The 144,179-nt window shown below is 43.6% G+C and overlaps 1 protein-coding gene across 1 annotated transcript; it reads right to left on the bottom strand.

Annotated features, from left to right (window-relative positions):
• Positions 1-49,283: 49,283 nt before the first annotated feature.
• On the bottom strand, positions 49,284-118,795 carry cntnap5b (contactin associated protein family member 5b). The gene is made up of 25 exons (XM_029256923.1): positions 118,781-118,795; positions 118,571-118,622; positions 110,494-110,604; positions 106,394-106,587; positions 91,519-91,666; positions 88,443-88,646; positions 87,445-87,629; positions 84,641-84,784; positions 82,653-82,917; positions 81,135-81,278; positions 78,468-78,639; positions 71,261-71,367; positions 69,625-69,744; positions 66,840-67,040; positions 64,230-64,386; positions 63,162-63,289; positions 62,548-62,718; positions 61,941-62,159; positions 60,335-60,574; positions 58,130-58,354; positions 56,522-56,655; positions 53,779-53,866; positions 51,635-51,838; positions 50,054-50,125; positions 49,284-49,589 (listed from the first exon to the last, which is right to left on the bottom strand). The coding sequence occupies exons 1-25, from the start codon at positions 118,793-118,795 to the stop codon at positions 49,393-49,395; spliced, it is 3,897 nt and encodes a 1,298-aa protein (XP_029112756.1). The 3' UTR covers positions 49,284-49,392.
• Between the last annotated feature and the right edge of the window lie 25,384 nt (positions 118,796-144,179).

The raw sequence follows: 144,179 nt of genomic DNA, 5'->3' as shown, positions 1-144,179 counted from the left end.
GTGAAGAAAACTTGAATAAAACAAATTAAGGGCATTGTTATATTCAGCTATACGAACTATAGTGTGCGAGTGTGTGTGTTCCACTGATGTATGGATGAGTGTCCCATTGTAAGTAATGTATCTAGCAGTGTAAGTCACCTTGGTGAATAAGGTGTGTGGGACAGTGTGAGCTGGCCATTTTGTGTTATTTATTCTAGTAGGTTCTAGAAAAATCAAGTCACTCCATGGGCAGAGTGAATCGTGGCCATGCAGCTTTCAGAGTGTTGTACAAACTGGGAAAAGTACAGCTTGATAAAAATAGAATTAAAAATTAAAAGTGTGGTCTTTAAAAATAGGTGAGACTTTCAGTGTTTCTGTCTGTTTTAGTGTCGGGGATGTTTGCAAAACTATTCCAGTGAAATTTTTCTAGTTCACAGAAACCACACTCACCTTGGATAGCTGCTGCAAATCTGATTTAAATGAGTAAAAGGGAGTGTTTAAACAGAGATAAAAGACCTACTGTCCTCTGCACCTGCTGCAGAAAAGGAGGCTTTTAGCAGCAATGGGTTTTAAACTTAAGAAAAAGAACACACACTAGTGAAGCACATTTGTGAAACGAAAACTGCGTAGTTTAAAGCACAAGCTGTCATACAAGAAGTTAAAGCACAATTTAAAAGAAACTGCGGAAATAAAAAAGCCAAATAAATAAAATATGAAGATATATAAAATATGTTGGGAGTATCAGTGACATACATATCATGTCTTTCATGTATTACTTGAATTTTATAGGATTTTTTTTTATTTGAATTGAATGAGTATTACAACTAATAATAAAAAGAAAAAAATATAAATAAATTTTTAAAAAATTATTCAGATCAAACTATTAAATTCACTTTTGACAGATCACTCAAATGAATCTGAATAATCACAAAGTTTTACTGACAGGTTTAACAGGTTTTAACTTTAAAACAATTTGATGAACTTTTTTAAACAAGTCTGCTGCCCTCTGTCTAAACAGCGACTGTCAGAGATTCATGAGGAGAACAAGTCAGAGATTTATTGTAGTGTCAAAGGAGAACGATAAAAAGGCTGTTTCAATGTAAAAGTACTTTTTTTGTGGTCTGGAGAATGACCATGATGGTCTGCATTCTCTTCATGAGCCTGCACAGGTAAAGAAGGTTTGAGCCCCACAAAAGTGCTATTAGAACAATAAATGAAAGCATGCAAAAAACATTTAAAACCTCAAATGAAACAATATGTACCGATCCCGTTTCCACTTCACTTGCGAGACTTTGGTTTTCTCTAAAGCTGCCAGACTTTGGAAAAAAAATCAATGCATACACAATCAAAATGACCAGAAATTCAGCACAGTCAGGCCACAATACATGATGGCCTTGATGTTCCACTTGATGCAGATGAAGAATGTTTGCTTTGCTGGGATGATCCTGGAGTAGCAGAAGATGAACAAAATTTACGTTCAATGTCACTGTTTCCAATATTTTTGCTACTGTAACAGAGTCACAAAAATGTTTCTTCAAAATCACCTCTAATTGGTTGCGTAGACTGAACGAAATAAGAAGTTACATTTCTTCAGAAGAATCTCAGCATGTACTGAATGATCCCACAACATGACATGGATGGTCCTTCACCACTGAACAGACCTTAATTTTCTCACAGTTGAATACATTTTGTTAAATACATCTGCTGCCCTTTTCCGAAGCAGAGACTGACCAAGTCCAAGGTTCAGTGTAGTGACAAAGCAGAAGAAGGAATAGACTGTTTCAATAGCATAGAAGTTTTGGTCATACTGGCAGAGATAGAACCAGTACAGGTACACGAATAACACATAGAAAGCAGACAGTCCGGTCTGGATGATACCCATGATGGTCACTCTCAGCTGGCTCCTCAGTCGAGAAGAGGCAAATGGGCTGCTGCTCTTCTCCATCCTCTTCATGTGTCTGCACAAGTAAACCAGGGTAGAGCTCCATGAAAGTGCCATTAGTGTAGTAAAGGAAAAAATATATATGGCATCTAATATGTTAAGAATGAGAGCAAGTGTTGATTCTGTCACAACTTCACTTGTGACATTTAAAGGGTTTCCTGTGAAATTGTTAGACATTTTACTAGATAACCATAAAAGAAACATTCCCAACTGAGTAAAAAAAATAAAACTGTAAATAGTCAGCCCACAGTAAACAATGGCCTTGATGTTCCTCTTCATCCAGATGAAAAAGACTTGCTGCACTTGGACGATCTTGGCGTAGTAGAAGATGCTGAGCCACATACTTGAGGATAGACTGACATATGTGACGTATGAAGTCCCATAAACTACAAAAGTTAAGTCTAAAAATTGTGGAAAGAAGTTTGCAAATATATAGAGTGGTATTACTAGTTGAAAGCAAATGTTAGATGTCACCAGTGAAATGAGCAGAACTTTAAGAGGCTGTTTAAGTGTCTCGTTTTGGTCGCCAGGACACATCAAACAGAAGACGAAGAACATATTGATAAGAGAAGCCGTCAGACACATGGGTCCATTCAGTGCAATGAAAGCTACGGTGTCCATCTGGACAGCATCCACTTCTCTGAGAGTGTTCAGAACAATTGCTCAGTAGGTTGTCTCAGCTTTGAGTTGTTTTTATTTCCTGAGGTCACTGGAAAAACCTCTGAAATTTAAATATGGAACGAAACTGCCACGTTACAGATGGCAAATGCAATGTGTGGAATTGTAAAGTTGCCCTCGTTTGCTGCCATCCCTACAGGATGATCAGTCATGAAGTGAAGTGTTGTGACAAGTTGATGTGTGTATCATGTAGCCCATGTAATACAAGAAAACAATTTGAATTCATTAAAATGAATGTATCATCTTGGGGTCCGGAAGAAGCAACGGACACAATTGTGGATGCAAAGGTTTTATTGTCAGGGCTGGGCACAGGAAGGGTCTTGAGTTGTTCCAAGGTCACGTGATCAGGAAACGTCAGACAAGGGAAGAGACAGAACACACACACACACACATTTTTGAACCGCTTGTCCCATACAGGGTTGGAGGGAACCAGAGCCTAACCCAGCAACTCAGGGCATAAGGCCAGAGTACACACCCAGGACGGGACGCCAGTCTGTCACAAGGCACCCCAAGCGGGACTCGCACCCCAAGCGGGAGTCAAACCCCAGACACACTGGAGAGCAGGACCTGGTCCAACACGCTGCGCCACCGCGCCCCCCGAGACAGAACTCATAATCCAAAACCAATTCAAAGAACAAAACCAAGAAATCACAACAGGAAGCAGAAAGGGGAAGAACGTTGATGTTGCTCATGTGAGGTTGCGCATTGTTGTATTTCTGGGGCGTTCTTCTATGTTTTCCTTCCCGGGGCGTTTGTAGTTGTTACTGATTGGCTGCTGATTGGGGGCGTGGCAGAATGTCCAGTGCACCTGCAGGTTTTCTGCATCGAAAGAAGAAGATAACGTCCTCATTTAGATATGGTATAGGCTCAGACTGTGAAAGGGAAGATAAAAAGTATACCATAGAACAGTGAAGACACCCGATATTGGAAAAGAAACCTCAGTACATTGGACCAGAATCTGTCTATAAGGAACAACTTCCTTTACATGTAATATCAGGAAGAGATTTGATGGCAATAATAACTGGGATCTTAATTACTCAAAACATTGTTTCACAAGGTGTGACAAATGGAGCAGGGAAGTCAGATTGATCAACAGATTGACACATACTGTTCTCCTTTCTGTGTATGATACATGTTTTGAAAATTACTGTCTAATTTCTCCAAAGAAATCTTGCATGCAGGTTGAGGTCTGGCATATTTTGATGAGAGAATCCAGCCTCTTGTATGTCTTTGTGATTGGACATACATATAATGTATAATGTATAATGTATAATCAGTGCATTCTGATTCTGATCAAAGTTTTACTAATGCGCTTCAGGCAATCTCCGGATTATGAACAAATTCTGTGTCCTCATTCTGTCTTTAAGTTGTATTTTGACATAAGTTGGAACAGTTATGTATGTTGGGTATCTAACGCCAGTTTGTCAAATGTCTAAGTATATTGTGTACCTTTCTATCCATAAAAAACATTAAAGAAACCCTTCCAGATACACTAAAACAAATAATAATAATAATAATAATAATAATAATAATAATAATAAGGTAACTAAAGTATTCAAAATAGAGAGACATAGAAAGAGATAATAACAAATATGACTACTGTCATGGTGAACAGAGGACATGGAGGAGGCTGGACCCGAGTGCAGGATCGTTTATTCAGAATTAAAGGACTAGACGTATTCTCGTGGTTGGGATGGGAGAACTGAACAAAGGCGAGAATCCAAAATTGTGGTCGAGTGACAAGGTGTGGGGTTGTTATCAAGGAGATGTGGAATGAGACTGGGGAACGACGGGGGACAGGACTTGGAAGGGCAAACCGAAGTAGGTTAGAGAGCGCAGACGAGATAGTTGTCTCGAGTGAGATTCCGCAACTGGGACGAGGTGGAGAAGTGTCGTTTATAGCCAAGTGCTGCAACTGAAGCTACTAGTTGAGGTGTGGGAGGCATCATGACAACTACAGTATTTATAATGGAACAAGAAGACTGAGAGTGTGTCTGTGTGTGTGTGTGTGTGTGTGTGTGTGTGTGTGTGTGTGTGTGTGTGTGCATGCACGTGAAAAACATCAAAAAAATTTAATGTTAGCTTTTCCAACCAATGTTCATTGGCATTTCACCTTTTTCCAATTGCTTTATTATTACCACTTTAGTTTCAGTCCTGATTGTTTTCCTTTTCATTTATGCATCACATTTGTGCTTTGGTGTCATGGTTAGGAGGGTAAAAACAAAAAAATTAAAACCAAATGCAATAACACACGAGACACTGTTAAGAGCAACGTGCTCCGATGGAAAAGAAGGAAGTCTTTGTCCTACCTTGGGCTCACATGTCCCACCCACAAAGCAACGAACCGCTGTAGACACGCAATGATTTGATGCGCATCTCAAAGTAGCACTCGTGTTATTACAGATCATTGTATGTAACTCAAATTTTTAATGTAATAGGGTTAATCACACACACATTGTCTGAAACTGCTTGTCCCAAGCAGGGTCGCAGTGAGCCAGAGCCTAACCCGGCAACAGACAGGGCATACGGTTGGAGAGGGAGGGGACACACCCAGGACAGGATGCCAGTCCGCTGCAAGGCACCTCAAGTGAGACTCAAACCCCAGACCCACCAGAGAGCAGGACCCGGACAAACCCGCACCACCACGCCCCATAATAGGGGTAATGTGGAGTTTAATTTGATTTTTACTTAAGGGAGACAAAAAAAAATATAAAAAATTTACTCATGTGCGACACCTCCACCAGAGACTCAGGTGCTTCTGCTGCTACAGTAACCTGGCTTATCCTAGTTTGTCAAACCCTCCATCTAACTTCAGTTTCTCCATGGGGCTCTTGAACTGCCAGTCTGCTGTGAGGAAAGCTGCCTTCATACCAGTCTATGCCTCCCATTTCTCACTGGACCTCCTGGCTTGAACTGAAACCTGGATCACCCCAGACAACTCAACCACACCTGCAGCTCTCTCGACTAACTACTCCTTCTCTCACACCCCTCATCCGTCTGGCAGAGGTGGAGGCACAGGCTACTCATCTCTCCCTGGTAGGAATATTCTGTTCTTCCTCTCCACCTGCACGATCTGTCCTCCTTTGAATTGCATGTTGTCTCTATCACTGCCCCAATCACTCTTGTTGTGGTTGTTCTTTATCGCCCTTCTGGCCCTCCCATCTGCTTCCTGGATGACCTTGACATCTTGTTGAGCTCTCTCTCAGGGGACAACACTCAGTTGATTCTCCTGGGTGACTTCAACTTGCATGTCGAGGACATTCGTGCAAGCGGCCTTCTGTCGCTCCTGCAGTCCTTCGACCTCTCCCTCTCCCAGTCCCCTGCTATTCACAAAGCGGGCAATTGCCTTGACCTTGTCTTTTCCCGTAATTGTGGCTGTCCCGTCCTCTCTGTTACTCCGCTGCATGTCTCTGATGACCTCTTCATCTCCTTCCAACCATGCCTCACCACTAATCCGGCTCCTTTTTCTGCACCCATTGTCACCTTCCACCATAATGTAAAATCTCTCTCACCTTCCTACTTTGCCTCTGCCACGATGTTTGCTCTCCCCTCTGCTGCACAGTTCTTGGATCTATCAATAGACGATGCCACTAACATTTTCCTCTCTGCCCTATCTTCCTCCCTTGACTCTCTCTGTCCACTTTCTTCCAGACCAGCACACCCCAGTGCCACCCCATTGCTGACTGATACATTACGTGCTAACAGGACCAAACTCTGAGATGCAGAGTGATGATGGCAAAAAACCAAGACTCGCATGGACCTGGACGTCTACAAACAACTCTTAGCTACTTCTCACTCTGCCATTTCTATAGCTAAAACTACCTTCTACCACAACAAAATACAGCCTGCAACTAAAAAAACCACACAGACTCTTTGCCACCTTCTCATCACTTTTGTGTCCTCTGCCGCCCCCTCCTCCTTCTTCTCTCACTGCTGATGAACATGCCGTGTTTTTCAGAGACAAAGTCAATGCAATCATGGACAAGTTCTCAGATCACCCAGCCCTGTCTGTGCTGGATCTCCCTGCAAAGTCATGCTCTCTGAATTCAAGCCGCTCTCAGTATCTGAAATCTCCGACCTTCTGATATCACACAGAGCCACCACCTGCTCACTTGATCCGATCCCATTGTCACTCCTATAGACCATCTCCCTGCAACTCTTCATCTCCATCCCTAAGATCATCAACTCATCACTGTTCTCTGGCTGCTTCCCATCTGCTTTCAAAACTGCTCTAATTTCACCTCTGGTAAAGAAACTCTCTCTGGATTCCAGCTCGGTCCAAAACTACAGACCAGTAGCTTTCTATCCTTCCTGTCTAAAACCGTAGAACAGGCGGCCTGTGATCAACTTTCTGAATTCTGAATTCCTCACTTGCAGCCCCATGAAAGTGCCATTAGAACAATACAAATTACAGCATGTAAACATTTAAAACCTGCGAGAATTTGGTTTTCTCTAAAGCTGTCAGACTTTAGAAAAAATATCCATGCAAAAATCAATGCATGATTTACCAAAATGACCAAATATTCTATACAGTCAGGCCACAACACATGATGGTCTTGATGTTCCTTTTGATGCAGATAAAGAATGTTTGCTGTGCTGGAATGATCCTGGCGTAGCAGAAGATGCTGAGCTGCAAGGAGTAGGACATGCTGGCTGAAGTATAAACTGACATGAACAATTACAGACCTTAACGTAAAAAAAATGAAAGAAATTTGTGTGAATATATACACAAGTTGAAGGCAAATGTAAAATGTTACTTGTAAAATGAGAAGAACATTTATAGGATGTTTAAGGGTCTCATTTTTGGTGTCCAGGACACAACAAAAATAAGAATATTTTAAAAAGAACAGCTGTTAGATACACGAGTCAATTAAATTTAATGCATGATGTGGTATCCATCTGGGCGATTTCCCCTTATTTCATAGCATACATAGCAATTCTCATCTGCAAAGCATAGCGTAGAATAGATGGAAGTTCTTTTTTCGGATGTATTATAATGTACATTTTCACTTTGAGTTTTATTTCCCCAGGTTACCATTGGAAAGTTGCCCTCACTTGCTGCCATTCCTACAGGACAATCACTCATGAGCTGAAGTGTTGTGATAAGCTGATGTGTATCATGTAACCCCATGTAATACAGAAAACAATTTAAATTCTTTAAAATGAATGTTGCTAGGCAACTGTGGTCAGTTTACAGGGCTTTTGTGTAGCCGGCAGAGGAACCACCTATGTGGTCGGACTACAGTGGATAACGACTGGTGAATCCTCCCTGGAGACTTTCATATATGTGTGAAATGTCACCACTGTACTTGTCGGTCTTTTGCAAGGTCAACTGAAAATGAGTAAACCAATAAAGAGGTACTGATTTTGATTTTTACAATAAAAAAGTAAAATAAGTATTTTCCGAATTCCTGTATTATTGCAAACTTAACTGTCCAGAGTAAAAAAGAAAAACAATTTCTAAAAAAACTGAAAATTTACATTCGATGTCATTGTTTCTGATATTTATGTTACTGTAACAGTCACAAAAAGTTTTAAACATCTGTAAAGTTATAGCAACATACCATATATTTACAATTAAAATCTATCTGAAACTCAAAAACTAAGATTTCTTTTTGACTCTGCAAAACAAGAATTAATAGCAAATGAAATATTAGTTTTGCCGTAACATGGTTGGTAGATGAGGTTTGGGAGGAGACACTATGGCACAGTGGACAAGCCCAGAGCCTCGGAGATTAGCAGTTGGTGGGCTTGGGTTCCAGTTCAGCTCAGAAGTTTGCATATGTTCATCTCTGCGTTTGCAGTATGTAAAAATTCATGGAAAAAGGCTTTCCTTTTGACGGTTCCTCCCTCACTTACAAACCAATGCAAAATTGACTAGCTGGCACTTCCACACAAATGTAATATTACATATGGTTTCAGCTACTGAAGCTGGTAACCACCTGTCCTGTTGAGCAAGGTACTTACCCTGAATCACTCTAGTAAAATTGCCCAGTTGTTAAAATGGGTAAATAATTTTAAGTAGCTTAACATAGTGACTTGCTTTGCAGGAAAGCGTAAGCTAAATGAAGAAATGTTAAAGAACCACTAAATTCAAAGCAATTCAAGCATCAATATGTTGCTTCAGAATCACCTGAAATTGGTTGCGTAGGCTTAACAAAAACAGAAATTACATTTATACAGAAGAATCTCAGCACATACTAAATGATGCCAAAACATGACAGGGATGGTTCTTCACCACTGAACAGACCTTAATTTTCTCACAGTTGAATACATTTTGTTAAATACATCTGCTGCCCTTTTCCGAAGCAGAGACTGACCAAGTCCAAGGTTCAGTGTAGTGACAAAGCAGAAGAAGGAATAGACAGTTTGAAGGGGAGAGTAGTTTTTGTCACATTGCTTGAGACAGAACCAGTACAGGTACACGAATAACACATAGAAAGCAGACAGTCCAGTCTGGATGATACCCATGATGGTCACTCTCAGCTGGCTCCTCAGTCGAGAAGAGGCAAATGGGCTGCTGCTCTTCTCCATCCTCTTCATGTGTCTGCACAAGTAAACCAGGGTAGAGCTCCATGAATGTGCCATTAGTGTAGTAAAGGAAAAAATATATATGGCATCTAATATGCTAAGAATGAGAGCAAGTGTTGATTCTGTCACAACTTCACTTGTGACATTTAAAGAATTTCCTGTGAAATTGTTAGACATTTTACTAGATAACCATAAAAGAAACATTCCCAACTGAGTAAAAAAAATAAAACTGTAAATAGTCAGCCCACAGTAAACAATGGCCTTGATGTGCCTCTTCACCCAGATGAAAAAAGCTTGCTGTGCTTGGACAATCTTGGTGTAGTAGAAGATGCTGAGCCACATACTTGAGGATAGACTGGCAAATGTAATGTATGAAGTCCCATAAACTGCGAAGGAGAGAAATGAGCTTCAAGGGTGACTGTAGCTCATAACCGCTTATGAATGCTCCTCTGAGAAAGTCTTCTATAGATGTATGAGATGCCCCCAGTCCAACTGTAGGTTTTCTGCATGGTTAGAAGAAGGATACATCTACATTGAGACATGGTATAGACTTAGATTTTGAAAGGGAAGATTTAAAAGGAAAGGGAAGATCTAAAAGCACAGAACACTAAAGACAGCCGACATTGGAGAACAAACCTCATCACGCTGGACAGGAATCCGTTTATAAGGAGCAACTTACTTTACGTATAATATCAGGAACAGACTTGACAGCAATAATAACAGGGAAATTATCTGACAATCTGTGAGAAACGGAGCAGGGAAGTCAGATTGTTGGAAACACAGAATGTTCTTCTTTCCATGTATGACAAATATTTTGAAAATTGATCCAAAGAAATCTTGCATGCAGATTGAGGTTGGGCATATTTTGATGACAGAATCCAGCTTGCATGTCTTTTTGACCGGACATACAAATAATGTATAATCAGTGCACTGATGCAAATTCTACTAATGCACTATTGTCAAAACAGGCAAGAAGACACAATACAAAATGCATAAATTGTGATTCTTCAAAATCCTTTTTTTTTGTAGATTGCATGCTGAAGAACGGGAGGTAGACATATTTCTTCACAACTACAGTTAACCGTGTCATAAATGATGGGGGATGCAAGTGCACATTTTATTTTGATTTTGCTTCTAAGCGAATTCATGTGCGTGGTGGGTAAAGCTAGAAGTTGAGCAAGAGGGCACATGTAAATGCAATAAAGGTATCCAGAAATTAAGCACAGAGGAGGGCAACACTGTGTCGAAGTTAATCCCATTTCAGATGTCAATGCTGAATTTGTGCTCATCAAGGTACAGGTCTTGGTTGTGGTGAAGGTCAATTCTGTATTCAAGGTTGATGCTGAGGCTATGACTAATGCTGAGCTTGATGTTGAGTTTTTCTTTGAGTGCCCAAAGAAATCAGCACATAATAAAGCAATGGTAAAAATGGAAAAAAAAAAAAAATCTCTAGAAGTGCTGGAGTTACTTGCTGGTTTGGAGTTGTGGCTGTCATGGTGAACAGGGGTCATGGAGGACGCTGGACCTAAGCGCAGAATCATTTATTCAGTAGCAAGGGATTAGACTTGTTCTCGTGGTTGGGGACTGGCAAATGGTCAGTCAGTCAGCTAACTGGACAGAGACAAGGGTCAGAAGTCATGGTCGGGGGACAAGGCAGGCAGTCATTACCAAAGAGACATGGAGTGGGACTGAGGAACGATGAGGAACCGGACATGGGAAAAGCAAGGCGAAGCAGGTTGGAGAGCAGAAATAGGACGACTGTCTCAAATGAGATTCCGCAAGTGGGAGGTAGTCACGTGGTGTTTTTATAGCCAAGTGCTCTGATTGAAGCCAGGTGCAAGGTGCTCTTGATCGAGATGCAGGTGTAATGGTCAGTTTACAAGTGCCTGAATCTTTCTTGGGTCTATTTCTACACCTTGCTGGATTACAATGAAACTCAGGGATGACATTGTACATTGGCAGAATCTTCTGTCATAAATCACTCAGAGAGTCTGAAGGTAGACTCAAGCACAGAGTTTATTCTGACAAACTTCGGTTAAAAGTGAGGTTTTGTACACGATGAGTAAACCTGGGACTTCAAGAAGAGAGTGCATGTAGATGCAAGAAAGGTACACAAGGTCCTGAGAAGGAGGAGAATGAAGACAGGGTCAAAGACTTTGCTTAGCTTAATACTGTTGTCATGGTTGTGGTCGATCCCAAGGTTGTTGCTGAGATGTCTAGCAGTGTTAAGGATAGAATGCTTTCTTTGCTGTTTCTGTAGAGATTCTGTAACGATAACTTTTTGTGCTGATCTCAGAGATTAGTTGCAGGTGCATTAGGGAGATCTTCAGGAGCTGTTGAAATGGTTCTTAGGGCAGTTATGACAATCCCACAACTCAAAAGTAATCTTAGTCTTTAAGAAATCATATTACGGAAGCTTCAAGCCCATATATTTAACACTAACAGGTGGAGTTATGGAGGGTCAGTAAAAAAATACATCTTTATCTCTTAAACGATGTCAGCGCTTTCATTTAGTTTAAAATGGCTGCAGCCCTTTGACTAAGACAATGTTCACATGTTTCCCAGTGAATTTGCTGATTCACACACACACACACACACACACACATTTTCAGAACCGCTTGTCCCATACGGGGTCGCGGGGGAACCGGAGCCTACCCGGCAACACAGGGCGTAAGGCCGGAGGGGGAGGGGACACACCCAGGACGGGACGCCAGTCCGTCGTAAGGCACCCCAAGCGGGACTCGAACCCCAGACCCACTGGAGAGCAGGACTGTTGTCCAACCAACTGCGCCACCGCACCCCCCTTTGCTGATTCAGTTATCCATATTAAAAAAACACCCGTTTTGAAATAAAAATGAGAAATTACATGTATAAATTGTTAGTTTTTAATATTCATCATAATAAACACACACAAAACTTTAAACACAGGGCAGCAAAATATACATCCAAGTGAGAAACATGTACAACTCAAGTTTATCTGAAGCTCAACATCAGTGGTGTCATCACAAAATACTGAAATTATAATGATGATAAATATTATCAATGTTATTAGATAAGGTGGTTGGCAAATGGCAAAATGTACACTTTTAGCCCGTGACTCCTATAAACACCTCTCCAGGTAGGCTGTTTCTGCTTCAGAGGCTTTTTGTTGACACATGGGGAGCAAGGAGGAGGACAACCTGGAAAGGACAGCAGCTCATTGTTGTTCCCTCATTTTCAGCGTTTTACACACAAGGGGAAGTCAATCACTGTGTGATCCAGTTCACCGGCTAAGGAACAAAAGAGGAAACTGAAAAATTCATGCAAGGAAGCTGAAGAGCCAGATTGCATCCCATGACCCCGGAGCAGCGTGGTAGATACTCAACCAACGGAACGTGTGTCTTATACATTCATAGTCACTCATTTCAAAATTAAACCACGGCTAAGCTACACCAAAGCAAAGATTGTTTTATTCAGGAGCATCTCAGCACCTACAGAATAATCACCCAAGCAAAACAGAGTCCTTTTCTTCACCAACAAACAGGCCTTAATTTTCCCAGAACTGGACAAACTTTTTTGAAGCAGTTTGCAATCTTCTTTCTAATCAAAGACTGACCAAGTCCAATGTTTAGCGTGGTGCCAAAGGAGAACAAGGAATAGGTTGTTTCAATGGCATAAAAGTTTTGGTCATACAGTTTGAGATAGTACCAGTACAGGTAAATAAAGAAAACAAAGGAAAGTGACAGTCCAGTTTGGACAACACTCATGATGGTCACTCTGAACTGGCTTCTCAGTCGAGAGGAAGAAAATCTACTGCTGATCATCTCCATCCTCTTCATGTGTCTACACAGGTAAACCAGGGTAGAACCCCATGAAAGTGCCATTACAACAATAAAGAAAAATATATTTGAAAAATTTAAAACCTGAAGAAAAATATAAATGATGGATTTTGTATCCACTTGACTTGTAACATTTTGGTTTTCTGTAAATATGTCATTCCTTTGATTAGACATCCACGGAGTGCCCAAGAAGAACTGAGTCAAATTTAGAAAATGTTCCAAAGTCAAACCACAGTAAATGATGGTCTTGATGTTCTTCTTGATCCAGATGAAGAAGGCTTGCTGTGCTGGGACAATCCTGCTGTAGTAGAAGACACTGAGCCACACACTACAGGTTAGGCTCGTGTATGCAATGTGTGCAGTCATGTAAATAAGTATACTCCTTAGTTGGAAAAATGGTAAAACAAAATCTACAAATATATACAGCAATACTGCAAGCGGAAGGCAAAGGTTTGACGTCACCAGTGAAATGAGCAGAACTTTGAGAGGTTGTTTTATTGTCTCCTTTTGGTCCCCAGCACACAGCAAGCAAAAGTAGAAGAATATATTGGCAAGGATGGCTGTTACAGACATGAGTCCGTTCAATACGATGTACGGCGTGGTCTTCATCATGACGGTGTCTCCTTACCCACGAGTGAGCAATTGCTAAATAGCAATTCTCATGGTCAACTTCTTAAATGTCGTTTTTTCTTTGCGTTGTTTTTTCCCCAGGTCACTGGAAAGCCCTCCCATGTTTGAAATGTAAATTTTGATTTAAAGTACCGTAGTATGATTGACTAATGCAGTCTGTGGATTTTAAAAGTTGTCTTCATTTGCTGCCATCCCTACAAGACAATCACTCATGAACTGAAGTGTTGTGATAAGTCTATTTGTGTATCATGTAGCCCCATGTTATACAAGAAGACTATTTGAATTCTTTAAAATTAATGTTGCTTGGCAACCGTGGTGAATCTACAGGGCTTCTGTTGAGCCAGAGGAGGAACATTGTACATGGATGACTGCAGTTCGCTTCTCCTTCTTAATCTCCTGTTAAACGTTTCATACATGTTTGCCACCTGAGGGTTTTTTCTGCATGATCAGCAGAAAAGGGAAAAGAGTTGAACGTCCTGATTCATGGGACACTGCACTTCTGCTTTGTACGACAGTCACCACTGGAGAATAAACATAGTCACATCAGACAAGAGCCTGTCTATAAAGAAGGTCTGATTTTTCATATGGCATCAGTAGCAGGTTTGCAGTAATAATTAATGAATGCTTTATTGGACAGTTTGTCAAGAATAGATCAGGGAAATCAAATTCATCTTTATACTTTTGTCCTCTTTCCATGTGTAATACATGTTTCAAAATCTCATTATTTGTCCAGTGAAATCTTGTAGATTGAGGTTGGGCATATTTTGATGACACATACTTTTTCAACCTTTTATGTCTCTGTGACTTGACTACAGATAATGTACAATCCATCACAAATCCTACGGTGGAGTTCCAGCCACTGCAGTACAGTCACAATAGTCAAACAACACAATTACAGAGTGAAAATATTTTAAAACATCCTGTGTTTTACAACATCCAGATTTTTTTTTTTTAAATTTGGTAAATAGAAGCACTGAAGTAAAACATTACTTCAAGACACACACACACACACACACACACACACACACTTTCAGAACCGCTTGTCCCTCACGGGAAACCGGAGCCTACCCGGCAACACAGGGCGTAAGGCCGGAGGGGGAAGGGGACACACCCAGGACGGGACGCCAGTCCGTCGCAAGGCACCCCAAGCGGGACTCGAACCCCAGACCCACCAAAGAGCAGGACTGCGGTCCAACCCACTGCGCCACCGCATCCCCTTACTTCAAGACAAGTTATGCAAATAATTAAAAGCAATATTAGACATATAAATCATTGAAAATAACTACTTCAGTGCTACAATAAAACTTATTTTATACCTGTTATATTATTGTTAGCATTAATGTATTAAGTTATGGAAATTTCAAGTCCATGTAATAAATAGGTAACAATTATGCTTTCTATGGATATTTTATGCTCAATAGTAAAATACATTTTGCCACATTAGCAGTTTCAAGGTTTTCATGAAGTTAAAAAACAACTGCAACTCTTTCACCAAAATAAGTGTGATGTTGGGGTGTGGTGGCCCAGTGGGTTGGATCATGGTTCTGTTCTCCGGTGGGTCTGGGGTTCAAGTCCCGCTTGGGGTGTCTTGTGATGGACTGGCGTCCTGTCCTGGGTGTGTCCCCTCCCCCTCTGGCCTTATGCCCTGCATTATCAGGTAGGCTCCGGTTCCCCGTGACCCTGTATGGGATAAGCAGTTCTGAAAGTGTGATGTTGCTCTGTGCATTTACTGATTCAAATACCCACATTTACAAGAATGTTTCCAATATAAATGGAAAAAAATGCATATAAGGTGTTGCAGTTTTCAATTTTTAACATATTCACAGAAAAGTTTATATGCTGCTGATATCTACATGTACATTTATTCAATTCAATTTCAATTCAATTTGTTTTTATAGAGCGCTCTTCTCACGCAGTGACATTCAGCAGACACTTTTCCCCAAAGAAACGTACGTCTCAATCCACGTCAAAATTAATAACCTCACCTACATCTAAAACTCAAATTTATCTGAAGCTTCAAACTAAGACCAACATTTTTTTAAATGATGCAAAACAGGACTGGCTACAACTATGGTAGTTACGATAGTAAATATTATCGTAGCACGCTGGGCTTGGATGGAGCTATGAAGGACACACGGACACCATTCATTATCAGTGTTTATTGGAACACTGACACACAGCAAGAGGTATCGGCGTGAACACAAGTAAATAATGCTCTCGGTCCAAGGACCCCTGCATCTCAAGCCAACCTCCTGAGCCTACATAGCTCCCCCCTGGGCTTTCCCTCTTTTCCACTGGCCAACAGACACTCACCCATTCATAATCCCCGTTAGCCCCCACAGTGGTTGAACAATTTACTCACATTTTACCCACAATTCTTAACTATTTACACACACACACACACACACACATTTTCAGAACCGCTTGTCCCATATGGGGTCACGGGGAACCGGAGCCAACCCGGTAACACAGGGCGTAAGGCCGGATGGGGAGGGGACATACCCAGGACAGGACGCCAGTCCGTCACAAGGCACCCCAAGCGGGACTTGAACCCCAGACCCACCGGAGAGCAGGACTGTGGTCCAACCCACTGCGCCACCGCACCCCCCAACTATTTACAATAAACCCATTTTCCCATTCATACATGACACACCCAAGTAATGTGTGTCATTACATTACTAATGTTACTCCATAAAATAATTAGTACATGGTTTAGTGAACAATTTCAGCCACTGACTCCTGTAATTTATCCAGGTAAATTGTTTGAGACCCAGGAGCTTTTCCTGATACTCAGGGAATAAGGTGGAGGACAACCTGAAACGGACATAAGCTTTTCATTGTACTCTCATTGTTATCCTTTTTTCAGGGGGACTGAGAGTCAACCAGTTGATCTAGATGACCTGTTAAGGAAAACTGGACATTAGGGCCCTGAAGCAGCAAAGGAGCTACGCAATAAACAGAACCTGTGTGTTTTGTACATTCATAACTACTTTGAAAAAAGTAAGCAAGGGTCAGACATTGTTCCATCATTATCTGGAGCTGGTTGCCTAAACTACACCATTGCAGAAACTGGATCGATCGATGAGCATCTCAACACCTATGAGAAACCCCCCAAAGTATCGCTGAGCTGATTCTTCACCATTGAAATTGCCTTAATTTCATCCAATTTAGCACGATTGGATGAACTTACAAGAATATTGCTGTTAAAAAAGCCTGCGGTCCTCTTTCTAAACAGAGACTGACCAAGTCCTAGGGTCACTGTGACACCAAAGGACAAAAACAAAAAGACCAGGGTGGAGTCCCATGAAAGTATCACACAATAAAGGAACAATAAAGGAAAACAAACATGAAATATGTGATGCCTGAAAAAAGACAATAATAGTTTTTATCTCCATCTGCACTTCACTTGTGAGATTTTGGTTTCCAGTAAACCTTTCAGAGATTTGCAGAAACATCACTGAAATAAATAAATTAAATATTTATTATTTACAGGTAAGTCCTTTTTTTTCATTCGGGGCAGCTAACTGTACCAATCAACCTAGCCTGGTCAGCAAACCAGACCAGTATCCGTGCGTTGATGGGGACTTGGTGACAGCCAAGTGTTTTATGGACGTGTGTTTCGCGCAAGCTAACCACATACCATGTAAAGAATGTGACGCAACGTTACGGGTAAGCACATTGGATGGGCAACCTCTGGGGTCGGGTGTAATGGAATCCTGCACGAGGGCCCTCTGCATGACAGTAGGGGTGTGTCATCAAATGAAGGTTGTGTTTTTTTCTCATCCGAGGCCCCAAACATTCTGGTTAATCTGGGTTTCCCTTACCTACTGTGACATGACCCGGTGTTTTGCTGGAGTACAAGTGAACTCGTTTCCTGGGGAGTACAATGCGTGCGGTCATGTTTACACCTGCTGTGTTGGGCCATCTCAATGTATGGTGTTGAAGGGGCTCCCCAGGTTGAGGTTCCCCACAAGTACAAGGATCTTCTGGAGGTCTTTAACAAGGCTTGAGCAGCCAAAATGCCACCACACCGCCCCTAGGACTGTGTGATCAACCTCCTGCCTGTGGCCACTCCTCCTTGAGGCTGCGTGTACCCCTTATTGCTCCCTGAACAAAAGGCAATGAGGGACTACATCACTGAGGTTCTGGCTGCGAGAATCTTTTGTCCATCCCCCTTCCCAGAGTCCACGGGCTTCTTCTTTATTGGGAAGAAAGATGGGGGCTTGCGGCCCTGTACAGGGGGTTGAACGCCATCATCGTCCGTTAACCATACTGATTACCATCGATCACCTCCGCATTAGAGCGGGTAGATGGGGCAACTTTTTTTTCACAAAATTGGACCTCAGGAGTGCCTACAATCTTGTCTGGGATAGGGGACATGGTCAGAACGTGGAAGACCATGTTCAGCACCTCTCTGGGACATTATGAGTACTTGATTATACTCTTTAGCTTGTCCATTGCTCCCTCAGAATCCCAGACCTTTGTGAATCACGTGCTGGGGGACATAGTCAACAAAAGTGTACTGGTCTACTTGGACGACATCCTCAACTTTTCCTAGACCAAGGAGAAACACGTCCAGCAGAAGAGGGCAGAGCTGTGCCGACTGCTCCAGAACTGTCTGTATGTCAAAGGTGAAAAATGCTTATTCCACCAGTTCCAGGTGTCTTTCTTAGGGTACATCCTCAGCAAAGACGGGGTGGCCATGAACCCTGGAAAGGTACTTGCTGTGTTGGACTGGCCCAGAACCAGCATGGTTAAGGCTCTTCAATGTTTTTTAGGGTACGCTAACTTTTATCGCTGGTTCATCAAGGGGTTTGACACCATCACAGGCCCCCTCAGTACCCTTACCGCGAGCAAAGGTCCCCAGCTGCACTGGACCGAGGCCAATGACCACACCTTTCGGGAACTGCAGGCCCAGATCACCTCTGCTGCGATGCTCAAACACCCTGACCCCTTCTTGCTGTTAGTGGTGAAGGTAGATGCCTCGCTCATAGGAGTGGAGCAGTCCTTTCCCGGAATCAGGGAGCCCTCTGAAACTTTACCCCTGCACTTTCTTCTCCCACAAGCTGTCCCCAGCAGAGAGGAACCTCTGCATCAGCAACAGGGAACTGTTCGCTATCAAGCTAGCGCTGGAGGAGTGAAGGCACTGACTGGAGGGTGGAGTCCACCCCTTCCTGGTTCTGACAGAACACAGGAACTTGGAATACCTCCAACAGGCTCACCAGCTTAACCCCTGTCAGGTCCTCTGGGCTCTGTTCTTTACCAAGTTGATTTCAGTGTCTGATTGTTCTGGTTCTAAGAACACCAAAGGCCAATGCCTTGTCTCGGATACATGATCTGGAGCCCTCACTTGAAATCCTTGAGCTGATATTACCTGAGGATCGTGTGGTTGCTCCAGTCTGGTGGCAGTTCTTTAGGGAGTTACAGGAGGCCCAGGCAACTAGAAGGAGTACGTGCCAACCAGAATAAGGACGCCCCTCTCACAGTAGAGACGATTCTTCCGCTGCAGGGCATCCAGGTGCTGAGCGGACTTTCTCTCTCTTGCAGGGGCGGTTCTGCTGGCCCACTATAACTGATGTTGTCGGAGAGTATGTGGAAGCCTGTTCCACATGCTCTCAGTCCAAGACCCCAACGTTGAAACCTGCAGGTCTGCTGGAACCCCTACCTGTATGCACACACCTATGGTCTCACGTGGTTGTGAATTTCCTGATTGACCTTCCTCTGTCTGAAGGTAAGACTGCTATATTCACCTTGGTGGACCTCTTCTCAAAGGCCTGTCGTTTGATTCCATTCCCCAAACTACCGACAGCCTGGGAAACGACTGAAGCCTTGTTCCAGCAGGTGTCCCGGCTTTTTGGGTTGCCGGAGGACATCATTTCGGATGGGGGAGGGGCAGTTCAAGTCCAGGGTGTGTAAAGCCTTTTGGAACAAAGTGGGGGTCAAGGTAAACCTGACTTCAGGCTATCATCCGCAGGCCAATGGCCAGGTTGAACTCCTGCAATAAGATATCTCCAGGAACCTCCAGTCTTACTGTGCCGAAAGACAACACCAGTGGGTCCGATACCTACCCTGGGCTGAGTTTGCCCACAATGCCCTGTCAGACACCTCTGTAGATCTATCACTCTTTCAACGTGTCCTGTGGTACCAGCCTGCCTTATTTCCCAGGCAGACCTCCCTGAGTCAGGTGCCCATGGTGAATGAGTGGGACCGGCAGACCAGCGAAGCATGGTGTTTGGTCCAAAACCATCTCCGGGGTGTGTACCGCGCAGTACAAGAAGCAGGTGGACCGACACCGACATACCCTGTCCTTCTTGCCTGGGCAAAGGGTCTGGCTCTCCACCCACGATCTTAAGCTTTGGCTGCCCAGAAGGAAGCTCACTCCAGGATTCATCGGGCTCTAAAAGGTATTCTGCTGGGTGACCCCTGTCACTTAGCAACTCCAGCTGCCTCCGGAATTCGAGTCCACTCTACCTTTCATGTGTCCCTACTCAAGCTCTACAGCACCTCACCCCTTCAGCCGTCCTCCAGTGGCTCTGCTCCTCAACCGGTGTAGGTGGACAGGGAACAGGCATACGCACTGCTGTTTGCTGGACTCCAGGCACCAGGGAAGGTTGATACAGTATCTTTCTGCTGGGAGAGGTACGGGCTGGAGGAGAGATCGTGGGTGGCTGCTCGGGATATTTTAGACCCTGATCTGATTGTTGCCTTCCACAGGGACAACCTGGACCACCCAACATCTTATCCCTGGGGACGCCCCCCTTGTTGGCATAGGGCGGCCAGAGTTGCCCGTACGAGGGGGTACTGTCACACCCTTGTCCAACAGCCGATCAGCAACACCTGTGGCCAATCCGTGGAGCATGGAACCTCCGACGAGAAACCACATCACTGGTTGTATTTTTCAACTACGAGTATTGCCTCTTCCCTTGATCAATGTCTGCCGATTGATCGACCCTTCCATGACTCCCGACCATCCTTGTGCTGAGCCCTTTCAACAAAACAATGAGCCTGCACCTGAGTCCGTCGCTAATTCCAGACCCCTGCCATCACACAATAGAGGGAAATCTGCTCAATGAAATTAAAAAAAAACAGACAGGAAGACACAGGAAGGTGTGAAAAAACAGTGCTTCTTCAACACCCACATTTATTTTTTGGATATTGTTCATAGAATACAACACAAATAACACTAAGCGCCAACACCTAAAAGTAACATTGGAAGTTAAAAAAAAAAAAGGGGAAATAATTATTGCCATGCTTCAGTAAAAGACTTCTATTAATTTTACTAGTTCTATTTTGATCCTTGTCATTGTGATTACAAGTTCTGGGCATTTCAAGCCCATGTAAGAAATTGGTGGCAGGCATTTCCTTTTCGGGCATTTTTTTGAAAAATCCATCTTTGCCATGCCAGCAATTTAAAGGTTTAAACGACTGCAACCTTTTGTCTGAAACAATGCCAGTCGATTTTTCGATGCAGGAAACTATGCACACTAAAAAATAACTGTTTTCAACAAAAAATAATAAAATATACATACAAGTTGTCAAAGCTTGAGATTTTTATGTTAACAATCATGGTATGGTAAGTGCCGAGTCGAAGCCAACCCATAGCAACCACTCACATGGTTTTCAAGGCAAGTCAAGGGAGGAAACAGAAGTGGGTTGCCAGGTCCTTCCTCTGCATGGCGGGGGAGGCAAACACAGGGAGAAAGACAGGGCCATCGCACCCCAAACAGGACTCGAACCCCAGACCCGCCACACCACGCCACACCACACCACGCCACCACACCCCCTGTTAGCAATCATAGAAATGTATAACCATACTGCTGAAAATATACATATGCAAATAGTTATATGAATAACTTCTCTTACATCTAAAACTTAATTTTTTCTGAAGCCCCTGTTCACTGAAAACTGCTTATAAGGAAAAATAAATTAAAAAGTATAATCTGAAGCTAGAACCTTAGATTTAATTTTTTAAATTTGGGTTAGTTTAGCTGATGGTTTTCTCCATAGCAACATAAAATGATTAACTAATTTATACAGCTGGCTAAATTTTAGGATGAGTACCTTCCTTAAGGATACAACAGACAGAGGTAATATTTAAACCTGTGACCTTTGGGTTCAAAGGCACCAACTGTAACCACTTCACTACCAGCTATTTCTTAACAGTCATAGGCAAGAATAACTAGTACTATAGCAATGGTAAATATTACAAGCTGAAAGGGTTGCTACACAGTATGACATAGTTTTTGCCACTGACTCCTGTAATCTCCTCTCCAGGTAGGTTGTTTGATGTCCATGGAACAAGGTGGAGGACAGTCTGTAAAGAGCATAAGCTTTTCGCTGTGCTCTCATTTTCACCCTTTCACAGACAAAGGGGGATTGAGAGTCAATCAGTTGACCCAGATGACCCATTAAGGAGCAAAGGAAGAAACTGAGAGAAATTCATGCAGCACAGATTGAAGCTCATGACCTCGGAGCAGCACAGCAGCTACACAACCAACAGAACCTGTGTGTCTTGTACAGTCATAAGTACTAGTTTCAAAAGGAAAACAACGGTCAGAACATTGTTCAAACATCACCTGAAGCTGATTGCCTTATATATCCCAAAACAGAGAATAAGTGTATCCAGGAGAATCTCAGCACCTACTGAAAGCTCCCCAAAGTTTCACTTAGTTGGTTGAAAAAGTCTGTTTTCTAACAGGCTGAAGAACTTCGCTAAACAACTTTGCTGTCTTCTTTCTAAACAGAGATTGACCAAGTCCTAGGTTCACTGTGGTGCCAAAGGACAAGAACAAATAGACTGTTTCACAGAGATAGTAGTTTTGGTCATACTGTAAGAGATAATACCAATATAGAACTGAGAAGCAGAAGAAAAAAAGAGACAGTGCAGTTTGGATAATGCCCATGATGATCACTCTCAGCTGCCTCCTAAGTCCAGCGGAGGAGAAGGAAACACTGTTCGTCTGCATTCTCTTCATGTGTTTGCACAGGTAAACCAGGGTGGCGCTCCATGAAAGTGCCATCGGAACAATAAACAAAAGCAAATATAAGGCATTGAAAGTCTCTATAAAGGTAATAGTTAATGCGTCATTATCGTCTAGGCTTGTGAGATTTTGGTTTCCAGTAAAGCTTTCATACATCTGACAAAAAAACGAAAAAAATACAGCTAAATCACACATAACGATTAAACTGCCCATAGTCAGAGCACAGTAAACAATGGTCTCGATGTTCCTCTTGATCCAGATGAAGAAGGTTTGTTTTGCTGGGACGATCCTGGTGTAGTAGAAGATGCTGAGCCACAGACTCAGAAACATGTGGCAGTATATAGCAACTGAAGTGCTAAAAACAAGTATAAACTGTACTTCAAAAGTATGTGTAAAAAAATTTGTGAATAAATACATAAATGTTAGAAGTTGAAGGTAAATGTTAGATGTCACCAGTGAAATGAGTAGAGCTTTCAGAGGTTGTTGAAGAGTCTCATTTTGGTCTCTTGGACACAGGAGACAGAAACAGAAAAACGTGTTGACAAGGATGGCTGTTAGACACATGGGTCCGATGAACGCGATGTACAATGTGGTGTTCATGTGGATGGCGTCCCCTTATTCTTCAGTACACTGAGAGACTGATAAACGGCAGTTCTCGATATAGGCACCTTTAAAGTAGTTTTTAGCTTTACCCCTTTTCCCTCCCATGTCACTGGAAAACCCTCCCATGTTAGAAATTAAAATTTTGAAAAGAAGTTCAGTGTTAAGCTTGGCAAATGCATTTTGTGGAATTGGAAAGTTTCCAGCAGTTGCTCCATCCAAAACCATCACTCATGAAATGAAGTGTTGTGATAAGCTGATGTGTATATCATGTAATCCCATGTTATAGTAGAAGACAATTTGAATTCTTTAAAACAAATGTTGCTGGGCAACCGTGGTGAATTTACAGGTTTTCTGTGGTGCCAGAAGTGGGATGACCTATGCATATGACTGCAGTTCACTACTGCTTGCAAATTGTCCAGGATGATTTTCATCTATAGGTGAAATGCCATCAGTGCTCATGCAGTTTTTTTTTTTTTGTGTGTTGTCTGCAAAAAAGAAAAGAACAATAAAGGCTGATATCTAGGTATGACATAGGTTCAGATATTGAAGGGGAAAATAAAATATACTGTATATAGCTGGTTCTTTACCTAAGAACTTTTGAGTAATCTTTTCACTGTTATTGTAACTTTTTAGTATTTAGCATTTAATTTTTATGAATAGAGGGAGCATACAACTGAAATTGCTCACCACAGCCTTTCTCAGTTTGCTGAGTAATAGTGATAGAGATAGCGATAGAGATAACGATAGTGAAATAGTGACAGAAATAGAGATAGAGATAGAGATAGAGATAGTGATATAGTGATATAGATAGCGATGGCGATTGTGATAGCGATAGTGATAGCGATAGAGAAAGTGATAGCGATAGCAATAGCAATATTGATTGTGATTGTGACGGTGATAGTGATCACACATACTTAGCAGCACCTTAAGTTTGTTAACACTCTGCTCTAGCTCTGACCAGAGATGTTTATTGTACTTCCTTGTTTACGACATGTCATAAATACCTAACCAAGGGACCGGGAATTCACAGGCTTATGCACGAGGGATCTTGGCTCACCAGCGGGAAAGTTTGTCTGCCACTCTGGTCTCTGAGAGCAACTCGGTAGGAGACAGAGTGACAGCCTGCTGCTTTTTTCCTGTCCGAAATGCAGAGTTTTCAAGTTGCTCACGGTTAAATTTACATTTATTAATTTAGTAGAGGCCTTTCTCCAAGGCAACTTAAAAATCAGAGAAAACAAAAATGTGATGCAACAACACACTGAGGGATACAGATACAGATACTGACAAGGGATTCTCAAAGTAGCCACTTCGCCCCAAACCAAACTTTTCTCCCCTGTGCATATTGGATGAGTAGCTGAGTAGCATATTGCTTGAGTAACTTCTGTCTAGGAGATGATGTGAAGCCCCAGGCCCACTCCATGCTGCACTTTTCACGTTACAAACCAGCTTTCAGTCCCAATTAAGTTCCCAGTTAGGGGACCGGCTGTACCCTGTGTTCACGTAATACTGTCCTTCTACTTCTACTGCGAAATAGTCAGCGCTGGAGAACAAACTACAGAGTGCTAAATCAAAGCTGAGGGTTTTACCACACATATCACATTAGCAGTAGGTTTGAAGGCAATAATCCTTCAGAAAGAACAAAGAGTTGAAACCTTTACTGGACAATCTGTGAGCAGCAGAGCAGTGAATGAGGTTGATCAAAATACTCTTCCCTCTTTTCTTGCACAACAGATGTTTTGAAAATAGCAGATAATCTTACTTGTCCCTTCAAAGTCTTCAAATCACATTGAGGTTGGACATTTTACAATTAAAGTGAAAAAACTTTGCCAACCTACAATTGATCAGACATACAAATAATATACAGTGCACAGTGACTCTGTCAGTGGAGGGAAATTCACCCAACGAAATTCAGTAAAAAAACAGACAGGAAGACACAGTAAGGTATGCAAACATAGTGCTTCTTCTACACCCACATTTACTTTTTGCATGTTGTCTATGTTGTTGACGTAATGCACCTGTATTTTTCTCTGTGATGTACGTCGCTTTAGAGCAAAGCGTCTGCTAAATGAATGAATGTAAATGGAAATGTCAATATGTATACAATACAAATATGACCCTAAAATGTTTTTTTTTCACAACAGTTATTGTGCCAACACCTAAAAAAAGAGTACAATTAGAAGTAATGGAAAATGATTATGGCAATGTTTAAGAAACAGGTTGCAGTCATCTTTTATTTGGGCATTTTATGAAAAATACATCTTTGCCACATCAGCAATTTCAAGAATTTTGATGTTGTTAAAGACAAATGACTGCAACTTTTTGACAGAAACATTTTGCCCAGTACATTTTTCGATTCAAGAAACTACTCATGCTAAAAAAGAACTTTTTCAACATAAAAATTAGAAAAGTTGACAAACTTTTCAACTGCTGTGTTACCATATTCACAGGAACGTATAAACACACAGGTAAAAATATACATCAGAATGAATATTTTCTCTAACATCTACATGTCAAACTCATCTGAAGTGTGAATCTCAGATTTGATTTTTGGTTGCTGCTCAACATTATATAGTTTTTGCCACTGACTCCTGTAATCTCCTCTCCAGGTAAGTTGTTTGAGGTCCAGGGAATAAGGTGGAGGAGAGTCTGAAAAGGACGTAAGCTTTTCGCTGTGCTCTCATTTTTACCCTTTCACACACAAAGCGGGATTGAGAGTCAACCAGTTGACCAGGATGACCCATTAAGGAACAGAGGAAGAAACTGAGAAAAATTCATCTAAAGTTGATGAAGAAGCAGATTGGAACCCATGACCCCGAAGCAGCACAGCAGCCACAGAACCAACAGAACCTGTGTGTCTTGTACAGTCATAAGCACTAATTTCAAAAGGAAAACATCAGCCAGAACCCTGTTCCAACATTACCTGAAGCTGGTTGTGGAGGCTAGACCAAAGCAGAGACGCTGCTTGTCTACCAGTGTCTCAGCATCTGGTGAACAATCTCAAAAATATCTCCAGGTTCCGTCTTCACGGCTGAACAAGCCCTTTTTTTCTCGCCATTTGATGAACTTTATTAAATAAATCTGCTGTCTTCTTTCTCAGCAGAGACTGACCAAGTCCGAGGTTCACCGTGGTACCAAAGGACAGGAAGAAAAAGATTGTTTCAACGATAAAGTAGTTTTGGTCATACTTTGAGATACAGTACCCATAGAGAAATGACCAAAGGAAAAACAAAAGAGACAGTGCAGTATGAGTGATGCCCATGATGGTCACTCTCAGCTGCCTCCTCCGTCCGGTGGAGGAGAACAGATTGTTGTTCATCTGCATCTGCTTCATGTGTCTGCACAGGTAAACCAGGGTGGAGATCCATGAAAGTGCCATGAAAACAATAAAGGAAAACCAATATGAAAGATTTAAAGCCACAAAAGAGACAATAGTTTTGATCTCAGTGTGCACTTCCCTTGTGAGATTTTGCTTTCTAGTAAAGCTTTCAGAGGTTTGCAAAAGGATAGAGAAAAAAAATAATGAAGTAAATTCAGATATAATGAGAAAAGTGTCCAGAATCAGACCACAGTAAACGATGGTCTTGATGTTCCTCTTGGTCCAGATAAAGAAGGCTCGTTGTGCTGGGACGATCCTGGTGTAGTAGAAGATGCTGAGCCATTTGCTCACAAACATGTGGGCGGATATTGCGACTGAAGTCATATAAACAACTAGAAATTGTACTTTGAAAAGCTGTGGAAACACATTTGTGAATAAATACACAAATACTATTATTTGAAGGCAAATGTTAGAGTTCACCAGTAGAAGAAGCAGAACTTTCAGAGGTTGCTGAAGTGCCTCATTTTGGTCTCTTGGACGCAGGAGAGAGAAACAGAAAAACGTGTTGACAAGGATGGCCATTAGACACATTGGTCCGATGAACGCGATGTACAATGTGGTGTCCATGTCGATGGCGTCCCCTATCCTTCAGTAGGCAGAGGGAGTCCTAAATGGCAACTCTCAAGGTGGACCTTTGTATTGTACGTTTTGGCTTGGGGTTGTTTTTTTTATCTGCGGGGCACTGGAGAGCCCTCCCATGTTTGAAATTTAAATATTGAATGAAAGTACCATGTTCTAATAGTGCCATGTTAAATTACAAACAGTTTTACTTATCCAGTCACTCTAGCAAGCAGGTGGAGGTTACATGTACAACACAAAAAGACAAATAATTTGTCATCCTGTGTATTTATTTGATTCGACATGCAATAATGTACAGTCCACAGTGACTGTTTCAGTGGAGGTAAATTCACCCAGTGAAATTCAGAAGAAAACAGACAGGAAGACACAATAAGGTGTGAAAACACAGTGCTTCTTCAATGCCCACATTTACTTTTTGTATGTAAAACATTACATCACAGGTAATATTAAGCTAACAGCTAAAGGTAAGATTGCAGCTGAAATAATGGAAAGTAACTATTGCAATGCTTCAATAAAAAGGTTATTGTTAATTCTACCAGCACTATTTTTATTCTCATTGTTACCATTCCATATTATGATAATTTCAAGATGTATTGATAAGCGGGGCAGTTTTGATATAATGAAAGAAAAATCACAGCATCTTTTCTTTGACTGAAACAAATGAGTATCATGTGCTGTCCAGTACATTTTTAATACAATTTTATTAATTGCCAACAAAAATGAGAAAACATCCTATCATATTTTCCTAACATGATATTTTCATTCTTTTTTTTTTACATTTCTGTCAACATATTCACACTTTAACACACAGCTGGAAATATGCATCCAAATGAATTACTAATACATCTACAACTCAAAGATTGCTTTAAAGTAAATACTCAGATTTAATTCACTGCTCAGAGCAAGAATGATTATGATTATAATGACAATAAATAAATTATTAGTTCTGTTATTGCAAAAGATGATTTGAGTGTGGTTACCCTACACAGGCAGGTTGGTCGTGAACCAGACGTTCTTCCTGACGCACAGGGAACAAGGTAAAGGATAAGCTTGTGTCCTCATGTTCACACTCACACACAAAGGGGAATTTACAGTCTTTAACTCATCCAGCTTTCCACTTGATGTGTAAAGAAGCAAAAACAGAAAATCATGAAAAGTAGACCAATGATTTCAGAAGTAACGCAAGGTCACAGTGTTGATCCAAAATTACCTGAAGCTGGTCACGTTAACTATACCGCTGCAGGCACTATGTTTTTCCAGGAGCATCTCAGCATTTTGTGAATGATCCTCAAAGCAAAATGGAGTTGGTTCCTCAGCACTGAACAGGCTTCAACTTCCTAACAGTTTGATGAACTTTGTTGAACACGTTTGCTGTCCTCCTTCTAAGCACAGACTGACTGAATCCGAGGCTCACTGTGGTGCCAAAGGAGACCAAACAATAGTAAGTTTCAAAAACAAGGTTGTTTTGGTCATACTCTACGAGAAAGAAACCATACAGATATGCCCAGCAAAAATGGATGACCGACAGTACAGTCTGGACGATGCCCATGATGGTCACTCTCAGCTGGCTCCTCAGTCGGGACGAGGAGAACGGACTGTCGCGCCTCTCCATCCTTTTCATGTGTCTGCACAGGTAAACCAGAGTGGAGCTCCACGAAAGTGCCATTGGAACAATAAATGAAAGCAGATAGAGACTATCTAAAATCTCAATAGAGAGAAAAATGATTGTGTCCCTCAGCATTTCCCTTGTGAAATTCTGGTTTCCTGTGAATCTGTCAGACATTGGATGGGATGTCAATGAAAAACACAGAGCAAATCCAGCCAGAATTACAAAAGTGTCCACAACTAGACCACAATAAATAACACTCTTGATGTTCCTCTTGACCCAGACGAGGAAGGCTTGCTGTGCCGGGACAATCCTGGTGTAGTAGAAGATGCTGAGCCACAGGGAGGTGGACATGCTGCCGTATGCAATGTGGGCAGTTATAGGAGCAATTAAAAACCCGAATCTGAAAAACTGTGGAAGAAAACCTGTAAACATTAGGGCAAGTATCGGTATCTGAAGGCAAAAATTCGACATCACCAGTGCAATGAGCAGAACTTTTAGAGGCTGTTTAGGCATCTCATTTTGGTCTCCTGGGCACAGCAAACAGAAGCAGAAGAAAATATTGACAAGAGCAGTTGTTAGACACACAAATCCGTTCAATATGATGTACGATGTGACGTCCATCCTATGTTCCCATATGTAGAGAGATTGAGAAATGTATGTTATGGCTTTTGGTTTTTTATCTACAGGTCACTAGAAAGTCCTCCCATATTTGAAATTTAAATATTAAAGTACCATACTATGACTGATAAATGCAGTGTGTGGAATTGGAAAGTTCATGGACGTTCAAGTGCACTGTCATGAGCTAAAGTGTTGTGATAAGTTGATATGTGTATCATGTAGACCCATGTAATACAAGAAGACAATTTGAATTTGCTGAAATGCATGTTGCTGGGCAACTGTGGGGAGTTTACAGGGCTCCTGTGGCACCAGCTGAGGACTCATCTACATGGACGGACTCCAGCATACTGGTGCTGGTTAATCCTCCTGGACGACTTTCATACCTGTGAAATGCCTTAGCTGCTGACGGGGCATCTGATGTTGTTGTGGTTCAATCTGCTGCCTGTGGATCTGAAGGTTGTTGGTTTGAATCCCACCTAGGGCTGTTGTACTCTTCACCAAGCTACTTATCCTGAACTGCTCTAATAAAACCAGCCATCTGTGTAAGTACTTGAATGTTAGATGTTGCTTTGGAGAAAAGTGTCAGCTAAATAAGTTAATGTTCCCTCTGTGGTCTTTTTTGCAGAGTCAGCAGAAAATGGAAAAGCAATGAAGGTTCTGATGTGGATACGATATAGGTTGGGATTTTGAGTGGGGAAATAAAAAAAAACACATATTGTTACAGTAGAGTGCTTCTGCTTTGCGAGCAGTGGAGAGCAAACATGAGCACATCCATGACAGCCCAAAAGAGGATGCACTTCCTGCACATATGGCAGCAGTTTTGTTAGTAATAATTACTCAGGAATTGATGACTTGCAGTCTGTGATGATCAGAGAATCATGTTGATTTTGGTGCTTTTCCTCTCTCTTTCCTTATGTAATATATGTGATGAAAATTACAGAACATCTTACTTGTCCAGTCAAAGTCTTTAATGCAGGTCCAGATTTGATTTGTTCTGCTTTATGTACAAGCAAAGAAGTAAAACATTTTACTTCACAACTAAAGTTCTGGCGATATTTAAAAGTAATACTACAAAATGTATGCAATACAACAGAAAACAGAGAAAAATATCTCCTATTTTTCTAATATTATTATTACCATTAATATCATTGTTTATGGACATTTCAAGCCCATATAATAAACTCGTGGCAGTCATCTTTAATATGGATATTATAATGGAGAAAAAGACATTTTTATTTTTTTGAATAAATTTAATTTATTCAAAATTAAGAAATAAACACAAACTCTGCATCTTTTTTGAGTATAAAATGTTGTTCACTACATTTTTTGGTTCAATAAATTATCCACATGAAGAAAAAGATCCATTCCCAATAAATGAAGAGAAAATATAGCTGTCATACTGTTTAAATTAAATTAATAAAAACACCTTTCTTAATAAATTCACATAAATATGATGGAGGAAACAGAGAAATGCACACAAGGTAGACCTAGACTGGACCCCATAACCCTGGAGCAGCAAAGCAGTAACACAAGCCACAGAACCCATGTGTCTTGAACTTTCAAAAGCACAAATTTCCAAACAAAGCAAGGGTCAGTACGCTTCTTCAGCATTACCTAAAGCTGGTTGTATAATCTCCACCCAAGCAGAGACCGAGTGCATCCAGGAGCAGCTCAGCACCTACTGACAAAGACCTAAGGTTTCACTGAGTAGGTTCTTCACCATTGAAGAGGTGCTTGAATTTTCTGACGGTTTGATGAACTTCGCTAAATAAGTCTGCTGCTCTCTTTCTGAGCAGAGACTGACTGAGTGTGAAATTCACTGTGGTACCAAAGGAGAAAAAGGAAAAGTTTCTTTGAAAAATATAGCCATTGCTGTCATATTGGTCCATATAGTACCAAATCAGGATGGTGCATGAAAAACATAAAACAGACAGTGCAGTCTGGACGATGGCCACAATGGTCACTCTTAACTGGCTCCTCAGTCGGGATGAGGAGGAGAACGGACTACTGCTTGTCACCATCCTCTTCATGTGTCTGCACAGGTAAACCAGGGTAGAGCTCTAGGTAGGTGTCATTGACAATATGAAGAAAAGCATATATGAAATATCTAAAATCTGAATTAACATAACAATGTCTGACACGGTCTCCACTTTGCTTGTGTAATTGAACATAAAATTGTTAAACATTGGAAAAAATATCGGTGAAGCAGTCAGTGAAAAGTTTAACAAAATGACAGCAGTGTCTACAATGAGACCACAGTATACAATGGTCTTGATGTTCCTCTTGATCCAGGCGATGAATAAGTGCTAGGCTGGAATGATCTTGGTGTAATAGAAGATGCTGATCCAGACGGAAGAGGACATACTGGTGTATGTGCAGCATTCAGTGATGAGACGAAGTACAAACTTGACTTTCAAAAATCTCGTAAAAATCCTTCAGAAAAGTACACAAACACTGCCAGCTGAAGGCAAATGTTAGATGCCACCAGAGAAAGCAGAAGGACTTTTTGCAGTTGTTTAAAGGCCTTGGTTTGGTCTCCAGGATGCAACAAGCAGAAGCAGAAGAATATATTAATAAGGACGGTCGTTCCAGATATGGGTCCGCTCAACACCGTGTACATTGTGGTGTCCATCTGGATGGTGCCCCTTTATTCTTCAGTATGCAGAGAAATTGCTAGCTGCTAATTGTATATACACCTACCTCTTTTCTATTTTAAATTGGACATCTTAAATGTATGCTCTAGCTTCCTGTTGTTTTATTTCCCTAGGTGACTGGAATACTCTCTCTTGTTTGAAATTTAAATGTGCAGTAAATGTACCGTATTATGGAAATGCAGTCTGCGGAATCGGAAAAATTGCTTCTTTATGTTGTCATTCCATTTTTTTAATGAATGTTGCCGGGTAACAGTGGTGAGCTTATAGGGCTTCTGTACAGCAAACAATAGAATGATGTACATGGATGGACTCCAGTGCACTCAGTTTCTCTCCATTCCTCTGGCAAGACCAGCGGGTTGAGGTTACGGTTAGGGTTTGGGTTAAGGGTTAGTCTAGTGAGATTTAGGCAAGTGTGCAGATTTGACTCATAATACCTGTCTTGTCCATCACAATGTCTGATCATTAGTCTGTATATACCTTGATGTTGTAGGTAGAGTAAATATCTGAGTAAATCTTATTTAAAAGTGTAATAGAAGCACTTTGAGAAAACAAAATTGTTACACAGAAAAGTTCTATCTGTACAAACTTTTAGGTAATTTACAGTTAACATTTACCATCTAATTTCACTGTACAGTTATTTCATCCCTGAAATGAAAAGGCAACCCACAGATTTCTTATAGTGTACATGTTTTTGCAAAGATATAATAACCATAAAAACTAAACTGCCTTCATAGCAAAAGACTTTTGGCAGGAAAATATTCCTCCCAGGAAATGGTGGAAAAAATTGACAATTTGGACCAGTGTGACTGAATAAAAAAGCAAGTATGGAAATTTCAAATCCTAGTTATTACATTTACATGTATTTATTTATGATACTTTTCTCCAAAGCGACTTCCAATGAACTCTATGTAGTGTTATCAGCCCACATACCTTATTCATCGTGGTGACTTACACTGCTAGATACACTGCTTTTACATTTACATTTATTCATTTTGCAGACGCTTTTGTCCAAAGCGACATACATCTCAGCAAAAGTACAATTTATGCATTAAGAGAAAGAGACATAGCTGCAGACATGGTAGTCTCAAGTAAACCTTGTTTGATACTTTCCGCTTGCTGCACCGAGGTTCATCGTTCAAGTAGGTGCATAAATAAAAATGCAGTTCTTCAATGGAATTGCTTTTTTCTAACTTTTGACTTTAAGACAAAGTGTATCCACAGTCACATATCTTTGAGACCACAGTGTTATTAAATTCTTTGAATGCCCTTTTTTGTGTCTCTTTTTTCCTGTTTCCATAATGACTTATCCCTTATTTTCTCAGTTTTTTCTGCCTTTCCCTGACAGCATGGTACATGTCAGGTGCCTCGTAGTTCTTCTGCTGTCTGACTGGACGTGGGTTTGAATCTGGCTCAGTCCATGTGTTGTTACTGTGTTCATGTGGGTTTCCTCCAGGTGCTCTGATTTCTTTCCGCAGTCCAAAAATGTTTGTTGCAGGTGAGCTTTTTACTTTAAATTCCCCGTAGTGTGTATAGTAAGTGAACGAGTGTGTGTAAGATTGCCCACTAATGGACACTGTCCAGGGTGAACCCTGCCTCATACTCTATACTTCTGGACCAACCCTGCTCTCCACAAGTGGTTTATACTAATCAAGAACAAGAGTGATTGCTGTAACAATAAAAGATTTTTCAGGTGTTCTTTCATTGGTCAACTTTTTAAATTATGTATAGTATTTATATTTATTATTATTGCAAAGGTACCTACTGAGGCCTATCTTGTACTATTGTAATACCCATAGCCTCTGCTCAGTTGTTCATAAGGTAATATACACAATAAAAATAATAATAATTCACAAACCACACTAATCACACTCTAATGTGTTCTATGACTATATCGTTTTAAATTAATAGGTACGGCTTTCCTTTGCCTTTTCAACTTCAGTATGTTTTGGTATAGCATGTTCACTTTTTTACATGTGCTTCTAAGTGGGAATTATTGTAATATGATGATTTGTTATGCGAGGGAAGCCTGTATAGAATTAATTTTATAACAAGTGTGTATCTGTTATATACAATATCTTAAATCTGCTATGAATGCATTGTCACGTAGGAAGGTCATTTAGTTTCCATTTAGTCTGAACACATGCACTCAATTTTTGCAGAAAGAAACTGTACTATGTTTAATCTGCAAATTACTTTATTAACATGTAGTATATCTGCGTAAAATACATTAGGATAACATTATGACCAGCAAGGTAGCATAATGATGAGTGCTCACAAGTTTACACAAGTTTGAATCCTACCTCCTGTTGTTGTACCTTTAATAAAGGTACCTACCCTACATTGTTCAAGTAAAAATTGCCCAGCCATAAAAATGGGTAATTCATTGTTAGTCGCTTAATAATGCATGTTGCCTCGGAGAAGAAAAGTATTATGCAAATTTCACATAAAAATATATCGGCATACAAGATCCAAACAATTCACGTGTATTTGTCACGCATTGCAGAAATATTCATACAAAATATTATTTTTAACTATTACAATACATGAAATAGACACTAAGCTGCGTTGAAAGCATGCTATTATTTTAACAAAAAAACCCCAAAAAGTCTAACCAGTTATTTCAATCATTATGACAAACAATTTAAAAATAGTATACTCTCTTTTCATGGCAATACAGAGTTAATTCTTCAAAAATTGTTTTGGTTTTGTTTTGTTACTCATAAAGGTTGGAAAGAGTTTTCAACCCAGCATATATGTTTATTTTCTGTTAAGTTGGAACGCTTTGTTAAACACGCCTGCTGCCCTGTTTCTAATCAGAGTCTGACTGAGTCCGAAGTTGACTGTTGTGCCAAAGGAGAAGAACAAAAACACTGTTCTGATGTTACGATACCGAAGATCATCCTGGATGAAATTGAACCACTCCAGAAGTAAATAGAGGGAGCAGAAGAGGTGCAATACAGTCTGGATGATGCCCGTGATGGTCACCCTCATCTGGCTCCTCAGTCCAGACGAAAATGGGCTGCCGCTCATCTCAATCCTCTTCATGTTTCTGCACAGGTAAACCAGGTTGGAGCCCCACGATAAAGACATAGTCCCAACAAAGAAGAGCATATATGCTAAAAAAAAAAAGTGAAACGCAAAATTGATTTTTACCATGTACGAAGCAGTAACCGTGCAGTTTGAAACAGTATTTACAGAAACATCAAATATAGTGCTAAAGATGACTTCAGCCAGAAGGAAGATCCTGTCCACAACAAGGCCGCAGTAGACAACCGTCTTGATGTTCCTCTTGACCCACGTGAAGAAGGTTCGCTGCGACGGGACGATCTTGGTGTGGTAGAAGACGCTGAGCCACACGCAGGAGGACATGCTGGTGGTGGTGCTGTAGCCGGTGAAGAAGTAGAGCACGGTGTCGAGAGTCTCGTACGGAGGGTAAAGCGTTGACAAAAGATGCATGATCACTGTGATCTGCAGGGCGACGTTACAGAACACTGTTGAAATGAGCAGCTCTTTCAGAGGCTGCTTCGGAGCCTCTCCTTTTGGACTAAGCAAACAGAAGCCAAAAAATATGTTGAGAAGAACACCTGCTACAGACAGCGGCCAGTTCAGCACAAGGTAAGTAATGGTCTCCATTACAACTACTTTACACAGAAGGATTATTGCAGAACTAACTCTCCATGTATTCTACCTTCATTTATATTTTACTGAATGTTTTGCATCACAGTCGGGCTATGTGCCATTTTGTGTTTCCCCAGGTGATTATAACACCCTCCCTTCTTGAAATTTAAATATCAGTGTACCATGTCACACCTGTGCATTTAAAAAAAAGAGTGGTGTGTACATTAAATCTCTTTGAATGTAATTCCAAGTACTGTGTAGTGTGCGTGCGTGTGTGTGTGTGTGTGTGTGTGTGTGTGTGTATCCATACATTCATACATGTAGCTGTATGCATAGTTTACTGGAGTGTGATAAGTCAATTCCTGCACTGGCAAGCAATGTAAAAGTGAACTCAAAATTGTGGGAAAAACCAAGAAATGGACTGGTATCCTGACCAGAATGTACCCACTTTTGGGACTGGCTCCGGATCATGGTGAGTGAGTATGACAGTGATGGCGTGGAGAAAAAGAATAATGAGGCTCAAAGAATAACGAAAAAGTGGCGCTGTGACCTGGAAAAGGTTGCTTCTGCCTTCTGTACTTTTGGCTTTCTTTTTTTGTCAGTGGAGTCTGAGGGCTGGAAGGTGTTTCTAGTGTGTCACCGAAATTCCCGTTATAATAATACTCTTCTTTTTTGTAGCCACGTGAGTCAGAGTTGATGTGATGAAAGCTGAGCAGAGTTGTGGGTATCTCACCATGTTAGCAAAGCACACATTAATGTGCTGAAGGAAATCTGCTCAAGTGGGTAGGATGTCTTCTCAACTATTTATCTGCTGAAATTCTTGGTGTGGAATGAGACCAGTTTTGTACTGGAATTAATACCTGCTAAATGCTTTCCTTATCTCACTTAAAGCACTCTGAAAGTTATTTAACAAAACCAAATTAGACTTTGTTTCCTGGTTAAATCTTCTGTGGCTTCACACAAGCCGACTGAGCTCTGAGTGAATGTGATACCTTGTCGAGCTCTGTTGGAACTGTGCTGTAATTCTACGTTGAAGATCCGCAACTCGATTTTGTTCACTTCTTGTTCACTTGTGGTCCCACCTACATGAATTATTGCTGTTGGGACTCAGTGAAAGAGCTTCAATAGTGAATCGCGGGAAAGTGCAGTTTTATCTTTATTGTTATAGCAGATGCCATCTTCCAGGAGCTCACAGCTGGGTGTGTGCACTCTTCACACTGTGGGATGACCTCAGCATTTGGTATATGTGCCAGGACTCTGCCAGCTGGGTCGTTTAAGAGCAATAGTGGAGTAAAGAAAAACCTGATTTGATGCTATTTTTGTGCATAATAATTCAATAATATGCCATATGGTGTGGGGGGCTGCTAAAACCTTTCGGAAAAACATAGCAGTGGTAATGAATTCATTGTCAATATGTTTAATACAAGACAGACCTTTATTGATTCGATAAGTAATAATACAAATTAAGACGATGTTATCTTCCGAAAAAAAGCAAAGGTTGTTATTTTGCAAATAGTCTTAGACAGTTATAACAGTCACATATTCCTTAAATGTGGTTCATTTTAAGTGGAACCAATTCAGCTATCAAAGTGTGTACTGAGATTTATGAAAAAGACTGCGTTTCACTTCCCCATGTAGACAACATACATTTTGAAGTTTTGAAGAAGTTCTCAAAACTACACGTTTCTTAAGTACAAAGCACAATACGCATTTTTAATGAATTACTATGTTCAAGTCTAAAGGTAATCACGGCAAAATAACATACATACATTAAAACTACTGTATTTTAGAACGAAACTGATACATAAAATTTGTCCACCACTGGAAACAAAACCACCACAACAGTAACAACACATTTATGCTGTTTATATACACTTTGATCGCTGAAAATAATTTTCATTTCATAATAATTTGGCAAGTCTTGTCAAAAATGTCGGCTGCCCTGTGTCTAAGAAGCGATTGACCAAAGCCCAGGTTTACTATGGTACCAAATGAAAAGAGAGAATAGATTGTCTGTACAACACGGTATCCTGCAAGGTGGTATTCGATATGAAACCATCCCAGAAGAATTAAGAGGAAGCAGATGGCATGTAGACAGGTCTGGATGATGCCCATGATTGTCACTCTCAATTGTGTCTTCACTCTAGAGCTGGAGAAGGGACTGTCGCTTGTCTCCATCCTCTTCATGTGTCTGCACAGGTAAACCAGGGTGCCAACTCCTGAGAGCGTCATAGTCCCAATGAAGAAAATCACATAAATCAGTTGAAGCACTGAAAAAGTACCAGTTGAATACAATGCATTGTCGAAAAGAATTATTGTTTCATTCATGGAAGACAAAGTAACATTGCGATTCTTCAAGGAGGAGAAGGTTGTCGCAGCATAAAAAAGTTCAAGGGAAAGGAAGAGCCTGTCTTCGACCAAGCCACAGTAAACAATGGTCTTGATGTTCCTCTTGATCCAGACGGAGAAGGCTCGCTGTGCTGGTACGATCTTGGTGTAGTAGAACAGCCTGAGCCACACGCCACAGGACATGGTGCTAAATGCACTGAATACACATATAAAGGTGAGTGTGATGTTGACTTCAATAGGTGCTGGAACAAATACCAGAATAAAAGAGAGAACTGTTGTTATATGAAGACAAAAGCTCCATGCAACCAGTGAAATAAGCAGAGCCTTCAGAGGCTGTTTAAGGACCTCTTTTTCTTTCCCTGGGTACAGCAAACAATAGCAGAAGAATATATTTATAAGGATGGCCATTACAGACACGGGTCCATTCACTTTAACAAAAGTTATATCATCCATCAGGATATTCGTCCAGGGAGCAGCAGTTTGCAGAACAAACAATAACTAATTCTAAATGAGCTCTCCTTTTTATTTTATGTGGGAGGTCTTATATTTAGACTTTGGCTTTGTGGTATTTTTATTTCCCAGGTGACTCTAATTCCCTCCCATACTGAAATTTAAATAAATTCAAATGGAAACATACCGTATCCAACTTCGTGTATTTGAGGCAAATCATGTCTGTAGAACCTGGAACTTTTTTCACATGGTTGCCGTTAATGAGATTTCAGTTCACAAAATTTAAAAATAACTGACTTATTTTTTCCATTCATTTATTCATTTATCCAAAGTTACTTATGATTATTTACTTGTTTATACAACCAGGTATTCTTTACTGTATCAGGACAGGCTTAGATTAAGGGAACAACAGCAAGAGATGGGATTCATACCTAGATCATTCGAGTGCAAGGTGGCAGATTTAGCCACCATGCAGTCCATTCCAGCTGAAACTGACATGCCAAAGCCTTTTCGGTGTCCTGTCCCAGGGAAATCCTGGTAATGTTCCAGTCCTTGCAATGTATGAGTGCTTTTAACTGACATTTTTCTCCAAAGCAACTTATAGCATCGCATTTGAATACTAAACTCCTTAAAATGATTTATCTATACAAGAGGGCACTTTTTAGTGCCAGCTCAAGTTAAGTAGCTTGATAAAGGGTACTATAACAGCATCAAGGAATCAAATCCAGGCCTTTTCACTGCAAGTCAAACACTAACCACTACACTGCAAAAGTAAAAATTAGTTTTACACAAGGAAAACTCTCTATTATGGGGAAATGTTATTTTGATTGACAGAAAACCAATGAAAACAGACACATTACATAAAGAAGTTAAGACTGAATCATTTTCAGCACAGCCATTTGGTATGAATTTCTATACTCAGTAGTCTATTGATCATCCAGTATAAGACGATGGCAGTGATGCAAAGTCTGTACCTGGAATCACAGGGAAAGATACAATTTAAAGATTTCAGGAAATACCACTCCATTGAAGGTCACATACACAAATACAAATAAGACATGAAGAACAAGAGGGGTATCGCATAAAACATTATTCTTATAGCCTAAATACACACACATTTTCAGAACCGCTTGTCCCATACGGGGTCGCGGGGAACCAGAGCCTACCCAGTAACACAGGGCGTAAGGCCAGAGGGGGAGGGGACACACCCAGGACAGGACGCCAGTCCGTCGCAAGGCACCCCCAGCGGGACTCGAATCCCAGACCCACCGGAGAGCAGTACTGTGGTCCAACCCACTGCGCCACCGCACCCCTATAGCCTAAATACACACACACACACACACACACACACTTTCAGAACCGCTTGTCCCATACGGGGTCACGGGGAACCGGAGCCTACCCAGTAACACAGGGCGTAAGGCCAGAGGGGGAGGGGACACACCCAGGACGGGATGCCAGTCCGCCGCAAGGCACCCCCAGCGGGACTCGAACCCCAGACCCACTAGAGAGCAGGACTGCAGTCCAACCCACTGCGCCACCGCACCCCCTAGCCTAAATATATTTTTCAAATATATCAGGAGTACCAGTGAAACCAGAGATGCAACAGGTTGGCGTATTTGAGCTGTTTTAAGGACCATGCAAGATATAATTGCTGGATGTACCTTCCGTCACTAGGAAGGTCGTAATTTTCTAAGAACTGTAAAGACTTTGCAAAGTAAGCTTGTGGCTCTTTCACGCAGCATGGACTGACCGAGCCCAAGGACAACTGTAGATCCAAATGAGAACAAAGAATACGCTGTCGATGTAATATAATCTTGCTGATCGTAACGGCTGAGATAGAACCAGTCCATAACGGCCAAGAAGGAGCAGGAAGTGTGCAGTCCAGTCTGGACAATACCCAAGATGGTCACTCTCAGCTGGCTTCTGAGACGAGAAGAGAAGAACGAATTGCCACTCGTCTCCATCCTCTTCATGTGTCTGTACAGGTAAACCAGCGTGGTGCCCCATGAAAGGGCCATAGTAAAAATAAATAAGATCATATATATTGTATGAAATATCTGTAGCCACATTTCTTCTTTTAAAATCATCTCCAAATTAAATGTTTGATTCACAGAAGAAGTGAAATTGAGATACTTCAGTGAAGCAAATTTTGTGGAAATATAAACAATTTCAACAAAAAGGAAAATCCTCTCCATAAACATGCCATAGTAAATGACGAGCTTGATGTTCCTCTGCATCCAGATGAAGATGGCTTGCTGTGCTGGGACAATCTTGGTATAGAAAAAGACACTGAGCCACACACACAAGGACATGCTGTTGTATGCACTATATGTAATTAACAAAGCAGTTACTACAGTGAAATCCGTAGAATGTGGGAAAAATCCTTTGAACAGAGATGCAAATATTGCCACTTGAAGGCAAATGTTGAAGGTCACTAGTGAAATGAGCAGCACTTTTAAAGGTTGCTTAAGGACCTCTCTGTGCTGCTGTTGTGGACACAGCAAACAGAACAAAAAAAATACATTTACAAAGATTCCAATTGTAGAAGGAGGTCCGTTCACAAGAAGGTAACCTCTGCTATCCATCAGGTCATACATACCCTACGCTGTAGTTGGGTGTTGGTGAGGATCTCAAGTTTGGAGAAAAAACTGGCACATTCTTGTGAAGCAGTCCTTTTATTTATCTTCCAAAACAATCATTTCAGTCAACGTTGATGCTGTGTTGATTTTTTTCCCCAGGTGTCTGTAATTTCCTGATTTGCTGAAATTTAAATACATTTGTACCATGACGCACATACTTAAGGCAAATACAGCCAATGGAACATAGGAAATTTTAAAGTTGTGACTGCATTCATGCAAATTAATTAAAGTTTATTTTAAATTTTTCTGAGCCAATATATTTTTGTATATATCTACAGTCCCATTTTCCCCATTTTATCTATGAAATCTGTCTGTAGGAAAATATATTAAAAGGTATTTGTAACGCATGTTTTTGTGACTTAGGACATTTACATTTACATTTATTCACTTAGCAGATGCTTTTCTCCAAAGTGACTTACAATGGATGCTATGTAGTGTTACTAGCCCACACACCTTATTCACCAAGGTTAGTTACACTGCTAGATACACTACTTACAATGGGTCACTCATCCATACATCAGTGAAACACACTCTCTCTGTGACACTGTGGCTGAAAGTTCCATTTCTTGTTTCAAGGCACACTTCTGTTACTGGGAACAGACCACAGAAACACAAGCAGATTATAGTCCTGCAGCTAAATGTTAACTTTAATGGAATTTGTATTGCAATATAAAAAAAAAAAAACCCTGAAAATATCAACAAAAACACCCTTATCGTAAACACACAAGCTCAGCTGGGTAGAGGACGTTTAGAAAGCACACACTCCCAGACAGTAGCTACAGGTAGAGCTCTTGCTGCTCTCAGGCATACTTACTTAAAACGTTAAATATAGCTGGGGACCTGTGCAAACCAAAAGGTACAATGACAAACTGATATAATCCATAAGGTTGATGGTGAAAGCAGGTGCTGGACAAAAATGAGCATCAAGCAGATCTAATGTCTCCAAAGGTGTTGTGCTAGCGTGAAATTGGGAGTCTGCATTTACCTTTTAGTAAATCATATGCAACTGAACCCATCATTCTGAGAAATAAGTAAAATAGAGCAGAACGGATCCCAGCTCCATTCCCCTATGTTTGTATTGCTCCAGCCCAAGACAGCAGAACTAATTAAGGCCTGTAAGAGAAAGGCAGCCTGCTGCTGATGGGGAAAAAGATGTGCAGTTATATATAATGCATCTGTGAAGAAATCAGAAATGACTGACTTTAGTTTTCAACACTGATTCCAATTTCAGTACCACATGATTATTTTTACACCGAACTGACATCTTCATTACATCATTTTGTAAAGGAATACACTCATGTTCAGCTGTAGGGGAGATCATTCCAAGAGCTGTTGTAAATTCAGCATTTAAGATATTTGCATGACTTACTGGACGACGGAAGCTGCTCACTCTTTGAACAGAGTGACAGGACCCAGGAAGCTAGTGGAATATTCCAGAGATACCAGTTTGAATAGGACATGGGCATACTTTTCGTCTCACGTCTGTGATGATGACACTATAAAAACTTCTAGGTCTCTGGTGCAATACTTCATTTACTCCATCTCTCGTTTGCCAAGCAGATCTTTTTGTTTGCCACATTCAAATTATTTATATCTTAGTGTTGACTGACTTGTTACTATTGTTTTCAGTGAGCTCTGGCTTCTCATTGTTCATGTAAATTACAAGGGAAAACAGGAAATAATTTGCATGGTGTACTGAAATGGTCAGACAAACTATTACTTCACAGTGCATATGTTCTGGTGTCCAAATGGGTTACATAAAGCAGGAATACAGGTGTTTTAGCACGAACAGAACTACTAAAGTTCGACTGTCTTAAAAGGGTGTAGTCAGATGTCTACATGACCAAAGTCCTGTTTACTGCTAATATCTGGGCAGAGAGGAATACAATGAGTACAGTGACAGTGTTATGACCTTTTCATTAGGAACTCTGCCTGATCCAGTTTGTTCCGTCCTCCACGAACCCTCCAAGACTTCTGCCACCCATGTTCTCTAATGAGATTTCCTTAGAAACTATACATTTTAAATAGCTGCCAATTCCTAGGCCAGTGGCAGCTCAGTCAGGGAGAGAGAGATCAGAAGCATTTTGCAAATGCAACCAGTAATGTGTCACCTGATCTTAATACATCATTGTTACTTTTATGTAAATAATGGTGCTTAAATTTGAAATGACAGATGGCTATCATGACATTGCTACCCCGGAGGACGAAAAGCAGAAAAAAAGTGGAAACTAATGGCTCACACACAAACACTCACACAGCAATATTCACACAGAAGCAGCTTTTGGTGTAAATGTCTGAGCTCTTTCCAAAAGAGGAGCTACTGTACCTTGAAGCCTCCTGATTTCCAAAGGTTAATAGGTGTCTTGAAGTCAATAACATGAAATACTTCCCCCATTACAAGACAGCACAATGTGCCAGTTCTCCATTGCAGCTGCGCCCCCGGCCCTATTTCAGCGTGACAGCTACGTAATGGGGACCCGTTGTGGATCTGTTGTCTCTTCTTCGCCACCTCAAACCCAGAGGCCAGCTCAGCTCCGGGCAGCCTTGGCATTTCGACACAACTCCAATTTTGGTTTTCAGTACAGGTCCCAGTGAGCGGATGTTTCTGGGCTGTGCGCCCTGTGTCGACTGCAATCCAGGGACCCTACTGTATTCTGTTTTCGAGATACACATTTAATGTAAGGCTGTGATAGACTGTGAGATTCCATCCAGGGTGCACCCTCTTTGGCTTGAACACCCTGAACATCCAGGATAGACTCAGGTCCACTGCCACATTAACCTGGGCAAGAAGTTAATGATAGTGAACGTGTCATAATTTATGCCCTGGCATTAAGGGCCGCACTAATTTGTTTTATCTCCTTAACAATGCAAAGACATACTTACATTTACATTTAGTTGACACCCTTGTCCAAGGCAACTTTCAGTTTGGCTGGTATACTAAGTGACATAACGATATACCCATTTACACAGCAGGGTAGTTTCTAATACAGTACATTCCAGTTAATTGGGACACATTGGGACAAGAACACTTTGGCCCAGTTATGCAAAGTTTCGTGTAAAGAATGAACAAGATATAAAGCAAATGACAAACTAACTTTCACTGAGCAACCAAAATACTGAAATGAATTCTAGAAGAAAACTGTAGAAATCTGAGAAAAATATTTACATTAAAAAATTCAGCTTAATGTAGGTATCAAACACTTGTAATGATGCTGGAAGAATTTATTGATTGTTTTTGAGATATTATCTGTTGTCTTTCACATAATGCCCGTTCCTGTTGCTGCTCGCAGCTGTATCAGACAGATTGTATATGTTGGCACTCCAGTTTTTTCTGTCAGCCAGCGATATCTGGTGCTCTGTTATTGGCACTTGATTTTTTCAAGTAAGGAAATTTCATTAGCTGGTGTGGTATCTTGGACAGGGACTGAAATTTTTCAGAATGGAAAAATTGTAATTCAGTCTGAATCCAGCTGTTTGTTTCTGAGTCAGCCCACAGGCCACATGTCTGCAGTGATCACAAATAAGCCAGATAGCAGTTTCTGTGCCTATTAAATGCCCTGGTGTCCCAAATAATCAGTGTTTGTTAATCAATTATTGTTTTAATTTGGATTTTTCTTTTAAGATTTATCTCAAACAAAAAGTCGCCGCGATTAACTGATGGCCAAATTCAACTGTATATCAACTCAGTTTCAGTACCTTGATCAATGGCGGTATATGCTCCATATGTGTAAGAATGCTGGAGGTGTGACGAGTGGCCAGAGAAACGATAGAAAAGAAAATGTCCACTGATCTGATGTCCATTTTGTCCATTGATCTGATGCCTTTATAGGTCACTTGGCCATCAGGATTGAACCTGTTCTTTTATTTGTTGAACAGAGTCAAGGTATCAAATGCAAAGTATAATCTCCTTACATTATACAATTTATTTCTAAGACCAAAAACTTAAATATCTGACATTAGTGACACGGCTGTTTATTTAAAGAAATGTTAATTATTGACAGATTTAGATAAAGTCCTAATCCTCAGTGAATTCTGTAAGATATCATTTTTAACACTTAAATCCACTTACCACTGTGTCACCTGAGAGAAAAGGGGTGGAATGGTTTGCGCCTCAAAATAAAATGTTGCTTCCTCCACAGATAACGTGGTCTGCAACCACGAATGTGCAAAATTTTGGACATTTTTGATAATCCAGTTTCTTGCTCCTTCAGCTGGGAAAGATGTGGGTTTAAACACACAAAACCTAAGGATCAGAAATAGTTCTCATCTATGTTTTATACTCAGCATAACTTAGTACTGTTCTTATGCGCATATTCATTTACCATTTTTTCCATCATATTGTCAGTTGTCACTGGATGTTTCTGTGTGACATCCGATTCTCAGCAATTGGGAATTGAATAAATATATCGTAACACACATCTTTAACCAGTCCTGGTCACCTCGTAGCATGGTCTAGCTAATGTCTGGAAGCCCATTTCTTGCTGCAATTAAAATAATGATGCAATGAAATATAAATTAAATAAAACAAAATACACAGGCAATGCACACAAAACATGTAAAAAAGTTTCTTTATTAAATATACATATATGTACAATATAGCTGTACAATTATAGCCATATAAAACAAGCTCAAAAATAACTACATTATTAACTTTGATATTAAAGTAATAAACTGCAGAGTCTGAGAGGTCTGTACTACTTGTTTAAAGGACATAATGCACTTCCATAGGACAGGTTCAGGCAACAGGCCACTGAATTTTCAAATGTGAGGTCTTTGTTTTTTATTAGTAGAGTACAAATGGTTATCTGCTAAATAATGCAACACATTGCATTTTTCAGAAATGTTGCACTTAATTGTGTGTGTTTAGGTAACCTAGGCCACATCTCATTCTCCTCCCTTTTGTGTTCTTCCTTCCTGAGGCCACGTCCCGAGACATTCTCCCTCCCATTCCTCCCCCACCCCCTGGCCTCGACTCGATTTGCGCTCCAGGACAGCATGGTCACTTCTACTGCTTGATTTCAGAAGAAAAAAAAAAAGCTGCATTAATTCAGGAGACGCTGGTAATCCTACCCCAACCAGAAGTATCAAGAATCATGACAGCAAATTGATCTGGAAAACAAGTCCACTGATATTCTCCTCGCCTTAATTGAAACGGCTTTTTCCAGAAGTCTTAGAGCAAATAAAATCAGCATTAATTACAGCACATACACCCAGATAAAAAATAAAAAATGACATATAATTCCTTTTTGTCCCTTTCACCGTAATTGTTGGCTATGTAAAATAGTTTTAATCACCGTTTATTTTTATGACGTTTATTTCCACGTTCCAGGGAGGATGCGAATGGCAGACTTTGTAATGGGGTGTCATAATGTTATAATGTAACTCTTACAGATTAGCTTCATAAGAACATCAAGAGCTCTTATGAACGTCTTTAGCTTACAGTGCTAATGGATTTATTGTTCCATAAATTTTCAGATTCGTACAATTACGTATAATTGACTGGCTGAAAGATATGACAGACATTTTCAACCTGAAAGATGAACTGTCAGACTGTTGATCACAGATACTATTCCTTACACTGTTTTAGCCTTTTTAAGCACTTTAGAAATTCTACAGAAAACATTTACATATACTGTAACTGGATACACATTTATTTATATCTTTATGTTTTTATTTTCTACAAAGTGCCCATTTCTGAGTTTGAGGGCCTGAATCTCATTTCATTAATACAATCTATAGTGAATGAATTATCATACTGTATCAGAAGATTCATAACTCTTTGCATTAATGGTTGATCGCTAAAGAAAAATACATTAGTGGGAGATGTAAAAACAATAAAAAATCATCTGTGGATATGTTGAAATAAACTATTATAATTTTTTAGTATACATTCATATTAGGCTTTAGACATTAATTCTAACATAAATTCAATTAATTTTTGTACACCTAAGTGAACTCTGGACCATCCAGCATTTGTAAACACTGAATTTTAAGAAAAAGAACTGTAATCCTGTATGATGTTATCCAATTATTCAAGGCCTTCTTCCATCACCACTAACTCTGTTCGAACCATGGAGCCACTCAGATCTGCATCTACACCAAACCAAGGCATGTGATGGACTCTAGTTACATCACCATACCTTTAGGCAAACCCCATCCTCTGACAAAATGGCCCTGTACCGCAAGCCTTCTTTCTCATCACTTGTGATTAAATATTAGATACTTTCATAATACAAAGTCGTCTCATTTAGTGGTATTACTGTGAAACTCTCAGCTGCATTTTTATAACATCGCGGCTCACTTCTGTGTGGTGGAACTCAAGTTTATTATGTTTTTTCCATAGATTTTAATGTCTCTAAGAGTTTAGTGGAAATATCATTCCCCTATCGCATCCCCAGAGGTGTTAATTAATATATAATGAATATTCAAACACAGCAGTATATGTCTGTTTGTGAGCAGCAGTATGTGTGGGTTGTTGTAGCTTGTAATTTAAGGAGTGCAGTCGACCATCTATTGATACACCGCCAAGCGTGACGGCAGGCCAGTGCTGAAAGCTGTAGTATCATTCACTATTATTACCCACTTAAAGTGAACCCTTAAGGATACAGGCAAGTCTAGGCATTGGAACTCAAAAGCAAATACAATTTGAACTGTACAGCTCTGCTGTAATTGTCCCTCTTCCCCATATAGATGTGTGGGTGCAGCTTCTTTTCCAGTAGGAACGACGGGCTCATCGACCGGGACGAGAAGCTAATCAAAGTGCACCCCCCTTTCTGCGGGTCCCTGGCCACGTTAAATGCTCCTGGTGGAATGGCTTTGACCCGTAACACGCTGGCGTGGGTGAACTTTAATGAACATCACCCGCTGCTGACAGATGGCCCAACGTTCACCGTTTGTCAGGTGCGGCTCAGTGTTTCCATGTTCGCCCACATTCATGTTTCCCCTCGACGAATGCGAATATGAATCATGAAAAAGCCAACATGAAACAATACAGACATTGCTATTGAAAGACACTCTCCAATTTCATTGCTATGACATATATAAATAACAACAAAGATAAATCAACAGGATGCAATGACTGACACCACGAAGTAAAGTAAGACTTGACAACTCTGAGGTAACTTTTTTTAGTCTACAAGCAGTAATAAACTAAAAAATAAAAGTCAGGTAGAGATAAGGTGACTGTAATTGCCGGCAGGAGAAAGACAAAAAAAAAAAAAGAAACACACACAAACTTTTCTGAAAGCTCTGAGAACCACTTTGAAGGTGAACAAAGCCCTTGGAAGACAACAACTCCTGTGGAACTTGATGGATTCTTCTGCCAAGGAATGGGAACAGATGTGCTTCAGATGTTCAGGTGCCATCAGAGCCATAGGGACGCAGATGCCGCACCTCGTGGATCTCCAGCTACTGGATCCGAGGTCCGCGGGAGAGGAACCGCAAGCTGCTATGTCGCTTTGGCGCCCTGGGTGATGGAGCACCCTGGGATTTCCATTCACTAATGAGGGTCAACACAGAGGTCTCGGCTCATTCGGGGTAAATGCTTTTGTGATAAAAGAGCTTTTAGGTGCCACAATGACTGGATATGCGGTAAGGTGTCTGGATTGTTATAACTATATTTTTTCCAACTTCTTTAACATCACGACTCAGAGCCTCTTGAGGGCAAAGACTGAAGAGTCGTATCTGTTTTGTACACGTGGACCAATGACCTTCAGGGTGATGCCAAGCGGTATGATGCCACATGTTTGTTGCATTGACTGGTAAGGCGACGGCACTCCTGGTCACACCAAAAATAACGGTTCCCAACTGGGATGGCGGATTTATAAAATTCCCACAAGTTGGCAGCAGTGGCTCTCCATTGCCACGGAGTCTCACGATGGGCAGCAGGATCCCATTAAGCTGCAGAAGCTAAAAGATCCATCCTGGCAATCTAGACCACCTTCAGGATAACTGTTCCCTTTTGTCTCACCTCCCCTAAAGAACAGAGGGAGGACGGACCACAGTGTCCTGCCTCTGTTGCCTCAGCAACATCTTTGCCTGTCCTAAGGTGGATTATCACCGCTAGACTATAGTTTACCAAGTGCACTGTATCCCATGTATGTATTTTCCATTGCCCCCTTTATCGCTTCCTACAAGCACTGCTTCACCTGGCTCCCCATCCCCATACCTCCCAGAATTCCCAGGGAAAAGGTGTCACTGCAAGAAGTCAGAAAGTGCGCAAAAAAGTGTCAGCTGTGTTCCTCAAGGAGGGCATGGGGTCCTGGGCAGGGAGGTGCACGGAGCGCGAGAGAGGCAGGAGCAGGATGGCTCTTAGTGAGTCCGAAGAGGCTGCGGAGGGTCAAATGTAATACTCCTTCCTGCTGTCCCGCACTGCGTTCTGGAGGTCCAATTCTGTGCGGTAGGCTGTTTCCAGTCCATGCCGATGGTTCTTCTCTTTAATGGGTTCCGCCATTCGGGCCTGCCGGTGCTGGTACAAGAAGCGGATCATCACGGCAGCCATGCAAAGCGTGATGAAGACGACCGCTGCAATAACCCCTGCGGAGAGCGATGGACAGCCATGCTGAAGAAGACTTGACATCGCAGAAACGCATCACCTTAAGTGCTCTTAATAGCTTTGCTTTTGGGCTGGAAAAATCAAATTATTTCACAGCATGTGGATTCAGCGCCAGTCAGTCTAATGGTGCAGTGGAGCATGGCTAATAACCTACAACTTAAGCAGACAAATGAAATAAGAGGCGAGCTGAGTAACCTTCATCGTTCCTTTACATTCCTCAACACAACATGCGATCAAAAATGACAAATTCGACAGAGTTTGCACTATGTACTATTCTACTTGGGGCTGATGAACCTGAAACAGCAGCTAATGGAAGACGTCCAGACGGGGAACAGATGTATTCATGAACAGAGGCGCCTCCGAAGAGCAGGTGTAGCTGGGCTTCAGGGGGTGATGCCATAACATTAGATTGATGGTAACTATAACTGCAAATGGGAATTCTCACCTGCAATCACTGCTGAGTCACTCTGCACTGCATTCGTTAGCGGTTCTTTGCCCCGGTCGCTCTTCTCCGAATCTGTGAGGGAAGGAGTAGTACACAGAAGACTTTCTGTCTCAATTTGTTTTAGATGGGACGCTGAACTAATAGTGTGTGTTGTGATGGTTAGAGTCATAGCCCTGCAATCAAAGGACCTAAATCCCTCCTCCCATTGCAGTACTGACGCAATAAAAATTACTCTGACAATTAAATATTTAGCTAATTAGACAACTGTAATTAGCTTCACGTATAAATCTAACATTGTAAGAAGCTTTGAAGAAGTTACATAAATCCATCCATCTATTTTCATTAATCACTTTTCCTGTTGAGTTTTGTGGGAATCCAGAACCTATCCTGGAATCACTGGGCACAAGCCTGAGGGAGGTAAACCCTGGGTGGGACCCCAGTCTATTACACACTGGTTGAAACCACTTGTCCCGAGTGGGGTCGCGGCAAACCGGAGCCTAACCCGGCAACAAAGGGCACAGGGCTTAAGGGGGTTGGGACACACCCAGGACGGGACACCAGTCTGTTGCAAGGTACCCCAAGCAGGACTCGAACCCATGGAGCCACCGCGCCCAACCCCAGTCTATTACAGAAGTCAGAAAAATAATTGGTAATAATAAGTAAAGAGCTCTTAGTATTGGCAGTGAAGTCACAGAAGCATGACCCTGACGGTTCATTATATAAAGAGTCACAATTGTTTGTATTTATAAGCAGTTTACAGTGTTACATTTGTTTATAAGAGCTGAGAGTATTTTTCAAAGCAACTTACAATTATTTACCCATTTATACAACTTTTTAAATAAAGCAATTCAGGGTAAATACCTTGCTTAAAGGTACTGCAGCTGGGATTCAACCCTGCAAGCTTTGGGTCCAACGGCAGTAGCTATAACCATTTCTACAGCAGTACAACTTCAGCTGTTCCAGTTCAAGGCAAGTACCTTAACAATGGGTTCTACAGCAGGAGGTCAAACACTCATTCAAACCCATGTTCTTTTGATACATTTCTTCTTCTGAAGACATTTGGCTCTAACCACCACACCACCTTTTAGGGTTAGGGCTGCCCTTGATTTAGTATTATTATTATTACTTAGGGGGTGCGGTGGCGCAGTGGGTTAGACCACAGTCCTGCTCTTCGGTGGGTCTGGGGTTCAAGTCCTGCTTGGGGTGCCTTGCGATGGACTGGCATCCTGCCCTGGGTGTGTCCCCTCCCCTTATGCCCTGTGTTGCCAGGTAGGCTCTGGCGACCCTGTATGGGCCAAGCAGTTCTGGAAGTGTGTGTGTGTATTATTACTTAATTACACTTTTTTCCAAAACTACCTATTAAAATGACTTACACAGTTTTACACCGCAGTGTAAAAATTTTACTTTATCAATTGAATTTAAAGACCTTGTTCAAGGGCACTACAGCAAAAAGTGGAGGTGCTTCATAGTTATGCGGTCAGCGCTAACCACTACGCCGTCTGGAGCCCCGATAAGCCATCTTCAGTGTGTCAGAGGGTGCAACTCAACATGAGCGAGGCAGAAAATGAAGTAGAGTGGCACCTGAGAGAGAGTGCGAGGTGGTCATGTCCGCCGATGAGCCACAGGTGGACTCAACCAAGCGGCCGCGCATGCTGACCAGGGAGCTGCCACGGTTCAGCAGCGCCGCCTTCAGAGGGGCCACGTGGTTGAACTGGACCGATGACAGGCAGCCGACGAAACCCTGGGACGCGGCCTGCAGCACCTCCTCGTCCACAGCCATGGTTCCTGCTCAGGAAAAGAGTCCCAAGGTAGCAGATTCACCTCTCGGTCGATCCTTTCGGCTACATGCTCATATTATTTAAATCCTAGGCAAATATAGCATGAAAGCAAAATTCAGACAATCAAAATTAATAACTGTGGACGTGATGTCTGTACTTTGATGGGACGCTTGAAAAAAAGGATGACACTTCAGCCCAGTTCCTATTGTTCTGCAGTTTGCGGTCCATTACGAGCCAATCGAACGCAGAGAAGGTAATTGGAGCAGAAGACATGAGGAATGTTGTCTCAACTCATCAAAAAGGTGTTTCTGAGGTGTTTCATCCAGCTGTGCTATTTATCCAGGAGCTCTTGGCATTACCTTCACTTCTGCCCTGGATCATTTACATATCTATAAGTTTTACTGTGGTTGAACACCTGCTGAAGGGTACAGTTCAGCTTTGCAATGATGTTGTAATGTTCTCTTATGCAGTTTTGTTTGCTCTGATTCTTACTGTTCCCACCAGAGTAACAGTGGAGTCATGTTTTGGCCCCAGCATGGTGGGGTGAACTCCCTGAGAGCTTACAATGTTTGTACACTACACACACATTTTCAGAACCGCTTGTCCCACACAGGGTCACGGGGAACCGGAGCCTACCCAGTAACACAGGGCATAAGGCTGGAGGGGGAAGGGACACACCCAGGACAGGATGCCAGTCCATTGCAAGGCACACCAAGCAGGACTCGAACCCCAGGCCCACCGGAGAGCAGGACTGTGGTCCAACCCACTGCGCCACCGCGCCACCACACCCCCTCCAGTCACACTAATTTACCCATTTATACAGCAGGATAATTTTTACTCTATCAAATCAAGATAAGTGTCTAGATCACAAGATTCGAACTCGAGGTGCACAAGGCAAATCTTATAATAACAATGCCACCTGCTGTCCCGTGTGTCATATATTACATGAATCTTCCATTTAGAAAAGACAATAAAATTTTGGTAAAATCCTAATGTCAGCTGTATATCCAATATATCTTTCAACCACACTGGACTCTGTTTAATTCTCATTCTCATAAATTTATTACTGCACATGACTGAATGAAAGTGCACAGGGAAGCGCTCAAAGTTATGAACATGTATTTCCTCCTGTTTGAAAGTGTAACAAGCTGCATTTAACTTGTTCTAAGAGGATCCATCATGTGTTGTAATCATAACATATACACCGTAATTGATTCGGTGGCTGAAGTGAGCATATAGCAACTGCTTTTTCAAAATAAAATATAGACAATATTCAATAGATGTGTATGAAATTACTCCTACTCCTGGGATTAAAGCTCTGTGTGCTCTAAACTCTTTGTACACGGGGTGTAAACTCAGCTGGTGAACAGTGGTGGCAGAAGTGATACTCCATGTCACTGGCTGGTTTGTACAAGTTGACTGAAAATACACAAAACTCGCCTGAAAATATGCACCTATCCTTTATATTGTTCACACGCTGTATTCTGGGCAGCAGTGGCGTCCAAATATAAACTGCTTCTAACCCCTGGGGGCCCAAAAATACACATTCTACAAAAATTATGGATATTATTTGAGGATACATGGAGGTAACAGCAAAGTATGTCACTGATGGTAAATTTTGCTTCCAGCAGCAAAGACTTCGTGTTCCTACAAACTGAGTCAAGGAAAAAACAAAACAAAAAAAAAAAAGAGAGAGGAACCCATGGACGGCTGTTTTTTTGAGTCTGCATAAACACGCTCGGGAACCTGTGCAGCACCAGGTGAGTTGGCCTTGTAAACACCTGCGAACCAAGCGGAAAGCAGGTACTTTAAAGGGACCCGTCCTGAGGGGTGAACTTGTCGGACCGCAGTCGGGGAGCAGGGACCCTAATCAGGATTAATGGACTGGGCTTTATGGTGCCAGATAGATATCACACCTTTCTGCTTTGACTTTACAAGGCAGCTTACCTGTGACTTTGCCCAAAGTCAGAGCTTTAATTGTGTTCAACTCCGTGTCCGATGACAGGGTGTATTTTTGGTTTATGTCCTTGTCAATCTGGCAAGGGAAATAAAGAGGAAATGCATAAATACACGCGAGTTTAAGAAGTCCGCACCGCGAGCCGTGTTTTACCACCCGTGGAGATGTATGTACAGATTATGAAAGGGTTTTATCGCAGCCAGTTTTCTCCGGTTAGGATGATCTGATTGGAACTGATATTCTTTTGGAAAGTATTAAAGAAAAAAAACAGACAACTTTTTGGACAGTGGACTTTTTAGACAATGGTACTTGATCACACGTATGAAATATTGCACATTTTTGTCCTTGCTTCATTACATTTACTCATTTAGCTGATGCTTTTCTTCAAAGCAAATTACAACATTAAGGTTACAGTTATCACAAGCTTACAATTATTTACACAGCTGGGTAATTGTACTGGAGGAGTTTAAGGTAAGTACCTTGCTCAAGGGTACTACAGCCAGGGGTGGGGATTGAACCTTTGGATCGAAAGGCAGTTGCTCTTACCACTGCGCTACTAACTGTCCCCACGTGTACAATGATGTATTAATCATCTTGTTTTACTTTTTCCATTTCTCTGTTGCTGTGATCCAGCATTGCAGCTGTTGCTAATTGAAAAATATAAATAAAAAGGTTTATCTGGTTGGCCGACATATTCATATGCTGGGTCGTTAAGTTATGAACGTTGTGGAGAGATGGTCTCCTGCACTTTTGCATCCAGACATTAACTGACAATAAAAAGGTACTCAGACAGCAGCACTGGACCGCTTGAATTCAACTCAATTCCACAGTGTTTACAGCTCTTGTCTGGTGTTTGTGTTGGAGAGCCATAACAAGACAAATTACACTGCACGTGGTTATGGAATGAAAATGTTAACAACTGGAATTAAACAGGAACTTGTGGTGATGACATTTTTTGTTTTTTTTTGTTTTTTTGTCATTTTAGGTTAGTTTTAATGTTATTGTAGCTTGAAGTTAAAAAAATTTTAAAATATTTTGTTTTTTCCCATAGCTGTGTGTGAGACAGAACCTATACAGTGAATATGTTGTGATGCATCTCCGTTATTACGCTTGTATTGACTGTATAGAATATCACTATATTCTATAAATTCTATAAATATCTATAAAATAAATATTCTGTAAATATCAATATATTTATTCAAGTTAATAAAGGAAAATAAAAATAAATATCTGGTGACAGGCTGGTCTCCGATCCACAGTGTACCCTGCTTCACAAAAAGACTCAGAAACACAGGAACCTGTACAGGATGAAAGGATGATGAAAACTGAATAAATAAATGTCTTACAGTGAAGGTTCATTTCATTATAGCTTTATCTAAGGATTTCATTGAATCTGGCCCATGAATAAATCAAAAAAATATCTTCATCTACCTTCAGCTTTCATTAAATGCGACGCAGTGGTTGAATTTACAAACAAAACGAGTTTTGAACAGACTTCTGGTCCCAGCTGCGTTTGCAAGTTGTACTTTGTGTATTTTCACGAAATTGCTCATTATTGGTGATTCAGCTGCTGTCCACGTGGGCAATTCCTACTTTTGACGAAATTTTGTCATTGTGATCCCATCATCACCGAGAGGCACACAGTTAGAGACATATTTAATTTCTGTTGAGGTTCTCTTTAATAATCCACACCTGCAGCCACATGAGGGCCGGTCGCAAGCTGTGCTGAACATGGTTATTTCAGAGTCCCAGCGACAGATTCAGAACATCTTAATCTTTCCCATTTTGTGAACATATGTCCTGCCGAGTCTTTCCTTATTATAATGCCTGCGTTTCATTATAACAAGGTGCCTGATGTACTCAATTTCCTCCTTTGACCAGATTTTGCGTATCACTTAATTCCTTCCTGGGTTTCTTTTTTATTATTATTATTTCTGTTAATCTGTAGACCTGCTTCCTCCTCACTTTCAGCCACTTTAATTGGTTTGCCGTGATTTTATTGCCCTCATCTGTTTTGGATGCGGCTCTTTAGTGTCTGAGCTCTATTTGCTGAATCAAGTGCCTTATTGAAATCAATAAAAGTGATTTACAGTACAGTAAAGTGGCGGTTGTGGAGTGTTTGGTACTTTTTTCCCCAGTACTCGAGCACCATGTGTTACAAATATTTGAGATGCAAATTTTAACAGATAAAACATTTTCCTGTTTTCTAAAGTGTCTCTCTGCAGCGGAGTGAACATGACCAGCTTTTTACCCGCCAAGCAGGTAGATGGCGGTAAAGAGCACCGTGCTAGACCAAGAGTGTGGGACCGCTTTCATTCGACTAGTTACCACAGTGTTTCCGGTACGTTTCTGGTGTTCCCCGATGTTGCTGATCGCTTGAAGTTGAAACAGAAACCGAGCAAGAGGACCAACATAATTCAACTCACTTTCACAGTGTTCCATAGTCAACTATGGGTACGAGTACAGGTTCACTCAATTAGCACATTTCTGTTTCCTGTCATTTTGAATTCCTCTGAGTGCAAATGAAGTTAAGAATATTTTTGTAGAATTCTTTGCTTGTTGTATCTGCTCCCAGCACTTTTTGTAGAAACTGTAAATAAACTGAGGAACGCATCTATTATCAAGCCTTTATTGGTTGTGACTCAGTGGTAAAGTGACTCTGGAGTTATGAACAAAATGAGTTCTGGTCCCATTTGTGTTTGTAAGGCAAGGAGCTGGTGCATGAGTGCCCACCTGGATGTGAATATCCCTGCCTTCACGATGGATCCTCACAGAGTGCAGGAGCCCGTCTGCAAGGGTCACAGGGAGTGGTGTGAACACGTCGGGCCTCTTCTCCTTATTGAGATGATACCAGATCTGCAAACTCCCTGAAGGAGCAGAACACAAGAACATGGCTGTGAATTTTAGACGGTCAAACAGCCACAAGCAAATGTATATAATCTGCCTGCGTGGCCTGTTTCCATCTCCAATCAAAGATTTTGCTTCTAGATGCTTCTCCAAGGTATTCGCCTGACCCAATTACTGCGGCTTTACTGCAACAAAGAGCATCTCACCACTGAACGGGAAATAAGAAAAGGCTAAGAGCAGCCACATGGAAAACTGTGCATACACACACACACACGTATATATATATGAAGAGAGAGAGAGAGAGAGAGAAAAAGAGAGCATATCAAAGTGCAAGAGCAAAAACCACATGTGACCATAAAGACCTGTAGTCGTTATGTAATACAATAAGAGATAAGATTATGGAAACATTTCAACTGAGGCAAAGTGAGGAATTTACATGGTGTGACCCTTTGCCAGGATTTTCTATATATATGTATATAAAATGTATTATTTATCTTAATAATTTCTCCATGGCACACACACACACACACACACACACACACACACACACACACACACACACATTATCAGAACCGCTTGTCCCGTACGGGGTCACGGGGGAACCGGAGCCGACCCGGCAACACAGGGTGCAAGGCCGGAGGGGGAGGGGACACACCCAGGACGGGATGCTAGTCCGTCACAAGGCACCCCAAGCAGGACTTGAACCCCAGACCCACCGGAGAGCAGGACTGCGGTCCAACCCACTGCGCCACTGCGCCCCTGCGCCCCGTGCCCCCCACTTTTCCATGGCAACTTACAATAATAGATCTGTGCACTATACCATTTCAGTTGATTCATCCCTTTATACAATAGGGTAATTTTTCTCATATCACTTTGATCAAGGGTATTATGGCAGCAGGTAGAATTCAAACCCAGAACCTTTCACTGCATAGTGACAACTGTAACCACTACCCCACCTTTTAGGATTAGGCTGGATGGATTTGGTTGCTGTGTAATGGTTATTATTATTATTATCATTATTATTATTAGTAGTAGTAGCAGTAGTAGTAGCAGCTACTTATATAGCTGGGTTATTTTTACTTTGTTATTTCAGGGTAAAAACTTTGATCAACGGGGTGGGATTCAGACACACATCCTTCAGTCAGAAGGCTATGGCTCTAACTATCACGCCACCTCCTTTAGTAACCCTGAGTGATACAGTAAAAATTTCCAAGACGTGAAAATGGGTAACTCGGTGTAAGCAGCTTAACGCTGAAACCTTGTATCATAAATCAGTTTTGGTAAAAGTCCCAGCTACATGAATAAATGTAATATTGTTATTACTGAACACAGCCTAATTGAGAATGATGTTTACAGGACATCACAGAGTACCCAGGAGAGTTTGCTCTACACTCCCTCTACTAGGTCCTCTGCTGAACTTTCATGAGAGCTGCAGTCAGAGTTCACCCAGAATGCCGTGCGCTAACCCCTGAGAGCTCTAGTTTCCCAGGGTACCGTTGTGCGCCAGGATGATGGCCATGTACTGGCTGTGGAAGGTGGTGGTGACCAGCAGCATGGCGGGGGACTGGCTTGTCTGGAAGCTGAAGCCCACGTTCTCCCTGGATTTGCTGCTGTCGGGGTACGCGGGGAAGGACTGCGTGCTCCGGTTGTGCATCACCGAGAAGGGCTCCTGGAAGGTGTAGGTCAAGGAGGAGCCGCGCTCGAAGGATATGGACACCTCTGCATCCAGGGAGCAGGTGGGAGCACAGAGAGGGGGAGAAGATCTGAACATCCAAAGCACTCTTTGTATCTGTACATAAATGTAATTTGTGACTCAGAGCATAATCGATCCTCATTTTCATAACTGATACTTTAGATGTGTGTCTGGCCACCAGGGGGCAGCACCATGGGAGCACATTATTTGTTGTCATGGTTCCCTTCCCAGAGAGGAATGTTTCACATCTCCCAGTTCCCAGATTTGCCTAAACCCCTGGTAATGTCTACAGGCAGGGCCGCAAACGGCTCTAGTCTCGCATTCACCGTAGCGCCACCTACTGGTTACTGAGACCTGGCAGCAGTGTTCACACAAGTGGCTCAGCCATGGCTCTTTCTCCGCTACAGTTCATCCTGGTATGACCAGACTACTGAGGAGAGAGGGTTCTGGTCACGCGGATCAATAGGCTGCTACAAAAAATGCAGCGATTCCACCCAATTTTGCATTTACAAAAAAATAAATGCCTTCATGCCATGTATTGTGAGTTTTTTGGTTGAAAATCCCTTCAGATATTTGAAATAAATGATTTTTTGATGAGTTTTGCTCCACTTTGCAAATTTATTTGTTTAATGATTTTTTTCCTTTTTCGAAAATTCTCAAAGCATATACAGAAATAACTCTGTAATGTACTGGACTGTCCCGTCATTCAAATATCCGGTCACCTGAGGTCCGGTCATGCGTGTATAAACTGTATTACACTTAGCTATTATTTTTACCCTGAATACAGGCCAGACGTTGTTAAGAACCGCCATGAATCTGATGACAGTGTGAGAGAAGATGCTGCTCTGCAACAGCTGGGATCGGGGCAGATCAGAATAATGTCTCACCTCCTTTCGTCCATTTAGAGCCTTAATGACCCTTATAAGAGGATCTCGTTGATGTTGTTTCAGTGTTGATCCCAGTGATCCCAGCACCCCTCTTTGTGTGACTGTGAAAGTGTCGGAACTCAGGCTGCTGGCAAATTACTATTTTTATTATTTTTTTGAAGCATGCTTGTTCAAAGCACTAGTGATACATAAATAGAATATTCCAAATACATTTCCTAAGCGCTTTATGTTTTCATAACAGTTTCATGACAAGCCGTGGCTTTTTGACAATCATACAGAGCAACATGAGAGAAAATTAAACTTGCCACCCACACGAGTTCAGCGCCAAACAGCGAGCGCTCAGGACAGACATTATCAGGAAGAGGCAAGTATAAAACTCTTCATTATTATATTTTTATACCTTCTTCAGTTCAGTACTACCACGGGTTTTTTTTTTTTTTTTTACAAAATTAATGGATAATTTCCACAAAATTTTTCTTCTGAAAATCATGGTATCGGATTTGTTAGTTTTATGAGTATAGCTAATTAGTATTATTATTATTTTTTTTTTAAAAAAAAGAAGACTGGAGATGCAGTTGATCTGCATGTGACCGGATGTCATGTGAGCAGAATTTGGAACGAACAGTCCCGCACATCACAATGCTTGCTTTCTTCCAGAATTAAAAAAAGAAAAAAACTCCAAAAGTGGAATACAAAGAGCTAAAAAAAAAAAATCACTTCTATACCTGAAGTAATTTAGCAATTTTTTAATAACAAGATAAAAAGAAATTAATATAACTGCAGATTTGGTAAAGAAGTGTAACCTTGCAGCATCTTGCAACCTGGCATGCTAACGTCATTGTTTTATTTTGTGAAAAAATGCAAAAACAAAACATTTCATTTACGTATGTAACATCAGAATCATGTTAAAATGACTGTGAAAAATCCGATACACGATACATTACATGACCAGCCAGTCACATGACTGGACCCTCCATTAGTCTGGTCATACAAGGATGATCTGTACCGGTGCCGAAATAAGAAATATTAAATCAAATCCTCTGTGTTTACAGAGGCTGAGACCTCACAGTGACGGGACAGTGTAGGTTCACAACCTTGAGGGACACTCCAGCCACACACCTGTCTTGCAGTGTGGCCCCCCGTAGGCGGAGTGTGTGCAGTCGCAGGCGTAGCCGTTGTTGCTCTCGATGCAGCGCCCGCGGTTGTGGCACAGGCTGCCGTGACCGGTGCAGTGGCCCGGGCACATGGAGCTCACACCGGGGGTCATCTTGGCACGCTCCTCCAGGTCCAGAGTGATGCCGTTCATGGTGAGGGCCCGAATGCAGCCCAGGAAGCCCCTCTGCCTGGATGCGGTGCCCCCTGCAGGGTAGAAAACTGTGAAGCTGGAGAGATCGGCAGGAAGCTCCATCATGCCGTCGCCTGGGGAGCAACATTTCTCGGGGATTTGGGAGCTGGTGGTCTGTGAAATGAACCGGTTCTTACGGGACTCTCCAGCACCGGAGCCAGTGAAGCGGAACCGGAAGCTGAATTAGAGAAGATCACCAAAAATGGCAAGTATCAAAAGACGGGGAAACGGGCCTCCATTCTAGGGACGACCGCTCTGCCTGCGCAAGTGTCGCTGCGGCTCTTTAGCGTTTGCTATCGCACAGCTGCTTTTATCCAAAATGACTTTTGAAACTCGATTTTGCCAAACCATTGCAGCTTATCATGAGCTAGCATTAAGAAATAAACAAAGAACAAAAAATACCCTTCTTGTGTCTAACAGGCTACCATGCAATAAGAAACAGCTACAACAATGTATGAAAATAGAGTAATTTCAAACATTGGATTTATTATTCAGTGCAGCATCACTTTCCCCTGTAACGCAATAATTTTATGTATGCGAGACATATTTTATTCACTACATACACTTCTTCTGGAGCAAAATTGGCCACAGTGTGTACTTCCTGTTTCCTACTTCCTATTTCCTGTCACATTGACAGGCTCAACCAATCACGACACTGATTACAGTAAAGCTAATTGACAACTTAAATACGTTTAATAGTACGCACTCCCTCACTTACCGACTGCAATCACTAACTTTTGGAAATAAACTGTATAAACATGTAAATATTGTTGGAGATGGTTGGAGGTTAGAATCTAAATGTTTTTCATATTTCAGAGTCATTGGGGTGTGTTATTGTTTATGTGTATTTGAAATATTTAGTTGTTTACTGCCAGTATGTCTTATGTTTCATTTCATGTCTTCCTTGGGTTTGTGTGATTTGGGGAAAGTTAGGGTGTATGCTGCATGACTAAAGAAAAAAAAAAAAAAAACCCCACAAATCTTGGTTCCTTGAGTTCTCCTTTGTCATAATATATTAAAGTTGTTATTGCGATTAATAAAAATATATCTTTTTTTTGGTTCATTTCTCATTTTGTATTCAATATTTTTTCTTGGGGAGCAGATCATACTTTTTCCAAAAGTAATAATGGCAAAGCGACCACCTAATATAGGGATTTTCCCTAATGGGCTGATTTCATGGAACAAATTGACCCTGTTAGGTGAGTGATGGATGCAATTTGCTGGGTCCCAGTTTGTGGTCCCACATGGTTAATGAAGCACTTCAGGATCTTGTGCGAGGATTCAACGGCAGTGCCCCTCCTCCGAGTAAACGCACTTAAAGAGAGGAAGCAGATGGAGGAGAGGCGAGTTACAGAGGGAGCCCCACCGCCTGGGCCCTACCTACGAACAGCTGGCTGCTGAGCTGCAGACGCAGGTGTCCGTCGGCGGGGGCTTCGGCGTAACGCAGCGGCAGCTGGTCCACCTGCAGAGAGGCCCCCTTCACGTGGCGCTCCGCCCGCACATAGTGCCACTGCTTGTCGTTCAGGGGCACGTGGGACTTAGCCGCCAGGACCACCGGCCCGTTGCCCACGTCGAAGGTGAAGGCCACTGTGGATGGGGCTGGGGAGGAGGCGGTGGGTCAACGAAGGTCTCGTCCAGCACGTTAATGCGAGGTCACTCTTGTTCCTCGCTGCATTTATATTTCATTGGCAACTGCATTGTTTAAAAACCCCACTGTGCATCTCTCTGTAATAACTCCAATTTGAAATATGTGTTGAATTGTTTGATATTTATTTCCAAGTTCTTGCAGCCTTGTAAGGGCTGCATTGGTTAAACAACAAAAACTACAAACAACAGGCAACACATAATAATAATAATAATAATAATAATAATAATAATAATAATAATAATAATCTCAGGAGGTGCAAATTTTGCCTGTGCTGGTGGAGAATCTGCCAACTGTGTGTGTTTCTGTGTATGCATGAGTGTGGAAAAGCCATAGACTCACAGCTGAGCTCCATGCGAAAAAAATCTTTGACACCCATGTTCTCCAGGAAGACCCCCGACGGTGCGGTGGTCTTAAAGTAGAAGGAGATGTCAGCGCTGAGCTCTGCCTGGAAGGTGGGGAAATGTAGGTAGGAGGACTCCTGATAGAAGGATGCAGCATTCCAAAGGAATCCTGGAACAATTTGAAAACCAGTGTATATTTAAATTAGTGCACAGTGCTGTACATGCAGTGTATATACCGTGTGTGTTGCAAACTGTTGAGGTAAAGATTTTTGAAGATACAAACATATTTCCAGTTTATTTATTATTAACTGATTTTCACCACTTTTATAATTCCAAATATTTCTGTCTGTAGGGGAGAAAACACAACCTTTGTTTACTGCCTGAGTTGATAGATGGAAGTAAAGAGCACGCAGATACAACAGGACTGTGGGAGCATCTTAATTCAACTCACTTCCACAGTGTTTACAGGTTGTGTCTGGTGCTTCTTAGCATTGGTGATGCATTTAACTATAAACTCTAGATTAAAAGAAATTGCAATGTAAAAATAAATACTGAAAAGGCTTTGTATTGATTTGTGGTGAAGGAAAATAAACAAATAAATAAACCACCTACTGTCACCGTAGCAATGCAGAGGCCCAATTCTGTAGATGGCTTCTGAGCCCGTTCGGTTCGTGTCGCCGATAGTGATTTCTCTCACTGGCAAGTGGTCTTTGTAGGAGAGGACGCCGGTGTCGTTGGCCCTGCGGACAGACGCTGTGATTAGAAGATTGATGGATGAGGGGCCCCGGGCCCCGGGATCCAGGCCCCGTCCTCCCGACTCTGCAGTCACCCTCCTGTTCACTTGACAGGAACTTCCGAGGACCCCTGTGTGTTTGCTCCGCCGCTCTCCTGCACCGCAGCGCTAATGGAGAAAGCCCCACGGGTTGCCCCAGGCCGTGCCCCGAGGCTACAGCCGCGAGCTCGAAAATCTGCTTTCGGCGGAGGGGAAATTACACTCCCCGCAGGAAGCTTCCGCTTGGGGGAACGCTGGCAAGTAAACATAATAAAGCAGACGAACATTAAGTTGTTTACATTTCCCACTTAAATAACAGGGCTCATTTTTCAAAGATGAAAGAAGAAACATTGTGCTTTCATTGTATTTCTTCCTCTGAGACGTGCGTCGCTTTGGAGAAAAGTGTCTGTTAAATAAATAGATGCAAACGTAAAGGTAAACATACAATACGAGGATGCGATGGCACGGTTGCTTCGGGGTTCCGGATTGAAATTCTGAAATGGTTGTGTGCTCACAGGATATATTCCATGTATTCTCTTATGTGCATTGGTTTGATCCCAAAATCCCAATCCTAGTCCTAATCCCAGTCCCAGTCCCAGTCCCAGTCCCAGTCCTAATCCTAATCCTAATCCTAATCCTAATCCTAATCCCAATCCTTGGTCTTCCTTTTACTGCCCTTACATGATCCTTACTGTGTGGCAAAGTATGCAAATGTGTTTTCATGTGTGTCTGTGTGCGAATGTCCTGCGACAGACTGGATTCCTGTGTACACAGCATGCGGGACACACCCAGTGCACTGTGGGGACAGATTACAGTTTACAGAACCCTGCCTGTGTGAGCGGTTACTGTGGACGGCCGGATAGGAGCTACACTGCGGTACGCGAGCTACGGCAGCATCCAGCGGTTACCATGACTCCCGGTCCGCGTCGCAGTTGCAGAAATAGTTCATGTCGATGCAGTTCTCGTCCAGGCTGCAGGAACACTGCTGCACCCCCGGCAGGACGCCTCCCCAGTAGGTGTGTTTCTCGCCGCTCGAGTCCACCCACCACGACAGCGGGCTCCAGTCTGCAACACAGCACAAGGTCAGAGGTAAGGAGCGCCCCGTTGCTCCTTTAAACCCCACATCAAGGCAGCACCGCATGCGAATGTCCTCCAGGGGCTGGCAGCTCCGCTCTGCTTTTTCTTTCAGTTTTTAGAAGGGTTTTTGAAACGACCGCAGAGAGTGGGCGAGCAACAGCTACGCAGCACCCAGAAGCGCCCCCTGCTGAGCCCGGGTTTAACAGGATAACACCCCCTCCCTGAGGCAGGGAAACTCAGAACCATCATGATGCTCATGTTCCTGCTGAGCAGGACCTGTTTCCCAGCATGCACCTGACATTTATGGCATACTTTAAGTACTTAATCCCAGAAGTTTATGTAACATCATCAAGCAGCGGATGGCGCAGTGGTTAGAGCGGTTTTCTTCCACTTGGAGGACCCAGGTTCAAACCCCACTGCTTTCTGTAGTGCCCTTGATTGTGGTCCTGACTCTGGAGCAACACAGTAAAAAAACCCCTGCTGTATAAATGGGCAAGTCAGTGTAAGTAGCTCAATGTACAAGCCTCACACTGTAAATCAACTTGGATGAATGCATCGAATTAAATGTATAATGAAAAGATTGGTGTCATCATTGTGAATGTCTGGTATTTACTATAAGCAGACAGTAAAAATGGTCCGGCTGTACAAATGGGCAGATTACTATAAGTTGCTTTGGAGAAATGCATCCAGTGAATTAAGGTAAAGGTAAGGTAAAAGTCACTGAGTGAGGCAGTTAAAAGCAAGCAGCGCTTTGAGTGCCGTGAGGGATGAGCGTGACTGGCGCCGAAACGAAGGGCCTGAAATGCAGCGCGGCGGGCTTATCCGAGATGAAATGTTCAGATTTTACTTTTGGTGTCTAATCCCCAGGCTGCAGATGGTCGGAGCAGCATGTGCACAGTCAGCGAGTCATGTCTCCAGCTCCGTGCTAAACGTCTGCCAAAAGTTTACGTTTATGTTCATTCATTTATTGGACACTCTTCTCCAAAGTGACTTTCGCTGATTTACCCATTGGTACAGCAGGGTATTTTTTACTGTAGTAATTCAGGTGAAGTACCTTGATCAAAGATACTGCAGCAGGAGGTGGGATTCGAACCTGGAATATTACGTTTCCATTTCCATTTATTAATTTATTTAGCAGACACTTTTGTCCAAAGCGACTTCCAATAAATTCTTTGTAGTGTTATGAGCCCACACACCTTATTCACCACGGTGACTTACACTGCTAGATAAACTACCTACATTGGGTCACTCATCCATACATCAGTGGAACACACACACTCCCTCTTTATTCTCCAGCGGAAGGCAGTTCCTCTGGCCACCACGCCACTTGCTGTTACATTCATTCAGTGCTACATGGAGCTGCAGGCCTCTGATGACACAGTTATACCACATAGCCCTGACGGTAAAGCCAGTTACCGAGTGCTGATGTCTCCACGCACGTCCACGAATCCCAGCACGATATACGCTAACGTATGGTTGGTGGCGGGTCGGCTCAGATGCCCCGAGCTCTGCTCTGCGACCCCATACAGAGCACGGAATGGCTCCGGCAGCCGGAAAGGTGATAATTTACCCTCATAAACATATGCCAACTTCTCATTTCCATGTCAAAGCCAGAGTGTTCGTTCAAAAGGATTCCGCAACCCCGCTCCCCCTTCATCACAGCAATATGGCTTGATGCAAAACTAAAGTGCAATGCGAGACAGCTGGAAGCGATGACGTAATTTCCAGAAAATGAGACTAAATAATGGAGCGATGGAAAGAGAATTGAGTTTGTGTAAGTGAGCTTGAGCCTCTGCAACATTAACAGGCACAAGTGCACATTGATTTCCATTAAATCTGGATTTAAGCAGTGATCCTCATTTCATAATAAACTTTGGCTCTTAATTTCCTTATTAAGGTTTTTACCATGCAGTTGGCTTTCAATAACTGCTGCTTTGATTTTCCATAAATGTATTTAGGAATGGTATCTCTCCGGTAAATCAGCCTTTGTTGCAAGGATAATTATCTTATCACAATAATTCAAGCTTCAAATAAGATAATTAATCATTTCAATGTCTCAGAAGTGACCCAATGTGCTCCAGTGTCCTTGTTCCTTCACTTTTTTGGTCAAAATTGGAAAAAAGCTGCAAAAAGTGACTGACCACCCCCCCCCAACCCCACCACCACCCACCACCCACCACCCACACACACACACACACACACATCCAAAGTCAACTAAACACCATTTCACTCGCTTTGAATTTTTGTTTTTTGCAAATATGTTTACATTTCACAGCATTTATTATTGTATTGTAATATTTCGTTGTAAGATAATATATTGTAATATACAGTTTTTTTGTATAAACTTTGTTTCACTTCACTGTATACTGTACCAGCTGTATACGGTTGAAATGACAATAAAGCCGTGAATAAAGGTAAAAACGAACGGCGGCCGCATTCACCCCAGGTGTTGAAGAGGCGGGACTTCCTGCAGCGGTACACCACTTCTTGCTGACACTGCTCCGACGTGGCCACCAGGGCGCGCAGCTGCTCGGGCGAGGCGCTGTAGTTGAACCGCATGACGTGCGGCCTCTGCAGCGTGGAGCCCCTCACGTGGACCGGCTCGGTGCTGTTGTGCGACACCACGGTCCACACCTTGTCCTCTGCAGACGAGACGCGCAAAATCCCTTGGCGGTTATCGCAGAAAATTGCGCCCTCCCCCAGTTTATAGGCTCTAGGGTCGAGCCCCAGAGTTCAGCATCACTGCCAGTCACAGGTTCCAACGCCCGATGAAGCAAAATCCATCGATGGTTTTGGTGGATTCCTGTCCAGGTTGCTTTGGCTCAAAGCATCTGCTGCACGAATGAATGACGTAAGAGATGCGATGCTGAAAACAAGGAATGTTAATACAGCAGCTTTTCGAGGCAGTCGCTTATTTTTGATTTGTCCTCCAAACACTCCTGATATTGCACATGTACTATTTCTGTGTTTGCACTGACGACGAGCAAATGAAAATCCTGATGTGTGATTATCGGAGCCGCTGTTTGCCAAGCTGGATGGTATTTACATGGCGCCCAGCCTGTTTAATTGAGGTCAGCCTGCGAGTCGGCCGCGACTAAACGCGCCGGGATTTGCAAGAACAACGATCGTAATCGGGATTAAGTCCGCCCGGGCGTGTAATACGGTTAGTGGCGTCGGTGCCCCAATGTTGGCGACAAATGCAGGAATCCGAAGGTTTTTCTCAGGCCTGTGGAACGTTCCGGTTTTCTGGGAGGAAGCAGAACGCTATGTGGGCCGTGGGCTCGGAGTCCGAGGCCTTATCAGCCTTCCGCTATGTGAAGGGGGGGCTGTCTCTTCAACAGGCGACCCTCCGCAGTGGCTCTCGGGCTCCCACCGGCCAGGTGAGGCAGGTAAAAGGCCGAATTACATTTACATTTACATATATTCATTTAGCAGATGCTTTTCTCCAAAGCGACGTACATCTCAGAATATACAATTGTTGCATTACATTAGGAGAACGAGATATAGCTGCAGACATGTGATTCTTTAGTAAATCTAGTTTCTTTCTTTCCACTTTATGCACCGATGTTCATACCTCGAGTAGCTGCTTAAAACTCAGATTAGACAAATCCTGATCACCTTCCTACAATTTTTTTTTTTTTAAAGGTACACAAACGTTTACATACAAAACAGGAGTAGTGGCTGAATAAAGGCTTATCTGGGGACGATCATAAAGTTATGGTGCACGAACATTTACACCATACATGGCCTCGAGAGATCATGGGCGAAGTGAGTCCGGAAAAGGTGAGTTTTCAGACCCTTCTTGAATGTAGAGAGAGTTTCAGCAGTTCTGAGTGACAGGGGAAGGTCATTTCACCACAACGGAGCCAGAACTGAGAACCTTTCCACTTTACCTCTCGTGCGCGGGACCACCAAGCGGGCAGAAGTAGACGAGCAAAGCGGTCTGGATGGGTGAATGGATGAAAAAGTACTTTGACATGTCAGTTATGGGAAACAGTGTCAGTTTTCGCACAAAGGAAACACAGGTGGCTTTGTGTAAACAACAAACATACGGTTCATCTGCATCTGACCCAGCCTCGGGCGACTGGAACGACTGCAAAGTCTAATGCACAGCAATATTATTTTCATGGATATATTTTCAAGAATCTTCCAAAAAAGAAAAGTGAAACACACACACACACATTTTCAGAACCGCTTGTCCCATACAGGGTCACGGGGGAACCGGAGCCTACCCGGTAACACAGGGCGTAAGGCCGGAGGGGCAGGGGACACACCCAGGACGGGACGCCAGTCCGTCGCAAGGCACCCCAAGCGGGACTCGAACCCCAGACCCACCGGAGAGCAGGACTGCGGTCCAACCCACTGCGCCACCGCACCCCCCAAAAGTGAAACAAAAATTCTAAAAAAAAAAAAAAATTCATCTTAGTATTTTAAGTGATTTACTTGCATTGACTGTTCAGTATTAAGAAAAAATATTGTACTGGAAATCCACATTTTTTAAAGAAGAGTCACAGAGGCATGCCTAACATTAACCCTAACCCTAACCTAAGATTATGATTGGAAAAATGTATCACAATCACACACGCACGCTGTCCGAAACCACTTATCCCAAGCAGTGTCGCAGCAAACCGGAGCCTAACCCGGCAAGAGAGGGTGCTGGAGGGGGAGGGGACACACCCAGGACAGGACGCCAGTCCGTCACAGGGCACCCCAAGCGGGACTCGAGCCCCATATCCACTGGATAGCAGGCCCCGGTCAAACCCGCTGTGTCACCACACCCCCTCATGTAGCAAAATGATTGGGAAAATTTAAAAAAAAAAAAAAACAATCAATTTGAGTGACTGGCCAATAGCATTACCTAACCCTAACCCTAAGACCAACTCCCCCATTAGCCTCGTCACACAAGAATTAACTGTACGAACTTGAGGTCTAATGCCTTATAAGGACACATTGAAAATGATCATCGGAATTTTAAAGATAAAATAATTTTGTACCCAAAAAATAGAGAAAAAATGACAAAGATTACATAAATCCAAATCTTCCACAACATAAAAAGATATTCGGAATATTACAATAAGATTAATGGCATCAGTAAATGAGGATTTTTACAATGCGAGTTAATCTTCGTTGTCATAAAAAGAGAGCAGCTTGTCTCTAGAGATGAATACGCAGAGGTCAGAGGTCAGAGGTCAGCTGAGGCTTCCAACAAGGCGCAGGGAGGCCCACCTGTCATGTTGCAGTAGACCAGCGTGGGCTTGAGAGGGCCGCTCCCGTCGGGGTCGATGGAGAAGAACCCCGAGGAGCTCCCGGCCTGTCGGTAGGCCTCGCAGGATGGCTCGTAAATGGCTGAGGAAGAGAGAGGCGAGGTTTCGCGTCAGGCGTCTCGGGAAGGGTGTCGGTGTCGAGAAGTATGTTGCAGTGTGAGTACGGCTTGTCAACATAAGCAGCACGCAGACGTCCCTAGACGTCCAAACCACAACCCGCACCCTCACATTAGCAGAAAAGAGATGGTAAATGGAGAACTGACTCCGGTCCTTATGAAATCACACACACCGACACGCACACTCGCACCCAGCACCGAACCTTTAATTAGAAACATTTTGGGGTGAAACTGACTTCGCACTGCATACAAACCCTCATAATTATGTTTACGTGAAGAGAAAATGATTGCATTCACGCTGATTAGGTGTTCTGTAATAAACAATGGCGGGCAATTAGAGGCAGCCTTTTTGCAGCACATCCTTGATAAGAACATCACCCTCTTCAGGTGAAGTCATTCTTGGAGTGCCGCTTTCTGAGGGATCCGCTGCGCTTCATTTCCGAGCTAGATAACAGCTCGACGGCGAGGTGGTGGTATTTTTAGGCCCGTGCATATGCGAGCTCCTTATGTGCAAGTTTTTATATAAGCAGAATAATTATTCCCTGCAGAGAAGGTAAACAGGTGGAAAGGTCTGTGAAAACAAAGATTCGCTAAGATCTAACACTTTACCGCTGGAATCGCTTAATTTATTGTGTAAATAAAAAAAATTAAAAAAAAAAAAGATTTTTCTGCTGGGCTGTAAATCCTTCACTTGCACTGTTTTGCAAATGACAGCATGTCAAGACAGACGCGATCATACACCGGCTCCTCGTACAGACACAACTGGGACTGGAAGTAAAATTAAATACATTCCTAAAAACTTAATAACACAAAAGTCCCTTGATTTAGTTATAATTTAGGTTCTGTTAAAATCTTAGGTATAGCAATGATAAATGAAAATGTTTTGAAACAGTTTTTAATTTTTTTTAATTTTACTTTTTATTTTGATATTTTGATGACTTTTTAGTAGCTACATTAAAATTAAACAAAACCAAAAATGAAAATGCATTGTCTCTACAAAATTCAATTCAACCGTGGAGCACTGCAGGCACGATTTACATGAAATTGGTCTCGCTTTCCTGTTCAGTTTGGGTGCTCTTTACTGCCCCCTGTGTGCCTGCAGTGTAAATGCATGTCATGCCTGCTTCACAACAAGAAAGAATTTTCAAAATATACATGAAGAAAATGTAAGTGACAACGCTAATCTACCTGCAATTATTTATACAGCTGGGTAGTTTTACTAGGGCAAGTTAGGGCTCAAGGGCACAAAGCTTAAAGTGGGATTTGAACCCAGACCCTTTCAATCCAAAGGTAGCAGCGCTCACCCCTAGGCTTCCAGCAGGGGTGGTGGGACTTGGCTTGGAACGGACAGGACGAGCAGACACAGCGTGATATGTCAACGGCATCAAGATGGGGAGAATGAGGTGGACGCGCTGCGTCCTGTTCGGTGGGTGTGTGGGGCGGGGGTTTGGAGCTGGACACGGGATTCTCACTGTGACTCACAGTTGTGACAGGTTGGTCCGCTATATCCCGTTCCGGAGCAGTCGCAGTGGAAGGTGCTCCAGGACTGGACACACCGCCCTCCGTGCTCACAGAAGTTGGGCAGACACCTGGGCAGAGATGTTCTTCCAGGAATCACACATCACAAGCCATCAAGGAGCTTCTGATAAAACTTCACATTCAACTGAACGACGGCAGCAGTTTACATCGACATTTATTCCTTTATCGCCCATGTTTCTGCAAAGTGTTGTACAGCTCAGAGTCAAGAGCAGATGAAGAGAATTAGATACAGACACGGGATTGTGGACACACAGCTTCTGTGTCTGATACCAACATGTTGCTGGTTCATATCCCTCCAGTAGCTCAGTGACATCCAAATAGCAAATACACAGATAATCATAGCAGATGGTGTTGGACTGATTTATGGAGCTGCCAGGAGATCAGGAGAGAAGTGGCTCTGAAGGAAATGGGTTTGACAGCCTTATTGAATGTGTGAGGGATTCAGCAGCTCTGAGGAGCTTGCAGAGTTCAATCCACCACATTAGGGTTGAACCAAAGAAGCTGAAGACTTTGAATTTTGGACCCGTTGTAAGTGGGACCACTGAATGGAAGGGGGTAGAGGAGCACAGCAATCTTGAACACGTTCCAAGATACAACACAGTCGACAGCAGAGCAAAGTTTCGCTTAAGAGATGTCAGTTTGTCAGGATGTCTTGAGCAGAGAGGGACAACGGCTGCAATGACAAAAGAGTCCTACAGAACAATCTGTCGCAAAGCCCTTCAATCCACAGGTCAGCGAAGGAGCTTGTAGTCCCGTGAAGATTACAAGGGCCTGAGGGCATCTTCCTTTCTCTCTGTGCTTCTAGGTACCCGCTGCACATTCAGGTAGGATGCATTTTTGACCCAAAGTGACGCCAAGAGATGAGCTGCATTTGGACCTGCTTAAACCAGCCAGATTCCTCACCTGAGACTAAACCTGTCCTGATCCTCAATAAACACAGGCAAAAAAATAAACTAACTAGTCAAGTAGGGGCAGAAAGGGGGTGTAGTGGTTAGAGCTGCTCCCTTAGGGGCACAGGCTCGAGTCCTGCTCCTGCTGTAGTCCCCCCTGAGGAAGATACTTACCTCGAACTGATACCCAACTGCATAAATAGTTATAAGTAGCTTAAGGCTGTAGGTCGCTTTGGAGAGAAGCGTCAGATAAACGAATGAATGCAAATATAAAAAATGGAAAACGTTGCATCAGCTCCTGATTGAACTGGCAGAAGAGCAACACAAAATCTGCTTGTGCATCACTTCTTGCAGCACCAAGAGTAAGGGTAAACAAAGGGTAAACAAACACAGCGCTCCCGGTAAGTGGTGCTGAAGTGCGGCGTCCACGCCAGCTATTGAGCGATGAGAAGTGAGGTGGAATAATAATGGGCCGATCCGACGGAGCGGCAGGAGGCTCGCGGAGGGGGGATGAGCGCTGCTGAGCTGCCCAACATCTTAAAGAGGAGCGCGGGCCCGCAAGGATTACCCTGTTTACTCACTACAGGAAGTCTGGCTGCGGAATCAGAGCCGTGGGGCGCGACCCCCGTGACCTTTACCCAAGGAGGGAAGACATGATAATAAGTAAGGGTTGGGGGGTTCAGCTGGAAAGAAGGAAGACGCCCAGTAAACACCGCACATAAGTGAACGTTAATATCGAGCTTGCGGACCCGCGCCGAATGACTTATCGAGCAATTTTTACCACTTGCAATTCTACTGCAGTTGTAGCTACTCTCTAAATTTTGGCGACTTTGCGATTGTTCCCCAGAATAAGGCCCCGTTGCTATGAGAACAAATTAAAATGAATAACACTGAAACCCAAAGATCTTGTTGATGTCTGGTGATCCCGACCATGATGGCCAGTGACAGCGACCAATGGCATCACAGTGCTGGGGGGGGTCCCATCATCCCTTGGCATGTAGCGTGTTGTTGATTTTTATTAATTTTAACAGCTGCTCAGGTCCACTTTCAAAATGTTTATCTAATATTTAACTGAGCTAAATGAGTTCACTAGTGTGTTTCATTTACATGTAAACATATTCGAGATTCTTTTATCCAAATCAAAGCATACTGTATGCTTTGGTTCCTGCTTATGTTTTTTTTTTTTGGGGGGGGATAGTAAAATAATAAAAATGTGTTGCTCTTTAACCAAAATATTAAACATTTTCCAAAAATGAAGTACGCATGATAAACTGAAAGTAGATATTGTGATACATCAATATATTACTTTCATATTTATTTTTTTTTCACATTCTGTACTGCAATTCTGCCTGTTTGCTTGATTACAAGAACTGATTTAGTTTTAGATCAGTGACACAACTTTGCAATCCCCTCTGTTTGAAGAGGCCTAAGAAAGAGTTCGGAGGAAACATCGTCATCATCAGCATCTCAGGTTCCGAAAAAACACTCATCACTGTCAACAGCTGGGTACGGAAAACAAGCGACAACGGTTTGCGTTATTTACAGAACGTACGTTTCGGTTCCTGTGTGGCTCTGGTGCCTGTTTACCTTTTCAGATTGACTTTTTTTTTTTATTTTAAAGAGCCGCAAGCTGCCGAGTGGATGCTGAACACAGAAGAAAACGCGCCTCACAGATGTATCGTGTATTCGCAGGTACCTCTGCGCCGCGATACAGCGTGCGCGGCTGAAGGATAACGCCGAACGGACGGGCCCAGTTTCGGCACGACTCCCCCGGCTCCTCTGTAAACACCAGGATGCCGGGGGGGGTGCTCTATCGGGAAGGCGGGGAGGAAACCGGCTCCCGCCGGGCCTAGTCACGGCACCCGAACACACGGAACATCACCTGGTAATGCGACTCGTCACGCCGAAGGAGGTCTGAACGCCTCGCAAATAACGGACACTTTACACGGCGCTTTCTCAGACACTTAATGAATATTGCCTTCCTCAGCCGTTCTTAAATTTCACAATTACCCCCCGCTTTTAAGCGCGCATATATTATTTCACCATATTTCCTGGGCGAAGCAAACCTCAGAGGTCTCGCAACACGCAGCGCCGCTGCGCCATTAATCGTGCCGCTGTCCCGTCTGCACTACACATAATGTTTCAGACAATGGTTTAATTATCGCCGGGCTATTTTTGCTCAGGCATGGAGAAGTGCTCTTGCGGACCATAAAATTACAGTAGGCGGCCCCCAAATTGTGCATTTAGTGCAAACTGGATAATGAACTTTTAATGGTGTTGTGGAGGAGAACTCAACACGCACAGGGAATAAAAGCAATAAAACCGTCTACAGCATGTCTTTGTTTCGATAACTGCTTTGTGCTTTTTTCAGCTTTTTAAATTTATTTTTTTTTTATTTATTTACAAAGGCCACATTTATGACGGTTGTGTTCTCAAAGGATATTTCATTATCATATCAAAGCATGCTGGACCTGGAGGAAAGGCCTTTAATGATTTCATTTTGTTCTGCTTGACTTAGAAGCAGGGTGGTCCTTGTCCATCAAAAATAATGTTTCTCCAGATATAATAAAACCATGTAGACATGAAGACGCTGTTTTGTGCCACAGTGTTGTCTCTGCAAGGGTTCGGTTTTCAAACAAATTTGGGGCCCCACTTCTGTTCATAACACACTTTATTCTGCCACCCAGGTACAACCAATAAGAGGCTAATAACTCTGATGTCCTTTGATTTATTATCTGGTTAGATTCTATACAAATGTCCTGTATTGTTATGATGTACTGTTAAGTGCTTTTGTTTGAAATGTTTTCAATAATATGAAGCTACACTAATAGTGGCAAAATAAAAATATTTCTCCTAATAAATTCTAATTCTTGATTCATTCATTCCAGAAACATTTGCAACCTTCCTCACCTTGCTGTGGATGGCAGTTACTCAGGGACAACAGACATGACCTGTAAACACTGTGGAAGTGAGCAGAATCAAGGTGCTTGACAGGTAAATCCATGCGTGATCGCTCATCTACAGACACAGATTTTGTGAACTAGGTAAGTCAATGATATATGTTGAAAAATAAATAATTGGTAAACTGTGTGTGTCCTTGTACGTTTGCAAGAGAAGCTAGACAGTGCATTGCGATGCTTCTTCAGCTCCTAGAGGACATTCCTCGCATGGCTGGTGAGACCAAGAGCTCAGACTATGCTTCGATCTCAAAAGCAGATGTTGCCCTTCACCTTCCCTTTTGGACAGGTGACACTCCATATTGAAGTACTATTAAAATTAATACTGCATGAACGGCAGAATAAAATTACAGGTCTGCAAAGTCAAGCTCAAAATATGCTCAGTAGAGCGTAGGGTCCATCTCCACTTTAATATTCATCACAATCCAACAGACGTCCAACAGTCAGACCTTCTCATTAGAGCGACGGGGGTCTCCCAGCTGTGCTTTCTGGACCTTTCCCAAGCCGGTCAGGGTCCGCATGGCCGAAAACCATCTGGAACCAGGGTGACGGCAGCTGGTCATGAATGATTTAGAGCTGCCCATGGCCGTGTCTACAGAAGATCACCATCAGTAGGGGTCCAGAGTGGGACAGGACAGCTGTTTGAAGCCATACTTTTCCTTGACCCTTTGGTCCAGAAGCACGAGATGAATCCTTTCCATTCCTTAGTGCCGAATATCTTGACTGTGAGGATACCAGCCTTAATCCACTCCACCTCCCCTCCACCCCCACCACCACCACCACCACCAGCCTTCCATTGCCAGATTTGAGGATTAGATTGACAACCGGCACTGTTAATTCCATTATACAGCTGTGATTAGCATAACGCGCTCGGCACTCTGGAAGGCATGGTGAACATCCCCCCAGCCAGATTTGCAGGAGGTGGATGGGTTGGGCAGGAGCGGGGGCTACTGGGGAGGCACTCTGCTTCATAAACTCTCCTTCTGTTCATTTTTATTCCGTTTTCCCCATTCTGAGCACGTCCTGATGGAACCGTGTTACCAGACTCCTAACTGGGCAACGGTAGAGTGAAACCCAGCCTCACCACCAGCCTGCAGCAACATTTCTGTATTTTTCAAGTCAAACTACATACCTTGTCCAACGTGCAAAGTTTACGAGTGGAAATGCTGCTGTATATAAAGCGCAGTGTGAAACCTGGCATCAAAAACCCAACACAAATGTTTGCTCATAATTAGTAGGAGAAAGCTGAAGATCCAAACCAGCTTCCGTCACAACAGATCTTCACAACATTTGGAGCATTAGATGAGTTTTAATCACGCCAATGGATCTTCCAAACATGTATAGTCAGGATGTTGGCATCAGTTCGGCATCTCCGAGTGCTTCCTACGGCCCCTCATCAGACACACATGCTGGGGACCGTGCCTTTGAGCGGCACTGCGGTGGTGGTGGCCGAGGAGGGTGTTTTCGCAACCAAAAACTGTGTTGAGATGAACAAGTACGACTGGCTTTATAGCTCCTGTTTTCTTCATTATTTTGCTTTATTGGCACTTAATACCTTCAAACTTTTTGTTTCTTCAGGAATTTCAGCTGCAGAAGAAAACTAATTTATTCAGGGCGCCAACCGTTGATGGTTGGAAGTTTGGTTACTAGGTTACCTCAAAATCGACGTGTCGGAGAGCAGTTCTTACGATTCTAAGGGTCTCCCTGGCTCTCTATCAAGATGAAAATGTTGTATACAGGTGGTCCTCAACCTATGAGGGGGTTCCTTTTCGATGATCGCGTCATGAGTCCACTTTATCGTAAATCACAAATCTCCTTATACTGTATTAGGTAAATCATAAGGATATATGAAGGATTAACAATCATGAATGCCACATTGTAAAAGACGGTTTTCTTATATTTCTTTTTCTCTAGTTGCATACATTATTAATGTTAAAATAACATTAATAAGAGATAGTAATAATAATAGTAATAGTAGACAGTACAATACTCTATTTTCACTTTAATTCCTACATGCTTTCTTTTGCTTTTTGTCTCCGCACCACCAGAACGCTCACGTTTTTGCTTGCAGGTAATTGCAAATAAAAAGCAACTTGAGCAGAATCACAAACTAAATTCCAAACTTTTTCATGAATAAAACACAATCCTTGACAGATTTAAGCTCTTTGATATCATATTTCAGACATCCCAAAAACAGTGTTGAGACCCATCCTAAATAGGCCGTGTCAGAAATGCAATGAGTAAAAAAACTGTTCACCCCCCTCCCTTGGAGTTTTTCAGCTCTTAATGTGTTACAGCATGGGACCATGATGAATTTAACCAAGAATTCATTCAGGTCATCTAAAGACAAAAATAAATAAATAAATAAACCCATACAGTATGTGATTATTTTTTATAGGCATGAAATGTGTTCTAACATCCTTGACTTTTCACAGTTAACAGATAGAAATTCACAGTTGCCCCCTGACTACCCTGCCTTACATTCTGGACAAATTTGACTGCATTCGTTTTGGATCTAAGTACTTTTCAACCCCTTCACACACCCACCACACACACACTGCGAAGCACATAACACCATCTACAAAAATATTCTATGAACCGAGAGGAGTTTTTATCTGACAGTTTTAGAACCGGAGATTAGACAACAAAACAAGGGCTGAAATGGTAAACATTGATGTATTTATAGATAGGCCCATTTTTACACGCACCTTCAGAGTTCCTGCAGTTCTACAGGAAAAGTGTGCCACTTGTTTGTCCTGCTTACGGAGGGTTAAAAATCGAAAGCCCATCAGTGACCTAGGTTTTCTCCCTGATTTGGTGGAAGAAACTCCCTGTGTCCCTCAGAGCTGCTGAATCCCTCCCACATTGAAGAAAGGTCTCGAACCATCTCTTTGAGAACCACTTCTCTCCTGATCTCTTAACAGCTCCATAAATGATTCAACACCATCTGCTCCTGTTATCTATGTACTTGATATTTGAATGTCACTTCTATAGGAGCTTCTGGAGGGATGTGGACCAGCAACACGGTGTCAGACGCACAAGCTGTGCATCAATAATCCTATGTCTAAAGCTCTCTGTCTGTTGTTGATGCTCTTTTGTTTGCTATCAGTTGTACTTCACTTTGGAGGAAAGCATCTGCCACATAAGAAGAGAATGTAAAATTCCAGCACAACTGATGTTCATATTTGCTAGAACTGGAATCATAATCTCTTGGCTCATATGAGGTAAAAGTGGCTTCTCAAAGAGCAACAATGGACATCATGTGTCACACCCACTGAAAAAGCCCCCCAGGGGTGCGCGTACCTGTCTCGGATGCCACAGATGTCAAACTGGAGGTCGCTGTAATTACCCAGCAGGCCTTGCTGCACCTGGAACAAATCCACTGGCTGGTTGTTGATGGAGAGCAGGCGCAGGCAGCCCTGGAAGGCCGAAGTCGGGTTCCTGCAGCCCGGGCTGCCGGAGGACGGAGGGCACCCTGGCGAGATAAGGACACGCTTTTAGTTAAGAAAATGACTCAATCTAACATGTGGCAGGCTGTCGCGGTGGCACTGACAGTGGCAGCCTGCTCGTACATACACAAAGCAGCTTATAGCGTCTTACCTAAATTCTCTTTTAAGTCTGACAGCAGAACTGAGATTTAAATGTCGTTTTCTGGGAATTGCAGGTTACAGATGGGGATTACAGTAAATAGCCTTTAAAAATATGTGCTTGTCACCAAAATTGCACTTTGGGTTCACTTAGATATTAATTTTTAAAACGATTCAACGTAATTGTAAGAATTAAAAAAAAAAAAAACAAACAAACCAAAAGCAATGCAAAAAGCAGACCAGAGAAAGTAGTGTTAGACGCCAATAAACACCTGTAAATAACTGCCCTATGTGTATAGTATCTATACAATTTTCTTTCCTTTTCTTTTCTTTTCTTCCAACTCTATTAAGCACTTGTCACTCTCGGCATGTACAGTACGTACCACTGCAATACATATATGTGTATGCTGGAGATATTGTATGCTGCTGGGATTTATTGCTGTGTACAGTATGTGGCTTCCCCTCTGAGATTAACAGAGGCTCATTTGTTTGTTCGTTCATTTATTTTTCTGCTATTTACTGTACTCTCTGACTGAGTAGTATCTGTGTAAAATTCCTTTCATGTGTGAATGTATTTGTCCAGTAAGGAGTTACTCTATCTTATTGCTGAGTTCTCAAAATAAATGTTATAGCAACAAAAACTTTTCTTTCAGATACATGGAGCGTCAGACTCTTTGCAGCTCTGTTCCAGAGGTCAGAAGCACTCAGCGATAAGCAGTAAAGAGGCTTTTAATAGAAGACAGGCCTCTGACATTGACACTGGGAGCCAGCGACCCGCTCGGCAAACCGGGCCCTCGCCGGGGATGTTCTGACCGGGAGACGAACGCTGAGTGTTGGATTTTCGCAATAAAAGACATCCTCTATCTAAACAGAGGTGCTCAGTGCATCCTTGAAACCGGCTTATTGCCCACGCTTTCCTGCTGGCCTTGCAGAAGAGCCGGGGGATCGGCGGATTTCGGCCGAAAGCAAACCCATCGGTTCCCTGACACTGCTGCCGGAAGGGCTCTTTATGTTTAATTAACAAAGAAACAAGCTGAACCGAGTCATGACAGCATAGAGACGGGATCCAGTGTGCAATCAGAGTCAGAAAGAAACAAATACGTAGAGATACAGGTCCGCCGAGCGCAAGGGCACAGGGTTACCATGTTTCTCACTGCGTAAGGATTTCCGAAACGCGAAGAAAAATCTTCCAAAATTTATTGGAATCGTGATGCCGATCAGTTTTTTTTTCCAGTGGAAAAAAGATTAGACACTTGAGTCAAACAACTATTTGCTGATGTAGCGTCTGTTGTGGAGCACAGCACTAAAATACATTTCCTTGCCAGATATATATGAATAATCAATGAAAGGTATTATTTTTTCATTTCTCCAAAGCAATTCACTGTGATTTATGTTTTGATCACCATGGTAATTTTTACTGTATCAGTTCAGGATAAGTACCTTGATCAGGGGTACCCTGATCAGGGAAGAGGGATTCAAACCTGAGCGCTCCAGACTGATTGAACAGTATGCAATACATTATTATGACACATTTGCTGGAGGTAACAGTTTCTACAATAAGCGTCTTACAATACTTTAACCACTTACACAGCAGGGTATTTTTTTTACTGTATCAACTCCGGATAAGCACTTTGGACAGTGTCACCACAGCAGGAGTTGGGATTTGAACCCAGGTCCCTGGGGTACAAGGAGGAGCTTGTTCTAGTCCCTATTCCACATGCAGCAGAGATGTGTTCTGTATCGTTACAAAAAGCACAATTCAGGTTGTAATTTCACAACTTCTGCTGCTTCTTCTACTCAGTTTAACAAAAATACTTTAAAAATACAAACAGCCCTAACCGTAACCCAACAAATAAACAAATTAATTGTTGCACTGACACTTAATACCTTGAAACTTTTCTCTGTGTCCAGAAGAAAAGGGATTTGATCTTGTTAATCCATCTACTTTCCACTTCATCCAGCAGTGTGGTGGTAAATACGTGTGCGGCTGCAACACGCTGGACGTTATTATTTATATTCACGACCCGATGCAGCATTTTTGTACTTTATGCCCCAATACAGGGTTATTTACCTTTTTATTTAATTGTTTTATGTCTGACCTGGAAGTCACACCCCCTCTTTCACATCCATGTACCTGTGAAGTGCATTAAAACCCTGTCATACGGCCCCGTTTATATGATGTCATCCCAGCCCCCCAGTCAACGTCTCAGTGCTTCATATGACAAATGGATTATTGAGTGCTTTGGGGGGGAACTGGTCAGCGCTCCGTACCAACAACCTGTAATCTGCTTTTTTACGGCTCTGGCATTTCATAATTGACAGTTAACTGATAATTAAATCGTCTTCCATGAAACTGCACGCGGGTGGCGCTCTCTCACACTACCTCCGAAGAAGAAGCTGCGGTCGCCTTCTCCCTGGTCACCGAGGTCGATGGCAGAAGCGGGTTCGCTGTCCAGGGCCAGGAAGATGCGGCGGTCCCTCGTAGTGAGGCTCACAGAGTGCCAGAGCCCGTCGTTCACACTCTCCCCTTGGAACCAAAGACAAAAGACAGATGGGACAGGTCGCCATGGCAATAAGATGCTTTGTCTTGCCAGATAAAGAAGAATCTTAGTGGTGCATTATTATCTATTCACTTCTCCACTTACAGTAAAGCAACTTACAGTATTGTACGTACTTATAGAGCCGGGTGATTTTTACTGTATCAGCTCGGGCTAAGTACCTTCATCAAAGGTCATACGGCAGAGGAGGGATTCAAACCCAAATTTACAGGAAATTTCCATATTCTCATCAAGCAGAATACAGAATTACGTGCATCCCAAATATATCTCAGATACATATTTATCCAAAGCAGCTCACAATGTCAAGCTGCTTACAGTGATTTACCCATTTAAAAAGCAGGGTAATTTATAGCTGTATGAATTCATGGTAAATACTTCAATCAAAGGTGTTGGAGCAGGAGGTGGGACTTGAACCTGAGTCCTTTCACTGTAAGGTGGAACCTCTAACAACTACACCACCTACTGTCCCCACGAAACCTCACATCAGAATACCTTCCCTGGGTATTTTACCTTACTCAGTGGCGCTACAGCAATATCGGTGTTTTGAACCAACAACGTTCCGGTTTCCGAGCCTTGTCATCTGCTGCTACTCTAAACTGCAATTACCCAGCATCCCCTTTCCCACAGACTCATTGGTGTGGATTTCCCGCGTGCCGAACGGGTCGGGCTGTCAACACCGAGGCTCTAATCTTTGATTTAGGGGTAGTCCTATATTTTGATTTGATTTGGCCTTAAAAGTGGAGGAGGCGCAAGCTGCGCACGTCTGCCGCGTGTCTACAAACCCGTCTGCGGCGGCCATCTGCTTCCTCTCCGGGCCCTTAATCAGACGCGTTTAAACATGCACGGCTCAGATGGCCGCGGTAAAAAACAGGGAAATAAATAAATAAAAACCGTGGGCACCACATGAAAGGCTCTGGCAAAATCGAGAGCGGCGCCGGAAAAGGCGAGCGGTCCGAACGCACGGGCGCCGCTCGCCTTTGAACCCGAGCCACGGCGCAACAAAGGACTTGTTTCGTGGCGCTTCAGACCTTCACGTCAAGGGTTCGAACGAAGCATCTGAACCAGCATAGCTCTGATGCGGCGTTTAAATGTGATTTAACGGCGGATAACAGGGCAGACGGAGTGTGTGTTAAGAGCAAACAGAGCTGAACGGTTAAAGATTAAGGGTCGAGGGAATGTGAGGAGAGGAAGCCATCTGAGGATCTGCTGTCTTTTGTGTTAGACGACGCCATATAATTACGGCCCCAGAGGGCTTCCGAGCCTTTCCGCAGAAAGCCGGAGCGCCGATGTGATTTTCATGGATCGTGCGAGGCGGGCGACTCCCACTGAAGGCGGAGCCTCACCCGTGGAGATCTCGGAGCGCTGCAGAGCCGACCGGTGGAAGGTGAGGCGCAGCTGGCCGCCCCCGAGCCGCAGGACCAGGTGCTCGGAGCCGCGGCCCGGCTGGGTGAACAGCAGCAGCCCGTCCCGGTTCCAGGTGCGGAACTGAAAGTGGACGGAGAGGCTCTCGGCCCTGGGTTCCGGCGTCAGGGACAGGAAGCTGCTGCTGGAGCTCAGGAAGGTGGTGGCCACAGGCTGCGGCTCTGAGCAGGAGAAGGTCACGTTGCCCTGAGAAACGAAAAGGAGCTCAGCGATGACTACTCATGGTACAGAGAGACTGCCTGCAAAGTTTTTGAGATGCAAGCATTTTTCAGGTGTTTCAAACCGATTTTTAATTGCTACTTTTTTCCACACATATTTTTTTTCATTTATAGTGAAGGTTAAATGGCCTGTATTTACCCTTTGAGTTAAAGGATGGCAGTAAAGTGCACTTGGAGGAACATTGAGGGACCACCTTAATGTACATTTATTCATTTAGCTGACACTTTTCTCCAAAGCAGCTTATAGTGCTAAGGTCACAATTTTTTTTACCCATTTATACAGTGGGGAAATTTAGTAGTGCAATTTAGGGTAAATAGCTTGCTCAAGAGTACTACAGCCAGAGGGGGGGATTGAACCTGCAACCTTTGGGTGTAAAGGCAGCATTTTTAACCACTAATGCAGCTCGATTCCACAATTTATAGCCTGTACTTGCTGTTCTCCAGTGCCGGTGACTGGGAAAGTGATGAGTAACACTGTACGGGTTTAAGGGCTGAATCAGTTCACACTCATGGAGACAACTTTTTCTATATTTTTATTCCTGTAGTCATTCGAAATTAGTTCCATCCATCCATCCATTTTCATTAACTTCTCGTTAACTTTTAGTCCTGATCAGGGTCGAAGGGGTCCGGAGCCTATTCCAAAATCAATGTTTCAATGTAACTCAAAGATAGAAAACACATTAAAATAAATTGTCTTGATATTCTTCATTTATTGTAGTTATAGCTGACATTTTCACTGGAATTACCCTATAGGTGAATTGAAGATGGTCTGTATTATTATCGACCGTAGTAAAAGTGTCTTTGGGGTTATGAACAAAACATGTTATGAACAGACTTTGTGCCCAAGTTGTGTCTGTACTTCGAGGAGCCGATGTACATGTGGGCACCTTGTGGGAAAGTGCTGGAGCCCCCCTGAGATGTGTGTGGGTCACTTATACTTAACACATGACAACTGCATGGCACCTAGAGCTTACAGGAAATGTGCTGTACAGGCCATCATCGTCCACGTTTCATAAGCACCTTATTGTACCGCTTCCCACAGAGCTTGAGAGAAACTCTGCCCACAAAACATCCATAATTACCAATGTAGTGAATAGAAATGTGAGATCAGTCCCAGCAAGTCTCCGTCCTCAGCTGTCACTCACTACTCAAGCCTGTCTATCAGGCTCCTCCGGTGCCGCTACGAAACCCACGGAGTCGAAAGTGCGAAGCGACGCACTTTGCCGACTGCCGTTAATTGGACCCCGATGACTGCAGATCCCACAGCTTTATTCGGGCGGAGGGACCGTGCTGTCGCTCCGAGGGAGGGCAGTGTGACAACTGTCGCTGCATCCCCTCAAGATCATGGTGCGAAGTGTCTTCTGGTACTGTGGGGCCATGGAAAAGCCTCTGTTTGTGTTGTGGAGTGTCGAGCCCAATCTCACCCGCCGCCCATCCGGCTCCATGGCTTTGGGGGGGGGAACGAAATGCGGCCGCGCTGTTCCCGACTCACCGCTGAGGGTCGCGGTGAAGTCTTAACTTCTGAGGCCTTAGGCACCGTGTTTCTTAAGGCTCAACATCCAAAAAATGTCTGAAGAAAGATATATTTTAAACTTCCTCCTACCCCCCGTGCTGAACAAAACGTCTCACCGCCCCAAATTAATCACTGCTCTTCACTGTAGCCATGTGTGGAAGCAGGACAAAATCCGTACCACGCTGTAGATCTGGGGCTTGCGCCGCTTCGCCAGGTCGATGATGTTCACGCCGTTGTAGTAGAGGTTCTCCATGCAGCCCTGGAAGTTCTTCCGGAGGAAGGTGCCCGGCTTGCCCGGCAGTGGGATGCCTCCGATGCTGAGCTTTGAGAAGACAATGAGAGACGAGGTAAACAAGCAGACGTCGGCGAGCACAAACCCTAGGGTGAAACTGCAGCTTGTCGACTCAGAGGAGCTGAAAGCCAAGGAGGGACCTCAGCGCGTGACTGGAATAACTCTACTGTAACTTATGAGGAAAAGGGTGAAGAAACTTTTCGAAGATGAATATATACAGTGCTGCTTGAAAGTATGTGAACCCTGCAGGGATGGTCATTATTCTTGTGTAAAATGCTAACATAAAATTCTAAGAAATCTAGATGTTACACCAAGGTAAACTTCTGAAATGAATAAATGACTATGATTTACACCCCTGACTCTACGTACCTGCTTGATTTAATCAATGAAACTTGGGCTTCACTTATTTTTAGACCTTTACACTACTTGTGTGTCTCTACTACACACATGATTTTCTCTAATCAACATATGGAATTGGTCATTACACATCTATTATGTCACATGAGAAACACTGATTCTTATTAAATAATCATTTTTTGATAAAACTAAGGGCTTCGCATACTTTGAAGCAGCACTACACATAGCACTGCATATACAGTACACTGTATGCATAGGTTGTATATATAGTATATATAGTAGACAGGTAGACCAATAGATACATACACACATTGGTGATAATTGTATTAATCTAAAAGGAAATTGCCGCATGTTATAGTAATTTAGCAAGTACTTGTGCTGTCACCTTGTAGCTGTCACCTTGCTACTAAAAAACGCAGGTTGCAGTCAAACTCTTGGTTGTGGCACTTACCCTGAACTGATACGGTAAAACTGATACAGAAAAATAGCCCTGCTACAGAGCTTGGAGAAAGGTTTCAGATAAATGTTGGTCAATTTATTTCTTTATTTTTTTAAAGTTTTTAATGAACACTAATTTAAGGTAGAATGCAGTTTTATTCAGTTAAACAGTTCAGGCTGCAACCTCAAGGGTGTAACAGTAGGGTCCCTTCTGGCACTGAACTCATGAGCCCATTTTATTAAGTTGCCTCTTTTCCAGTACTGTGTTTCTTTTAAAGTCATTTAAGTCCCTTGTTATTTTCCACAGGGCACCACGAGAGTTGCAGCATGTGGGAAAAAATCCATCCGCATATTATTTTAAGCTAATCTTCCCTAATGTAGAAATACTTTATCTTTAGCCCAGCATATTTACAGTGTGACAGAGATTTATTGTATCCGACACAATTCGAGCGATGCTGCAACGAGTCTGTTTATGCAGCTGATTCCGGTACGCCGTTTAAAAAAAAATGAAAAAAAAAAAGAGAAAAAAAGATCAAATGAATAAATAATCAATGGCGTGTATGAAAAATCTTCCTGTGCTGCCTGATTTCCACACAGAGGTTACTGAAATGCAAGTCAGATATCCATGTGTAAGGAAGTCATATTTATTTATTTATTCTTAAGTATTAAATCACGATTCTATTTATTCCTATCACAAGGACATTGCGCTAAGCCTTCGATATAATAAATTGTTCTCTAAATGCTCAATTCCGAAAAAAAAATATAATGTGAAATATGGATTTAGATGCATAAAAGCTGAGAGACAGAAATCCATGTTTTTTTTTTTTTTTTTTTTTTTTTTTTTTCTTTTTGTGTGCCAGTGTGTCACGGCTTCAAGGGCTTAATGAATTGGAAATATTACAGACAGTATCTTGAGCCACTTTGCATGTGTCAAATATTAAATCCCTCAGTGCATTTCACTGTTCACTTCAAACACTATGTTCACATGTGGGGAATTACAGTAGATAATGTCAGATTTTTACCTTCTTTATTGAACTTACATGCCCTGCCTTATGTACTTTAGCCCTCAGTTTTCCATGTAAATGTTAAGAAAAAAATATTTGCAAAAGTATTAAAATATTGATATTTAAAAATATTTTCACATCAAATATTAAACATTTTTACAAAGTGAAAATAAGTGACTTTGGAGAAACTAAGGTTAAAGAAAGACAGAGAGGTAAAGAAAACATTTTGAAAGGCAGAATATTTTACTAACCTTTATTCCTGAAATATGAAGAAAAAAAAAAAAGATTGAGGAGTAAAAATCTAGATAGAATCTCAGAAGATGGTCAAACACATGATTTTAATCTTCATCTCTCTGCCCCGTCCAAGAATTTTAGATATATCAACTTCATAATTATAACAATTATAATTTCTAATACAGCAGGGTATTTTCACTCTAAAGATTCAGGGTAAGTACTTTGATCAAGTGTACTGCAGTACAAGGGAGGCCTGCAAGGTAATGCTGTAATTGTACAGTTTATCTTGGATCAGTAAAGTTTCCATCCATCCATCCATCCATCCATCCATCCATCCATCCCTCTGTTGCCTGTTGCCTGTCACTGCCAGCATGAGCCCATCACTTCTTATTATTATTATCTTCTGGTCCTGAAATCTCTGAAAGCCCAGACTCCCAGCATGCTTTGCCACATCTCACGAGTCACTGTCTACCTAAGAGCTCTGGCTGCTGCTCCCATCTGCTGCCTTACAGATACCACCTGTACCTCCTGTCCTTGTCTAAGGAACGAGGGAAACTGCATGGTGGATGATAACTTCACAGGTGAGCAGCGAATAAGGACTGGGGCTCCTTGTCGGAAAGCAGCGGATGTTCATCGAGTGAAGGACATTAGACGCACCTCGTAGTCCACCTCGAGCGAGTCGCCGTCGCCGCGAGTGCGGAAGTGCTGCGTGTGCCGGTCCAGGGTGAAGTTGACCTGCTTGTTGAAGCGCTCGATGAGCACCGAGTGCCAGTGCTGGTCGTCCAGCAAGCTGCCCAGGGTCACAGACGCGTGACCGCTGCCCGAGTGCAGCTTGGCATCATCTGCAAGGGAATGGTGGGGGTCGGTGAGGCGCTAAGGCCAAGGTGCCAAAGTGCCAAAGGTCCCAGATTACAGCGCTCTGTCCTCGACCCGGTTGTGTATTGGTTTGTATGTACGCTGTGCAAGTCACCTTGGGTGAAAGCATCTGCATAAATCGTTACCATAAGTGTGTGCAGCGCCTCTCACAGTTCATTGGCTCAGCTGAAGAGCCTTTGGGGGTTAATGATGATTAATGGTTCATCCTAGAATAACCAGATTCATGGGTGGGGGGGTCTGATCATGGGATGTATCACATACTTGACTTTTTATAATGTGATTTTTTTTCTGCATGCGAGGGGTAGTAAAACATGGTAACACCGCACTGTTCCTTCCTAATTCTACGTTTATTAAAATATTTTTGTGCTGTGTGTTAATTTTTTCTTGCAAATCACTTGAAATATTCAAGTAAAGTCAACGTTCTAGAAATTGTTTAATTTCTCTTAGTGTCCCTTCAACAATTAACAATAGAATTCTTTCCTCAGGTTCCTGCTTTTTTGAAAACTGTGGAAAATACATGAACAATGTAATATTGCAGGGCACTAGAATGCACCGTCATTCCAAAACTGGTCACCCATGGTCCGGTTATGCGTGGAGGAACTCCATACGGACCCTTGTTTTTGGTGAAGGGACTACTAACCAAGTCCGCAATTAATGGAAGATGCGTCATCTTTGATTTCCTCAAGGTGGTTCTGGTTTTTGTTATTATTTCCAGGCACATGATTGGCTGCAGAAAGAACCGAGACCCAATGATGGAGGTGACTGTGTGGCGAACTCACCCAGGTTGAGGTGCAGGGCCAGCCGCCCCTGGTGCAGCTCCAGGGTAATGTAATCGCCTCTCTGGCCCTCCCCGTGCACCAGCACGCCCTCGCCCTTCTGGCTCTTGAACCTCAATGAGATAACATCCTTCACCGTGCTCATGGACTTCTGGTTGAATCGGTACAGCAGGGAGCTCCTGCCGTCGAAATCCGCCACGTCCGACTCTACGAACAAACGAGAACAAGTTGGGGGAAAAATCACTGACATGACGTGGGAAGAAGGGAAGAAAGTTCCTCTTTTTTGTTTACTGTAAAGAGGGTTCTGGAAGCTCTCATTCCACCTACGAACCATCAGCATGACTTGATCTCCGCTGGTACAAATAGTGGTACACGACACTGACAGCCAACGGCGCCTTTTCTTTTTGGGGAAACTTCTCGCCCAGCAGGGATTGCATCCGTCAGAAGAAGCGCCGCAGACTCCGGAGTGAACCTGCTATTTTCCTGCGTGACCGACGGGAGGAAGTGAGCTTTTCGGGGGCTGAGAAACCGGGGAAATCGACACGTTCCGAAAAGCTGCTCCCATTTTGCCGACGGTTGGAATCGATCGCACTCGTTGCGGCTCTATTGTGACTTTTAGAGAAAATTGGTGGGTTTGTGCTCACTGGGTGCCTCCATTCATCCATGAGAGAACAAGCATTACGGATGGCCGTGGGTTCGGCAAACAGCACGTTCGGGAACTGAAACCTCCCCCAGCCTGAGAAGAGCATTTAAAGCACCTCGGAGGTCTCCAACCTGGGCCAAGATCACAGCCACAAGTGCAACGGATCCACTCTCAATGCACTTTCCCCTCTGCTGAGATGCACACTAGCATCCCTCGCTCTGGAAGCTCTCTAGGTTCCTCCAGCTGCAGCCTGCAGCGCCCCCTCCTCTACAGCCAACGGGATGCCCTGTTCCTGGCTCCTCCCGCCTCTCGAATCCCGTCCCATAGACATTCCCAGCAGCTTTGGTGCATCAGTGCGGCGGTCTGCTGTGATAACTTAATGAAGACGGCAAGAGGCCCTGTAAGCCGGCCCCGGGGAGCCTTCCCTTTGCCGTTAATCGCGCCTCCACTCCTGGCTGAGGACGTCTGACAGCCCTTGAAAGGAGGGCCCTTAAGGAACCAGTCAGCATATCAATAAGTGCCAAGGCTGCAGAAGCACAGCCGCTCACACGTGTTCGACGGAGGGCTTCACGTGGCCGGGTGGGACTTTACCGTTTGCACTCGGCCTGCGCGGGGTGGATAAGACAGCCGGACTCTTAGTATCCGCTCTATAAATTGGTCATCAGTTGAGGTGACTCAACATTCATGTGCCTTCAATGACCCTCAAAAACAGGAGAGCGACAGGAGCGGCACAGTTACGCACGTGGCCTCGTATCCTCAAGCTTTCTAGTTCCAGCTCCAAGTGCAACAGAACTGGATATCACATTTATTTTGTTGTGAATTGCTCCAAAACTATATTGTGTAATGGTAAGATAAACACACACAGTCTGAAACCTCTTACCCCAAGCGGGGCCGCAGCAAACCGGAGCCCAATGTGGTAACACAGGGCACAGGGCTGCAGGGGAGAGGGGACACACCCAGGATAGGACACCAGTCCATCACAAGGTACCCCAAGTAGGACTCCATCCCCAGACACACCACAGAGCAGGCACAGGCCAAACCTGCAGCACCACCACACCCTGCTGTAAGATAAATATCCTACACACACATCTCACACACACACACACACACACACACACACACACACATACACACATTTATTTTATTTTCACTGTGGTCCATGGGGTTCTATGGCCGGGATCTGATGACTGCATACCTGGAGCAATGGACTCAGCAGCCAGGGGCCTGGAGAGCTACTTTACCTTCTAGGCACTCCCTGAAAGACATACTGTCACCCCATTGTTATGCCCAGGAGGGGCTGGCAGCCACTGTCACAGACCCACTGGAGATTTTTTTTTCTCCCTTTCTACGCAGAGCTTTTTGTTTTCCTTTCCTCAGCTGCCAGCTAGTGTATCCTAACATTTAACTGTAACTTTACCTGTTGGTTTTCGACCTCCCTGGAACATTCTGTTTGTACTTCTGTAATCTAATTTCATTCTAAATGAAATTGTCACCTTTGTGAGAAGTGTGTTCTACAAAAATGAGTTCAACAGTTCTACGTTCCGCAGATATTATGTTCACTCACTATGCTGGAGGTCAATTGGACACAAGTCATACATTAAAACATTTACAATTACAAGTGAAATAGTGATGCGAGTGCTAAATGAAGTGCTGTTTACCTTGATATTAGTTGGAAATGTCATGCATGTGTGCATTTTTACATTACAGTTCCATTACACGCATGGCCCGAGATGCTCAGTATGAACTGTTCAATTAAATACAAGAAGTTGTTTATCGAAGCATAAAACTTAAGGCTGTTTTGTATAACTGTTGTCTAGACAACACGATACCATTTAACCCCCAACCACCGAAAATTCAGGTCTCCCCTTTTCAGCCTCGACGGAAGTCATGTTTCCCCAGATGCTGCGGGATCGAGCAGGCCGCCACGCCACCCCCACGCCGGCGCGTGCTGTGCAGTCACCCAACATTAACGCGAAGATCACGGTGCATAACCATTATGAATAATGAATGCGCTCTCCAAGGGATGACTATAAATGTCATTTCAGAGCGGTAATTCACAGGCCGATTAATTTTGCGCCGCTCCTGAATGCACGCGAGCTCTATCCAATAGACTCCCCTTTATTCGGTGGAAATTAGCCTCGCACGCGCCGACTTTGTGCCACCGAGTCTTTCATCATCGGCTCCAATTAAGAAAATTGCCCGTGGTCGGCGGTCGAGCTTTATCCTGTTTGATCAGCAAGGAGAAAGTCAGCCTCCCCGGGGCAGCGCCGCTTCCTTCATCTCTACATCAATGGAAGGCGGCGGCTAAACGCGAGACATTTTCCGTTCAACAAAAGTCTGCCCTGTGTCCGTAGCGCGTTCCTTCTGTTGGGTCCACGGGACAAGTTCCTGCAGGCCCTGGGAAGCTCGAGCCCGCGCCCGGAAGGGGCCACTCACTGTAGCTGCAGCCGTAGGCCTCGATACGCAGGCCCACCCAGCCGCTCGGGTTCCAGGTGAGGGGGACGAAGCGAAGGTAGCGCGTCCTGACGGGGTGCGGCAGCTTGTGCAGGACAACGCCGTCCGCGTCCGAGTTGCCTGGGAACGTCTGCAAGAGATGAGGAGGGAGGAGGTGAATGAACAATGGGCGGGAATGAGCAGTGCATGCTGGGAGAGCATCCTTCACCTGTTGGGCATGATGGCCATTCATTTTACATGTTTAGCATTGAGCAAATACTTTCACAGCGATAGAACATAAGAGTGCAGGACCTGGCAGGGGGAGCGCTGAGCAAAGGCAGCAACAAATGGCAGCAGATCTCTGCTGGGTCCTCCAGGATGTCCTGTAGATAGCTCTAGGCTCAACTAGGCTAAGTGTTCAGTCATAATAAAAATTATTCCATTTATTCGTCTACCCTTTCATCTAAAGTGATTCACAATGCAAGTTTTGTAAAACAAGCCACTTAAACTGTGCTACACATATACACAGGTGGGACATTTTTACTGTATCAATTCAGGGTAAGTACCTTGATTAAAGTACTGCAGCAGGAGCAGGATTTGAACCCAGCTCCTTCAAGTGCTATATGGCAGCTCAAGCCACTACGCCACCTGCTGTTGTGATTCCTGGTCCCCTGTTAATTTCATGTTTTTTCTTCGCGGAAGTTTTTCATTTGCTTATTGAACACTAAAAAAAACCCCCAAATACTCAAAAGCCTCCATTCCAACCAACGTGCGGCAAAACCACGATGTAAAATCTGAAACAATCCAAAAACAAATGTTAAACCGCCAGCACTGAGCTGTGATTATGCAGCCCGTACCAAGTACAGTAATTACGGCACAATTTAATTCACAGCTGAGATAATGACACACAACAAAGGGAACTAAACGGAGCGACACCGTCCTCCACTGTGGGAGGAACATTAATTCAGCGATAAAACAACTCTGTCCAGCTTTTGACAGTTTATTTCCCATCCTGTCTTTTTTGGCCCCCTTTCATAGCCATTCTTGTGTCACGTTCCTCTTAATTCCTTATTTGTGTGTCATTTCATATTTTTTATTAATCTCTGTAGTCTTTGCACCAGCTCTTGGTCTTTTCCCTCATTTATTTCCCTGAAATTATTATTTATAAGGGCAATAAGCCTTTTCATTTGCCCATAAATATCTTCTTTTTTTTCATTTAGTGAGTTTTTCATTTTGTGATTTAGTTTCATTTTGTTAGATGAAAACAATACTGCATATTTTAACCTGTTTATATGGAGCCAGTTGTATTCTTGGTTTAAATGTGGCTCCACGCAGCATCGATGTGTCTGTAGCCGAGCCGCCGGTGAATTAACAACGAGCTTTTATTGCAGGCAGACGGGGTCTGATTTGACTTGCATTTAAGATATGAAGCTTTGAATATATGATTGTTTACATTAACATCTGCTCAATTATGCACTGGTTTGGAGAATGATTGCTATCCTTTCATTCGCCACTCGCCGTAATAACGAGATCCAGCACTTGCATATACTTCACAATTCAATTAAACCATCCTCTAGCTTTTTTGTGAAATAATGATTTGCTCTCATGAGATGCATTATAACATCATTCATAAAAACATACAGTTGATGAAAAAAATCAAAACCTCAGCTTGCAAGTGCAATTAGAACTGTTTGTAAATCAGTGTGCTTGTAACACAGTCATTTTCATTTTAACTCCTAGTCACGGCCAGTAATAGCTGAATAATAGAAAGGTCCCTTGATTTAATAGCTGAATATGAGCTGTAAAAGCTGTGACTGTATCCATAGCAAAAAAACAGGTTGTAAGACTGTGTTCATATTTTTTATTCATTTCTTTGGACTTCTATTAATTAATCAAATTCTATTATTAAACTATAATAAAATTCCAGAAAATAACATTGTCTCCACAGTCTCCCATTCAATGTTGATTGTTGACTGATGCACCCCATAAATAAATCCCATGTGATATTCTAACCCTATTATAAATCCCATCTTGTTATTGATCACTGACACAAGAGATGAGCTGTAAACACTGTGGAAGTGAGTTGAATTAAGGTGGTCCCACACTCCTGTTCTGCTGGGGTGCCATACGTTAATTCAGAGGGTAAACAGAAGTGGTATTTTCTCCGCTGCATAAAATTCTAAAGAACAGATATGAAGAACAATAAAATTTAAATTAAAAAAAACACTTATTTTTAAAATTTTTTGCGTACTTGAAAATTGGGAACACGAGGCTACAGTACATGTAGAACATCACTGGAAGAGCGCAAAGTGATGATTTCCAAACGTTTGCTCATGTTCCGCTGACTTGAAGAGGTGCAGGGAGGCAGTGATTCGAAACTCCTCCAGCAGAGATGCGCTGTAATCAGGCGCCAGATGTGAGCAGGGCCTGCAGTCAGAGCAGAGCCACAGATCCTAATGATGGTGGGATCACAGGGTGCAGCGTCACCGGTGCGGCCGCCTCTCCTCCAAGTCGCTTCGCTAATTCATCCCTCTCAGCATCGCTCATCGCTCACTGATAACCCATAAAACTCTTCTGACTGTTTTATTAATGTCCTCTGAGTCATAATTCTTCCAAATAACCAAAGACGAACACTTTCCTTTCCTGCCTGTCTTAAGATGTGAAATACTGCAACAATCAAGGCTTTCGCGGTGCGCATACCGCGGTAACGCGCGGCAAAGGCTCGAGGAAACGTCCGCAGCTTGTTCTATTCAAACTGCAGGAAAACATGGTATGTGACAGTAAATTGTCACACAGTCGCTCCCTAGATCGTGAGGTTCTGAGAGCAGGCGGTGCACACACACCGTACACTACATACACTTACACATAAAAGACAAACAAACAAAAAGGCAAATACAAAAGTCCGGGAAGAAAACGGAATTATGAAAGCTCATGCAGCAGTAATGAAAGGAAAAAAAAAGAATATTTTTAAATATCCTCTGACAGCTGTAAGCAAACTAGCTGAATTAGTGGAGGTGCAACCTGGACCATCGCTTTGTATTTCGTTAACCGCTTCGGCTGATGCCTCCGTCCAGTGTAAGGTCTGAATGCTAATTACTTTGAGTGATTTACGCTTTGTACAGCAGACACCTGCGTGACCCATTTCTTCCATTTGAATCCAACGTAAGCACCTTGATCAAGGGTTCCACAGCAGGGACTGGAACCTGAGGCCTTGAAGGTGACAGGTCCGTCCACCACGCCATCTACATATACAGCATGTTTCCGCTCCTCTCATCCATGTGGACGGCAGATGCTTGAGGTCTTTCTGTGAGCAGGATGCTTGTCATCACCGTCTCAATGAGGTGTAAACCACTGGTCGACCGCTCGACGCTGATGGAGGCTCTCATCCGGGATGCCCGCACCTGCCCGATGGGGAGGGTTTCTCTGGTTTCATTACTTTGGGCTTTTCATGTGTTGCAGGGTCGAAACGAAGCAGAGTGTTTTTGTTTCCGTGGCAAACTTTTCGAGACCCCCTGCTTACGATTTCAGAGGATACGCGACACCTGCGTGACCCATGAAAAGTACACGCGGTCCCAAGGTGACCATGACAGTGACTCACCGTCACAGCTTGGGTTTGGAAAAAGGAATCGACTCAACCGACCTGCAAAAACATGGCAACTGTTCCATGTCCTTTAATATTTACATTGATTTACTTAGCGGCTCCATTTCTCCAGAGTGAGTTACAATGATTTACCTATGTATGAAATAGGGTAATGGCATCAGTCCAGGATAAGCACTTTGACGAAGGGTACTACAGCAAGAGGTGGGATCTGAACCCAGGACCTTCAGACTGGATGAACAATATACAGCATAAAGATTATTATTTATCTGGCCCCTTTTCTGAGGACAGTTCACAGTGTGAGGTTTGCACACTAAGCAACTTAAAGTGATTTACAGAGCAGGATCATTTTTACTGCATCAGTTCATGGTAAGTACATTGATCAAGGGCACTGCAGCAGGAGCGGGATTTGAACTGGAACCCTCTCACTGGAAGGTAGGAGCTCAAACCTCTTCGTCACCTGCTGTTCTTCTGAAACCACAAATCACTAATTTGGAACCATCTCTGTCATGATAAACTCTCGGGACTCCCAAGGACAGCTTGAGATATGATTCCTGTATGATTTTCATTACAAAATCCCATTAGAATTCGCAAACTGTATTATATATTGATGAGGCCAGAGATGAGCCAATTTTCTCTTCGATTTAACAACTTCATCCTTTCTCATCTCTGTCTCACTGTTTCATCATTCGCTTGGAAGGACAGAATGTCATGTCACAAGATACATTGACCTGTCAGTTTTGCCATGTGTCTCCCCTCCACGTCTCTCTCCTCTGGGTTCCGGTAGCTGCCCAGATCAAGTCCAACACTCAGGCTGACAAGGCGGTCAAAGGATCTCCTCCCCAACACCTACAGGACCTGATCACTCCCTAGAGCCGAGTATGACCGCTGTGCTCCTCCACCTCCGAAATCAAAAGTATGATAGTTTTGGCCCCAATGCGTTTAAATTAATTCCGTGTGTCTCTCACAGCTGCTGGATTCTTCCCAGCATGCAAGGAGGGTCTCAGATCCATTTCTTGCAGAGCCACTTCTCACTCAACCCCCTATCTGCTCTATTAACATACATTTATCTGCCACAATCGCCTTTGCATTTTCTTTCAATTCTTTAGGCAGCTATTCATGTTCCTGTGTTCCTCGAAGCTGCCGAATCCCTCCCAGGATCCAAGAAGTGTCTCAAACCCATCTCTTTCACAGCCACTTCTCTGTTGATCTCCTAACTGCTCCATAATCACATATGGAATCATCCGTCACAATAACCTTTCTGTTTCCTATCAATTCTATAGGCAGCTACTCATGTTCTGCCATCCCTCAGGGCTGCTGAACCCCTGCCCCATTCCAGAAGGGTCTCAAACCAGTCTCTTTGAGAGCCACTCTCCTGATCTCCTTACAGCTCCATAAATGAGTCTAACACCATCTACTATGATTATATATGTATTTGCTTTTTGAATGTCACTTGTATAGGAGCTATTGGAGGGATGTGAACCAGCAACATGGTGGTATTAGACACACAAGCTGTGTGTACATAATTCTGAGTCTGTTTTTAAAGCTCTTCATGTGCTGTTGACGCACTTTTGTTTCCTTTGAGCTGCAAATCACTTTGGAGAGAAGGAGCCCTGTTACAGTACAGTTAGAGTACCGCTGAGAGGGTGGGGGCCACTGGAACACATGGATGCCTGACGTGTGCAGTGAATCAGTCATGTTGGCTTGGATGGGGATGTGGAAAGGCCTTCCGTCCCACTAGCGGGTCCAAGTCCTCCCCAGGCCATTAAACCGCCCCCCATCGGAGCGCAGGCAGCCTCTGGGTCCCCTGCCTTCACAGCTGGAGCCATTGAAATGGAACATTTTTGAAAAGTAGGAACGACAAAAGTCCTATTAACAGGAAGCGTTTCCTCGGAGGTAATAAACTGGATACCACACTACTTACCATCCTTGTAATTTAAACTCTACTCATAATTTATTCTGTTATTTGAGGTTTTTTAGCCCCAGTTTAAGTCTATTCAATACAAGATAAGCATGCGCACATTTGAAGGCAGTTTCTAGTTGGCATCGAAACGCATCACATGGATCATTTCGGTAGCGCATTGTCTTGTGTTTAGGGCTCCCGTCTCATAATGAGAAGTACTGGTTTGAATCCCCAGTGCTGCTGTCCCTTGATGAGGGTTCACTGCACTGGTAAAGTAAATGCTGCTTATTAAAAAAAAATACGCATGACAAAAACCTTTATAACACAAACACACTGTCTGAAATTGCTTGTCCCAAGCAGGGGTCTCAACAAACTGGAGCCTAACCTGGCAACACAGGGAGCAGGGCTGCAGGGGGAGGGGGACACACCCCGGAACACCAGTCCATCACAAGGAACCCCAAGCAGGACTCGAACCCCAGGCCTGCCAGAGGGCGGGATCCGGCCAAGCCCGATGCACTACCACGCACCCCCCCTACCTTTATAGCACTTTTACGTTATAAAAATGATCAACATACATTTTTTACCTCTTCAAAAGAAGTGATATACATATTCCATATCGGCATATACAGTACGCATACTTCGGACAACTCTATTAAAAAGAAATGCCTGCTTGCGTGACGCTTGCTTATTGCTCATTGGGTTTTTGCTCCTTTCAGATACCAGGGTAATTAATAATTTATTTTCATTTCTGCCCATGACTTTAATAGAGTTTAACAGGGAAAAAAGTTCCACTTTTGCTGTCATGATATTTATTTTCTGATTTATTTATTTATTTATTCGGAGATAAAATGGCCCAGTCGATGATATTGATCTTCACTGTCTCAGACCTACAAACTGAAATCTTATCACACGGAGTAGAACGTCTTTGCTCTGGGGCTTCGCTAAACTGGTAGCAGATATAAATGAAGAAAATGTATCGGTGGTAATGGGAGGAGCCTGTGGTCTTCTCCAAGTGTTAAATGTATTAAGATAAAACAAACCTTAATGCGTTTCTAGGACTTGCAAAACTCTAAAGAGTGTGTATCATACTTTGGACACATCATGAGAAAATCAGATTCTCTCGGTAAGTAATGAGATAATTTGGAGGAAAATTTGGTGGGAGAAAAAGAAGAGTATGAGCAGAAACCAGATAGATTCCATCACAGCGACAGTGGACACGACCCTTTTAAAACTGAGGACACAACTGGAGGCCAGAAGTTTATGGAAGAATTCTGAATATGTGGTCAACGAAAGCCATCATAAACTCAAAGGTGCTCAATAGCAACATGTAGCATGGATCTACACAACGGTCCAGGCAGCCATACATGGTGCACAGAAGGCTTGAGGTTTGGTGTAGGTAGATATGGGGTCATTGTCCATCATGAATAAAAGTTTGATTAAGATCTTTCTTTGTATCACTTCCTGCAGAGAGTTCAGTCTAGCTGCCAGGAGAAGTTAACGGACCTTCTCATTTGTTCTGGCATCACTGTAGCAATGCTACTGTCCCAGAACACACCTGCTACAGCAAACTGGTAGAACATCTGCAGCAGTGACTTGCATTCTCCACAACATCTGAGCCTCCTCTAGAAGCAAAAGTGACCTTGGTCCTTCTTGTATGGAGCCTCGGTCTCGCAAGTGTTTGTTCAGCCCAACAAGCTCCACATCCATTCCATCAATGGACACAGTGGACCCTCGGACCTGCCGAAGTCCATCATCATCATCATCTTCTCCTTATCTTTCTCCAGTTCCTTCCATCTGTACCACTCAGCAGAACCTGCGCAATGCCTCTGTGAACACATGCTCCAAAGTATTGTGGAGGTGAACTGCCAGTTTCAGCTGAAGGATGTGTGGATGAACTACTTATCACATACATCTCAGGATCCTTGAGCTGCATTTAGTTTGCAGCTATATTAAAGTATGTTTCCCATAGTTACTCAAGAGTGTGATCAGGTAGAGCATATGTAGAACTCATCGCTTCTCTTCGTACCCTTTTTTGTCCAGTCCAATTCAAAACCTTCATTAAAAGGGCCCATATTTTCAGTCATAGCACATTTAATATCTTTTTTACAATAAACATAGCACAGAATCAACACAGGAGCTTTGGTTTCGTGCGCTAACCTCTTTCCGTAGGAGTTGCATCATATCGCCATCATATCACATCTCCTCCTGGGCCGTCCCTCATGGTGGATGTATTTTCTCCACAACATCCTGTCTCGCAGTGACTCACGTTTTCCAGATTGTAGCAGAAGCCAAAGATACCCTCCCGCCGCCTCCGGCAGCCTCCCCCAGGTGAGCCGCCAACATAAATGCGTCTCATTAAGAACCTGAGGGTATATTTTTGCTCCTCTGTTGGGTCACAGGGCCCAGGCCGTTCAGCGTCGCACAGACAACTTTCCGTTCCTTCCACGGCTCTCGAGCGAGCCCGTCTCATTAACATATTTCGGTCGGCAGCCGGTTTCGTCAGCTACACGTGGCGTCCAGGGAGACGCGCTTCCTTGTTTGGTAACGTCTCCGGGGGGGGGGGAATGTGCGCAAAGCCGCTAATGAGCTGCAAAAAACACAAACCTGAGCTAAACTGTCAGGAGGTACAATATCTGAGTTTACAGAGCAAACATCTGGGGTGCGCTGTGTTGCGCACATTTGTACCGTGGTACGTTACGGAGGAAGATTTGTGCACTAATTGAACGGAGTAACTGAGGCAGGTGAAACTCACTGCGGCACAAGATGAAATCGAGAAAAATCCTGGGGGTTCCAGCCTTTTGATCCCATAAGCACTTTGTAAGAACTTAAACAAGGTTTGACAAAGGAACTGGAGCTCGTGGAATTGTGTGGCAATCCTAGAGCAACTGTGCAAGCCAGCTAGCCGGTACCCTCTACATTTTGATGCACTGAAAGTCACAGATGGCTGGCGATCCTCCCAGGAACATCTCCACAAGGTCTGGCACCCTTTGAAAGACAGCAGCCCAGAACTGCAGGGAGCTTCTGATGAGCCTTCACCAAGAGGTCAACAGGGTCAAGTGCAACTATGGATCCCCGCTGTCGCACCCTTTACTTTAACATTAACCAGCTTATCTGGCACTTTTCTTGAAGGTGTCTGACAACGTCGTGCTACTCTGATTTACTCATTTATACAGCACTATCATTTTTGCTGTATCATTTCAGGGGAAGAACGGTCATCAAGGAGCTAGAGGTGGGATTCAAACCCGGCGGAAGGCAACAGCTGAGATCGTGACAGTACCTTCTAAAAGCAACGGCTGCTTCAGAAATATTAAAAAAGCAATAAAAAAAGTTCCAAAACTTCATGTTCCGCCGTTTCTGACAACAGGCTAAATACCACTGAATAATTTCTTGTGCGTTTCAGCCGTGGCCCCGAGAACGCCATTAGCATTGGAGCGCTTTAGCATTTGGCATCGCTAATCCGATCATTAGCGACACGCTGGGTGCCGGGGGCGACCTTCTGGGTCCTTGGTGTTCTCGAACCCCCGTCGCTGACACCTGCAGCTTCTCACAGACTCCGCCTCCCCCATGTCCGTGTCACACTGACCGCGATTAGCTGAAATGACAGTTTCCCAGAATGCTCTGTGGATCCTATAAACTGTGTGGATGGAGCAGTTCTGCTCCTTATTTAATCGGTTCAGTATTCATGTAACTGATGCTTTCTCCAAAGAGACCTACAGTCTTAGTTTTAAACACACGTTATCTTACACTGATTTACCCATTTATAAAGCAGGGTCATTTTTTACTATATCAATTCAGTGTAAGTACCCTGATCAAGGTACTACAACAGGAGGTGGGATTCAAACCGGACCCTTTCAGTGAAAATTGGCGGGTCTCACAATTTTCCCCACTTTCCTTTTAAATATGCATCGAATACATGTATTATTGTTATGCAATAAATGTTATTGAAATGTTATAGACAATATAATTTAAAGCAAGCAAATAGATGCACATAAACAGCTGGTAGGGCAGTGGTTGGCGCTGCTGCCTCTAGACCGAAAGGTTGCAGGGTTGAATCCCACCTTTAACTGTTGCACCTCTGAGCAATGTACTTACCCCAAACAGTTCCAGTAAAATTACCCAGCTTCATAAATAGGTAAATAATAGTAAGTAACTTAACACTGTGAATCACTTTAGAGAAAAGTGTCACATAAATACAAATTAAATTTGAGAAACACTGAACATTGCTTGCACTCATGGTAGCATCTCCTTGTGATTTGCACTGAGTCCTTTCTCTAGGGGTCAGACTGACGAAGAATAAAATCTTTCTGAAAAGAAAAAAAAAAACATATATGAGAATGAAGCACTAGTTTTCCCTCCACTCATTATGGGTCTTCATTATCTCTGTTTCTGGGATCGGATGGCGCTATCAGCTGACGCCTTGGAAAGAGTCGTTACAGCACTTTGAAATGCGTGAGCATCACACCGAGCTGAGAAACATTTCGCCGCTGGTGAATCCGGGCCCCGTCTGTGGGGTCGAGGGGGGCCGCTGAGGTGGAGGTGGGGTGGGAACACTGGAGGCAATACTTGATACCGGGTCTCCTGCCATCAGCTGACTGACACACACACACGCACACACACACGCACGCATGCACGCACACGCACGCACACACCCCTCATCTGGTTCCCTAGGAAGGAGACCCTCTGCTCACTAACGTCCCAAAGCTGTGCTTCCTGCACAAGCGTACAGCATAAATGAGAAAAAAAACTGAGTAAAGTAAATCATCTTGGCCCAGAAACACAACGGTGCAAATTGTACGCCCTGTTGTCCTTCCTCGCCAAATGCATTAAAACCACAAACTCCTAATAATCACACGTGCTTATTATGGTCTGCTGTGAACACAGCAGTAATTTGTCCATAAATTGTCTGCGCAGCGCACCATGCAACAGGACTCAAATTGCTGCCGCTTAAGGTACAAATAGGGTTATACACACCTTGCTAAGTCCTGCCAATGAAATGCAATGAAATGGATGGAGAAGTGTGTTCAGTCAGCCAAACCTTGAGGGAGCGGAAATGCACATGTGCGCCCCCTACAGGCGGCTCAAGATGACAATTTAATTTGTTTACACTATTCTTGACTATTTTTGTTTTGACGCACGGCACCGCCGTCGCTGCTCCACACGCACTTTGGAGACGCGAACCTCCATGCTTCCCGGGGATGTTATTTTTAGCCATTCCAGACACAGCCGTGTGGCCCCAGAGATGCCGAGAGACGCTCCCTTCTGCGTGGGTTGGGTTACAGCGCTGCGCCTAGAAAGGGCTCCGACGCCACGTGAAACTCGAGACCGCCACACCGACCACAATCTAACCGGACTTATTTGTTTGCAAGGTTTGTTGTTGTCTGCCGCGGGAAACCAGGTGAATCGGAGCTGAAAACAACAGTTAAATTCCCATGCCCCCTACCCCCCCCCACTCCACCCAGCAACCAGGCCAACAGGTGATGCAGTGGTTAGAGCATCACCTTGCTGTCAGGAGCGCCTGGGTTCACATCCCTTTTCCCATCCCTCACCTTCTCGAGGTGCTTATCCTGATTTAATACAATAAAAATTGCCCTGCTATATTCAGTAAATGGGTAAATCACTGCAAGTAGCTTATTACCCAAACCTAACATGGGGAGAAACTTTGGTAGAAAGTTTCACATAAATGAATACATAGTGATTGTGACACTGTCCAGAAAGACTTCCGGAATCATCTCAACAGTGGGACCATATTACTGTCCTTTCTGAAAAACATGTCCTCATTCCCCAATCCGTATCTCCTCATTCCTAAATACACAACTTACTTCGTTGTAATAAATATAAAAACATAAATATAACACCACCCGTCAGGACCTGAAGGTCTCCTTCAACAAATGCAAATAAACGCTAATTTGTCTAATAAACACGAAGGTCCCTGATCCAGTCGCTTCGGCAGTCAAATTCCAGCTCTTGATTTTCTACTTTTGCTTTTTTGTAAAATTAATATATTTTTATTCTTTTTCCCCTCCCACTCACATTGAAGTAGACACATGAATGGATGTGTCAAACCGTCTTCGATCACTGAAATATTTTATAAGGGCTTCGCTGAGACACAGCATTTGAATAAATGAACAAAGAGCGGCTGTGAGGGCCACAGCGCCTGGACGTTTAATTCCCAAGACGTGCAATTAGAGAGCAGATCCTCATAATCCTGGGAGACGTGGTATACAAACCAGGCTACATCTCCCATTTTTTTAAAAATATACATATACACTGCTTTTATTTAACAACCTTGAACTCCAACAAAGGGCTTCTCCTGCATGTTTTACCTGCAAGTACTGTAACTTGCACATCAGCCCTCTGCGGTGAGGCGTCCTACAAAACACACACATTCAATTTATAATGAGGGGACCCAGAAGCACAGTGGGTAGGGCTGCTTTCTCACAGCGCCTGGGTGATGCGAGAGGATGTGGGTTCAACCCCTGCTCAGCCTGTGTGGGATTTGCATGTTATCTGGGTGCTCTGGTTCCCTCCCACAATCCAAAGACATGCTGTTCAGGTTCACCTCTGGTGTGTGAGTGACAGAGTGTGTGTGTGTTCCACCAATGTATGGATGAGTGACCCTTTGTAAGTAGTGTGTCTAGCAGTGTTGGTTACCCTGGTAAATAAGGTTTGGGGCTGATCACACTACATAGAGCTCATTGGAAGTTGTGTCTGCTAGATAAATAAATGTATTACATTATTATATCATCAGAACTAGGAATAATAATCACTGTACAATGCCCTTTATATCGCTCAGGGGTCTGTTGATCAAGCTGAGTTTGCAAAATAAAATGCACTAAAACCTCTGGTAGCATCTGCTGAAGAAATCAATGTCAATGAATATAAAAGACTGAATTTGAGTGCGGCGAAGGTCACGGACGCTGGAGGTTGCCCACGTACGCGTGTGAGTAGCGGGACTGGTGAACACGTGTGTTCTGTGAGCTCATTAAATTTATGAAGAAATGCTGGAAACAGCCCCCTTTCACAGTGAGGATTAAAAAGTCACTATTATCCATGTATCACACACACAATGTCTACAACCGCTTGTCCCAAGGCAAACCGGAACCTAACCTGGTAACACAGGGCACGAGGCTGATAATAATAATGATAATAATAATAATAATAATACGTTATTAATCAACTTTCCTGAATAGTAAAACATGTAAAATGTCATTTGTATGTGAATAACCTAAGTTTTAAGTAAAGGGAGAAATTCTGCCTTTTGCTTTTTTGGTACTAAACCCCTCCCACCCCCCAGTTGTGTGTATTTATGCAGATTTTTATTTTTTTTTTTTAATGATTTACCCACTTATTTTGTGTTGTACATTTCTCACCATACGTATGTTGCTGTGGCACAGCTGGTAGTATAGTGCTTATGGTTGTTGTCCTTGATGGTTCAAATCCCATCTCCAGCAGTAGTACCTTCAAGCAAGGCATTTACCCTGGACTTATACAGTAAAAATTACCCTACTATATAAAGGGGTTAAAATTACAAGTTGATTTGTCGAAAAATGTCTTCTAAATGTTTTACAGTGTTGTTGTAGAATAAACACTGCTGCTGCCTACAGTTTTTTACCTCTGGGATTAATAAGGTTTTTGTTCACGCTGAAAGAACAAAGAAAAACCTGCAAATATACAGCACATCCAGCATTAAACCTGAAATGACTAGCTGAGCTTGTAACGTCCCTCTTGTCCCATTTGCTCTCAGCTCGAGATCCTTGACGTTGCCATGGCACATGGAGATCCAACGCAGCCTCGAGCACTTTACTGAGGATCTCCGAAAGCACAGCACTGCAGGCTAACAAAGTGTGTCGGGGAAAACGGGCACCTCAAAAACATGCTGGAAAAAGCCGAAAAAAGCTGAAAAATAACAGTAACAGTGTGATCATGTAAACCTGTCCATCTGAGACGCTTTGCCATGAGGACCTCAAAAAGTCGTCTTTAAAACAGCAGGAGAATAAATGTCACAAATGTCATAGCCAATCAAAGACAATGTGAGTGCTCCACCCACAGGCCTGGGCCATGCCCCCATTAGTGGTTTCCTAGGGGTTTCTCAGTGGTTCCACAAAGCTTCCTTAGAGGTTCTACACTAGTTCCCCAGACGTTCCTTAATAGTTCCTCAAAAGATCCTTAGAGTCCAAAAGGTTCCTGATTGGATCCTTAGCAGTTTTTCAGAAGTTCCTTAATAGTTCCTCTAAGGCTTCTCAGTGTTTCTTAGTGGTTCCTGAGAGATTCCACAAAGGTTTGTCAGAAGTTCCTTGCTGTTTTCTAAGAGGTTCCTCAACTGTTTCGCAGAGTTTCCTCAAAGATTTCTTATAAATTCCTCAGTGGTTTCAAGGATGCTCTCAGTGTTTTCTCAAAGGTTCCTGAACGGTTCCTCAGAGTTTCCTGAATGTTTTCTCGGAAGTTCCTCGCTAGTTTCACAGACATTCCTCAGCGGTTTGTCTGAAAATCCTCACTGTTTCCTCAGAGATTCTTAACAGTTCCTCAGCGTTTCCTCGGCAATTTCCATTAAGTTCCCCAATGCTTTCTCGAAAGTTCCACACTGTTTTCCGAGAGGTTCCTGAACGGTTTCTCATAAGTTCCTCAAAAGCTTCACAGATATTCCTCAATGGTTTCTCAGATGTTCCTCACTGTTTTCTCAGCTGTGGTTCCTTCACACCACTTGTACAAGACTCACTCACTCAGTCAAGCTGCACTTCATGGAAAATATCACTGTTTTCTTTCAAATGTGCAGGAGAACCAACCCTAACTCTCAGAGGTATGGTCTTAGTCATAAGGGATCAGACCACTGAAGCAGAAAACACCTGCCGGTGCGCCGTAGAGGGCTAAGCGCTTAGTCGAGTGTATCGGGCCTTGTGTGTGTCCCGTGCCTCGTAGCTCGTGGTCGATTAGCGGCGGAACTGCCACAAGCACATTATTAGACATCGCTGAGGAGCACCTGTGATGCGCTCATGCGCGCGCCTCTCTCGGCCCTCACAATAAACCTGACAAGGTGTCAAACAGGAGGGAGCCGCACCATCCAGAGCCCAATTACACTAACAAAGGAATACGAAGGAACGAAAGCGGTGCTGACGAATGATTCGACCCCTGTTGAGATAATTGTAGACTTTCGCTCCGCTGCCCTAAGATTTAGCTCACATAATCATAAATACCTCTTTGAGCGGATGCCAGCCGGCACAGAGACGTCTTCGCAATATCCACATTATGAAGTTCTCACATGGCCACGAGCTATGAATTTTTGTGGCGACGGATATTATTCGGTCAGCATTTTAAGAGTCCTTGATGGGGCAGCAGAGCAGCAGCCGCAGAGCAACATCGGCGCCCCCTCCGGGACTCACCGTGACGCCGTCCTCCAGGCGATACCGCTTCCAGGCGCGGCCCGTGTCGCTCACCATCAGCTGGTAGCTGGTCACCCAGTCGGAGCTGCCGTGGCGCCCCTGCGTGGCCACGCCTGTCACCTCCACCCTGTCCCGTAGGTCCACCTGCAGCCAGCGGTTGCGGTCGGTCCGCTGCGGCGCCCAGCCCCCGCTTCCTGCAAGAGAAGCCAGACGCGAGAACACCTGTGGAACAAGACCCCCTGGAGGATGGAGAAACTGTGCAGCATATGTAGCATCTGTGTGGCTTATACACCGGTTAGTTAGAGGTGCTGGAAACTTTTTCAAGGTTTTATTGATTTTTCATTAATTTTACATATTTTTTCAGAATCATTTTAATGTTCATTTTTACTTGAATTTTTCTACTTTTTCCATGTTCTATAATTTTGATCTGGAGTAGAGCGAAGGAGGAGCATTTTTACTCATGAAGCATTTAGATGGCAGAGAGAAGCATCGCAGGAACAGGAGTGCGGCTCCGCTGTGATTCAACTCACTTCCACAGCGTCTACAGTTTGTTTCCGGAGTGCTGGAATGAGGAACTCTGCACATGTTTATGACATGAATTTGTTTAGAACTGACAATGAATATGAGTTTATTATGGAGACGGCATATTTTTATTTTCCATCATTTTAAATTAGTTTTAATGCTACACAAAGTTAGTTAAAACATAAAAAAGTTTTTTTTTTTTAATTTTTAAAAAAATTTAAAGATTCTTAGCAATGAAAAAAAGAGATATTTGTCTCATTAATTTTTCCATCGATTGGGCAAAGTGACTTTGGAGTTACGGAGAGATTTCTGCTCCCAGTTGTGTTTGCAGACTGAGGAGCCAGAGAAACATATTTGACCGTATTGCTCTTCCTTTTGTTAAAGAAAATGTATCGCAATGAAGTTTGCTGCCTTCAAACCCAAACAGAATCAGTCAAGTACAAACGTGGTGTGAAAAGGAGGCTACCGTACCGCTGACGACAGGACACGCGTGTTGAGAGGCGTCTGGGACGGAAAAAAGGTTTATAGTCGCTATCGGTGACTGGAGCCCCTTCGGAAAGTCAGCAGCAGATTTACGTTTGATGGGATTTGCACATTAAAAATAATCGTCTGCAGTTTCCGTGTTAATATCTTGGAATGACTTCATGGCAGCTATTCATGCATTTGACAAACCCCCACAAGCGCACGCTGCGTAGTTAAGATACATTTGCCCCACGATTAAGGAAAAATGGGCTTATGGGTAATGGCTTTTTTGGCCTCATTCCGCAGCGACGGTCCAGAGCCCCCGATAATCTGAGCGCCTCCGACCCACAGAGGGTTTGGGCTGCGCTCGGCAAACAACCGCAAGCCGACTTCGGGGTTGTTTGCTTATCAGTGTTCGGGCAGTTTGTCATTTGGAGAAAAGCCTGAAAACACAAACAACTGTTTACATGCAGCCGCGAGGAGGGGGGTCGGAGGAGCCAAACTTCCTCCAGCGCTGCAACAACAACTCTGTTTGGGCAAGTGGCTGAGAAGAAAGCGAGAGGAAGCTGAGGAGAAGCTGAGAAAGGAGGCTGAGAAGAAGCTGGGAGGAAGTTGAAAGGAAGCTGAGAAGAAAGTGAGAGGAAGTTGAGAAGAAGCTGAGAGAGGAAGCTGAGAGGAAGCTGAGAAGAAGCCTGGAGGAAGCTGAGAGAGGAAGTTGACAGAAAGCTGAGAGGAAGTTGAGAGGAAGCTGAGAGGAAGTTGACAGAAAGCTTAGAGGAAGTTGAGAGGAAGCTGAGAGGAAGTTGAGAGGAAGTTGAGAGAGGAAGTTGACAGAAAGCTTAGAGGAAGTTGAGAGGAAGCTGAGAGGAAGTTGAAAGGAAGCTGAGAGGAAGTTGAGAGGAAGCTGAGAGGAAGTTGAGAGGAAGTTGAGAGAGGAAGTTGACAGAAAGCTTAGAGGAAGTTGAGAGGAAGCTGAGAGGAAGCTGAGAGGAAGTTGAGAGGAAGTTGACAGAAAGCTTAGAGGAAGTTGAGAGGAAGCTGAGAGGAAGTTGAGAGGAAGTTGAGAGAGGAAGTTGACAGAAAGCTTAGAGGAAGTTGAAAGGAAGCTGAGAGGTGCCTTAGCCGCTTCCGTGTCTGGTGTGTGAGTGTAACTGATAAATACCCACATTTATGTTTACAGAGCCAAACATCAGCATTAAATAGAACTTTTTGGAGGCAAGGGAATTTTAATTTGCCATTATAAATTAATTCAGATAATAAAAAGTCAATGGAAAGTAATAAAAGTATTTAAATAGTCACACAACCTGTTTTTAAATTTATCATAGATTATCTGCATTATAGAAATGTGTTATAGATCTATAATCTCAGGATAGTTGTGCAACATGTTGTAGCTTTGATAAAAGAAATAAATTGTGAAATTTCTATTTCTATTAACCTTTTGTTAACTGAGTAGATAACAAAGGAAGCTGAAAGTGACAGGTGCCGACTGTCAGGGTGAGATAGAAAGTTATGAAAATGGCACATTTCACACTTTCGTTCATTTCAAATTATTTTCAGTTTGAATGTTCTCTGATGTAAAGAAAAAACAATGAAATATATCTATATATTTTGCATTTTCTAGCACATTTATTGAATGTTTTTATAAATGCTAACAAGAGAATGAAACAAGGAACATGTTCATGGTCATGCTTTTGCTGATTCTGACTTTGTGCTGAAAAGGGCTTTAGATTTACAAACAAATCAAGTCACACAAACGTTGGATCCCAGTTTTGTTTCTAAGTTCAGGAGGAGCGGCATTTATTTACTGTATAGGAGGAAATGTGACAGAACATTGGCTGTAACCTTTCTGACCTTCTCACATTCACTCTGCATCCAAGAGGAGTCCATAAGGGAAGCGTGTGCGGTGGGGAGGGGTGGGGTGGGGTGGGGGGGGGGGGTCGCGCCGCTATACGTGTCCCAAAAAAACAGCAGCAGTCGCCTTCCCTCCAGCAGCCGGGGCCCGGTGCCGGATGCCGGGTGCCGCTGAAAGGTCCATTACTCACACGCCGCGGGGCGGCACAGCGCACGGGGCCGAGGGAGCGCTCAGAAATCAAGGTCCCTTTCCCGTCTCCGAGAAAATGACATCGTTTACGGAGCAATCCCCCTGCCTCCCAAACACACACCCTACCACCCCCACCTCCAGAGGAGCGCGACCCCTTCTGCATGACAGGCCTAAAAAAAAACCCGGGAAGGAGATGTTTCTCACGAGTGCCGTCCCCGTACCTTAATTACACAGATTAAGTCATAAGAGTGTGTGTGTGTGTGTGTGTGCGCCTGCGGAAAGAAAAGTCCTTTTGATCTCAGTTTCTTAATCTAGAGTGAAACACACGAACAAAACAGATGTTGTTTCACCAGGGAGAACTCTGAATATTAATGAGCATCGCGACTCATTCATCAGCACTTTCCTGCCCGGGTTCCTCTAACGGAGCCTTTCTGCAGTTATAACGTTTGCTGTTTTTGTCCAGGAGACGCAGAGGAGGGACTCAAACACGTGTTCCACGTAAGTGAAGACACAATGGCAGGTCTAGGCTGCGTGCAGTTTGCATGTTCTCCTCGCTCGCTTTCAAGTGGATTCTCTCCAGGTGCTCTGGTTTCCTCCCACAGAACAAAGACATGTGTTTCAGGTGGCTTGGTGACTGTAAACTTCCCTTTTTATTTGTGCATGTGTGTGTGTGTGTCTGTGTGTGTGTGTGTGTGTGTGTGTGTGGGACTGGCATCCCATTCAGAGTGTACCCTTCCTCATACCCTATACGTCCAGGATAGGCTCTGGACCACTGTCACCCTGCATTGCAAAAGCATTTGAAGAAAATGAAAAAAAAAAAAACAAAATAATTAACATATGATTGCTGTAAATACACATTTAATATTTACTCTTCCACATTTAAATTATTACACACAAAGAGTCACAAAAGTCACACGAATGTTTCATTAACATTAATTAGTAATTAGTAAATATAAATGTGCGGTGCGGCAGGTATCGCTGGTGTATCGTCTCTCCCGGGCTGTGGGTCTGAACGCGGGTTCGAATCCGGCTCAGTTTCTGAGGAGCTCCACGGAGGACCAAGAGCACCACCTACCTTCTCTTCGATTGAGCCTGGCGAGCCGTGGGGCGTGGCTCTCGGACAGCTGCGTGGAGCTCTCGAAGGCGCTCGGCGGGACCGCGGCCCCCAAGGGGCCCTCGCAGTTGTCTGGTGGGAAAAAAGAAAAAAGAGGCCCCGTCGAGTTGCGTTCAACACTTCGGACCGTTGGTCGTCTGTTCGACCAGCAAGCGATGCACCCAGAGTGTTCGTCTACCAAAACAAGCAGGGCACGGTGATAACACACTAATTAAAACACACACTCGTATGTGTATGGATTTCCTTTCAAAGCGAGCGCACGCTTCATTATGGCTCTGGAGGAGTGTATCGGGGAGCGGCGCCTAAACCGCTGTCACAGCACATTAAATTACGCATTAAACTAACATATTGACTTTAAACTGGACCTAATTGATCCACAATGTGTTCCAGAAATGTCATATCAAAGGGAGATTTACAGCGGTCCCACAATTAGCGGTGGGGGGGGGATCTCCTGCACTGTCAGCGCTCTGTCTGGACATGGACGCAGTGGCTCTTTCAATGTCTGCGAACGGTTTGTTTACACTTTATCAGCTCGGCTGTGGGGTGCGGCGGACGATTAGGCAACCCCCCCACCCCCCTCACTGGGGGTGGAAGAGCTGTTGCTGGGAGCTGCTTTGTTGAGCTAATGCCTTTGTCCAAACTGATGTACTGCGTTAGATGAGTGCTGAACTTAACACTCATTTACCCATTTTCACAGATGGGAAACTTTTACCCCGTCAGTTCAGTGTAAATTCCTTCATCATGGGTACAACTGCAGGGTGAGAGTCAAACCCATGACCTCAAGACTTCATGACATGGTTCAACAGGTGCTGCTCACATGGTTATGTAGCCACCACACCCCCCCCCCCCCCCCCAGGACATTATGGATAATTGATTACAAGAAGAAGATCCATTTGAAGTGATGCAGTAAAATTTACCATGCTGTACAAATGGTAAATCTGTGTAAGTATCTTAACACTGTAAGTTGCTTTAGAGTAAAGCATCAAATAAAAAGTCTCCCGGGGCTTGATTTCATTTTCAGATAATAAAAACCATCCAGATTTGGACATTCCTCATTTCTTACATTTACAACAAACAGTAAACAGTAAAACCTGTTTTTGCCCCAGTTTTTCTTAATCTGATTGATCTTTTCAATGCTGCAGGGCCACAGTTCACCTCTCTATTATAAATCAGTGCTGTCAACAGGCGTCACGTCTTTAGACCCTTTTATTTAGTGAGATTTCACGTTTCTGTTAACACTGGAGCACAAAATGCAGTTTGAATGTCTTGGAAATGTCCCCTCCTCCTGTCTCCTGTCTCCTGTCTCCACCTGTCATGATGAACTTCCCCATCATCGAGGAGGAACACCCACCGAGTGAAAAGAGACATCGGACATCATGATGCGAACAGTGGGAGCTCCGCCCCTCACGACTCCACAAGGGTTGTGACGGATGTGTTTATCATCACCATGGCAACAGTGAGCCTAGAGATGATCACTTGATGAGGAAGGCGTGGTCATTTTGTGCCCCCGGTGTCATACGTGACCCCGCCGTGATGGGGGGGCAGGGAATAAATAAATAGAAGTAAGAGGAAGTGTGTCTGTAATCCCCGCGGCCTCATTCCTATTCAGCTGCGCTAAGATGATTATGCAGCCAATTAACCTTTCAGACGACCCTCCGAATGAGCCGGACATCAAAAAGAATAGCCTCCAGTTTTAAGAATCAATTTCCTAAACTTGAAGAAGTGGGGTGGGGTGGGGTGGGGTGGGGTGGGGGGGGCAGCAGAGGGAATCGAGGGAAAGGGGGAGGGGGGTGATATCCAAAGAGGAGAACAAGAGCAACGAGAACAGGGCGATATGGAGCAAACAAGTATCCCCTCTCCAGCTGGGGGGTACAGTCACATTTTTGTGCTCCCAGAATCCACAACCGGAAGACGTCAATGTCCATCCCCGTGGTCAAAGGTGCGATGAAACGGTCCGATATCCTACAACTCAAAGAACAACTTAAAATGCCACAAAGGTCAGAAAATGCCACCTTTCTAGCAGTATAATTCACTAAGGGGTTAATGAACTGTGGCCAGAAGGGGGCGTAGTGGTTAGAGCTGTAAACCACCCTCCACAGACGTCAGGATCAAATCCTACCTGGTACTGTTGCACCTTGATTACTGATGCAGTGATACGTAGCCTGCTGTATAAATGTGTAAATCAAAGTAACTTAAAACTGTAAGTTGATTCGGACGAAAACATCAAATGAATAATGATGTTCCTTCATTCAGAACGTGAAGAATCATCGAGAATTGGGTGTAAATAAATTAAAACTCAATGTCTTTGAGGGAAGTTTCAGATAAACAATTAAATGTAAACTAAGAAATGTTTTCAAGACGACACACACACACACACACACACACACACACACACACACACACACACACACACACACACACACACACACACACAGGATGGCACGAGTGAGAAGACAGGTTTCACAGGGTTTCAACTCTCGTTTTCACGCCTTGACTGTGAAAATGTGCCCATTTCCAGGAGTACTGGGGGGGTGAGTCTCTTCTACTGCTTTTTAGTAGGGGGTCCACTTCAGCGGTGCACCAAACTCGTTTCGCCCCAAGGTGGCGCCCCCTACGGTATCAGGCGACCCAACTGATCAAAGCAACAGAGATCCTGACAAACGTGGAACCCGCAGCCCTATTTGAAGTGAATCGTGTGGTTTTGTGCAGGAGGGATGGTGGAGAGACAGGTGGCTCTGGGGCCATCTCTGGTTCTTCTTGCTTTCACGGCAGGGGGGTGCTGGGGAGCAGGTGGTGGACAAACTGTAATTTTGACCTGAAGCTTGCAGGGCAAAATCCGTGAAGTGGTCGTGGATTGTATCCTTAACACAGGTGTTTAAACTAAAGTAACAAGCCCAGCATTCTACCCATTTTTCTAAACATTTTCAATCTGAGTTCAGGTACACAGCATGTTTACAGAGACCAACATGGTACATGGGTGACACGTAGTGTTTCCAGCACTGGTTAGACGGAGGTTACCACCCCCCTCAGGGTGATTCAGCCAGTGGGTGAATGATTCATGCACCTGGAGAGTGTGAGGAAACCAGAGACAGCACCTCCCTATGGTTGTTAGGGACACATTCATGGATGCTGTCTGCACTATCGCTGCCGCGGAACAGGCCTATCATTTGTCGAGATTTTGCATAAATTACCTGGGCTACCCATTGAGACGGGCTGGAGCCACACCCACTCCCTACCTGGACTCGCAAGCAGCAGGTGTGGCCAGTTTTCAAGGATGTAGACAAATAGGAAGGTTGGAGAACAATCTTTTTTTCTTCCTCTCTTTTGGGACCAAGAAGCTCACCAGAACACTTCTCTATGAGTAAAGTTTGAATTTTGTACTATGGTTTGTGTTTTATAGTCAATACTTCGGAGCTTTATGCTCACATTTGACTTGAACTGTGTTTGTTCATAGTCTTTGCTTTTCAGTCTTGGTAAAATCTTACCAGTTGTTTGATTCTTCTTGAGAAACCATTTGTATTTTAAATGTTTTTGTTGCTACTTGAAGTTCATAGGAATAAAAAATGAAACTCAGCATAAATCCTCACATCTCACTCTCCATCTGGTCTCTCCCGTGTACCATGCCCACCAGTCCAGATTTTTGACGCGTATGGTCATTGTGGACACTAAGGAAAATGATGCATTATAAGTATGGACTCATTTGAACTGTGGTGCTGAAGGCTTTTAAGGACCTCTTGGACAGCCAGGAAAACAGATGGATGTTGGATCAAATTTAGCCAGAACGCTCACTGGAAGCCCAAATGACTAGACTGAGGTTATTATACTTTGGATGGGAACAGCTGAAGGAAAAAGAAGAGGATAGGCAACAACCAGATGGATGGAGTCAGTCACAGTGATGATGGAAACACCATTTTCAAGGACACAAATGGAGGACAGAACTTTCCGGAAGGGCTTCAGTCAAAAGTTTTCATCAACTCAGTGGAACTTTAACACTTGTTTCCATTATGATTCTGGAACCTTACACTAGTAAAGTGGTCATAGCTTTAACCTTGTCATCAAAGGACCTGGGTTTGAATCCCCACCTTCTGCTGTAATACCGCAGATTGCTATTTTTACTCTGCACCGATACAGTGAAAATGGCCAAGCTGGAAAAATGGGTAATTATTAGCAGTGTAGTAACCTTGGAAGCTGCTTTAGATAAAGGTGTCAGATAAATACATGTTAATACGAAAACCTGGGGTAACGGTGTCAAAAAAGTAAGTAAATACTGAGTTCAACAACTGGAAGATGAATTAATAAGCAGAACCTTTACATGGTTTATGAGCAACTGCATAGTATTGTGATGTATTTTGATATTATTCGTACCCCACTTTGTAGGACACACAGAAATCCTAGTATTATTCCTCTAAAGCCCACACTGAGGAATGAAGCAGAGGCGAGGGTGAAAAGGAACCAGACGATGGAACCACTTAATGCCGTGAAGCTGGAATGGATGAAATGGAATCTATTTCCAGAAAAGTCTCATCAGAAAGCCTGCGCTAAGTCTCCGTGTCAAGTGCCACTTTCGGACCAAGGTCGTCTCATTCGCCGGAAAAGCCACGCGATGCTTCTCCGCCCTGGTCGCGAGGCCATCAGACGAGTGTTTGAACTCACTGGGTATTTCAGGGCACGCAGCACAGTTTACCGCAGAAATACGGAACTGGTGGTCTACTGGTTAGAACGGATGCCCTTGGACCCAGTGGTTGCAGGTTTGAATCTTACCTCCAGATGCAGTACCTTTGAGCACAGTAATTACCCCAGATTGCTCTATTCAAATTACCCAGCTGCGTAAGTGGGTAAATAATTGTAAGTAAAGTTAGTTTAAGCTTTTCAGATGAATGTAAATCCCGCCTCCTGTTGTAGTGCTCTTGAATGGCACTTTTACTGTACTGGTACACAAACAATTACCCTGCTGCATACACGGGTGAGTCGGTGTAAGTAGCCTATGGTACAAACCGAATGTTAGTATAGTAAATAGTGTTTGGAGAAAGGAATTAGCTAACTGAACAATATTAACACGTGACAACTGTACCCCTGTAAGGCGGCATAGTGGGTAGAGCGAAAACTGTCTACCCAAAGGATGTAGATTCAAATACCACCTCCTGCTGTGGAACCAAGGACTTACAGTGGACTAATACAGTAAAAATGGCCCAGCTGTATACGGTAAGTCATTGTAAGGTGGAGTAAAGCGAACTTAAATACATGTGTATAGTTATGCTGAGGCTGTGGAGCCTGTTCTTCACTGGAAATGACTCCATACACCTATAGACCGACAGCTGGAGGTCATTCCAGTAGAGGTAGAGCATTGTGTGAAACTCCAGTGCTCGCATGCTGCCACTTGCATGGGCTTCTTTTGTGTCCAAATCAAACCTGCAGCATATGTTAGCACACCTGACACTGCATAATGACATAGGAAAGCAATCTGGGCTCCAGGAGCATCTCCCAGACATAACAGCGCTGTTTAAAATGTGTGACCCCTGCACATCGGCTTCCTAATTAGAAGTGAAATGTTGATTCAGGTGTGACTGCTCTCCCTCCTGCATGGCCCGGAGTGCCAGCCGCACACCGGTTACACCGAGGTGTCCCCTTCAGGTACGATTGACAGGCAGATTGACAGCAGGGTGCAGAAGTCCACATCTGTGATATGGTCTCACCGTGGGGGAGGCGCAAAGTCAAACGGGTCATCGGAAGTTGGGACAGCGAGGGATCAGGTGTCAAACATTTCTGTTGCATTACAATAAATGACACTCGCTGTGCTGATATGTTTTGGCGGCGTCCGTGTATTGTGCTTGCATATGTCCTTGAGCAAAGGCATTTAACCCCCCAAAATACCTCTGTTTCAAATATAAATAAATTCTCTTGTGTAAATTGTGTAAATCGATGTACAACTATGGCAATTTTGTAACAACAAACTACCTAAATCGGAGAACCGATTATGATTTTGAAAGTACAAGGAGAGAATTACCATGGAAACAGACAATGTGGTAATTAGACCCATCACCTGGTAACTGAAGGACGTGGGTTTGAATCCCACCTCCAGCTATAGTACCCTTGATGGAGGTACTTATCCTGAACTGAAACAGTAAAAATTACCTTGCTGTATAAGTTGGAAAATAATTGTAAATCACTTGCTATACAAACTTAGCATTGTAACAAAAGTGTTCAAATATTAATTTATGTAGTAACACTTTTCTCCAAAGTGATTTACAATGAAGACTAATAATGTTTTAATGACATGATATGATAAATGTGTGGCTAATGTGATGTAATAACACAAAATACATGATGATGAATAAATTATGTAATAATGCTGTATAGTAGAAGTCGCGGGTAACGCACAAATGGCCTTCAGATGGGCGTGGTCTCCTGCGGCGGGGTGGTGAATTATAGCTCCGGAGCGAACGCTTTCGCCCCAGGCTCCCTGTAGGTAGGCCGTCTCCTCGGCTTGCCGTGGGAATACATTCTGCCGAGTTCAGTATTTAAAAAATACCCGGTGCAATGTCCTGAGAGTCAAATCCACTTTTCTCGCCCCACTTCTGCACAATCTGTGAAGATTAACAAAACAAATTGTGTGCTCAGTATTTCTTCCCCATTCCTCCCAACACATGCGCTTTGTGCAAAGGAGGGAATTTTTAATACGGCCGTTAATCGACACAATATGCTCGTCTCCACCGACACGGGAAATCTTGCTCCGCCTGTATCCTACGGCTGTCTCTCACTAATGTTTCCATTTCTCCAGTGATGCGCCGTATTAATATTTAAGATGACACAGTTCTTTCTCGACTCTGTCATCGGCTAATGAAAAATTAAAAGTGAAGCAGATTTTTTTTCTAAATCTAAAACTGGCTAATTTGTAAATACCCATTGGACAATGGATGTAAAAAATCTTTTCCCACTGGCAACAGTTGTGCAATATTGTTACAAATATGTCATTTCATGTAGCTTTAAACTGGGAATTGAAAAGACTGAGGGGCCCCATGTTTTATGTTTAATTAACAATATTTTAGCTTCCAAGTAAAGTACAGTTAAAGCTGAGTATTTATGAAAACCTTTCTTAAGGTGTGTTCATGGCTGTCTGGTGAGGATCCAATGTAATTATGGTTAAAAATGAAACCACTTGGTTTCAAGTGTAATACCTCATCCACTTATCTGCGGCACCATTGGTGCATTTTTAAAGTGTAAAACTCCAACACGTCTTGCTGTTTTAAAATTTATAAGAATGTAACAAGCACCTGAGGCACAATGAAGTATGATATCATAGGGCTTGCTTTACTTAAATGAAGAAAGTTTAAATATATGAAAAAAGAAGGGAAAAAAACAGCTGAATAATAAACTTGCATTGCATTCAATGCCTTTCAAGTGATTTTTTTTTTTTTCTTTTCAATTGACCAAAGCACTTTGTAGCAATTTATGACCCTGTTAAAACATGCCTTCCCTTTGCCATTTCACTTTGCATTTATTCCAACATTAGGTGAACGGCTGGGGGAAAAAAGCAAATGCTAAATATTAATATTTGCAAAAAAGGGGACTCTTTAGCATAGTCAGCAGTAACATCCAAATACCCGGCCCTGTTCTGCATGCTGTAAATGTCATTTACATTTGCATAGGCACTCTCCAGGCCAACGCTGTGAACGGGGGGTGTCGGCTGTTAATTTGCCAAAATGTCAGTCTGGAAGGGGACCTCAGAAATTGATTAGGTCTGCATGCTTATCAAAAATGTGAAAAAGCTCCGGTGATGGGGATGAAGTACATATTCTCTAACACGAAGTACCAGTCAAAGGTTTGAATACATCTGCTTCAAACAAGACTTGCCTGGGGCAAAAACACAGAAACTGCAAATTTGCAAAGTTGCGATTGATCTTTCAAACATATGAGTCACAATATGAAACATCTTGGTTCTATTGGCATGTATTTGTAAATCATAGAGTTTGGGCTGATGAGTTGTGCCTGTACGTTTCCTACTGTTCAGCATGGTGGTGGCAGCATCATGATGTGGGGCTGGCTGCTTTGCTGGTCACACAGCTGGTGGTCTTTACCAAGTCCAATGCAGTCTGAACCAGAATGCCTTTGATTTCACACTTCGGAGACACTTTATTTCCTCATGGTCACAAGAAGGTTGGCAGTCCTTCATTCTTCAGTGACATACAGACTCAAAACGCAACTCAAAGTTGGCCAGGAAGCAATCTGATGAATAATTCTAACTACTGACCAGGACAGTTAACATTGTCAGCTATTAAAAAAAGCTTCCGTCAAGTGTAATGAAACTTTGATTGGCACAGAACAAACTCCTTCTTATTCCACAAGCATATATGCAGAGTTTAAAATAAAAACAAACACTGAAGTTACAGTCAAGGGAGGAGTGAAGATTAAACAGATAATCACATCTGAGTTATGTTGACATATCCAGCATTCCAGCATGGTAAAACCAGAGAAAGGACCTTATACCCTTTAATGAAAAGCTGTGATTTGAGCAGGATTTTCCATGCAGCAGAAAGCCTTCCAAGGACCCCGTAATCTTTTGACCTCCACTCTACAGACAGCAGCAGGTAGAATTGGGTGTGATCAGAGGGGTCCTCATGACCCTTTAAGAGATGCACAAAAAAAAAAAAAAAACTGTTCAAATGCATGTGTTGTTCTTTGCACGTGCAAAAGTCAACAGGTGATAGATGATCATTGACTGAGTCACTGCACCAAACTACAACTTTGACTAGTCACAGTGCATAACTAGAACTAGTGCGACTCCTTAAGTTCATATGTGTGCTCATCTAGGACCTCGTGAGAGCTCAGAGCACCAGATTTAATGTGACCTGATTCAACTGCCACTCAGATCATGGGCCAGCGGCTGCCTTTGGAGCTGGGTTTGAAATGGATCAAGCTGTTGTTTGAAATCCAGATAAACACCGAGTATAATACCCCCAGCGGTCCATCAGAATCATCTAAACAAAAACACCCATACACCCTGCCCTTTAATATTACTCTTGTTTGTTGGTGTTTCTTCCAGTCCGTGGATCCCTGTACACACCTCCCTCATTTACTTTTTGGGTTTTCCTTATCCACCAGGTAATTATAACATGGAAATGCAATAAATTATTAACATGCATAAGATCTTAACCGAGTAAATTGCGGGAGCTCAGAGAGCAGCACAAACATATGGAAAGGTCAGGAAACCAGCTGTGTTTTAAAGCCAGAGTGTAAACATGTGGGCCACCAGTGATGAAATATGGTCCATGGTCTATTTTCTTCTACACGTATCACAGCAGAAAATGTAAAAATACCACCCCCGATTTATTTCAAAAGTATAAGATTATTCAGGATATTTCTAAAATATCATTTAAATAAACATTTTAAAAATAGAGGATTAGTGCTCATTTTAAGTCAAATTAAACATGAAATATGTAGACAACAAATTTAATGTGAATAAGTGTACAAGTCAATATTAATGTGAATATTAATTGTACACTTTAAGACGTTGGTATGACAAGGCAAGTTTAATGTACTCCTCCTGCAGTATTTTTGAATACTCTACTACCTCTTGGTACACACATTTGAGTTTTGAATATATGAAGACACAGACCTTTTCTCAGTTGAGTAATGTATTTTTGATTGTATTTTCTTCACGTCTGTTGTCAAAAATACATGAACTGTTTCTGGGATAAACACTGGAAGCCATCACGACCCAGGTTTTTTTTTTTTTGTTTATTTTGTAATTTTTAAAAAATTTGTTACAGCTTTATCTGAGGTTTTTTTACAGTACCCAGCCAGTGGATAAATCGAGGGATGTCACTATTATTTCAGTATTATTAAGATTGTATTACTGGTTGGACTTACAAACAGAGTTAAGAACAGACCTGCTGTCCCAGTTGTGTTTGCAAGTTGAGCACCCAGTGTAACTCTATTAAGTACTATTGCTGTATTTCCTTCGTCACACCTAGTGCCTCACAAATTATGCCACTGGTTTCGATTAAAAAAAGTATTTAATTTCATGTAAACATTCACCCATTCACCAGTAAAGCAAATGACATAATTCTTGCTGGAATGGTTCTGGTTCACTGCAGACACTGATTGCTTCTGCCTTTAAAGAACAAATGACACCCCATACTCAAATGAATCTGCTAACTGTTTATTGTTTGAATAGTTAGGAAATTCATTCAAGTATGGTAAGATATATATCGATTATATACAGTACGCTATTTCACTTTTGGGATCACACACAGACTACATTCTGCATTATTCACTGGCACCTACACGCTACTTTCTACATGCCAGAGAAGATCACATCTATGGCATCAAGGGAGATGAATTCACTCCAGGGCTGTATGTGTGTGTGTTGGGGGGGGGGGGGGGCCTCCGGGTGCAGACATCAGTTTCATCCCTGTGGCTTTGTTGGTCACCAGAACCACCTTGACACACACAAGACAAAGGACGGAAAACACACAGCAGCATCGAGATCAGACTTTGCCCTCATTCCAGAGCATCTTCCCACAACATAGGCTGCCTACCGTCGAGCAGCTGCTCGTACCCTGACTCCGGCCCTCAGCCACACTCAGCATTTCTGTGCACATGCATCATCCAGTCGGCTAAGGGCTCGCTGATAATCAATAAATTATATTTCAGATTCTGTGGGAAACATGAATCCGCTGGGATTTAGTACACAACCATTGAATGGATGATGTTTATTTCTTTCATCCTTTTCTTCAGTCTGATGTAATTTTAAGATGCTTTTCCATTTATACAGCTGGGCAAGTTTTACTGTATCAGTTCTGCACAAAAACCTTGTTAAAGGGAACTACTGAAGGAGGTAGATTCAAACCCAGATCTTTTTGGAGTCTAAGGCAGCAGCTCTAACCACTGCGCCACCTGCTGGTCTCCTTGTGAATCTTGATGGTAATCTCACAAGGTTACAGCAGGGTATGAATGACAATGTGGTGACAAAGATCAAATGCACAGACTAAAATCACTCCTGATAGAGATACTTTAATGCAGTAAATATGCTTTTTAATCAGGTGGAGGGGGTGAAGGCAGTACACAGAAGGCACGTTACCACAGTAATTTTTGTCTCTGCCTTTTTTATGTTCAAGCGCTCCATCCTCTTTTGATGAAATGGTGCAGCGCTGTCATGGCAATGCAGAAAAACGAGTGTTATGTAAAATCTTTATGAGCTGCATGTAAAGTTCAGCTCTATCCAGTGATCTTTGCAATCAGCAGTAATTACACTAAACAGATTATTTATTTATTTATTTATTTATTTATTTATTCATTCATTATTTATTTTTTTTCCAACAGCTCCTGGGCTATTTGCCAAAGCACGAAAGATGTCGCAAACAAACAGTAAATAAACCTTTGGCTAATCATGTGAGGACTGAGATGTGTCGGTGTTATTTTCGGCAGAAGAACTAAATTGCAGAACTCACACTGGCATGACAGTTTTATAATATTTTGCATTGCATTTGCATCTAATTAGCTGATCTTGATACGCATAATCTGCACGGAGAGACCGGCAGTGACATTCTCCCACGTTCCGCTGAATATCAACGAGGAGGGATTCTGGTCTTTTCACCTGAATAGATGCAGACGCGGCCGCTTGTTGAAATTTCGGTCCTTCCTGTGGAGACTGAAGTGTTTCACACAGTGACAGCGGAGACAGGGAGGTCCAGGGGGAGAACCGCCCCATGAATCACCGGGTGAGGAACATCGGTCTCAGGCATCTCTCTCACTCTTAAGCAACAGCGGTGAATTTATAGCTGTAGCCCAGGACACCCCCCAACATCCCGGAGACCTCCCCCAGGGTCCGAGCCCCAGTGGCTGGCACTTATCGCCACGGTAACAGGATGCTGCTCTCCTATCGGTACCCTTTCTGCACACCCCTGCTCTGCAATAATCTCAATTTGCATCTCAGGGAAGCCGAAGCAGCAGATGTCTGAAAAAGGAGGCTGGGAACCCAACCCCCCTCTCATGTAAGATGAATCACACCTCCTATCTGCTTTAAAAGGGGTCTCAACACGCAGTGTGTCCCACGCCACCCATAGGTCCAGCCATGTCCGAGATCTGATGGGAGATGAACAAGGAAGCAGTCGTCGGGGAAGCATCCCATGCCGTCGGCGGAATCAATAAAACAACAAGCGCTATGCAGCGCAGATTGCAGATTACAGAACAGCTGTAGCCGGTTTCATCTCTGCCGGCACCTTACGGCTCGATATCGGTGATGCTTCGGCTAGCGCTCACTGGAAATACTATTAACCCCCATCTCTAGAGCAACAGCGTTTGTCCACATCAGTAGTTTTTAATCTATGTATGTTGCTATTCCAGCACAACTCCAATAACCAGCTATTGTGGTGAAAGGAGGCAGAATGAGCTCCCTGTGTCCCTCAGAGATGCTGCATCACCCGAGAATTCAAAAAGGGTCTCAAACCCATCTCTATGGAAGCCACTTTTCTCCTGATCTCCCGACAGCTCCATAAATGGTCCAACACCATCTGCTATGATTATCGATGTGTTTCATATTTTATTTAACTTCCATAGGGTTGAATGATCTCCCTGCATCCCTCAGTGCTGCTGAATCCCTTCCACATCCAAGAAAGGTCTCAAACCCATCTCTTTGAAGGTTACTTCTCTTCTGATCTCCTGACAGCTCCATAAATGAGTTCAACCCCATCTGCTATGAAAATTGCTATATTTGCAATTTGAATTTCACTTCTATAGGAGCTACTGGAAGGATGGGAACCAGCAACATGGTGGTATCAGAGAGCTGTGCATCCATAATGCTGTGTCTGCGTCTGTTGTTGATGCTCTTTTGTTTACTCAGAGCTGTACATCACTGTGTGTGCCAAATGGATAAATGTAAATGTAGACGTTAATGTAAATGTAATGGGCTGTCTCTGATGGATAATATCAGTTAAGGCATAATCATAATCAACCCTTTTAAAAACTAATTAGATCATCTATGAAATGTGACTGGGGGTGGGGCCTTGGGGATATAACCCAGTTCCACAAAGGAATCATATTCCTGGAGATAAATGTTTACTGTATGTCAAGCAGTCCTGGACATGGTTTCAAGTGCAAAACGGCAAAGTCAGAGACGCTTCGATCCTTCACAAGGAGGAGGAAGAGGAACACTTTATACTTAAGACCCTTAAGAGCGTCTCCACTCGCTGCAAGATCCACAGTATAATACAGGGCTATAAAAATAAACTGCAGTCCAGTGTTACCGGCTGTGGATAATTTTGAGACAGTGTTATATTGCTGAGTTTGTTTTGCTTTAGTCCCAACGCACTGAGCGCAGCTCCTCTCTGGTGTTCGGCAGCCGAAGCTTTAGAAAAACATACAGGACACGTTGATTCTGGGAGGCTTAGGGCTCCGCATTTAGCTGGCTGTGCATTTCTCCTCCGCTCTGTTTACTGCCGCATGGTTTTCAGCGAGAATGGCGCTTTCCTGTGCCTAATGAAACGGCCACCTGGGTGCCGTGAACCGCGGCAATGCCATCGGGAGCTAACGCTGCGTGTCACTTTGGAGCAGGCTAAGGGGTATCTGCACAGGATCCCTGGTGATTTTCACACCCAGATGCATCGCGATCCTGGAGTACAGAGCAAAGCCTTGCTGGTAGGGATGAACAGTGTCGCCCCCTACTGGCCGCAGGAAACACAGCAACCACTTCAGAATGATTCATGTCATTTACCTCCCTCTGTGTGTGTGTGTGTGTGTGTGTGTGTGTGTGTGTGTGTGGGGACCTTTCCTTAAAAGCCACTCAGAACACTGAGCTGCTTACGCTGATTTACCCCTTTACACAGCTGGGTGATTTTTACTGGAGCAATTCAAGGTAAGTACTGTGATCAAGGGCACAACAGCAGTAGGAGGGATCAGAACCTGTACCCTTCACCACAACTCTGACCACTACACAACCTGCAACCCTACAATTATACAGATTAGTGTGGAGCTACTGTTTACATCTCTCTCCAGTTTCGTTACCACATTGCTTCAAATTGTAATACATTTATTTTATTTTATTTTGTTTTATTTTATTTTATTCAGTTACAGGCAGTTGGACATTGGGCTAGAGCTATTTGGGGAGGGTGACACAGCGGGTTTGGCCACAGTCTTCTGTTTAGTGGGTCCGGGGTTCGAGTCCTGCTTGGGGTACCTTGTGGTGAGCTGGCATCCTGTCCAGGGTGTGTCCCCTCCCCCTCCAGCCTTGTGCCCCACGTTGCTGGATTGGTACTAGTGATTGTAGACTGTGTGTGTGTGTGTGTGTGTGTGTGTGTGTGTGTGTGTGTGCGTGCTGGAGATATCTGTGTTTTTTTTCAGTTGTGTTTAAAATTAAATGTGCTCTTACTTAGAGAACATGTACATGGGCTGAGGGTAAAATACTTTGCCTTCTAATCAGAGGGTCCAGGGTTTAAATATTTCCTGCTGTTGTACCTTTGATGATGAACGCCCATGAACTAATACAGTGCAAGTTAATTGGGCGGATAGATTAGTAACAGTGTAATTTACACTATACGTTGCTTTGGAGAAAAGTGTTGGATAAACTTACCTGTATTCGTTTGGCAGACACTTTTCTCCAAAGTGAACGAAAGCACAGCAGCAGCAGATGGAGAGATGCAGACGTGTGTTTGTCAAATTAGTCCAACACTTACATTTTTTCTAGCTTATGTTTCATGAGTTAGAAATGAATTAAAAAAAAGGTAATTTGGTGAAAGTTTATGCAGCTGTCAGGAGATCAGCAGAGAAACGGTTCCAAAAGAGGAGGGTTTGAGACCCTGCTTGAAAGCCGGGAGGAGGGATTCAGCAGCTCTGAGGACCAGAGGGAAATCATTCCACCACATCCGAGTCAGAGCCAAAAACATTCAAACCTTGGACCTCTAGTAAGTGGGGCCTCAACCGACCAGAGCTGGAGGAGCTTCTGTGTGTCGTGGTGTGTAGGGGCAACGGCACTTCGGCCGTTACACACTTTTATACACTGGTAAAACAAACATCAGCGCAGTGCAGCTCCTGCTCCTTAATAGTCCCTCCGGAAGGGCCTGCGTTTCCAGGGCTCCGAAAGGACATCGTCCTCCTCACGGACAACAGCACGCAGAAAGGACAGTCCACTTCACTTCAACTCTGCGCGCGTAGCATCGCCAGTGCTGAGGTGCAGCAACTGCTCCACCTGGTCATATCTCTTCCACACGGTCGGTCGCTTATTGACCAGAAGGGCGTTGTAAAACTCCGGTCTGTATTGAGCACTCCATGTGCGTCCTCTCCGGCTCGATATACTGCAGCGCGGCTGCGTTTGGCCTTTTCGCCAGCGACACCAGGGGGTAAAAACAAACACAAGGACACGGGTCGCGCTTCTATTTATGGTACACAGGCGGTCGGCCGTGGACCGGGGCCCAGGGATGCCATTATGTGAACGATTAGGTGGGCAACACAAAGGACTGTTTCGGCGCCATATTCCTCGGGTGGGACCCGTGCGCATTTTCATGCGTCTCCCCAGTGGTCCCCGGGGGGGTGTGAGGGGAAGGAATGTATCACTCCAGAGCGCCTTATCGCATCACATCGACATTGTCAGAATTTTTATCAGGTCGCTTTCCCGCAGCCTGGAACTATATGGATATAGGGATATAAGGAAATACTCAAACGTAAATTCTCGGGATACATTCGCATGGGGAACCGGAGAAATGTACACCGAGAAAACGTTCCGGCTACTTTCCCTCGAGGGATTGAAGGGTGTTTATTTTTATTTCTATTAAACGATTTTACGCAGTAGCTAATTGCAGAGCCGGACGCCGAGCAGCGCCGCCACACGTCACTGTTTAATCGCCACGAACAGAAACGGCTCGGGCTCATTGTCGACGCAGCAGGGAGACGGCGGGCCGGAGCACTTAGTTCCTATCGTGCGCTTCGATCTGCGACGGCGATGCAGTGGCGACGGCCGATGGCGTTCGCGTAAATGCTCCAGCTACTGTTACAAATGGAGTAAATGGACGTCGGAGAGGGCGAGACGCAGTACGGCCTGGTCCAAAGAGTACTTCTACTCTTAATAGACATCAAGTAGTGCAATGTCCATTTTTAATGCACGGCTGCATGTGGGGGTGGGGGGAGGCACCGCAGTAGGCCCCTACGGAAGGTCACTTGTCATCCTTGTCCACAGTCTCACCTCATGTAACATTTTTATTTGGTTCCCTCCACCCCCACTTTCTGGTTGGTACGAAACACATATAACATTAATATGATGTTAAGTGGAGAAGATTTAATGGCGGTGCTCGGGCTCATCCCCGGATCGCCGGTCCAGATACAGATTGATCCGCCGCGATGGGTGTCAAAGGTCTCGCTTGCAGAATGAGCTGCCGTAATGAAGCCCCTCGTGGTTTCCGCCCGCGGCAGTGATCAAAATTACACTTGGGCTCTCAGCGGGCCGCTCTGCCCTTATAAAGATGGAGATGGAGTAAATTACTTTGGGGTGCTCAGGTTTTTTTCTCAAAAAAAGTGGGCCAACAGTTGCTGTGGACTTGGGGGAGCTGGTCCCGGCGTTGAGAGGTATCTCGCAATCCCGTGGTCGTAACGCGTAAGCGCGTCGCTCTCTGCGTTTCGGAGACAGTCCCGTGGCGTCCGTCATGTCGGAGGACAGCTCCCGTTGCTCTCGGCCCCGGAGCCTCGTGCGTCGCATCCCATCATGATCAATATAGTACAGTCAGTATCCGTGGAAACGGCGCGATTGCAGCTGCAGGGAAGAGCTGAAAAGTTCAGCGGGAAACCTGGGACGGAGGGAAGTGCCCGGTGGTCTCCTTGGAGGGGTCGCGACCCACCATCTCCACCACCGGGGACACGAGGCTCCCTTTGTTTCTGGGGGGTTTATGTGAGGCCGCCCATCTCGTTGTTCTGCAGGAACACGGGCCTGGCGTGTCGGTAGTGTCGTTTTTGATTACAGCAATCTGCCAAAATCACGAATGAATGATGAGGCTGGAGCTATAATGTAACTGCCGGGATTGCGAGCAGCAGCTGCCAAATCGTCCTCTCTGCTGCCTCTTGGCTTGTCACCTAGTACAGGTTCTATATATTTACCACCCGGTAAAATAATCAATAATCAATGAATCTATCTATCTATCTATCTTATATGCTCCCTTCCAATTTGTTGTTGAGTTGACTGATGTCTCGTGCACAAATGCGAAGCACGACTGCAGATGAAACTTGACGTCCATCATCCATTGGTCAGTATCCATGTCAACGCCACATATGTAGCAAGTTTTAACAATAATGACAATGCAATGGTGAATAAGCCGAGCTTATTAGGTTCGAAGTTACTGTATGATCGTTGACTCTTGGGCGCTGATAGTTCTAGAATAAGTTAGTTTTGTTGTTGAGCGTACGCTGCCGATTCTGCATGTTCACACTTCCACCCTTGATAAGCTGCACCCCAGAGCGCCACCTGCAATGACCCAGTTCAGTGTTTAAAAAGTGCAGTCACTTGACCATGTCCTATCACCTGCTTGGGTAACTGGTGCTCTGATTATAAATCGATCAGCTGATAGAGTCATTGATGAGGGAGTGATGGGGGGGGTGGTGCTGTGCTAACTGGGTCACGATGGGGGGTCTTGGTGCTCCAGGAATGGATGTAAAAGTCGCTGTATGGCTCCGAAGGGCCACTGCGCATTCTGGGGCCTCTGGCAGCAGTTGCTGAAACCGGCCTGCATGAGTCCACCGCGGTAAACGGGCACATCCCTCGACTTGTGACCTCGGCCGAGGACGTCCGGGCTCCGCCCCCACCCCCCGTAACGTTCACACCTCCCTCCAGCTGTACGGGCAGCAGTCAAAGTTATTTTCCGTGCAGTTATGAGATCGGTGCCCATCGAGCTGACCGCAATCAACTTAATTACTTTAACATCACATTAAATGCAACACAAAGCCATAAATGAATACAAAGTCGTAAATAAAATTATATGATGGGCAACAGCTCGTCTAGTTTGGCATTTCACTCCAGCACTTTTTTTTGCACTGTGTGCCTACTGTACTCAAGCATTTGGTCTTTATGACGAGGCGTCCAAGGGCTTCTGCTGTGGAATTAATACTTTTTCTACCACATTTCCACCCTCATTAGTTCATTCACCAGCATTTGTACAGTATTTGAAATATGCCGCAGGTGCTGAGATACCCCGCTATTAATAATAGAGATGATTAACATAAAATTCTATGAATTGGTTTAACTCCATTTACTGAACAATTTTTGTGTTTCCGAGGGTATAATGATGCAGAAAGAGGAACAATTGCACATTTTAATCACTTAAAGCACATGACGAGTTTTTGCTACTGCTCAGCTTTCTTGGAAAAGTAAAATGATGACAATAACAACGATAATTTCATTTTTTTCACCGGGACCTGTGTAGCCTGCAAAGCAGCATCAAATCATCATGTGATGTCCATTATGAAAACGACATTCCGACTGTTCTTCCAGCTTTAATTATTAAACACATTAATATTTTAAGCAAATAAGCAATATCTTGTTGGTAATGTCTGTAATTGTTTCACCTTGGCCACAGTCAGCAGATTATAATATTCAATATTGTCAGATGTTATTATTTGTGCCATCTGTTATTATTCTATAAACATGTATTATTATTATTATTATTATTATTATTATTATTATTATTATTATTATTATTATTATTATTATTATTTGGGTTTCTTGTGAAGCCTCTCATTGTTAATGGGTATGGGAAACCACATCCGTGGACAACAACGATCCCAGCAATACCAAGGCAGCACTTTGAGCAGAATACAGATGAGAGAAATAAACTCCTTAGCTCACTGGCGAGAGACACGAAGCCATCGAGCCCATCGCCAAACGGGGCCCTTCATCCCGAGCCTCTGATCTCCATGACATCACGGCCAGAGACAAACAAACGAAGGTGGTCTGATACACACTCCTGTACGTGGAACAGAATCACCTTCAGCCTTAGAAGGGACCCAAGAAGACTGAGCAGGATGGCAGGAAGGGCTGTGAGAGAGGGAAAAGCCTGTGGCCAGTGGTTCCCAACCTGGAGGTGGTGGTGGCGTGTGTGTGTGTGTGTGTGCGTGTGTGTGTGTGTGTGTGTGTGTGTGTGTGTGTGTGGGGGGGGGGGGGGGGGCAGTGGCAGATCCCCATCAGCCCCACAGCGAGGCATGGTTCACGGTTCAACTCCTCAGCACAGAACGAGAGCAGCCACACATCCTACAGATTCTTTTCACACGTCTGCCATATGATGACATTTACTATACAAGCATGGACCACAAAGCAGGTACACACACACACACGCGCACACTGTCCGAAAGCACTTGTCCCGAGCAGGGTCGCGGTGAACCGGTGCCTAACCCGGCAGCACAGGACGCAAGGCGCGGGGGGGCGACACACCCAGGATGGGACGACCACATAAATTGTGATACTAATACCAAAACTAATTCTAATACTGATACTCATACCGATACTGAGATTAATACTTATATAGATACTGACACTAATAGTAAAAATTTTCGTCTTGAGAAAGACACTGATGAGCCGAAACTCAGTTCGATTCCCCACATATTTGCGGTTTGATTTGCGTTATTCGAACCTCTGCTGCGGAGCGGGTCTCGCGCCGACCGCGGGCTGACTGAGTAAGGACTGAGTGAGGACTGAGTGAGGACTGACTGAGGACTGAGCGAGGACTGAGCGGGGACTGAGCGAGGACCGAAACTGAATGAGGAGTGACAGCAGAGCGCCGCCTAGCGAGCGCCTTCGGGACACCGGGCTGCCGCGCGCTTCTCCAGCCGGTGAACAAGTTTGGCGGAACAGCACTAAATGTGTGTGTTTCTCTACCGAAGGGATGCGTTGAATTAATCATTATCACACATTGATACAAATGCTACGAAATGACAGTATTATCATTAGTATTATTAACATGATTACAATATTATATGACCACAGCATTTGCAGGGTTGGATGTTTTAGGAAATGAACAGAAAAATGAATCGGGGAATTAAATGCATGATGAAAACGTTAAAAAAAAGGAATAATAGCAGTAGTACTACTAGTAGTAGTAATAGTAGTAACAGTACTAGTAATAGTAGTGAGTTGATAGTTTAGCTGAAGCGAAAGGGACGTTCAGTGGAAAAGGGAAACACGGATCTGCGCGCAGCGTTCGGAGCTCCGGAGCCCCGAGTGTGTGTTGTGTGTGTGTGTGTGTGTGTGTGTGTGTGTGTGTGTGTGTGCTGTGTTGTGCTCTGTGTGTCTGCTGTGTGTGTGTGTGTGTGTGTGTGTGTGTGTGTGTACTGTGTCTGCTGTGTGTGCTGTGTGAGCTGCGCGCAACCCCAAGTGACACATGTGAAGACGCGAGAGGCGCGCGCTCCGCACCCCTCTCTCTAGGGCACAGCCCTCACTCGAGTCCCCGAAAGCGACGGGTCATCATCACCATCATCATCATCCGGAGGGCGCATGAATGAATGAATGAATGAATGAATGAATGAAATGACGGATGGATGGATGGATGGATGGATGGATGAATGAATGAATGAAGGGTCCAGAAACCTCCGTTCGGAACCGGCCCCTCATGTGTTGTACGCGGTACTGTGTGTTGAGCACAGAGACACCGGGCGGGAGCAAAAGCGGCCAGAGGATGAGGATGAGGTTGAGGATGAGGATGAGGATGAGGATGAGGACACTCCGACACGAACGCGCACAGAGAGGAGACGGTGGAGCGCCGTCCGTGTCCGCGGTGCTCGTGGGGACAGGAGGAAGAGGAGGAGGAGGAGGACCGTGGGGACGGACACGGACGTGGACACCAAGTTGATGGAGGAGCTGCAGGAGCCCGGAGTTACTCACAGTTACTGGCGGCCAGAGCAGAAGTGAAGAGCAGCAGGGAGACGGGGAAGGTGAAGCACCACGAGTCCATCTTCATCCAGGAGCAGCTCCGGCAGCGTCCGTAAAATCCGAGGACTGAGAAGAAATATCTCCAAGCGCACAGTGATACAGCGATAGATCCAGCGGCTCCTGGTCTGCAGCCCGCAGCCAGGGATGACAGTGGAGATATAGAGGAGACACTCCCCCCACAGAGGCTCCTTAAAGAGGTACACTGAGGGAGAGAGAGAGAGAGAGAGAGAGAGAGAGAGAGAGAGAGAGAGAGAGAGAGAGAGAGAGAGAGAGAGAGAGGGAAGTATTTGCCTCTTAGGTTTTTAGTGGTTTATTATTATTGCTGTTGTTGTTTTCTTTTTCAATCACAGAACACTCTTTTGCACAGGGCTGTTCAACCAATGCTGCAGCAGTATGAGGGTATCAAAAATTTGCTTAAGCCACACTTAGCTGAAAATGAAATTTAAAAGGGGGTGGGGGGTAGAGAGAAGGAGAGAGAGATGGAGAGAGAGATGGAGAGAGAGAGAGAAAAATATTCCCAGTGGGTCCCAAGCTCTCCTTCGTTGGGTGGCCATACCTTCTTATGGTAAAGCGTAAAGAATGAAAGAGCAGGAATCATTCACACGCTGCATGGGATTTGCGTGCGAGTGCTTCTCTCTGACTTGTGTGTGTGTGGGTTGAGGGAAGTGATGCTGTAAAGGAGGATGATTCACCTGCTTGAGCTGGAACCTCACCGAGTTCCTTCACCACTGACACACCTGTGCACTTTGAGAAACACGGCTGCGTGCGAAGCGTCACCGTGACGTCACGCGTTCTTTTACTTGCGGTCATGCAGCACGCTCCTTCACCCAAGGACACCTACAGTTTGACTCATTCAGTGGTACAACAGCAGAAGTGGGGATTTGAACCCAGACCCTTCGATTGCTGACAGCACAAAGCACCACGCTGGCTGGCCCCCCACTCGTCACACATCCCCGCGGTGATGGTAGCCAGCGCACGATGCTGCGCTCGGTGCTCAGAGCGGAGAACGATCGCGATTTTTCCTCGATCCCATCGCCGCGTGCGGCCCGTTAGGCCCATAATGTGAGTTTGATTCCCAGCGCAGCTCAATCGATTCAGTGCGGCAGGAACAGCTATTTCTCAGAGGAGGTTTTCACAAGCTGCAGGCCTTGTCATCTAATCAAGGAAGAAAGAGGCATAGCTAAACACTTTATCTAAGGTAGTGAGTTTATTTATTCATTTATTTATTCGTTTATTGCTTATCCTGTTTAATTTTTTTTCTCTATATTTATTGATTTAGGTAGAAAAAACTTATTGTCTTGAGCAATGAAGTTTCTGTCTATCTATCTATCTATCTATCTATCTCAAATTTTATTTTTCCAGCTGACACAAATTGATATTTTTTTCTTGCCAGACAAACAGAAAACAGTTCAGTTATCATCAACAAAGACTTAAATTAATAAAAAAGGTAGTTATTAGAAATCTCACCCTTATATAAATTTCTGTGGTAGCACTTGCGAGCTACTGTTGTACATTGTGATAAACACGCCTGTTATTCATCACTTGAATTATTCATGTATTTATTTCCACACCGGGGTGCACGAGGAAATGTTTGCCGCCACCGGCTGTATGTTTAACATCAGTAATATTAATACTACAGGGGTGTCGTTATGGAGTCGGCTGTACGCCCCCAATGCGTTTGTCCTCCAAGTGCGCCTGCAGGCGGTCACTGGCTTCCTCTCCAGCTGTGCAGATATGCACAGTTTGTGCAATGTGCATCACTGATGTTCATCTTTTATGTGTTATTCTATTAGGCTTATGATGCCATATTTTTCACATTAATTTGTCACGTTAAATCATTAAAAAGCCACAGGTTTGCCTTTTGATGAGGAGAAACATCAGGGGTCTGAGTAATGTGACTAGGACTGAGGTGACCATGTGGGCGGGACAAGGGTGAAGGGCTGTAGAAGACCTGACAAAACTGCAGAAATAATAAAATAGAATTATAAATTCATACAATAAAATAAAAATAAAGAGAAACACACACATTTTCAGAACCGCTTGTCCCATACAGGGTCGCGGGGAACCAGAGCCTAACCCAGCAAATCACTGCGTAGGGCTGGAGGGGGAGAGGACACACCCAGGATGGGACCCCAGTCCGTCGCAAGGCACCCCCAGCAGGACTCGAACCCCAGACCCACCGGAGAGCAGGACTGTGGCCCAACCCACTGCGCCACCACACCCCTTAAAGAGACACAGCAAAAGAAAATAAAAATCAATGGGAAAAGACAAACTCTGTATCCAAAGAGAATGAAGAACAGACAACCATGGCGGTCAAGAGCCTGTCTCCATACTGGTGTCCAGCGGGCTGCTTTCTGCAGCCTCTCTGCCTTCAGACCAAGTGCCTCTTTTCATGGCCTCGGCTGACCTCCTCAAATCAGGCAGCTGGTCGTCTCTGTTTTGGAAATGAAGGATTTTCCCGCCGGGGACTTCGCCTTCCACCCTCTCGAACTTCATAACAAACGTCAAAGTTCTTTTCATGGCTTCCACGGGACCGATACAGTAATCATGAAACACTTTAGTAAGTCGACAAATCAATTTTTAAACAGTATAAAATAAAAGCACTAAAGAGGTTCGGCTGCTGTGGAGTCTGTTGGAAGGATTCCTTTTGATCCCCTCTGTATTTTCTGCGCTCTTCTGTGTTGGGCTCTTGGAGGTGACGGATCAGGATGGGTGCTGTGCAGAAATAAACTGAAAAGCATGTTGAACTGACAACTGCCTGTAAGGTCCAAGACTGTGTGTGGAAGCAATAAGGACGCAGGTATCACCCTCAGCCAGGAAGGGGAGGTGAGATGGTACACCTTTAACCATGGTAGATGCTTGAACCAGGTCTTTTAAGTTTTTCAGTGGAACAGTATGCATGTATAAGGTTATTTGTTTATTATTATTTTTTTTTGTTTTTAAAGGCACCTGGTGGTGTTGTGGCCAAAGCTTTCGCTTTCCCATCAAACAACCTGGGTTCAAATCCCACCTCCTGCTGTTGTACCCATTCTGTATTTTAGTGTACAAAGACTATATAAAATTATAAGTCACTTCTAACGACAGACAAATAAATAATAATAATAATAATAATAATAATAATAATACAGTTGATCCTCACATGACTGAGGCGTGGTCATGCAACTGACCTGTCATTACATGTATCATGTATCATGTACCATACATATATCATATATTTATATATAATATTGTGATGCCTAGGCCTGTCCAGTTGTTCCAGTGTGTGGTCACCAAGGTCCGGTCATGTGCAGATGATCTGTAGTAACAATGTGAAGATATTATGCATATTACACCTTCTCAGTGGGTCCTGGCTGCCCAAAAAAAGACTGGCCAGTGATGGGACTCACACACATACAGGGATTTGTACCTCCCTGAGCATCTCAGATGGTGAGTGGGGCGCACCGGCAGAACAGGGGCCCCGTGCACTCGGGCCTCGTGCTTGAATCCATCCTCCAGGCGTGTGGGGGGCGGATTCAGATTGGACCTTGACTGGCACAATGTTATGTGTGTGGAGAAGAACGCATCCTGTGGTGATGCTGTATAATGGAGTCATCGGCGGTTTGCATTTTTTTGACGAATGGAAGCTACTGTCCCAGTACGCCTCGCTTCCTCTCGAACCATTATGGACCATCAGGGCATTTTAGGTCCTGTCTTCTGTCTATGAAAAAAAAGAATAGCCACTTCCTCTGAAGCTGGGAATCGTGCATCAGCGGTCTGCTCCAGCCTTCTCCCCTTCATTGACCGCGGTAAGACTGCAGCCTCATCCATTTCACACAAGTGCATCTGCTCACATCAGGAGCGGTGTCTTCTGCAACGTCCTGCGTCTGCTCTCAGCGCTGCTCCACATGGGCATTACAGATGAACGGGGGCACAGAAGCAGGGGTACGAGGTAGAGGTGGACATGGACGAGACAAGACCGCATTATGGACTCGAGAAGAGACTCTTTGCTATACGCGTTATTACTACATTGCTCTGCGTTGCTGCTGCTGCGGCATCATGAAAATTCATCACACTGGCATTCAAAGAGCATGTTACAACGAAATTTTGGTTTTTCCTTTAAATCCTCCGCTAAGCAATTTCTTTGTTGACAGAATTTGCATATTTTAAAGCGCCTGCATAATTGTTGCAGAAGCGTTGATCCTTTTAATAAAGAAGGTGAACATTTTTATTAGTGTAGCACTGGTTTTCCCTTCTTTGTCTTGTGCTGATGCACTGGCACGTGGTTCCGTAAAAGCGCTAATTCACTTACGGCGCATGTGGAGGTGATGCAGCGGCCGCCTCTGCTCACCCATCGCCCCGAACACCCCTGAGCCGAGACAATTCCGTCAGCAGGCAAGGGCTTCGTTCGCCTGGAGGCCTGTGCAAAGCAGACCCGGCGCCTCTTTATGCTTTCGTACCAATGGAAGAAGCCTAAGCGAGGAGGTTTTCCTTAACCTACCTGTGTGACCCCTAAACCTCTTTATGAAATGAAAGAATCTTGGTTCTTGACATCCGGACAAGAAAAAGCAGGACAGGAGAAACGCGGACTCCTTTGGACGCTGCTTCTGGAGCAGATTTTTAAAGACAAAGTGGAGAGCCGGGAATGAAAGCAGATGGATGTGGGGTCTAGCTGGAGATGTGGTTGGGAACACAAATAGTGACTGAGCTTTTCGCACTGTGGAAACAAAAGATGGAATTGTGCGGAGAAGACGGTCAGCGGAGAGAACACCTTAAACTCCAGAACCAATTTTTTTTTTCCCTTTCTTTCATTCCTCATGGACTGCAGCACACACACAAACCGTTAAATGCTCCGCCCACAACACACACACGAATTCACAGAGGGCACGAGATGCAACAAAGATGTACAGGTGACGGGTAAAAAAAAAAACCATAAAACACACATTCAGACCACACCCCCCATCCCCCCCCCCCCCCCGTAACTCACCCAGCAATGCAAAGGAAATTAACACCATACATCAGGCATATTAAATGTAATTAAAACAAGACATATGGTCTATGTGGCCTGAAAATAAGCGCTCGCACACTCAGGCTCACACACACACAAAACAATGCTGGTGGGAAATTCAGCTTGTTCATTCTGCCTCACTTGCGTACAGATGACATCCAACTGATTATACATAAAAACAGATTCCGCTGGCATTCAGGGGAACTATTAAGTGTAATTCAGCTCCCCCGTCCCCCGTAATATTGCTTAAATCTTGATCATAGTGGCTGCACACAGTTATGCGCACTTGGAAAGGTGTAATTTGAATATTTGGCCGTTTTAACGACACCGATACAGGCTAATTTGGCTGTAATCAGACTTCCCCGTAATGCTCTGTTAATGTTTCCCATTCTGCCACTTCTAAACTCGTTCTGTATTATCTCATAAAGGGCGACTTCACTTATGATATAAATTAGCGCAACACCTTCACGAAGACACAAGCGGGGAGCCGAAACACCTCATTTCCAAGCCGGGGACGCTCGTCCCACCTGTAGGTTTGCTGCGTTTGACGTGACACGCAGGAAGGAACTATTTTCATCGCAGGTGATGCACAAGTTCCGGGGGGAAAACATGGGATTTGTGCAGAATGTGGAATTTCGTGGGCGATTTCGCAGGCCTGCTGTTGACTGGAAATTCAGAGTTTGAAAAGCAGCCCAAGTTTCCTGGCCGTTATCTTCAGGTGACACGCGTGATCGAGGCTCCGAAGCTCTGAATGCTTCTTCTCGAAATTTCGCATCTAAGAAAAATGTCCATCTGGCCGCGGTGGGGCTGCGTGGCCCTAAAAAGACTTTCCTATCCAGCCATCGGAAGTGGACAGCTGTCCAGGAGCTGAATGTCCACCACATCAGTGAAGAGCAGCGCTGAGCCGGGTGAAGCTCCAATACATATTTCATACACATGCAAACCACTCGCTGTGGTGGGCGCCGGGAAAAAAAAAAAATAAAAATAAACAAACTAAAACTTCATCTTTGCATGTGGCTTGGGGTAAACACGGTAATAACCTTGGTGCTTCGGCTGGTGCTGCTGGTCCCTTATACAATACAAAGTATTTATGTCGTTTGTTTCCAGCTATGGTGATAACGGTGGTAATGATGAAACTGTTATTCCTGAAATAATTACATGATGTTTTAGTGCCGTTTATTTGGCAAATTCAGTTTAAACAACAGAGCCCTGAACGATACAAAGGGCATTGTACAGTGATTATTCTTCTCAGTTTTTTTATAATATAATAACTATAGAGCACTGTAGTGGGATCTATCTTGACTTTTGTGACATATTTTGGGCCAGTAGGTAGTCTAGCTAGAGTCAACACCTTTCAGCTAAACGTTTCCTTTCACTTGTCCTCATGGGGGTTTTGGTTGTTTTCAACAAAAAGTCCTGGGTTCCAGTCCCACCACCTGCCGCAGTGCCCTTGATCGAGGTACCGAGGTACTTACCCTATACTGTTGCGTCAGCCTGGGGAGTCGCCTGCAGACGGCGGGAGTGTCAGCACCATCACTTCCAGGAAGGGGAAGAGGCCTTTGATGGATGAGGATTAGCGTGTCTGCTGTGAGAAGCAGCCCCTGGGTAGTCGGTGGAGGGGGGTGTATCTGAAAATCAGGAAACGGAAAACAGTTTTGAGCAGCGTCTGTGTACCGCTGATATGGACTGGACAAAGGGGTGGTAACGGGACCCATCTCCAGCGCCAGGTGTGCAGGTGGAGGAGCTGCTGTTGGACCCTTGGTGGACACCTGGACATTGTGGAGAAACTCAGCATGGAAAACCTGCGGAAGCCGTATAAACTGCATTTGAAGCTAACGGTGAGCCCAGAGCATGCAATACACGGCTCACGTGCAGTTATGAAATAATGAAATAAACACATAAATATGGATGCTGTATAAATATCAGTACAGACACTGTGGGAACTTGACGGAATAGATCGTTTTTGCATATCAGATGTGTTTGTTTAGTTAGTCAGTAATACATCACGCAGTAAGTGACATGCATGCAGATGTTCAAAATAAATAATAAAATAATTTTACTGCCAATCAAGAAATAATGGATAGGAGATCAACAAAATGCCTTTCTGAAAGGATAAAAAAAATAGTTTATGATGAAAAATATGCTGCATATGAAAAGAACAAAGCTAATAAAAAACATACATTCATGCAAAACATTTTACAACATTAAGATGCTTAAAGTTATTTAGCTATTTGTACAGCTGGATAATTTTACTGGAGTAATTCAGAGTAAATACCTCACTCAAGGGTACGACAGCTGGAGATGGGATTCAAACCTGCAACCCACTGGTCCAAAGGCAGCCGATATGGCCAGCATACCACTAGCTGCCCCCGATAGAGTAAATCAGTGTAAATAGCTGGGCATTTACAATAGAACTATAGGGAGCAAAATAAATACGTAATGATTTCCTAGAACACAGGGATAGCAAGCTGTTATTCGAAAGAGAAACCCAGGAGGACATGGGGTCCTTTGTGAAACCTTTCATGAGGCCTTTCATTATTGCTTAGATAGATAGATAGATAGATAGCTAGATAGATAGATAGGCACACGCGAACACATACACGCGCACACACACAATCACACACACCCCACCCCCAGGGGCGCACCCTCCTGTTGCCGTTGCGGAAGTGTTATTACTCCCGCACTGCGACGGGAGCAGAGCTAATAAAAGAGGGCGACGGCGACACGATTAAACAACAAATCTGCGGCGCATATTCACACGAACCCAGAGCCAAGAGCTCATATTGGATCGAGAGTAAAGATTAAAGTGAACAGTGTAGCGGAGGAAACCAGTGTTATTACGTGCGACTCCAGAGGTCACCTAATAATAATAACTGCATTTGAGGAGCACAGTAATTTTGAGGCACAAAATAAGGATGGAAATGGGAACAAATAGGAAAAAAAATGACACTTTGGAGGAAACTTTGTTCACTGGTTTTGGGTCCCAAACATCAACAGTGGGGGACTGGAGCTCAGACTGTACTGGTGCTGCACCGAGTCCACAGCGTCCACTGAACAGTCCACAGTGTGCAGCCCCCAGGTCCCGTACTCTGTCGCTACTCTATCACCAGTACGTCAGTATTCTACTAGTACTCTACTAGTCCAAGTAATGTAGTTCACCAGTACTCTACCAGTACTCTACTAGTTACACAAGCTATACTCCATCATACTCAACTAAAACTCTACCTGTACTCTGCTAATATATATAGAGTAGTTTACCAGTACCAGTACACTACTAGTATTCTACTGGTACCGTACTAGTATACTTCCTGTGTTTCAGCATCACTCGATCAGTACACCCTCTGTACTCTACTAGTACACATTCTGTGCTCTGCCACTACTCTGCCAGTAGACATCCTGTGCACAATCACTACTCAGCCTTCCTGTACTCTACTAGGACTACACCAGTAGTCTCTCAGTGCCTGATGTACTCTACCAGTACTTTACTAGTACACACCTGTGCTCCAACCAGTAATCCACCAGCAGAGCTCTTGTACTCAGTCAGTCCCCATCCTGTACTTTTATCAATACTCAACAAGTACTGTACCATTACACTCCCAATACTCTACCAGTAATCTATTAGTACACATTCTTTACTCTGTTAGTAGTCCATCCTGTCCTCAACCAGTAGTCAATTAGTACTCTACCAGTACACACTCTGTACTGTACTTGTTCTTAACAAGCTATTAAGAGAATTTATTGTGCAATTAGTGCATAAATGAAATATGTGTATAAACATGAGCAGAAAAATTTGTTCAGTGGGATATTTCTGTATCAGTTTCATTCTTTTTTTTTAAATGGAGAATTTGTTTGAAAAGGAACATTAGAGTCAGTAATAAATGTCACGGTGGATTTAGATTGCAGAGTCTAAAGCTGCGCACTTCTGAGAGTCTCATTATTTTATTTACCTCACTGTGCTGTCCAAGGTGACTTATAATACCACATAATCAACTTTACAAATATTTCCCTATTTTTTATTTATCCGTTTGTTTATTCACTCATTTATTTAATAATATTTGTACACTAAACTACTTACCCTGATTTACCCATTTAGGAAGTGGACTTATTTTTGAACCCTCATCAGTTCAGGGTAACTACCTTGTTCAAGGCTACTGCAGCTGCGGGTGAAAGCAGGACTTCATATTAGCAAATGATGGCTCCAACCACTAGGCCCCCTACTGGAAATGTACAGTATTTCTAGGAAATGATCAATCCACTTCATTTCAATTCAGATCAGTTCAATATATTTTACAGAGCTCTTCTCACACAGTGCTGATCAAAGGCATAAGACAAAGACGCAAATAAGACAGTTGACTATTTACTAGAGTAATACATTATCGGTGCAGTTATTAAAGCTATAATTATGCCTACTGGCCACGGAGGAAAGGAACAAAAACTCGTAAATGAAAGTCAAGGGAGAAAAACAAAACCTCTGGGGGTCCAAGTGCCAGTGGCTGTCCCCCCACCCCAGCCCACCCCAGCCCACCCCATCTGGGCATTCTAGATTTAAAAAGACTTTAAAGTCAATTTACAACGAGAAATGAAATTGTAGCTGAGTGTTAACTTGATGTGCCAGTTCACACAGGTACGTCTCATCCATCGCATGGCAGGTGGTCATCAGCTTCAGTTGGCATGGGTTGCTGGTGGGACGGCCGGCCGGATATTCAGGTCTTACAGTAGGGAAACAAAGCTCAACAGGAGAGAAATTGTTAGTAAATGATGACTTAAAGAGATTAGTGAGGTTCACAGAGGAGGAAAAACCCTATCGGTGATTGGTGGAATAGTAAAGTGGAAAAGTGATAAACCGATGTGGACTACAAGCCTTCCTTTGCTCCTCTTAAGGACTTGGTTTAACTATTTGGCGTCTGCTTCCCTTCATCGCCTGTCTCCATGAACAGGCCAGCATGAGTAAATATACCGAATTCATGCTTTTTAAAATTAGTTTTATGTTCGCAATCCCTCAAAAATAGAAGCACTACACCATGTGTTGCGCTGCGGTGTTTTTTTAATGATGCACTTTGGGGGAATTTGGACGTTTTCCTCTGTACAGCACCGAGCTCATCTAATGAGACAAAGCAGGAATGTGTTTCCAAGGATGGAGCAGTCGTTCTGCAAGCACCTAAATGGGGAACGAAAAATTCATTCTGCTACAGTATTTTTTATTTTGTGCGTGTGCGTCTGTGTGTGTGTGTGTGTGTGTGTGTGTGTGTGTGTGTGTGTGTGTGTGTGTGTGTGTGTGTGTGTGTGTGCGTGCGCGTAGCCTGGGGCATGCTTACAATGGAAGAAAATTTTGAAAAATTAAATCCATTCCCACACAACAACTATGTGAGGCCCAGGAATAATATCTCCCCTGGATTAATGTCTCGAATCGGCTTGATTTCAGCACTTTCCACCAAAGAACAGCCGAAAAGTGCCCTTAAAGACCCTCATATCCCCGCAAAGGTGAAGCCTCAGCAAGCCAAGAAAAAAAGGAAAGAAAACCATGAATAAATAATGAAGCAACCTTAATTATTTATTTAGGGTAATATTTCATTTTTTCTCTGTTTTGTGTCTGCACTTTCATATTCTCGGCTGTCCCTCCTATTAAAAATTAAAGCGCGCCGTCTTCATTTCCGCCTTTTCGTAATTGCAGGGAACCGTTTCCGTTTGTGGGGTCCGCTGAGCTCCACCGTCTCGGCCTGTCGCTTTGTAAATGTTGCGTATGAAATTCGAGCACCATGGAAAAACACTGTAATAATAATAATAATGAAAAAAGAAATGAATGTGTCCGTTAATGGAGGTGAATGTAAATGGCAGTAAAACCGAAGGAAGGTGTGTGTTGAAACAGGAGTCCAGCAGAAGCTGTCGCTGTGACGACGGGGCCTCGACGTCTCTCCTGTTTCCAGGTTGCGGAGACGAGCGGCCCGTGGACCCGATACATGTTGGGGTCTGGTCCCAGCTCAGTATTCATCAGTTTGTGTCCTACTCCGAGGAGAAGTGTGTACCTGTACCTGCAAAGCCACCGTGGGGGGTCAGGCGGTGGAGGGGGTGGGTACGCAGATGGATGAAGGTGTGTAATTACAGCGAGACGCCTCCTTCCAGTAACAGATGGACACGGGGAGGGGGTATTTTTAACCGCATGCGGTTCAGCCTGGTTTTCCTCAAGAAGGAACGATGAGTCAGATCAACTAGCGAGGGGGGGTGACCACACACGCACACACACACACACGCACACACGCACACACACACACACACACACACACACACACACACACACAAGCCAGAAGACATATCTATTATCGCGGGGATGGTGTTGCTCCTGTCTCAGTTTCCGAGAGCTCGCGTGCCCCCACCCTCGAGGAGGCCCCCACCCCCTGGTGTGGTGTTGGGCCCAGAGGTGGGAATCCAGGGTCTGCGGTGAGCCAGTGGGACGCCATCGCGCTTCCCCAGGGACACACTTGCACCAGCGGGGGTCCAGTCCCAGGTCCTGGGAAAACCACCACAGGACCCAAAAGCGACTCTTCTTACACCACAGAGAACTTACCGCGGTAAGAGTGCGGTACAAGCTGACTTCTCTGTCATCAGGTTTCTTTGTTACTCACTGGAATTATACGCAATAATATTATCCTCTAAGTATATGGTGGAAGTGTGTGTGTGTGTGTGTGTGTGTGTGTGTGTGTTGTATATTGTCTCTTCAGGTACAGAATCTTCTGTTTAGGATGTAATTTACATGAATAGATTGCTGACATTGGTTGAGTGGCTGTGTTGCGATTGGTCAATTTCTACAGGAGGTAGGTTGTGATTGGTTGTTCTAATTAAATAGCTTTAAAGTACTGCACTAAATATTTTAGAGGTCTCCAACCACCATGTGTTCAAACCCTCTTTTCACATTTATTACACAATTTCTAATGACCAGTCTAATAATTTGAAGCCTTAATCATCCTGTGTATGGACGCCTCCCATCCCCCCAGCTGTTTAAGGCACATCCTGCACCTGCAGCTTTTCCCACAATCCTTTGAGGGCAACGCCAGGTCCGGATGGCAAAGAAAGTCCAGAATCTCTTAGAACTTTCTTGGCTCAGCAGGCATATCCTCCATAACAGCGGTGGTGACAGATGGAGAATGTGCCTCCGCTGGCCTCGACCCATGGTACGAGAGCACCGCCCAGGCAGAAAAAACGACGACTCTAAACAATGTTTACACACCCAATTACTCTCTAGCACCTCTGGGCTGCCGATCCCTGAAACAGCCCATTTTGCAGCTATTAATATTACTATTATTATGATTCTTATTGGTATTGTTCTTGTGAAAAGTGCTCCGTGTGACGCCACCCAATGGGGGACTCTGCAGTGCTCATGAGCTCCAGAAGGAGATCCTCGACTGGCACGTCAATTTTTTGGGATTCTCCGGCAACCCGGAGAACATCTGCAGCAGGAATGTGGTCAAAGTGGTTTCTGTCATGTTTAAAGCCATTGTCTGCAGGTTTGAACCTCACCTATGGCTGTAGTACCATTGAGCAAGGTACTTATCCTGAACCTACAGAGTGAAAATTACTGTAAATTACTCCACTGTTTAAATGGGTGAACGTAATTCTGGAGAAAACTATCACATTAATAAATGTACAGATTTATTCAGCAAGGTTTTCCAGAAATTGTGAGAAAATGCGCATCCGGATCATACTAGTGCATTTGGCTTCCAGACATTAATTAGTAATTAATCAGAAATGAATAGTGGTCGTGTCATGAAGTTTGTA

Source organism: Scleropages formosus, chromosome 12, assembly GCF_900964775.1.
Source record: "Scleropages formosus chromosome 12, fSclFor1.1, whole genome shotgun sequence".
NCBI lineage: Eukaryota > Metazoa > Chordata > Actinopteri > Osteoglossiformes > Osteoglossidae > Scleropages > Scleropages formosus.
This window is presented reverse-complemented; position numbering and strand designations above follow the sequence as displayed.

Coding starts and splice junctions, on each gene's coding strand:
- cntnap5b (XM_029256923.1), bottom strand. Junction 51,839..53,778: donor GACTTTGGGCAAAGTCACAG/GTAAGCTGCCTT, acceptor TTTCCTGAGCAG/GAACCATGGCTGTGGACGAG. Junction 49,590..50,053: donor TGACTCAGCAGTGATTGCAG/GTGAGAATTCCC, acceptor CGCTCTCCGCAG/GGGTTATTGCAGCGGTCGTC.